At 40.2% G+C, this 127,681-nt stretch overlaps 12 protein-coding genes across 14 annotated transcripts; 2 read left to right on the forward strand and 10 right to left on the reverse strand.

Moving 5' to 3' along the window:
- Nucleotides 1-15,477: 15,477 nt before the first annotated feature.
- Nucleotides 15,478-16,476, reverse strand: LOC113137544 (trace amine-associated receptor 1-like). Its single transcript, XM_026319265.1, has one exon. It carries the CDS (start codon nucleotides 16,474-16,476, stop codon nucleotides 15,478-15,480), a length of 999 nt encoding a protein of 332 aa, XP_026175050.1.
- Nucleotides 16,477-20,821: 4,345 nt separating this feature from the next.
- Nucleotides 20,822-21,823, reverse strand: LOC113137394 (trace amine-associated receptor 1-like). Its single transcript, XM_026319009.1, has one exon. The coding sequence runs from the start codon at nucleotides 21,821-21,823 to the stop codon at nucleotides 20,822-20,824; it is 1,002 nt and encodes a 333-aa protein (XP_026174794.1).
- A 1,562-nt stretch (nucleotides 21,824-23,385) lies between these two features.
- On the reverse strand, nucleotides 23,386-24,387 carry LOC113137374 (trace amine-associated receptor 1-like). The gene has a single exon (XM_026318979.1). It carries the CDS (start codon nucleotides 24,385-24,387, stop codon nucleotides 23,386-23,388), a length of 1,002 nt encoding a protein of 333 aa, XP_026174764.1.
- A 1,562-nt stretch (nucleotides 24,388-25,949) lies between these two features.
- Nucleotides 25,950-26,951, reverse strand: LOC113137373 (trace amine-associated receptor 1-like). Its single transcript, XM_026318978.1, has one exon. It carries the CDS (start codon nucleotides 26,949-26,951, stop codon nucleotides 25,950-25,952), a length of 1,002 nt encoding a protein of 333 aa, XP_026174763.1.
- A 1,562-nt stretch (nucleotides 26,952-28,513) lies between these two features.
- Nucleotides 28,514-29,515, reverse strand: LOC113137396 (trace amine-associated receptor 1-like). The gene has a single exon (XM_026319012.1). The coding sequence runs from the start codon at nucleotides 29,513-29,515 to the stop codon at nucleotides 28,514-28,516; it is 1,002 nt and encodes a 333-aa protein (XP_026174797.1).
- Nucleotides 29,516-30,152: 637 nt separating this feature from the next.
- Nucleotides 30,153-32,078, reverse strand: LOC113137545 (trace amine-associated receptor 1-like). The gene is made up of 2 exons (XM_026319266.1): nucleotides 31,106-32,078; nucleotides 30,153-30,178 (listed from the first exon to the last, which is right to left on the reverse strand). The coding sequence occupies exons 1-2, from the start codon at nucleotides 32,076-32,078 to the stop codon at nucleotides 30,153-30,155; spliced, it is 999 nt and encodes a 332-aa protein (XP_026175051.1).
- A 1,195-nt stretch (nucleotides 32,079-33,273) lies between these two features.
- LOC113137377 (trace amine-associated receptor 1-like) lies at nucleotides 33,274-34,275 on the reverse strand. The gene has a single exon (XM_026318983.1). The coding sequence runs from the start codon at nucleotides 34,273-34,275 to the stop codon at nucleotides 33,274-33,276; it is 1,002 nt and encodes a 333-aa protein (XP_026174768.1).
- Nucleotides 34,276-39,144: 4,869 nt separating this feature from the next.
- LOC113137546 (trace amine-associated receptor 1-like) lies at nucleotides 39,145-40,146 on the reverse strand. The gene has a single exon (XM_026319267.1). It carries the CDS (start codon nucleotides 40,144-40,146, stop codon nucleotides 39,145-39,147), a length of 1,002 nt encoding a protein of 333 aa, XP_026175052.1.
- A 5,278-nt stretch (nucleotides 40,147-45,424) lies between these two features.
- Nucleotides 45,425-69,334, forward strand: LOC113137549 (adhesion G protein-coupled receptor F5-like). The gene is made up of 23 exons (XM_026319275.1): nucleotides 45,425-45,469; nucleotides 51,332-51,434; nucleotides 51,721-51,772; nucleotides 51,932-52,081; nucleotides 52,170-52,343; nucleotides 53,130-53,282; nucleotides 53,412-53,576; nucleotides 53,711-53,740; nucleotides 54,942-55,094; nucleotides 55,224-55,388; nucleotides 55,523-55,552; nucleotides 56,752-56,904; nucleotides 57,034-57,198; nucleotides 57,333-57,362; nucleotides 57,702-57,730; nucleotides 63,430-63,511; nucleotides 63,596-63,774; nucleotides 64,552-64,728; nucleotides 64,838-66,208; nucleotides 66,334-66,375; nucleotides 66,837-66,887; nucleotides 66,972-67,038; nucleotides 67,561-69,334. The coding sequence occupies exons 2-23, from the start codon at nucleotides 51,333-51,335 to the stop codon at nucleotides 67,617-67,619; spliced, it is 3,579 nt and encodes a 1,192-aa protein (XP_026175060.1). The 5' UTR covers nucleotides 45,425-45,469; nucleotide 51,332; the 3' UTR covers nucleotides 67,620-69,334.
- A 4,240-nt stretch (nucleotides 69,335-73,574) lies between these two features.
- adgrf3b (adhesion G protein-coupled receptor F3b) lies at nucleotides 73,575-82,775 on the forward strand. Its single transcript, XM_026319022.1, has 14 exons — nucleotides 73,575-73,604; nucleotides 73,790-73,851; nucleotides 73,977-74,035; nucleotides 74,649-74,773; nucleotides 76,458-76,688; nucleotides 77,315-77,545; nucleotides 77,730-77,870; nucleotides 78,043-78,242; nucleotides 78,610-78,789; nucleotides 79,613-80,920; nucleotides 81,470-81,511; nucleotides 81,847-81,876; nucleotides 81,955-82,055; nucleotides 82,693-82,775. The coding sequence occupies exons 2-13, from the start codon at nucleotides 73,849-73,851 to the stop codon at nucleotides 82,021-82,023; spliced, it is 2,619 nt and encodes an 872-aa protein (XP_026174807.1). The 5' UTR covers nucleotides 73,575-73,604; nucleotides 73,790-73,848; the 3' UTR covers nucleotides 82,024-82,055; nucleotides 82,693-82,775.
- Nucleotides 82,776-82,843: 68 nt separating this feature from the next.
- mep1a.2 (meprin A, alpha (PABA peptide hydrolase), tandem duplicate 2) lies at nucleotides 82,844-89,614 on the reverse strand. 2 transcript variants are annotated; one of them, XM_026318587.1, is made up of 14 exons: nucleotides 89,509-89,614; nucleotides 89,397-89,421; nucleotides 89,249-89,302; nucleotides 89,107-89,144; nucleotides 88,955-89,030; nucleotides 88,748-88,865; nucleotides 88,377-88,552; nucleotides 87,782-88,003; nucleotides 86,886-87,032; nucleotides 86,261-86,476; nucleotides 85,356-85,802; nucleotides 84,642-84,815; nucleotides 84,130-84,297; nucleotides 82,844-83,816 (listed from the first exon to the last, which is right to left on the reverse strand). In XM_026318587.1, the coding sequence occupies exons 1-14, from the start codon at nucleotides 89,569-89,571 to the stop codon at nucleotides 83,764-83,766; spliced, it is 1,977 nt and encodes a 658-aa protein (XP_026174372.1). In that variant the 5' UTR covers nucleotides 89,572-89,614; the 3' UTR covers nucleotides 82,844-83,763. The 2 variants fall into 2 exon arrangements, with proteins under 2 accessions (XP_026174372.1, XP_026174371.1); XM_026318586.1 differs by having other exon boundaries at nucleotides 84,093-84,297.
- Nucleotides 89,615-91,222: 1,608 nt separating this feature from the next.
- Nucleotides 91,223-95,702, reverse strand: mep1a.1 (meprin A, alpha (PABA peptide hydrolase), tandem duplicate 1). 2 transcript variants are annotated; one of them, XM_026318768.1, is made up of 14 exons: nucleotides 95,629-95,702; nucleotides 95,521-95,545; nucleotides 95,398-95,442; nucleotides 95,217-95,257; nucleotides 94,873-94,948; nucleotides 94,404-94,521; nucleotides 93,878-94,053; nucleotides 93,444-93,665; nucleotides 93,101-93,247; nucleotides 92,754-92,969; nucleotides 91,945-92,409; nucleotides 91,577-91,750; nucleotides 91,377-91,463; nucleotides 91,223-91,271 (listed from the first exon to the last, which is right to left on the reverse strand). In XM_026318768.1, the coding sequence occupies exons 1-13, from the start codon at nucleotides 95,680-95,682 to the stop codon at nucleotides 91,414-91,416; spliced, it is 1,809 nt and encodes a 602-aa protein (XP_026174553.1). In that variant the 5' UTR covers nucleotides 95,683-95,702; the 3' UTR covers nucleotides 91,223-91,271; nucleotides 91,377-91,413. The 2 variants fall into 2 exon arrangements, with proteins under 2 accessions (XP_026174553.1, XP_026174551.1); XM_026318766.1 differs by having other exon boundaries at nucleotides 91,226-91,463.
- Between the last annotated feature and the right edge of the window lie 31,979 nt (nucleotides 95,703-127,681).

The raw sequence follows: 127,681 nt of genomic DNA on the forward strand, positions 1-127,681 counted from the left end.
TCTAAAAGTTCATTTTAGTAGTGTGAACAACAGTTTTACATTGAAAAAACTGACAAATGGGCAGACACGGAAATCCAGGCTGCGGACTCAACGGATAAAAGCAAAGCACGAAATTTGAAAGACTGAAAGTCACCATGTGTTTGTTATGTTCAATAAAAAGTTGCAGTTTTGTATGAATTACAATTTTTAAAATACATTCCAACACAGTTTGGAATAATAACAATCACTGGTTCACAAAGAAAATACATAAATCAGGCCAGTAACTCGGTGAACAAGGAAGTCAGGGTAAGAGGAGCTACACTGAAAAGCTGAAAAAACTGTTTTCAACAATCCTGGATCAATGCGTAGAGGTGAAAACAGGATAGACCTCCCTGAATCCTTGCATCAAGCACAACTCGCTGTGACGCCAAAAAAGACGTCATTACGTGTCTTAGTTACACACATGCAACCATACTGCACAGCAATCATCCACCAGCTTCTCCACCAATAAAGTTCTAAACTCAATAGGTGTTCTTTTGATTTTTGCTATTTATCCACATGTGCTACTTAGCTTTTCTGCACATGCCCAGACCCGCAAGCTTAGGCTCTGCAGTGTGAGTTTGGCACTCATTGTTTTAAAAAGTTTTTGTCTTTATCCACATTTTAAGAGGGATGAGAAAGTACAAACCAAATACTCAAACATAACCGGGAATACTTTTCTCAGAAGTCAACCCATACAATTATGCTATACCATATAAACAGGAAAACAACTGCGCTACATAGCTGGAAATTGTCGTGGAAATTTCTTTAAGTTGTGAGAATTTCTAATTCTCAAGAACAAACACAAGTGTGATGAATCATCCCAGTTTAATTCATGCGCATAGAGAGAAGACTTCTACAATGTTCTCTGCTTCTCCCCTACAATTTCAGGAATATATAGCTGAGGGGTGGACTCAGCTTCAAAAGACCCCAAAGGTTTTCACAGCTGTTATCTACCTTCAGGCATCTAATGGCACTAAAACAAATGTTGGCAGTTATTTACAGGCATCTAAAACACTAAAACCCCCATACCCTGCATTCTTTAGCCCAACACATTTAAGTGACCCTTTGACCACCTGTTATAATGAAACCAAAAAAACTGACCTGGAAAATGGAGGAGGATTAATATTCTGAGAATAATCTCAAAAATTTTGGAGTAGTGTTCCCAGTGTGAACTGGGAAGGTGAGGTGATCCACCATGTGATGATTGGGAACAGGAACAGGAACTCCACACGATAAAGGGATGGGATGGGATTTCTGTAGAACTCCCCTCAGTTTCCCTAGTGACTCATGTCCTAGTGACTTTGGTGACTCATATTCTGGATGCAGTGCAACTCTCCCAAACCAGAAGAAGGAGCTAATGTGCCAACCACACAGACCACCTGCCACAGCTACATCAGTGGTAGTCCTGATGCCGGTGTCCAAGGTTTCCGCATCTCCAGCATCGCTGATCAGGTGCTTGATCAGCTCCGTGTAGGTGGGCAGGGAGCCACAACCTGGGGAGAGGAAGAAAGTGGGAAAGAGAGGTTAGAGCACAGATCTGATGGGAGTCATCCCAAACACTGGTGCTGGGGATGCGGTCTGGTCCGTGGGGCTCGAATCAGGAAAAATGCTTACCACTGCATGTACAGCTAAAAAGTCTTCAGCCAGCTGTACTGAGGTCTGCAGGGTTATGGCAGAATGTGAGAGTGCTCCTGCAAGACTGCTAGATGCTGCCTTGTAGTCCCTGACTGGTCACACACCATGGCCGCTAACTCAGCCACCAAGTCAATCAGAGAAGTCCCAAAGTGGTTGTCCATCATGTCCTACCACAGTCTTCACCAAGAGAGAGGTTTGAATAAGTCTATGCTGATACATACTCCATTAATTAATCATTAAATAATAATAACAGTTATGATGTCACATTGATAAACTAAGAATCAAAATTTATGTTCAGTCACCTGTAAATTCAGATGTGTGTTTGCCTCTGCAGTCGTCTGCATCTGGCTTCTATCTTCAGTCATCAATGTGTCTAACATGATTTGTCTTAACGTGCAGGGTATTCATCATGTCTCATGGCTAGTGGCCTCCTTTCATGTGTTGCTTTGTATACTGCAGCTAGTTGTATTCATGTGTGTGGTTGTGATTTCACATCAGAGATGTTCAATGCCTGGTCTGTGCAGTGTTGGGTACTGGAGCACACATCCTGCATATTGTGTTAATGTATAATGCTCAAATGACTGGACCAATATTGTATGGGCACAGCCAAGTACTTCAAAACGTTCAACAAAAAACACACCGGCTCACAGCCATTCAAAAATGAACTAATATTTCCAGATCTTTTTAACTACTTTAGAAAATCGACACAAATACCAATAACTATACAGCTCTAATATTAGTAAGAACACAAAGACTATTCAAACCGACAAGCGGTGTACAAGCACTACACTGACAACAAGGTTTGAGGAGAAAGTCACAACACCGAGGTAAACTGACCATTGGCAAGGCACAGCTCACCCCGAGTGTCGGGAATCCTGGGCCTTAAATATAGGAAATGCTGAGGTGTAGTCAGCTGATTGGTGGGAGGCTGGTGAAGGGGAACCAATCAGGCGAGGAGGCGCGGTCCATGGAGATGTTCTGCAGGTGCGAGTCGGCAACTTCCTCTGCTGTTGGTCACCCTGTCTACAGCTCCACCCAGCGGACGGAGGTTGGAAGGTGTGGGTGAGGATATCCCAGGCATCCTCTCACTGGGTTTCTCAGTCAAACACAATATCACAATAAAACACACGAGGGGGCGAAAAGCCGAACGGCCCATGGCCGTAACAATGAGTGTGACGTTTTATGCCACTTCTCGGGGGTGTGCATCTAATTACCTGGCTCACCTCAGATTATTTCCATATAAACATTAGCTATAATGAGGTGAGCTAGGAGAAACGGTACCACTCCTTACATTCATATGGATTAGATAAGATTAGAGATTTGTTTTCGACTTGAATTATTTCATTTAACAGAAGACATTTCAAGCTCTTTATGTATATATTTCTCATGTCTTTGAGGCAAGAGGCTGAGATTCAGGCTGTTTTATTTACGTGTCTGTGAAGAGAGAAGACAGAGAGCGCACCCTGTTTGCTTTCTTTATTTTACAAAAGCACAGCATTTTGTTATTATGAGTGTATACAACTAAAACTAGACCCTAGAATATATTGCTCTTATCTGTTACAATAAAACTGACTGAGTAATAGTAAGTAGTTAAGTTCTTTTCGGCATTAGAAGACGCCACAAAATGCACTGGCATGTTCGTTGACCCCAGAGGGTTAATCCCTCTGTTCAGTCTTCCTGGTACCTTCCAGCAATTTTCACTCCACTAATGATCTTTGCACATAACTTTATTTTATTTTATTAATACATTCATTTCATACAGAGATTAGATTATTATATTTAATCACATTTACACTGTTATATGTCATGTAATCTACTATAATATATATGTATTATCTATCATAATACATATAATCTTACTGATTTAGCTTCTTTAAGTTTGATAAGTTAAACTTATCTACTGTAGAATTCTTCTGGGAACATTTACCGTCTGTTCTTACAGATGTATCATTCACCTCGTATATACCTGACACTGTTTTGGATTCTCCTCATTTTAATCTCACTGACCTTCTAAATAGGGTATCACCTAGCCATACAAGATTTAAACAACTGTACACCAATACACTTTCGTCTAGTGATCACCTTAACCACTTCAAATAATCCTGCTGACCATTAGAGAAAAAATGTTGTAAATACAACACACACTTTATCTACCTAGCTTAGCACTCCGTTGTAACAAAGAAACACTCATTACATATCACTCAGTCTGCCTTTTTCTCCAATTTAATTTCTAGACACAAATATCTATTTGACATCATTAATAGAGTCTATGAACCAGCCTATGACCATTCCTGCCCCCCCCCCCCCCCTGTGCTCCTTTTCATACCTTCTCACCAGTTTCCATATGAATTACTACCCACCTTGTTATACAATCTAAAACAACAGCATCCTCACCCCCATACCCACTCATCTTACATCATACTCATCTTCCTAAAGCTCTCTGGCACCTCTTAGATCCAACTATCTACTGACATCTTCAATCTTTCTGGTTCCATTCTTATTTCTCTGGTCGAACATCTCAAGTTCATTTTAATAATGAATTATCTTCATCCTCCATCTTGCACTACAGTGTGTGTCACCCAAGGCTCTGCACTTGGTCCGTTGCTCTTCCCATTATATACCTCCCCTGATATTAATATTAATAAACAATACAAATGTTAATTTCCATTGCTACATAGATGACCATATCTACATTCCCATCAAACAAAATGATCACTACCACATAATTAACTTTGAGTCCTACTGTTTGGCACTTCACCAAAGGATGGCACAGAATTTTTTGCTACTCGACAACATAAGATCTCCAGGTGGGGAGCATAAGTACACACATAACCAGAAAGCCATTCACTTAACAGCAACTCCACAATGTGTAGAGAGCTGAGCATGCGACCGTGGTTTCCTGGCTTGGTCATGTTCTGGCGGCAGCCACGACAGCATGTGAAACATGGAGTGTTGCACACCATCCTACAAAAAATTTACAAACAAAGGAACATGGGTAGGCTGCTGCTCAGATGATCTCTGCCCATATTCTTGGCAGGAGAGCTGCCGGAGAAGGCAAGAATTTAAAAAACAAAAACTTCTTATTTGCATAAAGACTTCATTAATATTTGTCCTGGCGTTTATCATGCACATTGTTAAATAATTATCATTTGGTGGTCATGAAAAACTATTCAGATAATGATGATGATATTAATGATGCATTCACTGAATAAATCATGACACAACACTGATCTCCGCTACATGAAAGTACGTAAGCCTGTTGTATTAGTAAAAGGTATTGGTATCAGTGATATTAGTCCTGTATTTACTTGAAATCAGCTCAACACTAAATTCTGCAGTATCACACACCTCTAGTGCAGATGCTACTGAATATGCAACATCTTAGTTTCTTAGCACCGCCCTTTAGAGACCTCCCCTCCATGCCAAAACAGTGACAGTGAAGTGAAACAAAAAAACCCTTTGGCCTTGAAAAACAGACATCAACTGATAATCAGAACATTGTCATGGAAAAAATAACTTTGATAACTGATTTAAACTTGCAGGTCACAGCGTGTGAGGGTAAAACATGTCTGAGATGATCTCCCCAGCGTTGTGTCCTTTCACTGTTGTTATTTATTTTATATATCAATGAATGTCAAAGTCATCGAGGTCATTGCTACATAATTAATTTCGCAAATGATAGAGTTTTCATGTACCTTCTCAGTAGTGAGAACTCTGAGCATAGTCCTGTAGTCTGTGCTTTTGTTGAATGATGAAAATCCTTTTTTTTTTTTTAAATTAATGTGGGGAAAACCAAAGTGATGTGAATTGATTTTAGTAAGAAAACCACTATTATTTCCCCAGTTTTATGCACAGTCAGCCTCCATTGGTGGAACAGTACAAGTATCTGGGCACAGTGTTTGATATTAAATTATTCTAGCCCATCAACGTATGTACTTTTATCAAAAGCTTTGTAGTTTTAAGGTTGATATCACTGTTTGATTTATTTAATCTGTTTTGTCTTTTTCTTTTATCTCCTGATTTGGGTTACTATCAGTTAAACAGAAAAACTGTCTGTAGGATATTGTGAAGGTGTGTGGTGAAATCGCTGGTAGACCTAACTGACTTGCATATTGTGCAAATTATGCTGTATGAGGTCTTTGCATGCAAGATGTTTTGTGGCATTTTCAGTTCCAGTTCCAAGCTATAAGGTGAAATAAAGATTACACAATGGCAAAAGCATTTGTAATCACTACCACAAACTATTAAAATGTTGAATGTTACAAGTAGGATTTTCAGTACATAATATTATTATTATATTAGGCATAATTAGACTTAAATTACATTCAATTTTAACTATATATATTTCATTTGTTGGCCAATGAGACTCAAACTGTCCAGTTTGAACTTTAATAATAATAATAATAATAAATTTTATTTCATGGCGCCTTTCAAACTCTCAAGGTCAGCTTACAGAGAGAAAAAGGAAGCATACAGCATGAAATACATAGAGTGCATTAAAACAACAATAACAACAATGCATAAACAGAGGGCCAGAATGTAAAGGCAAAAGTGCAGAGCATCCAGGAAGTGGGCGATATACAGCAAAAGCAAATTGAAACACAAAAACCCAGATGACAGAACAACAAATATGAAACAATATGAGACAATATGAAATAGGCAGAGGGTGGTAGAACATCACGGGCTGCTTTGGGAAGTTAAGAGAATTAGGTGGAGAACGCTATAACAGATACGTTTTGAGTGATGATTTAAAAGTTGATAAGTCCGGAGACGACCGGATGCGATGAGGGAGAATGTTCCAAAGGCGGGGCGCAGTGTGGCTGAAGGATCTAGCGCCCATGGTGGCCAGGCGCACTGTAGGGGTGCAGAGGAGAGTGGAACTGGAGGAGCGGAGAGTACGAGGCGGAGAATAGATATGAAGTAGATCAGTGATGTATGGTGGGGCAATAGAGTGGAGGGCTTTGTAGGTGAGGAGGAGGATTTTATAGTTTATACGGAAGGACACAGGGAGCCAGTGAAGTTGTTTAAGGACAGGGGTAATATGATGTGAGAATGGAGTTCTGGTGATGATTCGGGCAGCAGAGTTCTGGACAAGTTGTAGTTTATGAAGTGATTTGAGAGGTAGACCAGTGAGGAGTGAGTTACAGTAGTCCAAACGAGAGGTGACAAAGGCATTAACGAGTATGGCCGTGCTATCGATGGTGAGTGAAGAACGGATGCGGTTTATGTTACGGAGATGGGAGTAGGCCGACCGGGTAGTGGTATTGATATGCTGAGTGAAGGAGAGAGTACTGTCTAGGATGACACCCAGGCTTTTAACTTGGGGGGAGGGGAGGACAGTATTGTTGTCAATTAGAATGGAGAAGGTGCTGGTTTTAGAAAGGGTGGATTTGGTGCCCACGAGGAGAATTTCAGTTTTGTCAGGGTTGAGTTTCAAAAAGTTATGGGTGAACCAGGATTTGATATTATGTAAGCAGGTAAGGAGGGAGGGAGGGGGGAGGGCAGAAGATGCAGCAGCAGAGAGGTAGAGCTGGGTGTCGTCTGCATAACAGTGGAAATTGATGTTATGTTGCCTAAAGATATGTCCGAGAGGAAGGAGATAAATAATGAAGAGGAGGGGCCCCAGGGCTCACGCCACAACTGACAGTAGAGGGCTGAGAGTGGAAGTTCTGGAGATGGACGGACTGGGTGCGGTCAGAGAGGTAGGAGGTGAACCATGAGAGGACCGAGCCGGCTATGCCGATGGAAGCAAGGCGATGGAGGAGAATATTGTGTGAGATGGTGTCAAAAGCTGCAGTTAGGTCAAGGAGGATGAGGATGGAGACAAGGCCAGAGTCTGCGGCTACTAGGAGGTCGTTGGTGATTTTGACCAGGGCAGTTTCAGTGCTGTGAAGTTGGCGGAAACCAGATTGAAAGTGTTCGTATAGGCTATTGGCGGCAAGGTGGGTATGGACCTGGTGGTGGACAACTTTTTCAAGAATTTTAGAGAGGAACGGGAGATTGGAGATAGGGCGGAAGTTGTTAAGGTTCGCAGGATTGAGACCAGGTTTTTTTAGGATTGGTGTGATGATGGCTGTCTTGAGTGATGGGGGTACGATACCAGAACTGAGGGAAGTGTGAACAATGTGGGTAACATGAGGAAGGAGAGAGGGGAGACAGAGCTTGACGAGGTTGGTTGGTAGGAGGTCAAGTTTGCAGGTTGAGGGTTTGGATTTGAGGATCAGGGAAGAGATAACTGTGGTGGGTGGAATGATAAAACTCGAAAGCAGGGAGGAAACTGATAGACAGGGTAAGGTACAGTGGAGGCAGTTCGCAGTGTCACAGATGGGGGGAAATTGCTGGTGTATATTTTCGATTTTTGATGAGAAGAAATCCAGGAAGTTATTGCACAAGGTGGTGGAGAGTGAGGGGAAGAGAGGAGTATCGGGAGGGCCCAATAAATTTTTGACAGTGGAGAAGAGGGAACGCGTGGAGCCAGAGGCGGATACAATAAGAGAGGCATAGAAGTCAGATTTTGTTTGAGTAATGGTTTGCTTGTACTTCAGTATGTGGTTTAGGTATAAGTCCTTGTGGGTGGATGAACCTGTTTTTTTGAAGAGACGTTCAAGGCGACGGGCTTGGGTTTTGAGGAAGCGGAGTTCGGGGGTGTACCATGGAGCTGAGTGCGTAAAGGATACAGATCTAGTTTTGAGTGGGGCGAAGGTGTCGAGTAGATTTCGTAGCTCACGGTTGAAATTGGATAACATGTTGGAGAGGGACGGTGAATAATTAGTACATGAAAGTTTGTTGAGAGCAGCAGTGAAGGAGGGGAGGTCGATGTTCTTTAAGTTACGGAAGGTGATGGTGCGGGAGAGGTGGGATTTGAAGATAGGTAGTTTGGAGTTAAAGCAGACTAGTTTGTGGTCGGAGAAGGAGGTGTCGAGGGTAGAACATGACTGAGCTGTGACGCCAGAGCAGCAGACTAAGTCGAGGGTGTGGCCTAGAGAATGTGTTGGGGAGGTGATGTATTGTTGGAGCCCAAAGCTGTCCAGACAGGAAATGAAGTCTTTTGTTGTGGTGTTGTTGGGATTGTCGAAGTGGATGTTAAAATCACCAAGAAGAGGTTAGCTAAGAGGTCAGACAGTTCATCCAGGACACCAATGAGCAGGTCAGCCACAGCCAGAGAGAGAACAAGAGAGTTTGTAGCAGTGTGGAGCTGTTTGAAGTAAGTTATGGAGATTATTACCAGGAGATTTCCACATACAGTTACAACAGATAATGAGCCAAGTACAATGTGTAATAAAACACATATTGTTAAAGGGGGACTTATCAATATGTAAGAGACCTTATGTATTGCATAGCAGAGAGGTGTGTCATCAGCATTAGAGCTGCTGACATTAACTTCTGGTGACATGTTTCTGGTTTTCAGAAAATTTGTTTCCCAGTATTGAATAACAATGGTTATAATGTCAGAATATATTTTTTTTAAATTGCCTACACAAATGCAAGTGAAGAAAGATCATAACTTTAAAAGCTCAAGATAATAAACATCAGTGTTCATGCCCTTCATTAATGTCACACTGTGCACCTTGATGTTTATGAACACCTGTCTCATTTCCATAATGAATTCATTTTCTAACTGTCCAATCGTATGTAGGACTTTCTGTTCTGATGACGTCAGATGTCAGAGCATCATACCGTGTGCCGTTTTTACACAACTCCAACCTGACAGCGTAGAGGATCCAATTGTATTTGCCTCCTGCACACTTACAGCCACTGCTCCATAGTTGAGAAAGAAGCACTTGCTTGTGTATGGGCCACAGAAAAATGGAGAACATACTTATGGGGTATCTGCTACACTGTCATCACTTCCAGTAGCTGAGTCTGATAATTCTTGCTCTACTTGCCCTGATCTGTCAGCTTTATGCACGCAATTTGCAAATGGTTGGCCTGCCACCCCTAAATCACTGAATGACACATTTGCACTTTACTACAGGATTAGGAATGAGCTTTCAAGTAAAGGCAGTTACATCTTGCGTGGCTCTCGGCTTATTGCTCCACTCTTGTTATGTCACACACTGATTACACTTGCTCACAAGAGTCACCAAGGCATTGTCGGCTCCAAATAGCAACTAAGAGACCTCTATTGGTGGCCTAAAATGGGTACACGTACAAGCCACCATTGCTTCAGGTAACCCCTGCCAATCTAATGATAAAACTGCATGTACACAAACTGCTTCTTTCCACCTTGTTCCACTACCTGATGGTCCATGGAAAAAAACTGGGTCTTGACATAGTTGGATCTTTTGATACTGCTACATCTAACTGCTGCTTTGCAGTCATACTAACTGACTATTATTCAGACAAACTTGCTTTTTCATGTACTGCCACTACAGAGAATGTACAGTTTTTGTCATCGGTTTTCAGTCATCATGATGACCCTGAGACCATAATAACAGAAAATGGTACACAATTTACTTCTGCAGCTTTTGCCTCCTTCTTCCAAACAAGAGGTATATGGCATAACAAAACATCTGCAGGTCAGAAGGTTCTGTCTGCTGTGATGCTGGGCACTTGGGCTGCTGCGGCGCTGGAGGCTCCAGCGGTGAGAAGGCAGCTCTGGACTCTGGCGGTGAGAAGGCAGCTCTGGGCTCTAGCGGCGAGAAGACACTAGGCTCAGGTTGCAGGACCGGAGATGCGACTACCCTTCTCCCTTTGAGGAAGCCACCGTCAGTGGCAACGCTGCAAAACAGAAGACTAAGGAGACCCAGGCTGGGGTTGAGAGAGACTGAGAGGGGACCCAGGCTGGGGAAGGGAGAGAGTGATAGGGGACCCCGGCTGGGGAAGGGAGAGAGTGAAAGAGGACCCAGGCTGGGGAAGTGAGAGAGTGGGAGGGGACCCAGGCTGGGGAGGGAGAAGGGACAGCTCAGGCTGAGGAGGGAGAAGGGACAGCTCAGGCTGAGGGAGGAGAAGGAACTCAGGCTGAGTGAATGAAGAGGCTCAGCTTGAGGGAGATGAAGAGGCTCAGGCTGAGAGAAAATGAGCTCAAACTGGGTTCAGGCTGAGGGAGAGAAACCTCACACTGAGGGCAAGGAACTTCAGGCTGAGGGAGAGAGGCCTCAGACGGAGGGAAAGAAACCTCAGGCTGAGGGAGAAAGTATTCAGGCGGGGGGCAAGGAAACCCAGGCTGAGGGAGAGAGGCCAGACTGAGGGAGAAGGTCTCCATCATTCCACAACACAGGGAATTCTTGCACTTCTGTTTCCAGGGGACCAGCTACCAGTAGGGCCCAAATGAGACAGCTGTGTGAAGGCTAGCCGGCACGTGCATGAGGCAGCATGAGGGCTGCACTGTGTAGGAAATGTGAGTGAAACGGCCACGGCTGCCTTATGACTGGCAGGAGTTAGCTGGGCTATGGAGGAATATTTGCCCTTCAGGGGGCTGTAAACATGTTTATTTTCCTCAGAACCGTAAACATGACATATACATTCCTCAAAGCTTAGAACACCACGCACATTCCCCATGCACCATCAGAACTTTCACTGTTTGCGGGGGGGTTCGGGTGCCTTAGTAGACCAGGAGGAGAAAGGGGTTGGAGCTGGAGCGATCGCGGGTTGAGGGCGGTGACCAGGAGCAGGAGCTCAGGACCCGGTGGGACATCTCGTCCTCGGGTGATAATCATGGCGCCCACGCCCTGCCCAAGGGGTGCGAGGGGTGGCTGTCACATGCCGTCGAAACCTCTCCACCTTGTCTGTGGCAGATAGGAGCTCCTTAACTAGCTTCTGGAAATGTGGTGAGGGATGGGAGAGATGTGCAGCCAAAGATTCCAGTGCGCCATTGTCATTGGCCGCTCCCAAAGCAATGGGGGTGCAGAGAGCCAGGATAGCGCCCGCCATCTTTCTAACCTCCTCTGAGTGATCAGGCCTGAGGGCCTCGGGGTCCGCCGGGAGTGCACACTGATGGGACCTGTCCGCTAGCTTAGCAGCTAGCATGTCCTTCAGAGCCGGCTCATAGCGCGCACTTTGCTCCGAACAGAGAGGCCAGGCCCTGTTCCAGCACCGGGACCATGGGAAAACCCCCTACCATTAGGTCAGCCACCTGCGTGATGGAGAAGAAGGTCGACACCAGAACTTTTAACTTGGCTGACTCTGACGCTGCCGTGGAGAGGTAAGCAGAGATGGTAGGTGATCGAGGCCAAACAGGTACACAGCCGAAATGGACATAGTGAAGCAGTTGAACAAGCTCAGGAGGGACGGGGAGCTTACCCATGTTAGCCACCATCGTGATAATGACCGGGAGCTCTTATAATAGCTGAGCCATGGCCGGCAGAGGCGTAGAAGAGGCCGGCGTAGGCCTCTCAGCTAGCATGCTATCGGCAGACATTTGCAGAGGGTGGAGCGGGGAGACGTCTGGCGAGTGGCATAGCAAGGAGGCAGAGTTGTCTGACTCTGGGTCCAAGGCTAATTCCAGGATGGGTTCAAGCTTGTCATCCCAGCCAGGAGTTTCCTCAGCGGGGAGAAAGAAGGGGGACAGAGCAGAGGGAGGAGGCCTCTCCTCGGTTCTGCCGGCGTGTTCCGCTCCAATGCAGCCCACACAGCGGGGGTGCAGGTCGCAGTCTGCCTAAGTCATGTCATTTGAAGATCTTGTTCTCAGTGCGTAGGCTGAAGAAAAGAAAGGGAAGAGCTCACCCGAACCGCCGCCTTATATATTGGAGCTGCGGACATGTGGACACTCAGTTCGGGTCAGGGGGGTCACCCCGGGTAGGCATAAATGAATTTCTCATCAGTGCGCAGGCGTGAAGGGGGGTTATGACCAGTGGCGGCTCCTGACAAATCTCTTAGGGGGGGCAACGGTTCTCTTTAACCCTCTCTTTAACCCTTTGGTGGTGCGTCGCCCAATCGCCCTTAGGAACAAACCGCCCATGGTTATGACCCATAGCAATAGCCCAGAGGGCTGTGCACCAATGAGACAGAACAGGAACCAGGGGGAACACGAATCAGGGAAGAGGGAAAACCTGAGGCATTGAACACTGGAACAGGGAGAGACCAGGGAGATTGTAGCGGAGAAGCTGGAGTCTGGTGACTCAGAACACATGAAACAGAGGAGGACTCAGTAGAGTATGGCCTACCTGAGATTAACACAGGCGATACAGGAAATAGAAACCAAAAATTAAAGTCCAAAACAGAAAGCTAGGACATGCATCGTGACATGGGTATTGCATTGAATATTGCAGCCCTTCATCTGAGCAAATGTGTTTCATCTCCACGAATTTCCTCCTCTTCTCCCGTACTTCTCCTGTGAGGTCTGGAAAGAAATCCAATCAAGCACTTTTCCATATGAATGTCCCAAACTTTTTGGCTTTGAGATGGACTTCTCTATCGGTAAAATATAGAAATCTTACCAAGATGTTATGTGGCGTATTGTAGCAAACATTCTGGTGGTGTTTAGGTCCTGAGGGGATGCGGTGAGATCTTTCAATAATAAGGCTGTCCTCCACCTTGTCTTTAAACAAACATCCCAAAATGTCTTTCACAGTTGATTTTGACATTTACCCCTTCCTCTGGGCTTTCTGGCACTTCTTTCTGTTGTAAGTTAGTTCTCCTGCTGTAGTTTTGGCAATATTCAACCCGGGTCTGGAGCTGCGTTATCGCGTTAGCCATACTCTGCCTTAGGTTAGTCAGGCGTGTGTTATCATCTTTGACCCGTGAAACTCTCTTCTGCTTCATCCACTCTGCTGCCCAATTTAGCCACCTTTGTCTTTAAGGAGTCTAGCCCATCTTTGATGGCTAACACATATACTCACACTCTTTGTAGCTGCTGCTTTCTATCCCAGTTAATAATATGCATTTTACGAAGAATAGTAGTAATGTCACTGGCTTGTCAGCTTGCCCTATCCTCACCGTTGTTCACAGAGTGTAAGGTTGCTAGCTTCTTTACTGCTAGCTCCATTAACCTTAGCAACAGGTGGTGTAGCCAAGTATTGTTCAGCCTTTGAGCCTTGGGTGTTTCTTGTTGTCTGCATACTTTTGGGTTTAGTCATTGATTTTTCTTTATGTAATTGATTTAGTTTGTATTTTAGAGTCATCTGTGAGGGAAGAAAAGCAAACAAAGCTGAGATATCGTTACCTATTCAGCACGCAGCAAGTTACTCATTGAAGTTACTCGTTTAAGTCCTATCTCAAAGAAAGGAAGTAGTTTGTTGAAACTGGTAACTGTATGTCAGACCAAATGGCCTTGACATGGTGTCCCCCAGGAGTCCATCTTGTTAATTCTCTTGTTGAATCTTTACGTTTCCTTTAGGCCAGTTAATACACAGCAATAATGTGCCCTACCATAACTCAATAACTATGTAGATGACACTCAGATTTGCATTTCACTCACAAAAGGTAAATATGGACGAGATGATTCACTGTGTCTCTGCACTGAACAGATCACTGTGTGGATGGAAAATAACTTTTTCCAAATAAACAGAGGCAAGGTTGAAGTTAATCATCTTTGGGCCCCAGAAACCAAGAGAAAGTGTCAGCAGTCACCTTGAGTCTTTTTCTAATCTAAAAATCAGGTTAGAAATCTAGGACTTCAATTTTAAGAGCCACATTAAATTAACTACATCATCAGCATTTGACCACCTGAAAAACATTGCCAGAATCAAAGGGATCATGTATAAACCAGACTTGGAGAGACTCATCCATGCATTCATCTGCAGCAGGTTAGATTATTGTGAAGGCTTGGTCACGGGGCTCTTGAAATGAGCTGTAAAGCAGCTGCAGTACATTCAGAACACTGCTGCTCGGGTCCTGACTAGAACCAGGAACCACATTACTCCTGTTCTCAGATTTCTGCACTGTCTTCCTGTCACTCAGAGAATAGACATTAATACAGCACTGCTTGTGCATAAGTCTCTTCATGGCACAGCTCCACAGTATATCTCTGACATGTTGGTGCCATATGAACCATATTGAACTCTGAGAACATCAGGGACAGGCCGCCTTCTTGTGCCCAATCAGGACTAAACACGGAGAAGCAGCGTTCCAGTTTTATGCAGATAAAATCTGAAATAGTCTTCCTGATGATGTTAGACAAACCTCATCTACACTCATTCTCCTTTAATTTTATTTTAAGTTAATTTCCTATACTATTTGCTTTTTTTATTTTAATTTTTGCCTATCTACTTTTAACTTATTTTTGTAAAGCACTTGTGATGTGGTGATGTCACCAAAAGTGACAGTATTCAGCAGGCTTTTAAAGAAAAGCAAGAAATTTGCTAGATCATTGACATTTATGTCAGTGAGTTTAATTTATTTTGTATTTTTACATGACTGTCTTCTATGAGAGCCTAATGATAGCCTTAAGACACTGTTGAAGTATAGCATGGAAACGTGGAACTGCTTACAAAAAAAAAAAAAAAGACCATGACGCAACATGTTGGGTCACATCTTAGTAAATTTGCATGAAAATTCATCCAGTAGATGTTTTAAAGGCAACACTGTCAGCAATCTGATGACACTAGGAATATTAATATCATATAGAATATTTTACTCAATGCATCAGATAGTGTCAGTAACATCTGGAACAAGCACATGTGGTATATACATGCATTTATATGTAGCATAGTTAAGCTGTTTACATGAATGCATAAACTGACATTCACTATAATGGACCTCTGTTTGTGTTCCACCTTGATATGCAGTTTTTAAGTTTAATAAAAGATAGAAAGACATGCTGCTCAGGCATAGATTTCACTATTTCTATTAACTCTAATGACTTTATTATTTTATCTGTATCCCATTTTATTTTAGTGCCAGACTTTAGCTGAATTAATGTGTCTATTTCAGTTCTCCATGTCAGAGGAGTTTTGTGTTAGCAAAGTCACCTCGAAATATTTTTCCAGAAATGATGATTCTGAAAGCTGCTCGGAACCAGCTGTAAAAGAAAGCATAGATAAATGGATTGAGTGTTGAGTTTGACAGGGCGAGCCAGCTGAGTGTTTCTAACACTGAAACTGGCACCGACACATGACTCAAAAACTGAAATGCAAAACAGAGGAAGAAAGGAGTCCAACACATCAGGAAAACTCCCATAACAGTTGCAAGAGTTTTGGTGGCCTTTCTCTCCATCTTACTGACAGTTGCTCTGGACTTTAAGCTCTGACAGGTTGTGTTCTGGATGCTGCGTGCCTGTTTCTGTGCAACAAGGAAAATCTTCAGGTAGATACACAACATTATGATCATTGGGAGGTAAAATGAACAAATAGGTCCCAAAATATTAGCAAGTAGAACATCAATAAAACAGTTTTCTTCACATTTTTCATAGTTTAATCCTGCAACTAGAAAACCAACAGCAACTAGAACAGAAACAGTCCACGTTCCAAAGATCATGACCACAACAACATGCACATTTATCTTAATTCTATATGTCAGAGGCTGACACACTGCATAATATCTGTCAATGGAAATACAACATAAATTTAAAATGGAAGCTGTGCTCAATGATTCAGTAAAGCTGGTTCGTATTTTACAAAATAAACTGTCATGAGACAGACATGAGCTTACATTGAACACCATGCTGAGAGGAAAGACCAGCACACCAACGAGCAGGTCAGTCACAGCCAGAGAGAGAACAAGAGAGTTTGTAGCAGTGTGGAGCTGTTTGAAGTAAGTTATGGAGATTATTACCAGGAGATTTCCACATACAGTTACAACAGATAATGAACCAAGTACAATGTGTAATAAAACACATATTGTTGAAGGGGGACTTATCAATATATAAGAGACCTTATGTATTGCATAGCAGAGAGGTGTGTCGTCAGCATTGGAGTGGTTGACATTAACTTCTGGTGACATGTTTCTGGTTTCCTGAAAATTAGTGTTTGAGTAAAGAATAACAATGGTTATAATGTCAGAATACTGCGACACATTAGTACAACTGCACAAATGGAAAATTACAATTATCAGAGTTCTCTAGAGGAAAACAAGCATTTTCAGTTTGTCATACCTTTTAAATGTTCAAGGTAGTCCATGCACCTGTGGTGTGGTCTTCATTACTTTGTCATTTACACTGTGTATCATGATTTTTATCAACCCTGTCTCATTACCATACCTACTGTAATTTCTAACGGTCCAATCAGATGAAGGACTTATATTTGATGATGTCAGACACCAGAGCATCATACTATAGATGAAGCTACTTAAAAATCTTTTTGAATCCATTTTATGAGAACTGCTAAGTACTGGCTTATCTTTTCGGTAGAATTACATTTTTCTAGGAAAAAGACTTTTGGTAACTTCTATTCTCATATTGACCAGTATCACAAATCACAAACTTACCTCACAGGACTTTGTAATCTATACAGCATACAACACTGTCTGTCATTAGACTGTGTAATGAGATAAAGAAAAGGAAAGGAAATGGAAAAAGTCCCCAAGCAAAATACCTTAATGGGGGAAAGTGTAATAAACCTTAAAAGAGTAACAGGAGGAACCATTGTTTAGGATGGACAGATATGCTTTTGGTACTGTGTTTACAGAATAGATCAACATAACCAACTGACAGAATGGACAATCAAAATGACAAAATTGTTTATTGTAAATACATATGATGAACATGATCTGGGAGGATGAGGAATCTCCAGGTACTTCCAACTGACCCAAGCAACATGATCACCTTTCCAGACAACAATCTGTAATAATAACAGACTGCACACATACACAACAAGTTCAAATCATTCACACATACAGTTATGCCCCCCAAAAATTCATATCTATGGCATGAGATGGTGATGATATTATTTGATATATTTATTAACAGATGCACAAAAAGGTATGTTCAAAATTATTCATCCCATCCATCCATCCATCCATCCATCCATCCATCCATCCATCCATCCATCCATCTTCTTCCGCTTTGCCCCTGGCTGTGCTTAGAAACTCTGTCCATAAAAATAATAAACAGAACTGGTGAGAAAGGGCAGCCCTGCCAGAGTCCAACATGCACTGGGAACAGGTCTGACTTACTACCGGTGACCACCTGCAATGCGAACCAAGCTTCTGCGCCATTTGTACAGACACTTAGCAAAGGGCCCCAGACCCAATACTCCTGGAGCACCTCCCACAGGATGTCATGAGGGACGCGGTCAAATGCCGTCTCCAAGTCCACAAAACATGTTAACAAGTTAGGTAAACTCCCATGAACCCTTGAGCACCCTGAAAAGGGTATAGAGCTGATCCCGTGTTCCACGACTGGGAGGAAAACCACATTGTTCCTCTTGAATCCGAGGTTCTACCATCAGCCGGATTTTCCTCTCCAGCACCCTGGCATAGACCCTGCCAGGGAGGCCGAGGAGTGTGATCCCTCTATAGTTGAAACACACCCTCTGGTCCCCCTTCTTAAAAACAGGGACCACCACCCCAGTCTACCAATCCGAGGGTACTGTCCCCAATCGCTATGCGATATTGTAAAGGCATGTCAGCCATGACAGCCCAACAACATCCAAAGACTTCACATACTCTGGGTGGATCTCATCCATACCTGGTGCCTTGCCACCGAGGAGCTGCTGAACTACTTCTGTGACTTCCGCTTGGGTGATGGGCGGATCAGCCTCCAACTCCTCAGCCTCTGCTTCCTCTATGGAAGGCGCGTCGGCAGGGTTTAGAAGATCCTCGAAGTATTCCTTCCACCATCCAACAATATCCCCAGTCGAGGTCAGCAGCTCCCCACCTCGACTGTAAACAGTGTTGGCAGAGCACTGCTTCCCCCTCCTGAGTTGCCAGACAGTTTGCTAGAATTTCCTCGAGGCCGACCAATAGTCCTCCTCCACGGCCTCACCAAACTTCACCCATACCCGAGTTTTTTCCTCCGCCACCACTCGGCCCACTACATGCTTGGCTGCTGACTTTTTCTTCTTTTTTGTTTGCTTCTTGCCTTCTCTGTAGTGCACAAATGCCATGCAGTGTTGACATACAACAAGCAGCCATTACTGGATATGGCATATTCAGACAACCATTTTGAATTTACCGGTTTAATACCCCCAGGGCTACAACTCATTGTTCACTCTTGCAGCCACCGCTGCCCAGGAAGGCCCCAAAGCACAAGCTCAAGTGAGGTGCAAGGCAAGATGGGAGGGCTCGATGCTAGGCTTAAAGACCATACTAGTTGGTCACCACTACTGAGCCTCTAGCTAGCTAACATGCAGTCATTGGATAACAAAATGGATGAGCTGAGAGCTAGGATTACAACACAATGGGAAGTGAGAGAATGCTGCACTCTGATTTTCACCGACAGCTGGGCTCTCAGAGAAAGTTCTGGAGTCCGCTGTTCAGCTACAGACCCACTCCACACACCGGGAGACCTCAACACCTTCTACACCCGCTTCAGCTAGAGGTACACAGAGCCCTGAGGAGGCTCAACCTCCCGCAAGGCAGCAGGTCTAGACAACATCCCTGACTGAGCCCTCAGAGCTTGTGCTACAGAGCTGGCTCATGTACTCACTTTCATCTTCAACCTCTCCCCCAGTCAGAGCATTGTCCCCACCTGCTTCAAGACCACAACCACTGTCCTACTTCCCCAAAAGAGCCCAGAGTTTATGGTTTTAAACAAAACACGAGGATCATGACAGTTAGTGGTAATAATATAAAGATGCTTGGTTTTAGCAGCTTTCACAGTTTTCTAATAAAAACGTCAGCTGTCTCTCAAGATCTGTAAAAACACCAGTAACTTGTCCTTCTTCCACTTTCACTCAGCTCTCCTGCACTCACACCTGACAGCGTGCATGATGGTTTGAGTCACAACGCAGAGACTCATTTTGGTTAATTGCTAACATGACAGTGTTGTGCAGGAATGCAAAATTTAACCATATTACAAGGGAGAGGCACATCAAATACAACAGGCATAGGGTCTGAGAACACAGCATCACAAACTTCTAGGTCAAAAACATTAAAACTGTGTGTTAAAACAAGATCAAGAGTGTGCCCATATTCTTGTGTAGGACCAGACACAGACTGCACAAGATTAAAAGAGTCAATAAGATTTAAAAAGTCTTTGGCCAAAGGCTTAGCAGGACAACACACGTGTTTATTAAAATCTCAGACTATTAGAACTTCATCATATTTAGGCATTATTCCTGCCAAGAAAGCATCAAAGTCACCAATAACATTTTTATTGTACTTGGGTGTTCTATATACAACAGAGCACAGCACTGAAAGAACAAAATCCAGCTCAAATAAACTCATCTCGAAGCTGGACTAAGATGCTAGTAACGCATACTATGGAAGTGTAGCTTATAAGCAAGTAAGACACCTTATGCATTTCATAACAGGGGTAAATGTAATCAAGACTAGAAGTCATGTTGCAAGTGGCATCTGGTTCCATGTTATTAAGATCCTTTAGTTATTTTTTCCATCAAAAGTAATTCATGCAGAGAGTTTTGCTGTTATAAAATATTTTAGTTAACATGAATGTGCAATGTAGAAAACACTTATACATAGTTGACCCATTGTTGCTGATGTGTTTCCTGGTCATTGGGTTATTGTTGAGATCATTTTAACTTTGTGAGTATATCAAGCCCCACTCTCATTATCATTAGGTGATGTAATCTTAAATTGACCAATCAAATGGAATTGATTCCCACAGTGCTATCTTCATCTGTGGCCATTTCTCTAGCATCTCTTTTGTGATTGGTAACATAAGAGAAATACAAGGAAAAGAAGCCATAATTGTGCTCAACTTTCAAAACTTAAATTGAAGTTTAGTTGTTTAAACTTATAGTGACTTTTAATTGTTAAGCTTAACATTGTTAGGTATAGTAAACTATCACAACAAGTCACTTTATATAATATCTAATCTTGCATATATGACATTTCACTAAACTGTGAGAGACATTAAAATTAACCTATTTCTGAATGACAGCCATCGCTTTAACAGAAGAATGAAGCCAGCAATGTTTCACATTTCATGGTCTATTTTTGTGCCACAAACCATAAATCAATGTAGTTTTGAGTAAAGTCACCTTGGAAACAAATTTGCTTTACAAAATATTAAGAGAAAGGATTTCCCAATGTTTAAGTCTAACAGTGCTTTTGGACATGTTCCTTTATATATGAATTTAACCATATAACACATTTCTATAAACAGTGGTATTTTTGTCCCAAATTTATTGTGATATTGTTGACATTTCTGTGCCAAAACAGTAAATCAATGTAGTTTTGAATTAGCAAAATCACCTTGGAATATTTTTCCAGAAATGATGATTCTGAAAGCTGATCTGAACCAGCTGTAAAAGAAAGCATAGATAAATGGATTCAGCATTGAATTTGACAGTGCAAGCCAGTTGAGTGTTTCAATCACAGGAACTGGTACAGAATTATTAGTGAAAGGCAGAAAGGTGATGCAAAGAAAGAAAGGAGTCCAGCATAAAAGGAAAACCCCTAAAACTGTAGCCAGAGTTTTTGTCGCTTTTCTCTCCATCTTACTGACAGTTGCTCTGGACTTTAAGCTCTGACAGGTTGTGTTCTGGATGCTGCGTGCCTGTTTCTGTGCAACAAGGAAAATCTTCAGGTAGATACACAACATTATGATCACTGGCACATAAAAAGATAAAATAGGTCCAATAGTGTTTGCCATGAGAACATCTATTAAACACCTTTCCTCACACTTGTCATTGCTTAATCCAGCAATCATCACACCAATTCCTATTAGAGCAGAACCGCTCCAGCTAAGCAGGATCATGATCATAACAACATGATGATTTATTTTACTTCTATATGTCAGAGGCTGACACACTGCATAATATCTGTCAATGGAAATACAACATAGGTTCAGAATAGAACATGTGCTCAGTGTTATATCAAAGCTGCCTCGCACTTTGCAGAATATATTTTCATGATACAGACATGAACTGAGAGAGAACACCATGCTGAAAGGAAAAACTAAAACACCAACCAGTAGGTCAGCCACAGCCAGAGAGAGAATAAGAGAGTTTGTAGGAGTGTGGAGCTGTTTGAAGTAAAAGATAGAGATTATTACCAGGAGATTTCCAGATGTTGTAACAACAGACAATAATAAAAGGAATGTATATAATATTATACATATAACTGAAGGGGTTCTTGTCAGTACATAACTGAAGTCATCTATTTGATAGCAGGGATGAATGTCAGTCAGAACATCAGTCCTGTTGGCAGTAACTTCTAGTTCCATGAGCTAAGGTTTCTACAATTTAGTACATTTCATATTATTATCAATAAATAGAAGATACATTTAAAGTAATATTTCAGTAATAAAGTCCTTATACTTTGAACATCAGCTACCTTAGATGAAGGTAAGGCGAAGTCCGTTTGTTAAAGCTCTTCATGAAGTAGTCATACTATGTTTGAGAAACCCTAGATCATCAGTGCATCTGGGCTTATGGTGAATTTTGGTCACATGTGCAAAGATTCAGTATTTATACCTCTGTGTTGCATCACCTATCATTGTTGTCCAATCAGAAATTTGCAAGTTGACTATGTTTGCACAAAGATGATCCTACAACAATGACAAAGCAAAGATGATGGTGATGTAATGTGTGTAATGATTTTATTGACCTTTGATTATTACCATGGGGGAAATCAGGTTTGGACTCTTCTTTTTGAATGCTAACAATAAAGACCAGGCCATAGGGAATTGCAGTAGTGTGATTAGTGAAAGTGGGCAGTTAGTCTGGTTTCAGTACTCATGACCGGCATGATGCTGATGTTGTAAAAGATGAAGTGCACAAACATGCTACAGTTTTAACATAATCTCAGAATGATGGGTGTGATTTCCATCATTACTGAAATACATAGACCACAAATTCCTGTCACCGTGTTTTGGACATTTTGCGATCTATAATACAACAGTATCTTCTTGGGAAAAGGCACAGGTAAATCCTGCATAACTTCAGCATTATTTGCAAGCAGGTATTCTGTAGGTTAACCAGGATTGCTATGGTCATTAAGAACAAAGTTTTAAAATCTTTAAAATCCATTCATTATACCCACTTATTCCTCTTTAGGGTCACAGAAAGGCCCCTGCTGGGTTTCAAACCAGGAGCATGTTTGCTGTGAGGCAACAGTGCCAACCACAAATCCATCGTGCGGCCCAGAAACATTGATATTAAAATGTCTTACAGAACTGAACAGATTGGCAAACAAGGCAACCCCTGCCTGTAGGGTCCTCAAATTTGCTTTTACAAAATATTAAGAGAAAGGATTTCCCAAGCACTGTTGCCTCACAGCAAGAAGGTCGTGGGTTCGCATCCCGGCCTTTCTGTGTGGAGTTTGCATGTTCTCCCTGTGCTTGCGTGGGTTTACTCCGGGTACTCCGGTTTCCTCCCACAGTCCAAAAAACATGCATGTTAGGTTGATTGGTGACTCTAAAATTGCCCGTAGGAGTGAGTGTGAGTGTGTGAGGTTGTCTGTCTTTGTGCGTCTATATGTGGCCCTGTGATGGACTGGTGACCTGTCCAGGGTGTACCCCTGCCTTCCACCCGAGAGAGAGCTGGGATAGGCTCCAGCAGATCCCCGTGACCCTGAACCAGGAAAAGCGGGTATAGAAGATGGATGGATGGATGGATGGATTTCCCAATGTTTAAGTCTAACAGTGCTTTTAGACATGTTCCTTTATATATGAATTTAACCATATAACACATTTCTATAAAGACTGAATATGTGGCAATTTTTGTCACAAATTTATTGTGATATTGTTGACATTTCAATAGTCTGTTTCTGTGCCAAAACAGTAAATCAATGTAGTTTTGAATTAGCAAAATCACCTTGGAATATTTTTCCAGAAATGATGATTCTGAAAGCTGATCTGAACCAGCTGTAAAAGAAAGCATAGATAAATGGATTCAGCATTGAATTTGACAGTGTAAGCCAGTTGAGTGTTTCAATCACAGGAACTGGTACAGAATTATTAGTGAAAGGCAGAAAAGTGATGCAAAGAAAGAAAGGAGTCCAGCATAAAAGGAAAACCCCTAAAACTGTAGCCAGAGTTTTGGTCGCTTTTCTCTCCATCTTACTGACAGTTGCTCTGGACTTTAAGCTCTGACAGGTTGTGTTCTGGATGCTGCGTGCCTGTTTCTGTGCAACAAGGAAAATCTTCAGGTAGATACACAACATTATGATCACTGGCACATAAAAAGATAAAATAGGTCCAATAGTGTTTGCCATGAGAACATCTATTAAACACCTTTCCTCACACTTGTCATTGCTTAATCCAGCAATCATCACACCAATTCCTATTAGAGCAGAACCGCTCCAGCTAAGCAGGATCATGATCATAACAACATGATGATTTATTTTACTTCTATATGTCAGAGGCTGACACACTGCATAATATCTGTCAATGGAAATACAACATAGGTTCAGAATAGAACATGTGCTCAGTGTTACATCAAAGCTGCCTCGCACTTTGCAGAATATATTTTCATGATACAGACATGAACTGAGAGAGAACACCATGCTGAAAGGAAAAACTAAAACACCAACCAGCAGGTCAGCCACAGCCAGAGAGAGAATAAGAGAGTTTGTAGGAGTGTGGAGCTGTTTGAAGTAAAAGATAGAGATTATTACCAGGAGATTTCCAGATGTTGTAACAACAGACAATAATAAAAGGAATGTATATAATATTATACATATAACTGAAGGGGTTCTTGTCAGTACATAACTGAAGTCATCTATTTGATAGCAGGGATGAATGTCAGTCAGAACATCAGTCCTGTTGGCAGTAACTTCTTGTTCCATGAGCTAAGGTTTCTACAATTTAGTACATTTCATATTATTATCAATAAATAGAAGATACATTTAAAGTAATATTTCAGTAATAAAGTCCTTATACTTTGAACATCAGCTACCTTAGATGAAGGTAAGGCGAAGTCCGTTTGTTAAAGCTCTTCATGAAGTAGTCATACTATGTTTGAGAAACCCTAGATCATCAGTGCATCTGGGCTTATGGTGAATTTTGGTCACATGTGCAAAGATTCAGTATTTATACCTCTGTGTTGCATCACCTATCATTGTTGTCCAATCAGAAATTTGCAAGTTGACTATGTTTGCACAAAGATGATCCTACAACAATGACAAAGCAAAGATGATGGTGATGTAATGTGTGTAATGATTTTATTGACCTTTGATTATTACCATGGGGGAAATCAGGTTTGGACTCTTCTTTTTGAATGCTAACAATAAAGACCAGGCAATAGGGAATTGCAGTAGTGTGATTAGTGAAAGTGGGCAGTTAGTCTGGTTTCAGTACTCATGACCGGCATGATGCTGATGTTGTAAAAGATGAAGTGCACAAACATGCTACAGTTTTAACATAATCTCAGAATGATGGGTGTGATTTCCATCATTACTGAAATACATAGACCACAAATTCCTGTCACCGTGTTTTGGACATTTTGCGATCTATAATACAACAGTATCTTCTTGGGAATAGGCACAGGTAAATCCTGCATAACTTCAGCATTATTTGCAAGCAGGTATTCTGTAGGTTAACCAGGATTGCTATGGTCATTAAGAACAAAGTTTTAAAATCTTTAAAATCCATTCATTATACCCACTTATTCCTCTTTAGGGTCACAGAAAGGCCCCTGCTGGGTTTCAAACCAGGAGCATGTTTGCTGTGAGGTAACAGTGCCAACCTCAAATCCATCGTGCGGCCCAGAAACATTGATATTAAAATGTCTTACAGAACTGAACAGATTGGCAAACAAGGCAACCCCTGCCTGTAGGGTCCTCAAATTTGCTTTTACAAAATATTAAGAGAAAGGATTTCCCAAGCACTGTTGCCTCACAGCAAGAAGGTCGTGGGTTCGCATCCCGGCCTTTCTGTGTGGAGTTTGCATGTTCTCCCTGTGCTTGCGTGGGTTTACTCCGGGTACTCCGGTTTCCTCCCACAGTCCAAAAAACATGCATGTTAGGTTGATTGGTGACTCTAAAATTGCCCGTAGGAGTGAGTGTGAGTGTGTGAGGTTGTCTGTCTTTGTGCGTCTATATGTGGCCCTGTGATGGACTGGTGACCTGTCCAGGGTGTACCCCTGCCTTCCACCCGAGAGAGAGCTGGGATAGGCTCCAGCAGATCCCCGTGACCCTGAACCAGGAAAAGCGGGTATAGAAGATGGATGGATGGATGGATGGATTTCCCAATGTTTAAGTCTAACAGTGCTTTTAGACATGTTCCTTTATATATGAATTTAACCATATAACACATTTCTATAAAGACTGAATATGTGGCAATTTTTGTCACAAATTTATTGTGATATTGTTGACATTTCAATAGTCTGTTTCTGTGCCAAAACAGTAAATCAATGTAGTTTTGAATTAGCAAAATCACCTTGGAATATTTTTCCAGAAATGATGATTCTGAAAGCTGATCTGAACCAGCTGTAAAAGAAAGCATAGATAAATGGATTCAGCATTGAATTTGACAGTGTAAGCCAGTTGAGTGTTTCAATCACAGGAACTGGTACAGAATTATTAGTGAAAGGCAGAAAAGTGATGCAAAGAAAGAAAGGAGTCCAGCATAAAAGAAAAACCCCTAAAACTGTAGCCAGAGTTTTTGTCGCTTTTCTCTCCATCTTACTGACAGTTGCTCTGGACTTTAAGCTCTGACAGGTTGTGTTCTGGATGCTGCGTGCCTGTTTCTGTGCAACAAGGAAAATCTTCAGGTAGATACACAACATTATGATCACTGGCACATAAAAAGATAAAATAGGTCCAATAGTGTTTGCCATGAGAACATCTATTAAACACCTTTCCTCACACTTGTCATTGCTTAATCCAGCAATCATCACACCAATTCCTATTAGAGCAGAACCGCTCCAGCTAAGCAGGATCATGATCATAACAACATGATGATTTATTTTACTTCTATATGTTAGAGGCTGACACACTGCATAATATCTGTCAATGGAAATACAACATAGGTTCAGAATAGAACATGTGCTCAGTGTTACATCAAAGCTGCCTCGCACTTTGCAGAATATATTTTCATGATACAGACATGAACTGAGAGAGAACACCATGCTGAAAGGAAAAACTAAAACACCAACCAGCAGGTCAGCCACAGCCAGAGAGAGAATAAGAGAGTTTGTAGGAGTGTGGAGCTGTTTGAAGTAAAAGATAGAGATTATTACCAGGAGATTTCCAGATGTTGTAACAACAGACAATAATAAAAGGAATGTATATAATATTATACATATAACTGAAGGGGTTCTTGTCAGTACATAACTGAAGTCATCTATTTGATAGCAGGGATGAATGTCAGTCAGAACATCAGTCCTGTTGGCAGTAACTTCTTGTTCCATGAGCTAAGGTTTCTACAATTTAGTACATTTCATATTATTATCAATAAATAGAAGATACATTTAAAGTAATATTTCAGTAATAAAGTCCTTATACTTTGAACATCAGCTACCTTAGATGAAGGTAAGGCGAAGTCCGTTTGTTAAAGCTCTTCATGAAGTAGTCATACTATGTTTGAGAAACCCTAGATCATCAGTGCATCTGGGCTTATGGTGAATTTTGGTCACATGTGCAAAGATTCAGTATTTATACCTCTGTGTTGCATCACCTATCATTGTTGTCCAATCAGAAATTTGCAAGTTGACTATGTTTGCACAAAGATGATCCTACAACAATGACAAAGCAAAGATGATGGTGATGTAATGTGTGTAATGATTTTATTGACCTTTGATTATTACCATGGGGGAAATCAGGTTTGGACTCTTCTTTTTGAATGCTAACAATAAAGACCAGGCAATAGGGAATTGCAGTAGTGTGATTAGTGAAAGTGGGCAGTTAGTCTGGTTTCAGTACTCATGACCGGCATGATGCTGATGTTGTAAAAGATGAAGTGCACAAACATGCTACAGTTTTAACATAATCTCAGAATGATGGGTGTGATTTCCATCATTACTGAAATACATAGACCACAAATTCCTGTCACCGTGTTTTGGACATTTTGCGATCTATAATACAACAGTATCTTCTTGGGAATAGGCACAGGTAAATCCTGCATAACTTCAGCATTATTTGCAAGCAGGTATTCTGTAGGTTAACCAGGATTGCTATGGTCATTAAGAACAAAGTTTTAAAATCTTTAAAATCCATTCATTATACCCACTTATTCCTCTTTAGGGTCACAGAAAGGCCCCTGCTGGGTTTCAAACCAGGAGCATGTTTGCTGTGAGGTAACAGTGCCAACCTCAAATCCATCGTGCGGCCCAGAAACATTGATATTAAAATGTCTTACAGAACTGAACAGATTGGCAAACAAGGCAACCCCTGCCTGTAGGGTCCTCAAATTTGCTTTTACAAAATATTAAGAGAAAGGATTTCCCAAGCACTGTTGCCTCACAGCAAGAAGGTCGTGGGTTCGCATCCCGGCCTTTCTGTGTGGAGTTTGCATGTTCTCCCTGTGCTTGCGTGGGTTTACTCCGGGTACTCCGGTTTCCTCCCACAGTCCAAAAAACATGCATGTTAGGTTGATTGGTGACTCTAAAATTGCCCGTAGGAGTGAGTGTGAGTGTGTGAGGTTGTCTGTCTTTGTGCGTCTATATGTGGCCCTGTGATGGACTGGTGACCTGTCCAGGGTGTACCCCTGCCTTCCACCCGAGAGAGAGCTGGGATAGGCTCCAGCAGATCCCCGTGACCCTGAACCAGGAAAAGCGGGTATAGAAGATGGATGGATGGATGGATAGATTTCCCAATGTTTAAGTCTAACAGTGCTTTTAGACATGTTCCTTTATATATGAATTTAACCATATAACACATTTCTATAAAGACTGAATATGTGGCAATTTTTGTCACAAATTTATTGTGATATTGTTGACATTTCAATAGTCTGTTTCTGTGCCAAAACAGTAAATCAATGTAGTTTTGAATTAGCAAAATCACCTTGGAATATTTTTCCAGAAATGATGATTCTGAAAGCTGATCTGAACCAGCTGTAAAAGAAAGCATAGATAAATGGATTCAGCATTGAATTTGACAGTGTAAGCCAGTTGAGTGTTTCAATCACAGGAACTGGTACAGAATTATTAGTGAAAGGCAGAAAGGTCATGCAAAGAAAGAAAGGAGTCCAGCATAAAAGGAAAACCCCTAAAACTGTAGCCAGAGTTTTGGTCGCTTTTCTCTCCATCTTACTGACAGTTGCTCTGGACTTTAAGCTCTGACAGGTTGTGTTCTGGATGCTGCGTGCCTGTTTCTGTGCAACAAGGAAAATCTTCAGGTAGATACACAACATTATGATCACTGGCACATAAAAAGATAAAATAGGTCCAATAGTGTTTGCCATGAGAACATCTATTAAACACCTTTCCTCACACTTGTCATTGCTTAATCCAGCAATCATCACACCAATTCCTATTAGAGCAGAACCGCTCCAGCTAAGCAGGATCATGATCATAACAACATGATGATTTATTTTACTTCTATATGTCAGAGGCTGACACACTGCATAATATCTGTCAATGGAAATACAACATAGGTTCAGAATAGAACATGTGCTCAGTGTTATATCAAAGCTGCCTCGCACTTTGCAGAATATATTTTCATGATACAGACATGAACTGAGAGAGAACACCATGCTGAAAGGAAAAACTAAAACACCAACCAGCAGGTCAGCCACAGCCAGAGAGAGAATAAGAGAGTTTGTAGGAGTGTGGAGCTGTTTGAAGTAAAAGATAGAGATTATTACCAGGAGATTTCCAGATGTTGTAACAACAGACAATAATAAAAGGAATGTATATAATATTATACATATAACTGAAGGGGTTCTTGTCAGTACATAACTGAAGTCATCTATTTGATAGCAGGGATGAATGTCAGTCAGAACATCAGTCCTGTTGGCAGTAACTTCTTGTTCCATGAGCTAAGGTTTCTACAGTTTAGTACATTTCATATTATTATCAATAAATAGAAGATACATTTAAAGTAATATTTCAGTAATAAAGTCCTTATACTTTGAACATCAGCTACCTTAGATGAAGGTAAGGCGAAGTCCGTTTGTTAAAGCTCTTCATGAAGTAGTCATACTATGTTTGAGAAACCCTAGATCATCAGTGCATCTGGGCTTATGGTGAATTTTGGTCACATGTGCAAAGATTCAGTATTTATACCTCTGTGTTGCATCACCTACCATTGTTGTCCAATCAGAAATTTGCAAGTTGACTATGTTTGCACAAAGATGATCCTACAACAATGACAAAGCAAAGATGATGGTGATGTAATGTGTGTAATGATTTTATTGACCTTTGATTATTACCATGGGGGAAATCAGGTTTGGACTCTTCTTTTTGAATGCTAACAATAAAGACCAGGCAATAGGGAATTGCAGTAGTGTGATTAGTGAAAGTGGGCAGTTAGTCTGGTTTCAGTACTCATGACCGGCATGATGCTGATGTTGTAAAAGATGAAGTGCACAAACATGCTACAGTTTTAACATAATCTCAGAATGATGGGTGTGATTTCCATCATTACTGAAATACATAGACCACAAATTCCTGTCACCGTGTTTTGGACATTTTGCGATCTATAATACAACAGTATCTTCTTGGGAATAGGCACAGGTAAATCCTGCATAACTTCAGCATTATTTGCAAGCAGGTATTCTGTAGGTTAACCAGGATTGCTATGGTCATTAAGAACAAAGTTTTAAAATCTTTAAAATCCATTCATTATACCCACTTATTCCTCTTTAGGGTCACAGAAAGGCCCCTGCTGGGTTTCAAACCAGGAGCATGTTTGCTGTGAGGCAACAGTGCCAACCACAAATCCATCGTGCGGCCCAGAAACATTGATATTAAAATGTCTTACAGAACTGAACAGATTGGCAAACAAGGCAACCCCTGCCTGTAGGGTCCTCAAATTTGCTTTTACAAAATATTAAGAGAAAGGATTTCCCAAGCACTGTTGCCTCACAGCAAGAAGGTCGTGGGTTCGCATCCCGGCCTTTCTGTGTGGAGTTTGCATGTTCTCCCTGTGCTTGCGTGGGTTTACTCCGGGTACTCCGGTTTCCTCCCACAGTCCAAAAAACATGCATGTTAGGTTGATTGGTGACTCTAAAATTGCCCGTAGGAGTGAGTGTGAGTGTGTGAGGTTGTCTGTCTTTGTGCGTCTATATGTGGCCCTGTGATGGACTGGTGACCTGTCCAGGGTGTACCCCTGCCTTCCACCCGAGAGAGAGCTGGGATAGGCTCCAGCAGATCCCCGTGACCCTGAACCAGGAAAAGCGGGTATAGAAGATGGATGGATGGATGGATAGATTTCCCAATGTTTAAGTCTAACAGTGCTTTTAGACATGTTCCTTTATATATGAATTTAACCATATAACACATTTCTATAAAGACTGAATATGTGGCAATTTTTGTCACAAATTTATTGTGATATTGTTGACATTTCAATAGTCTGTTTCTGTGCCAAAACAGTAAATCAATGTAGTTTTGAATTAGCAAATCACCTTGGAATATTTTTCCAGAAATGATGATTCTGAAAGCTGATCTGAACCAGCTGTAAAAGAAAGCATAGATAAATGGATTCAGCATTGAATTTGACAGTGTAAGCCAGTTGAGTGTTTCAATCACAGGAACTGGTACAGAATTATTAGTGAAAGGCAGAAAAGTGATGCAAAGAAAGAAAGGAGTCCAGCATAAAAGGAAAACCCCTAAAACTGTAGCCAGAGTTTTGGTCGCTTTTCTCTCCATCTTACTGACAGTTGCTCTGGACTTTAAGCTCTGACAGGTTGTGTTCTGGATGCTGCGTGCCTGTTTCTGTGCAACAAGGAAAATCTTCAGGTAGATACACAACATTATGATCACTGGCACATAAAAAGATAAAATAGGTCCAATAGTGTTTGCCATGAGAACATCTATTAAACACCTTTCCTCACACTTGTCATTGCTTAATCCAGCAATCATCACACCAATTCCTATTAGAGCAGAACCGCTCCAGCTAAGCAGGATCATGATCATAACGACTTGATGATTTATTTTACTTCTATATGTCAGAGGCTGACACACTGCATAATATCTGTCAATGGAAATACAACATAGGTTCAGAATAGAACATGTGCTCAGTGTTACATCAAAGCTGCCTCGCACTTTGCAGAATATATTTTCATGATACAGACATGAACTGAGAGAGAACACCATGCTGAAAGGAAAAACTAAAACACCAACCAGCAGGTCAGCCACAGCCAGAGAGAGAATAAGAGAGTTTGTAGGAGTGTGGAGCTGTTTGAAGTAAAAGATAGAGATTATTACCAGGAGATTTCCAGATGTTGTAACAACAGACAATAATAAAAGGAATGTATATAATATTATACATATAACTGAAGGGGTTCTTTTCAGTACATAACTGAAGTCATCTATTTGATAGCAGGGATGAATGTCAGTCAGAACATCAGTCCTGTTGGCAGTAACTTCTTGTTCCATGAGCTAAGGTTTCTACAATTTAGTACATTTCATATTATTATCAATAAAGAGAAGATACATTTAAAGTAATATTTCAGTAATAAAGTCCTTATACTTTGAACATCAGCTACCTTAGATGAAGGTAAGGCGAAGTCCGTTTGTTAAAGCTCTTCATGAAGTAGTCATACTATGTTTGAGAAACCCTAGATCATCAGTGCATCTGGGCTTATGGTGAATTTTGGTCACATGTGCAAAGATTCAGTATTTATACCTCTGTGTTGCATCACCTACCATTGTTGTCCAATCAGAAATTTGCAAGTTGACTATGTTTGCACAAAGATGATCCTACAACAATGACAAAGCAAAGATGATGGTGATGTAATGTGTGTAATGATTTTATTGACCTTTGATTATTACCATGGGGGAAATCAGGTTTGGACTCTTCTTTTTGAATGCTAACAATAAAGACCAGGCAATAGGGAATTGCAGTAGTGTGATTAGTGAAAGTGGGCAGTTAGTCTGGTTTCAGTACTCATGACCGGCATGATGCTGATGTTGTAAAAGATGAAGTGCACAAACATGCTACAGTTTTAACATAATCTCAGAATGATGGGTGTGATTTCCATCATTACTGAAATACATAGACCACAAATTCCTGTCACCGTGTTTTGGACATTTTGCGATCTATAATACAACAGTATCTTCTTGGGAATAGGCACAGGTAAATCCTGCATAACTTCAGCATTATTTGCAAGCAGGTATTCTGTAGGTTAACCAGGATTGCTATGGTCATTAAGAACAAAGTTTTAAAATCTTTAAAATCCATTCATTATACCCACTTATTCCTCTTTAGGGTCACAGAAAGGCCCCTGCTGGGTTTCAAACCAGGAGCATGTTTGCTGTGAGGCAACAGTGCCAACCACAAATCCATCGTGCGGCCCAGAAACATTGATATTAAAATGTCTTACAGAACTGAACAGATTGGCAAACAAGGCAACCCCTGCCTGTAGGGTCCTCAAATTTGCTTTTACAAAATATTAAGAGAAAGGATTTCCCAATGTTTAAGTCTAACAGTGCTTTTAGACATGTTCCTTTATATATGAATTTAACCATATAACACATTTCTATAAAGACTGAATATGTGGCAATTTTTGTCCCAAATTTATTGTGATATTGTTGACATTTCAATAGTCTGTTTCTGTGCCAAAACAGTAAATCAATGTAGTTTTGAATTAGCAAAGTCACCTTGGAATATTTTTCCTGAAATGATCATTCTGAAAGCTGATCTGAACCAGCTGTAAAAGAAAGCATAGATAAATGGATTCAGCATTGAATTTGACAGTGTAAGCCAGTTGAGAGTTTCAATCACAGGAACTGGTACAGAATTATTAGTGAAAGGCAGAAAGGTCATGCAAAGAAAAAAAGGAGTCCAGCATAAAAGGAAAACCCCTAAAACTGTAGCCAGAGTTTTTGTCGCTTTTCTCTCCATCTTACTGACAGTTGCTCTGGACTTTAAGCTCTGACAGGTTGTGTTCTGGATGCTGCGTGCCTGTTTCTGTGCAACAAGGAAAATCTTTAGGTAGATACACAACATTATGATCACTGGCACATAAAAAGATAAAATAGGTCCAATAGTGTTTGTGATGACAGCATTAATTAAACATCTTTCCTCACACTTGTCATTGCTTAATCCAGCAATCATCACACCAATTCCTATTAGAGCAGAACCGCTCCAGCTAAGCAGGATCATGATCATAACAACATGATGATTTATTTTACTTCTATATGTTAGAGGCTGACACACTGCATAATATCTGTCAATGGAAATACAACATAGGTTCAGAATAGAACATGTGCTCAGTGTTACATCAAAGCTGCCTCGCACTTTGCAGAATATATTTTCATGATACAGACATGAACTGAGAGAGAACACCATGCTGAAAGGAAAAACTAAAACACCAACCAGTAGGTCAGCCACAGCCAGAGAGAGAATAAGAGAGTTTGTAGGAGTGTGGAGCTGTTTGAAGTAAGTTATGGAGATTATTACCAGGAGATTTCCAGATGTTGTAACAACAGACAATAATAAAAGGAATGTATATAATATTATACATATAACTGAAGGGGTTCTTGTCAGTACATAACTGAAGTCATCTATTTGATAGCAGGGATGAATGTCAGTCAGAACATCAGTCCTGTTGGCAGTAACTTCTAGTTCCATGAGCTAAGGTTTCTACAATTTAGTACATTTCATATTATTATCAATAAAGAGAATTGTATCTAAAATTATATTAATAGTCTGTCTTTCTATAGTTCAACACAATTTGTATTAATAACAATAATAAAGTAAATGCATTAAATCATATCCATGTAATAAATCCTTTATGTGAACAATATCGGCTATCTACTCTATGTTCAATGCAGGTTATATCTGTTTCTTGAAGCTCTTCATATGATACAAGTGTTCATATCTTACACTCTAAGCATAATCCAAATAAATCTTAAACTCAGAATCATCACTATGTCAGGGGTAATACTACTTCTTGGTCACATGTTCACAGCCTTATTATAACCCTCTGTTGCATTACCTGTAATTCTTGTCCAATCAGAAATTGGAAAGTGCATCCTGTTTGTATAAAGATGATCAACAATGAAGTTGTTTGAAGTTTGGCCATCGGGAATTGGTTGTACAGTAATTAAGAAAATACTAATACTAATACTAAATACTAATCCACTTGTATGCATGTTACACCATTAATAAAGACAGATGAAATCACCTGAAGATAATAAAGGCATTTAAATCAAATCAATGTAAAAACCTTATTAACACTAACAGGCACTGAAAGTTGTGCAATTTAACCAAACTGCAGCAGCATGTTTTGCAGACAACAGCAAAAGTCTGCTGTCTGAAAATGAATGATTCAGTAGACATTCCTCCATATGGTCTGCAGTTAGTCATGTGTCAAGAATGTGTTTGTGTGAGAGCTGCTATCAGAAGTCAGGTATGCAAGTCTGTCCTGCAGTCACCACCTACACTACTTAAAGCTACACTTTGTCACACGATACTAAGGTGAGTAATGCAACACTACCGGGGGTCTTAGTGTGATGTTATTTTACTAATGTCTTTGTCAAAGATTAGTCAAAGATAACAAGTAAACACATCATGCAGTTTTTAAATGAAGGTTTTTATTATTAAGGGAAAACAAAATCCAAAACTAGGCCCAGTGTGAAAAAATGTTTGCCCCCCCCCTGTTAAAACATAACTTAACTGTGGTTTATCACACCTGAGTTCAATTCCTTGAGCCACACCCAGCCCTGATTACTGCCACACCTGTTCGCTATAAGAAATCACCTGACAAAGTGAAGTAGACCAAAAGATCCTCAAAAGCTAGACGTCATGCTGAGATCCAAAGAAATTCAAAAACAAATGAGAAAGAAAGTAATTGAGATCTATCAGTCTGGAAAAGGTCATGAAGCCATTTCTAAAGCTTTGGGACTGCAGTGAACCACAGTGAGAGCCATTATCTACAAATGGCGAAAACATGGAACAGTAGAGAACCTTCTCAGGAGTGGCCAGCTCACCAAAATTATCCCAAGAACGCAGCGACGACTCATCCAAGAGGTCACAAAAGACCCCACAACAACATCCAAAGAACTGCAGGCCTCACTTGCCTCAGTTAAGGTCACTGTTCATGACTCCACCATAAGAAAGAGACTGGGCAAAAATGGTCTGCATGGCAGAGTTCCAAAACTAACATAAAGGCTTGTCTCAGTTTGCCAGAAAACATCTTGATGATCCCCAAGACTTTTGGGAAAATGGTCTGTGGACTGATGAGACAAACGTTGAACTTTTTGTAAGGTGTGTGTCCCATTACGTCTGGCGTAAAAGTAATACCGCATTTCAGAAAAAGAGCATCATACCAACAGTAAAATATGGGGGAGGTAGTGAGATGGTCTGGGGCTGTTTTGCTGCTTCTGTCATGGTTTTGCTAATGTTTTGTATGGATCACGACCCCATCAACACAAGACCCCAGAAACAGAGTATAGAGATATACTAGAGTTTATTGAAAAGTACAGGTAATGAAACGTGGGAGTGAGTGATGTCCAAAGGAGATGAGTGCCTATCCAGGTGAACGGTATGAAGAATGTGGTTTCTTCGAGGGCCAGGCACGGTACCGCCGAGTTGGTCCTCGGAGATGGGATGAACTGTCCGTATAGTGCCCGCAGAGCAATATCTGACGGAATCCTATTTCCTCTGTGGTCAGTCAGAGGTCCCGGTAGTCTCGAGGCTTGGAAAACAGGGAAAACACAAGAGACTAGATTAATATTGAGAAACGGAGATCACAGCATGTGCCTCCTAGTCCCCTCGTTCCTCGAGAGAGACAGGAGACCAAGCGTCTGCGAATTGTCCGAAACTAATCCACTTAGGAAAAAGCGTCCAACTCGACGAATCTTAATCCGCCTTGTGGGAACCAGAAGTAAATAAAACGCTAACTCGCTCCTCTTGAGCAGTATCCAATAGTCATTGATGGAAGCAAACAATCTGCCGTGAACTGGTGATTCCTCCGATCTTCCAGCTGTGCAGAAACACTAAGTAGCTTCTCTGAGCAGTAACCAACAGTCATTGAGAGAAGTAAAAAAGTAACTTGCCGTGAACTGGCGATTCCTCCGATCTCTCCAGTGGCCAAGATTTCAGGACTCATACCTCTGAAGTGTAAGCCTTGGCCCAAGGGTATGGTAGCAGACAACCCGGCGATTTGTGTCCACCCGATCCCTGCTACTTAAGCATAGGTCCACAGGTGACACAAATCAGCAATCATGTAAAGTTCAGTACATCTAACCCAAACGTTTCCCGTTGTCCCTTCAAAATAAAATCACGGAACCAGAAACCTAGTTTCCTGAATGTCACAGCTTCAGGACCTGGAAGACTTGCTGTGATAAATGGAACCATGAATTCTGCTGTCTACCAAAAAATCCTGAAGGAGAATGTCTGGCCATCTGTTCATGACCTCAAGCTGAAGCGAACTTGGGTTCTGCAGCAGCAGGACAATGATCCAAAACACACCAGCAAGTCCACCTCTGAATGGCTGAAGAAAAACAAAATGAAGACTTTGGTGAGGCCTAGTCAAAGTCCTGACCTGAATCTGATTGAGATGCTGTGGCATGACCTTAAAAAGGCGGTTCATGCTCGAAAAACCCTCCAGTGTGGCTGAATTACAACAAATCCAAGTTATCGCAAACGCTTGATTGTGGTTGTTGCTGCTAAGGGTGGCCCAACCAGTTATTAGGTTTAGGGGGCAAACATTTTTTGTTTTCCCTTAATAATAAAAACTTTCATTTAAAAACTGCATGATGTGTTTACTTGTGTTATCTTTGACTAATATTTCAATTTGTTTGATGATCTGAAACAAAGTGTGACAAACATGAAAAAAAATAAGAAATCAGGAAGGGGGAACACTTTTTCACACCACTGTGTATATATAGATCATATTATATTTATAATTAGCATCAAGCTTTGTATCTGTGCCATCAAGCAAGAAAAATATTTCATGACATGTACAGTGCTTCTGCATTCTGCAGAGGCAGTCTTATATGAGTCTTACATGTTATATAACTCCTAATATGTCGGTATAATTGCTAAACTGCAGGTGCGTGGTGAGCTTGCAAATATGGAAACATGCAGGACCCTGGACAAAAGATAAAAAATGTCTTCTTACATGGCAAATGTTTTAAGAGGTTATAATGTTTTCTGTCAAACACATGAATACATAGGGATATAGATATTTTAGGTTTCCTTTTCTAATCCGGCCTTTCTGTGTGGAGTTTGCATGTTCTCCCTGTGCTTGTGTGGGTTTTCTCCAGGTACTCTGGTTTCCTCCCACAGTCCAAAAACATGTATGTCAGGTTGATTGGTGACTCTAAATTGCCCATAGCAGTGAGTGTGAGTGTGTGAGGTTGTTTGTCTCTATGTGGCCCTGTGATGGACTGATGACCTGTCCAGGGTGGACCCCTGCCTTTCACCCAGAGAGAGCTGGGATAGGCTCCAGCAGATCCCTGTGTCCCTGGTTAAAGAATAAGTGGGTATAGATAATTGATGGATGGATGGATGGGTTTCCTTTTCTATGCACTGACAATAGACCCAAAATTGCCATATAGTATTTTGCAAATGGCTGCACTGTGTGGACTGGCAGAGCTTTTCTGCATGTAAATTTTAACCAAAGTGAAGAAAAATCTATTTTTCTTCTTATTTTAACTAATAAACTAGTTATATTATGTAGTAAAATAAATAGCAAACATTTTGCTTAAAACCTGCAATTTTATTATTGAGAGCTGAAATCGCACCTTTTGATTCTTTGCTTAGCATTACATGAGAAGATTGATACCACACTTATGTCTGTCCATTAGCTACATATATATATATATATATATATATATATATCAACTTATATACTTAACTATACTGTTCAAAGATTATCATCAAAGCTTATAAATTATGTGTAATTGATATGTTATGCCAGCTATTGTGATATCATGATATGTTTAATGTGATATGTTATGTTAAAAAACAGTTTATGTTTATAGAGTCTTCCTGGAGTGGAATCAATACTCTCATGTGTCTCTCCAAAAGAAAACCATTAAGCTTCTTTGAATGTTTGAACTGAACTTACTGAAACTCTCTATGCCACATCATGTACATAAAACCCACATCAGCTGAGTCACTCCACCAGCCCATGCAAACTCTGCTAGAGGCTTAAAAAAAACAGTGGTTTGTGAACACACAGGGGATTACATGTAGAAAAAAAATACATACAGTATGTATCCATGAACAAGAAATTTCTAAGACTGATTTACTTTTGCAAAGTTAAAACGTCTAGTAATTGAATTCTTAACTATACTTTCATGCAGATACAACACAGAATGACAAAATTGTAAATTTTGCACTTTGGTTACTTAATTGTTTTAGCAGCAAACGTTGATTGTTTGGTCATGTTAAGATTTTAATTTTGTTTACATATTCAACTATATAGAACAGTCAAATGAGGGTAAACATAATTAGCTTTATTGTACTAACTTTTATTGAAACTGGAAGTCAAGACAGTCTTGAGTTAGTGAAATCACCCCGAAATACCTTTCCAGAAATGATCATTCTGATAGCCAACCTGAACCAGCTGTAAAAGAAAGCATAAATAAATGGATTGAACATTGAATTTACTAAGCTAACCCAGTTCAGAGTTTCAATCACAGAAACCGGCACTGAATTTTTAGTAAACGGCACAAAGGTGATACAAAGAAAAAAAGGAGTCCAACACATCAGAAACACTCCCATAACAGTTGCAAGAGTTTTGGTGGCCTTTCTCTCCATCTTACTGACAGTTGCTCTGGACTTTAAGCTCTGACAGGTTGTGTTCTGGATGCTGCGTGCCTGTTTCTGTGCAACTAGAAAAATCTTCAGGTAGATGCTTACCATCACAATAGCTGGCAGGTAAAATGAAAAAGTAGGGCCCAAAGTACTTGACAGAAGGACATTCATAGAGCAACTTTTTTCACAGTTCTCATGGTGTAAACCTGCAGTCATAATACCAATTCCAGTTAGGACAGAAATACTCCAGTTTACCAAGATCATGACCACAACAACCCGACCATTTATCTTAGTTCTGTATGTCAGAGGGTGACACACTGCATAATATCTGTCAACAGCAATACAACATAAATTCAGAATAGAAGATGTACTCAAGGACACATCAAAGCTGCCTCGTATCTGACAAAATAAATCTTCATGATACAGACATGAGCTGAGAGAGAACGTCATGGTGAAAGGAAAGACTAAAACCCCAACGAGCAGGTCAGTCACAGCCAGAGAGAGGATGAGACAATTTGTAGGAGTGTGGAGCTGTTTGAAGTAAGTTATGGAGAATACAATGAGAAGGTTTCCACATGTTGTGACAACTGCTAATAAACCAAGGAAAATGTTTAGCAAAACACATATAACAGAAGGAGTGTGTGTTAGTACATAAGCATAATTGTTAATTTCATAGCAGGGATGTATATCGCTAACAGCAACAGTTCTGTTGACATTGGGCTCTTGTTCCATTCTTCCAGGTTCCTGGAATAACTGAAAATTAAAATACCTTTATCTTATCAATCATCAATATAGGATAAACATTAAATAATATTTTACAGACATATCTACTTGCAATATTACCTTTGTTCAGAAAGCCAACAAAAAACAAAACATTTTTTTTTAATACTCAACCCAGAGTATCTATGAATCTACAGCAGGCTGATGTTGGTCCTAGTCTCTGTGCAACTAAACAATAGATTTGGACTTTCACATTTTTCAACCTCTTTCTCATTTGAATAATTAGCCACCTCCATTAACAGTCTCTAGATGCCCAATCAGGTCTTACAACCATGAATCAATTTTTCATGAGCCAAACAACAAAGTAATAATGACACATAGTTCTCTAAGGCCTTTCATGACCTTTCAAACAGTAATACAACAACATCCAAACTAAAAACACGTTAACATTACATCACTGCATTAAGCTGTTCTGGTTTTGGACTTTTATTTTGGTTAATTTCCTGTTTTTCTCCTGTGTTAATCTTGGGTGGCTTTGTGTTCATTAGTTAAGATTAGTTTCACCTGTGTTAATTAGTTCTGTCCTGAAGGTATTTATACCGCCTGGTTTTCTTTATTCTTTGTTGGAGCATTAACAATTGTGGACTTATGTTTAGTTTTTGTTTTGTGTGTGCCCACCAAAGTGGTGGAGATATTTGTTGCCTGTGCCTGGTAGATCCAGGCGAAATAAAGTCTGTGTCTTGCACTTGGGTCCTCTCCTCTCCTCCTTCATCACCACCACCCTCAACTCATAACAGAATGCTCCAACCAGTAATGCACCCAGCGTTTTGGGAGTCCGTCGCTGCTTTCCAGCTATGTTTCCGATTCTTCCCCGGCTACTCAGTGGCGCTCGCGGCGTGCGCCCAGCAGGAGCAGCTGCTTCAGCCTTCCCCACCCAGCGTGTTTATGGAGTGCGTGAAAACGTTTGTGGAACTTTTTGCCTCCATACATACCTTGCTGGAGGTCTGCAGGAGTCAGCAACTACCTTTCCACGGAGCAAGGCAGCGATGCCTCGCGGCACTCCAACCCTCTCCACAGATATTTCAGCATTGTTACACGCCGGTGTCCCAGTCGCCAGCGTCCCAGTTCCCGGCTAGCCTGTCAGTTGGTGAGCCAGAGTCCCTCTTCGCTGCCCAGTCCAGAGAGCCAGAGTCCCTCTTCGCTGCCCAGTCCAGAGAGCCAGAGTCCCTCTTCGCTGCCCAGTCCAGAGAGCCAGAGTCCCTCTTCGCTGCCCAGTCCACAGAACCAGAGTCCCTCCTCGCTGCCCAGTCCAGAGAATCAGAGTCCCTCCTCGCTGCCCAGTCCAGAGAATCAGAGTCCCTCCTCGCTGCCCAGTCCAGAGAACCAGAGTCCCTCCTCGCTGCCCAGTCCAGAGAACCAGAGTCCCACTTCGCTGCCCAGTCCAGAGAACCAGCGTCCCTCCTCGTTGCCCAGCGTCCGGAACCTCGCCGACGTGGCCATCCCCGTTGAGGTTCACCCCAGTATCCATAACCTCAGTGTGCCGATGTGGCCGTCCCCACTGAGGTTCCACACCAGAGCCCACTCCCTTGGTGTCGTGGCGAATGCGCTCACACCGAGGTCCACCCAGTTCCAGTCCCTCGGTGTCCCGGCAAAGGCGTCCACGCCAAGATTCAGCCTGTCCCAGTCCCTTGGCGTCACGGCTAAGGCGCCCATGCTGAGGTCCAGCAACCAGTTCCAGTCCCTGCGCAGCGGAGCGAGGTGTCCGTGCCAAGGCCCAGCATCCGGTCCCAATTCCTCGGCGTCGCAGCAAAGGTGTTCACACCGAGTTCCAGCTTGACCTAGTCCAGTCTGTTCCAGTACCTTGGCATCACACTCATGGACTTATGTTCGAGGAGCGTGTAATTTTTGTTTTTTATCCAGCCCGCCAAGTGGCAGAGATAATTGTTGCCTGTGCCTGGTAGATCCAGGCGAAATAAAGTTCATGTCCTGCACTTTGGGTTCTCTACTCCTTTATCACCATCACCACCATTTCATAACACTGTTATGTCAAATTATCTCAATGTTAGCAAATTATTGCTGATTTCCACCGACCAGTGTCAGTGTGACCAGTGTTTCGGGTCACCTATGAATGTAAGTTTAATATTAATTTCATCCCTTTTAAACATCTTTTTTTTTTTTAGTATTTTATTTTATGAATATATACTTTGAACTAGTAAATATTGTACCTGCTGAGGCCCCACAATAGAAAAGTATAACTATGCATAGTTCAAATCTAACTGCTGAGATTTGTGGTAGGTCTCCCCCATATCTCTGTGTAAAAAAACATAAACAATGTTGTACCTGCGTAACATCTGCGTGTTAGCTTTGTCATTTTGAACATGTTAGCATGTTATAATTAGGAGTTTAGCTCAAAGCACTACTGCAGTAAAGTATAGCCTCTTAAGGTCTTTACATCCCCTGAGCAACACAAATAAGCGGTACAAAAAGACACAAATTTTGAGGTGAATTAAACCCATGACAGGTATTAAACATTAAATGTGCAAATATGCCACTGCCGCTTCTAAAATGTCATGCTACAAAAAACTGACTCCTTATCAACCAATGATTGCCATGCTGATTTAGCTAAATAAAGGAATGAAAACAAGAAAATGTTGGGTGAACCCTATCCTAAGAAGAAGGAGCGTGATGCAGGAATTGAAGCTGTACAATCGTCATTTTCAGACCAACTTCAGGATGTCAGTAGAAGCCAATTGCAGAGGAACAATTTCAGGGAGGTCACTGAACCCAGAACACCACCTAGCCCTGTGTCTGAGGGAAAATATTGTCTGAGCACTGCTTTGATAAATATATCAACAGGTTTATCTTACTCATCTTAACGTGCATGAAACAATAAGCTAACAGCCTGATTTTACTTCTTTGATAGTTTTTTTCATATTTTCTGTTTACCACGGTCTGTGAAGATTCTCAGTGGACCAGGTGAAGTTATCTAGAGGTTGAATCATTAACTCAACCTGTTTACCACTCCTCACTTGTAAGCAGGTGGGGGAAAAAAATGCTGCTTTTTGCATGTGAAATGGTTTGTCGACAGGTTATTGATTCTAATCTTATTGACGTGAAACAATCACTCGAGAAATTTGCCTTTGGCATGTAAAGACCTTCAGTCTTGTTTGCTTGACAGATTCCTGACAACGGTAATAAACATGTCATCTCTCAAGGTGTAACCTAAAACCAAAATATGCCTGGAGGAAACTGTGCCATACTGTAAGATTCACAGTACTTCCTGATCAAAAGGTTACTGAAAGATCACAGAAACCAGAGAAACTCATTATGTGCTGGTTGCTGTAGTGCTATTCTAAAGACAGTCCTTTTTGGGTCCTAAAGACAGTCCTAAAGACAGGCCTAGTTGTGTAATGAACTAAACAAAATACGACACTATATGAGCTATATGGATTATGAGCAGTAATGTGTTTGCACAATGAGGTGATCTAGGGAAGCCCATAGTCACCAACTAAACAAAAGAACTGTCTGCAAAGTGAGTGGAAAGTTTCATTTGTGAAACTATGATAAGGAATACTTTTAAAATGACTTCAATTATCAAAAGATCACTGCTTTTAAATCACTTGTTTATTTTTGTTCTTTATTTTTGTTTATATTAAACTGTGTGTATTTCTATTTCTATTTTCCTTATCTACTTTTATCACTGCAGTTTTCTTCTCATTTGTATTTGTTTAAAATACAAACCCTCTCATTACATATGTTCTTGTCTTAAAAGTTTAATGCACTTTGATCTAAATGCTCAACTCTGTGTTCATGACCATGTCTCCAGTTAGATGATGTGATGCAACAGCCTTCAATTAAAGGTGTGAAAGTATGGAGTGGTTGTTGGTCCCTGAGCTGCTTTTGTCCCAAACAGGCAAATACACACACACACACACACACACACACACACACACACACACACACTCATGTCTGGTTTATCTCACCTCATCAACCTGGGGACTGGGGGTTTCTAGCAATAACAAAGCTAAAGGAGCAAAACAAATTTGTGGCACTTAATGATCTGACTAATAAGACAACATACCCACAGAGTCCAATTTAATGAGGAACATACAAACAAGAAATGTGAGAAGTGACAAGTGAGAAGAGCCTCCATTATTGTCTGAGGAATACTTTGTTGTCTCCACTAAAGTTTCCTTGAGTGTAAAAGTTGTTCTCACATTTGCATCACTGTTACATGACTGAGCACATACACATAAGTTCACAGAAAGTCAATGAACTAACAGAAAACGTTTTTCTGAGAGCTTGCATGTGCCCCATCATCCTAATCCTGGCAAAAACGTAACAGTAGAACCTGTATAGGTTCTTTAAATACTTTCTTATGGTGTGGCAAAGTGTACAATGCATAAAATGTCTCCAATGTCACCAACAAACCTTTGAAGTGCCATACAATGCTGTGTTGTTGGAGAGGATTCTTTGCACAACCACACAGGTGACATGTCTGGTAGCTGCTGGAACACATAACTAATGCTACTGGTTTCTGAACAGTTTCCTCTAGTTATATCTGACAACTTTGATAAACATGGGTTGCATCTTTTTGTAATCGAGTGAACGATGAAACTGGAAAACTGTATTCACAATGAGATAAAATAAAATCCCTATGGCAGTTTTCCAAAGACTTTTTCAAACCTGCATGCCTCAAATATTAGCTGCTCCCTTCTTTCTGATGAGCACAAAGAAGAAATCGCAGCATATGATAGCCTTTAAAAAAATGTCAGCAAAAGTTGGGTGCTTGTGATCTAAGCTACCTGGAAAAATTCCAGTCTATCCAGTCTAACTTCTGATCTGATTATATAAAGCAGATTGCCCAGGGTGCTAAAACTTTTGTGTTTACATTCATACAGTAGAACACCGGAAGAAATATTCACATAAAACTAGGAGAAAATGTGTCAAGTTTATTTAAAAAGAAATAAACCACTTATGTGATATCTCTGTGAATCCAGATTAGATGGACATGTAGTGTATAATAAACAACCTAAAACAAAATGTATGTCCACACTAAGCACTTATCAGAAAATCTCTAAATATAAATCTGTACACATAAGGAAAAGCATCACCCTCCCAGTGTTTGGTTACACAATCAACCAGTGTGTCTGGTTGCTGCTGAGGTTCTGCTGAGAAACATGTCATTTAACTTGCCAGACAGGAGTGTGCGTCAGACATGGCTTTCCAGGAAGTTAAACATTTTTGATGATTGGTCTGTGTGTTTGAAGGTATACAGTAAAATGATTGTGCCGTCCTGACAAGAGCAGTTTTGGAAGCCAGACAGCAGTAACAGGTAAACAAATACCATGAGCTTTTTTTTTTTTTTTTTTACAATTAAAACTTTCTACTAACATCCACTACTATCTTACTAATATATAATAGAAGTACTTATAACTTCAGCCGTCTGCAGAACATTACAAAGGAATCAGAGATTTGCTGTAGCTTGAACTGTCTTCACACATGCATTCGTGTAACACTAAACTAATTTTACATTTAACCCATATTTCTAAACGGATGAAAGCCTCTCAGTGTAAAGATTTAAGAACTGTTACACTTTTAATATTCTATTATTATATCTTTTTAAGTATTACATATTACATATCTATTTTGAGTAGATTGTATGTGCACAGTTTATTTAAAAACACTGTAGGCTCCTGAACAACATTATGTTCTGCAGTATCATCTTGTAATTAAGCTGATTACATCAGTAGATAATAATAATAATAATAATAATAATAACAATAATAATAATAATAATAAATTTTATTTCATGGTGCCTTTCAAAGTCTCAAGGTCACATTACAGTCAAGTAAAAACAGCATAAAACAAACTGCATGAAATACATTAAAATGCCTTAAAACGACAAAACAACAAATAGCAGTTATAAAAAGTTATAAAAGCAAAAGGTGTAAAGGACATCTGAGAATTCAATTCAATTCAATTCAATTCAATTCAATTCAATTCAATTCAATTTTATTTGTATAGCGCCAAATCACAATACAAATCATCTCAAGGCACTTTACAAAAACTAAAACTAAAAACCCAACAATTCCCTTATGAGCAAGCACTTGGCGACAGTGGAGAGGAAAAAAACTCCCTTTAACGGAAGAAAAAAACCTCCAGCAGAACCGGGCTCAGTTTGGGCGGCCATCTGCCTCGACCGGTTGGGGTGAGTGGATAGAGCAGAGAGAAAAGAACAGCAACAATAAACAACAAATAGACACTGCAGGTTGGTGGGACCAGTAACTGCACATCAGCGATAAACAGCTCCAGGACCAGGGACACCTGCAGAAGGTACAGAGAGAGAGAGAGAGAGAGAGAGGGAGGGAGAGAGCACAAACTAGGGGAGAGAGAGAGCACAAGGTTAGTAACATTCAATGGTGGAATATACATGAGGTGGGAGAGAAGGGGGGGGGGTAGGGTAGGGGAGCTCAGTGCACCGATGGTCCTCGGGCAGTCTAGGCCTATAGCAGCATAACTAACTAAGGGATGGTTCAGGGTTGCCTGAAGCCAGCCCTAACTATATGCTTTGTCAAAGAGGAAGGTTTTAAGTCTAGCCTTAAAAGTACAGAGAGTGTCTGCCTCCTGAACCCAGGCTGAGAGCTGGTTCCACAGGAGAGGAGCTTGATAGCTAAAGGCTCTACCTCCCATTCTGCTTTTGAGAACTCTGGGAACCACAAGTAGGCCAGCACTCTGAGAGCGAAGTGGTCTATTGGGATAATATGGTACTATGAGGTCTTTAAGGTATGAAGGAGCTTGATTATGAAGGGATTTGTATGTGAGAAGAAGGATTTTAAATTCTATTCTATATTTTACAGGGAGCCAATGAAGAGAAGCCAATATAGGAGAAATATGATCTCTCTTGCTAGTTCCTGTCAGGACTCTGGCTGCGGCATTCTGGATTAATTGGAGGCTTTTTATTAAGATATTAGGACATCCAGATAGTAATGAGTTACAGTAATCTAGCCTTGAGGAAACAAACGCATGGACTAGTTTTTCTGCATCATTTTGAGACAGGATGTTCCTAATTTTGGAAATGTTGCGCAGGTGAAAGAATGCAGTTCTAGAAATTTGTTTTATGTGTGAGTTAAAGGACATGTCCTGGTCAAAAATAACTCCAAGGTTTTTTACAGTAGTGCTGGAGGCCAGGACTATGCCATCTAGAGTAGCTATAATTTTAGAAAAGTTATTTCTGAGATTTTTAGGCCCAAATATAATGACTTCTGTTTTCTCCGAGTTTAAAAGTAAAAAGTTACTGGTCATCCAAGCCTTTATGTCAGTTAGACAGGCTTGAAGTCTGGTTAACTGGTTTGTGTTAACAGGTTTAATAGATAGATATAACTGAGTGTCATCCGCATAGCAGTGGTAATTAATAGAGTGCTTCCTAATGATATATCCTAAAGGAAGCATGTACAGGGTGAACAGAATCGGTCCTAGCACAGAACCTTGTGGAACTCCATAACTAACTTTTGTTCGTGTGGAAGGTTCATCATGGACATGAACAAACTGGAATCTGTCCGATAAATAGGATTGGAACCACTTTAACGCTGTTCCTCTGATACCAATCACATGCTCCAGTCTCTGTAATAAGATGTTGTGGTCAATGGTGTCGAATGCTGCACTAAGGTCTAGGAGGACAAGTATCGAAACAAGTCCATTATCTGAGGCTAAGAGAAGATCGTTGGTAACTTTCAACAGTGCTGTTTCTGTACTATGATGTGCTCTAAATCCTGATTGGAAATCTTCAAATAGTTCATTCCTGTGTAAGTGGTCTGATAGCTGCTTAGCAACAGCTTTTTCTAGGATTTTAGAAATAAATGGCAGGTTGGATATTGGTCTATAATTAGCCAAGACACCTGGATCAAGACTAGGCTTTTTGAGTAAAGGTTTGATTACTGCAGTCTTAAAGGCCTGTGGTACGTAGCCTGATACTAGAGATAAATTTACCAAGTCCAATAAAGATGAGTTCATTAATGGCAGGGTGCCTTTAAGCAGTCTAGTCGGGATGGGGTCCAAGAGACACGTTGATGATTTCGATGAAGCAACTACTGATGTAAATTCAGAGAGATCTATAGGAGAGAAGCAGTCTAAACATAACTGAGGTCCTACAGATGATTCAAGAGCTACTGTAGTAAAAGATTCATTTATTGCAGGTATAGGAAGCATCTGCTGAATTTTATCTCTAATAGTTGTGATTTTATTTGTAAAGAAACTCATAAATTCATCACTGCTGAGAGCTAAGGGAACACTGGGCTCAACGGAGCTGTGACTTTTTGTCAGCCTGGCTACAGTGCTGAAAAGAAACCTGGGATTGTTCTTATTTTCCTCTATTAGTGATGAATAGTATGCAGTTCTGGCTTTACGGAGAGCTTTTTTATATGTTAGTAGACTGTTTTTCCAGGCTAGAAAAATTTCCTCTAAGTTTGTGGAACGCCACTTCCTTTCCAGCCTTCGTGATGCCTGCTTTAAGGTACGAACATGTAAATTATACCATGGGGCTAGTCTTCTCTGAATCACTAACTTCTTTTTCAGAGGGGCTACAGAATCAAGCGTTTCACGCAGTGAGGTTACAGCGCTGTCAACAACATGATCAATTTGGTAGGGAGTAGGATTAAGGCAGCTGCCCTCCATTATGTTTATACTTGGCATAGATGCAAATAAAGATGGAATCATTTTCTTAAATTTATTAACAGCGTTGTCGGATAAACATCTGCTGTAGTGGAATTTTCTTCCAGACGCTGCATGATCCATCATTTTAAATTCGAAAGTTATTAAAGAATGATCTGACAAAACAGGATTTGGGGGGAAAATTATTAGATGTTCAATTTCGATGCCATAGGTCAGAACAAGATCAAGGGTGTGATTGAAACAGTGGGTGGGTTTATTAACGTTTTGAATGAAACCAATTGAATCTAATATAGAATTAAATGCAATGCTGAGGCTGTTATTTTCAACATCTACATGAATGTTAAAATCTCCCACTATAATGACTTTATCTGATCTAAGCACTAAATCAGACAGGAAGTCAGGGAATTCAGTTAAAAACTCTGAGTAAGGAACAGGTGGACGGTACAAAATGACAAGTAGAACTGGTTTTTGTGTTTTCCAGTTTGGATGTGAGAGACTAAGAGTGAGGCTCTCAAATGAGTTATAACTGTTCTGAGGATGAAAGTTTAATAATAAGTTTGACTGGAAGATTGCAGCTACTCCTCCACCTCGACCTGTGCTTCGAGGAACATGATAATTTTTATGACTGAGGGGGGTTGATTCATTCAGACTGACATATTCATCCTGCTGTAACCAGGTTTCAGTAAGATAAAGTAGGTCAATTTGGTGATCAGTTATCAAATCATTTACTAACAGAGATTTAGATGAAAGGGACCTAATATTTAATAATCCACATTTGACAGTTCTGTTTTTCTTTTCAATAAGAGGAGTGGTCTTAATTTTTATTAAGTTTTTATGAATAACTCCTCTTCTGTTAACTTCTGATTTGTTTGATTTATATGTTCGAGGGGCAGACACAGTCTCTATGTGGTTTGAAGGGGGCGGCGGCTCTAAGGAAACTGCAGAGAAGCGTTTTAGACTGAGTCTCTGCATCCCGGTCCCCACCCTGGATTGTCAGGCTTTAGGTCGGCTAATAAACTCGGCCAAATTTCTAGAGATGAGAGCTGCACCATTCAAAGTGGGATGGATGCCGTCTCTCGCTATCACACCGGGTTTTCCCCAGAAAGTGGCCCAATTGTCTATGAAGTGGTCAATAGATGTAAAAACACAGAAACCACAAAGACAGAGAAACAATAAAATAATAAGCAGGGGGTACAGAGCATTGCAGACTAATGATCAATGAGTCAGAGGTTGAGAAAGTTAGTTGGGGAATGCTAGGCAGAACAGGTAGGTTTTGAGAGAAGATTTAAAAGTTGATAAATCGGGAGACGACTGTGAGGGACAATGTTCCAAAGGCGGGGTGCAGTGTGGCTGAAGGGTCTAGAATTCATGGTGGACAGGCGAGCCGTGGGTGTGCAGAGGAGAATGGAACCAGAGCGGAGTGTACGAGGCGGAGAGTAGGTATGTAGGAGATCAGTGATGTATGGTGGGGATCCTTGCCTTTCACCAGCTGTAGATGCAGTTTTCAGTCTGTTCTTGCCTGTTTTTGGACTTTGCCTTTCACCTGCTCTTCTTGACTTTTTACCTGTTAACTTGGATTACGTGTCTGACTATTACCTGCCTGTTCTCTGGCTTTGCTTCCTGTATATCCCTGCCTGCTTTTGTCTGCCTTAAAGTTTAGTATCTGACTGTCAGCCTTTTATTAAGGTTAAGCACATCTGCCAGGCTGTGTTTCTGTTTTGGGCCCATTAATTTAGGCTGAAATGACAGATGTTGGTCCTATGATGGACTGGTGACCTGTCCAGGGTGTACCTGGATCAGCAGATCCCTGTGACCCTGGTTAAAGGAATAAGCAGGTATAGATAATGGATGACTGATGTTACCACCAGAAGACTCAAACAGGTGTCAGTAATGAATGTTAATTATGTGAGTAACCTGATGAGAAGCCAGAATGAAACATGGGTGTTGTCTCCAAGCTGGTGTCAATGCTCAGGCAAAGATTGTTTGTGACTGAATGTTTCTGTAGTTTCAACAACTCAAACACAATGATATAATGACAGACTGGTTCTGTTATTGTATTTGTGTTTTATTTTGTATTGTCTGAAACTTGAAATCCTGACATCTTATCATGACTCCATTGAAAAGTGGTCACCAACCTCAACCTCAACTGATTTTTACCTTGGTTAGATGAATATAAATATAAAGTTTTATATGCTGTGTTTCAGCAGATACTCAGTATTTAGGGGACATGAATCAGGGTTTGCATTCTGATCATAAACATTAACAGAGATTATGTGATTGAACTCACAGCAAAGACAACCAATAACTCCAGGTTTCCATACCAGTAATCAGGACTCCACTGTGGTTTTGTAATGTCAGTAGCATTTCAAACTGCACTTATTTACATGACACGTCATAGTTTCAATTATCTATGTTAGATTTAAGTCTTTACACAGGTTTCACATACAGTACAGTGGGTGAATTGAAAACAAGTAAATTGACTGATATTAAGAAATCATTGTGTTTATTGTGTTGGCTCTCTAATCAGGATGGCATTACTGAGGACAATAGGATACACAGTTGTTATTCTGGCTATGCTCTACAGTCTGGAGAAATGGGAATACAGGCAGTCCCTGAGTGTGTTCTTCAAGGTAAGAATAATTCAAAAGAAGAATTAAGTATTAACACTGACAGTTGTAGTGCTGGACACCATGATACTGTGATTTGTGTGAGTCAGCTAGAATATAAGGCATTACATAGATTATTGTAGTATTAGGAGAAAGTTAACTCTATCTAATGAATGAAATGCAGTGAAAAAGACAGTATTTCCCTCTATGACGTAGAGGATTAGAAGTATAACATTTTGAGTTATTGTTCTAAATAAACAAAATGTATGGTTACATGAGAACTAATCAACAGGAAAATTGATTTTTCCAGGAAGAGATGGATACAGACCCATCACACACTCTTGTCAGAGAAAAAAGAGTGGGTGAGTCACATTAACAGAATCTATTGTATCACTGATAACTATTATGTTTATTTACATTTCTCTGTGCTCATCAGAGGAATCAGTATTGACTGTGGATGCTGAATCTGTCCTTTCACCAAGGACACAGCATGTGATTATGTCTGCTTCTTGTCTTTGTAGCAAATTTCAGTCCCTCCTATTATACACTCGAAGCTGTTATAAACACTTCTCAGCTGGACAGTCTCAGAACCTTTTTGAGGACCCTACGTTTTCCCATACATATAAACAACTCTCTTGAAATTGAAATTACCAGCATAGATGTCACAACAGGTAGAGCATATTTTGGATTGTTGAAATTAATCATATCCCAACAATGGACATGCCATTAAACCATGACATTGTGTTCTGCTGTCTTCAGTGTGTTCATCAAATATGACTGGGTACCAGTGCAGATGTGAGGAGGGCTTTGCTTGGTCATATAACAACTGCATTAACCATCAGGCCTGTGACACCATCGTCGGTGACACATGTGGATGCATCAGTGGCCTTCCAGCTGACGACCAGTACTGCATGCTAAACTCCAGCAAACCAGGTAGGCCTGATTGTTTTGCAGCAAAAAGAAAAAATAAATGAAACTTGAGTATCTTCACTTGAGTAAAATGAACATGTACTGTATGTGAAAAGTACATTAACCTATAAAGTGCTGTATTGAAATGGTAATATGATATAAACAGTGCCTACAGTTTGGTATGTGAGCATGTGCATGTATTTTGCACTGCCAGTCAAAGGTTTGGACATAATCCATATTCAATATTCATATAATTTATTTAGAATTATTAGTTATTATTAGAATTAATTATTAGAATTATTAATATGAATATCCATTATCTCAGTTTCAAATGATACAGTGAAGTACTGTATTAGAATTTTATTTTCTACCACTGTTGCTGCAATGAAGTACTCAAACCTTCATCCACATTTTGGTATTGATTTTACATTGGCTGGTGGTATGTTACATGTAATACTTTATTAATACTAACAGACCTAACAGATTCCAGCTGTTTCACTTGTCTCAGTTTGAGAAAAACTGTTTTGTTGTGCACGGTAAAGGGTAATGGATACTTTAGTTATAACAAAGAAAACTGTTAACAAATTACTGACACTGAAAATATTTAATTGTAGTGAGTGCTGCAAAGACATGACACATGAAATATAAAGGATGAATCTGTGTTTGTGTGTTTCTGAAGATAGGCCCTGCCCTTGTAAAACACAGAAAATTGCATAGCTTTTACCAAAATGTGTTTGTGCAACACATTAAAAGTAAGACGTCTTGTGAAATGCTGATGTGTGATCGAGCCTTTTCTCCTGTTCTCCACAGTCCTGGACTTTGAGTTAGTCATTGACTTGCGCTTCCCAGTTTCCAGTGCACCATCAAATATCATTGATCAATTCAGGAGCAAGCTGAGAAATTTTACCTTCCCCCACTACATCACTCAGTCTTTGGCAGTAACAGACTTAAATTTCACCACAGGTAAAAAACGTTTACTTCCTTAGAGAATTTCCTTAAGAAATATGTGTGGTCCTGGTTTAAATCTGTTTGCCAAATGTGTATATGATTTGTAAACTGTGGCTTGACGGTCTTTGAAATTTCTTTTGAAAGGGTGCTATCCAAACTCCACTGGAGGACTGCAGTGTCAGTGTGAAGAGCAGTTTGCTTGGTCATGTGACATGTGTAAATCCTATGGTGCATGCAGAAATGACACCACACAAACTTGCAGATGCATAAATGGACTTCCTCCTAATCAGTTCTGTGAACCAATCACAAGTAAGCATTTGTGTTTTCTCACTGACCCAGTACAAGTGATGATATCTGAAAAACAGCAACAATATGTGCTTTACCTGCCTGACTGTCATACTGTAATACATTGTAATGATTCAATCTCCGATGTTGCTCCACAGATACCAGTCTATGTGTGACCCCAACAACTGGTATGGGAAACAGTTTCATTTGTTTTGCATGAAGTTTAACAGGTTCTACAGTAGCGAAAAAGCATGGTGTCATTTTGCATTGAGGGTACCTGTGTTATCATGAATTCATGCAGGTAATCCCTGATCAGGGTTATACAGAAACAGAATCTCATGCATGTCTTCATGCAAGATGAAAAAATTAATTAATGTTAATCTGTACGAGCCCAATAAGATATAAAGGATTACATGGATGAATTCATGATAATTCAGGTCCCCTCACTGTAAAGTCTTAGGCAGACAACCAAACACATTTGTGTGTACGTGTTTTCAATGTTGAATTCAAGAGCAGTTACCTTTTTCTACCAGTAGATGGTGCTTTGTATACATCAATCACCAGCCAACATTCATGTCAGTTGCTGTGTTACTGCATTAAGAAAATACCTTATAGTTTTCTTTTGTTTTAATGTGAAGTGTTGGACTTTTGATCATGTTGAAACTCTGCACCACCCATGACAAAAAAGTCAAAGCTTCCTTGAGTTGCTCACCTTGTGCACAGATTGAAAAACTTTAATCAGATAGTTGTTTTCAGTGTGTTCATGAAAAGAATCTGTTGCATGCAGAAAGACACAACCTTGATAAGGCTTCCTGAATAATGGAAACCACAGTTCTGATTGAAAACATTACAGCTGTTTCAATTCATGGCCTAAAAAACAACTCTTAGTTGTTCTTTGCATGGCTAAAGTGGACTCTTATTTTGTAATGTAAAATAGTATTAACAATAACGTATTAACCAAAAGGCCCATTTGGTTTACTTTAAAAATGTGTACAACTGAGGAAGTTGTGTTTTTAAGCTCCTCCAACTTTCACATGTTGTGCACGGTAAAGGGTAATGGATACTTTAGTTACAACAAAGACAACTGTTAACAAATTACTGACACTGAAAATATTTAATTGTAGTGAGTGCTGCTGTTTTATTTAATTATTATTTTTTTGATTTACAGTGACAACACAACCAACACCATCACCTACACCAACCAAAGACATGACACATGAAATATAAAGGATGAATCTGTGTTTGTGTGTTTCTGAAGATAGGCCCTGCCCTTGTAAAACACAGAAAATTGCATAGCTTTTACCAAAATGTGTTTGTGCAACACATTAAAAGTAAGACGTCTTGTGAAATGCTGATGTGTGATCGAGCCTTTTCTCCTGTTCTCCACAGTCCTGGACTTTGAGTTAGTCATTGACTTGCGCTTCCCAGTTTCCAGTGCACCATCAAATATCATTGATCAATTCAGGAGCAAGCTGAGAAATTTTACCTTCCCCCACTACATCACTCAGTCTTTGGCAGTAACAGACTTAAATTTCACCACAGGTAAAAAACGTTTACTTCCTTAGAGAATTTCCTTAAGAAATATGTGTGGTCCTGGTTTAAATCTGTTTGCCAAATGTGTATATGATTTGTAAACTGTGGCTTGACGGTCTTTGAAATTTCTTTTGAAAGGGTGCTATCCAAACTCCACTGGAGGACTGCAGTGTCAGTGTGAAGAGCAGTTTGCTTGGTCATGTGACATGTGTAAATCCTATGGTGCATGCAGAAATGACACCACACAAACTTGCAGATGCATAAATGGACTTCCTCCTAATCAGTTCTGTGAACCAATCACAAGTAAGCATTTGTGTTTTCTCACTGACCCAGTACAAGTGATGATATCTGAAAAACAGCAACAATATGTGCTTTACCTGCCTGACTGTCATACTGTAATACATCGTAATGATTCAATCTCCGATGTTGCTCCACAGATACCAGTCTATGTGTGACCCCAACAACTGGTATGGGAAACAGTTTCATTTGTTTTGCATGAAGTTTAACAGGTTCTACAGTAGCGAAAAAGCATGGTGTCATTTTGCTGTGAGGGTACCTGTGTTATCATGAATTCATGCATGTAATCCCTGATCAGGGTTATACAGAAACAGAATCTCATGCATGTCGTCATGCAAGATGAAAAAATTAATTAATGTTAATCTGTACAAGCCCAATAAGATATAAAGGATTACATGGATGAATTCATGATAATTCAGGTCCCCTCACTGTAAAGTCTTAGGCAGACAACCAAACACATTTGTGTGTACGTGTTTTCAATGTTGAATTCAAGCGCAGTTACCTTTTCTACCAGTAGATGGTGCTTTGTATACATCAATCACCAGCCAACATTCATGTCTGTTGCTGTGTTACTGCATTAAGAAAATATCTTATAGTTTTCTTTTGTTTTAATGTGAAGTGTTGGACTTTTGATCATGTTGAAACTATGCACCACCCATGACAAAAAAGTCAAAGCTTCCTTGAGTTGCTCACCTTGTGCACAGATTGAAAAACTTTAATCAGATAGTTGTTTTCAGTGTGTTCATGAAAAGAATCTGTTGCATGCAGAAAGACACAACCTTGATAAGGCTTCCTGAATAATGGAAACCACAGTTCTGATTGAAAACATTACAGCTGTTTCAATTCATGGCCTAAAAAACAACTCTTAGTTGTTCTTTGCATGGCTAAAGTGGACTCTTATTTTGTAATGTAAAATAGTATTAACAATAACATATTAACCAAAAGATCATTTGGTTTACTTTAAAAATGTGTACAACTGAGGAAGTTGTGTTTTTAAGCTCCTCCAACTTTCACATGTTGTGCACGGTAAAGGGTAATGGATACTTTAGTTACAACAAAGACAACTGTTAACAAATTACTGACACTGAAAATATTTAATTGTAGTGAGTGCTGCTGTTTTATTTAATTATTATTTTTTTGATTTACAGTGATAACACAACCAACACCATCACCTACACCAACCAAAGACATGACACATGAAATATAAAGGATGAATCTGTGTTTGTGTGTTTCTGAAGATAGGCCCTGCCCTTGTAAAACACAGAAAATTGCATAGCTTTTACCAAAATGTGTTTGTGCAACACATTAAAAGTAAGACGTCTTGTGAAATGCTGATGTGTGATCGAGCCTTTTCTCCTGTTCTCCACAGTCCTGGACTTTGAGTTAGTCATTGACTTGCGCTTCCCAGTTTCCAGTGCACCATCAAATATCATTGATCAATTCAGGAGCAAGCTGAGAAATTTTACCTTCCCCCACTACATCACTCAGTCTTTGGCAGTAACAGACTTAAATTTCACCACAGGTAAAAAACGTTTACTTCCTTAGAGAATTTCCTTAAGAAATATGTGTGGTCCTGGTTTAAATCAGTTTGCCAAATGTGTATATGATTTGTAAACTGTGGCTTGACGGTCTTTGAAATTTCTTTTGAAAGGGTGCTATCCAAACTCCACTGGAGGACTGCAGTGTCAGTGTGAAGAGCAGTTTGCTTGGTCATGTGACATGTGTAAATCCTATGGTGCATGCAGAAATGACACCACACAAACTTGCAGATGCATAAATGGACTTCCTCCTAATCAGTTCTGTGAACCAATCACAAGTAAGCATTTGTGTTTTCTCACTGACCCAGTACAAGTGATGATATCTGAAAAACAGCAACAATATGTGCTTTACCTGCCTGACTGTCATACTGTAATACATCGTAATGATTCAATCTCCGATGTTGCTCCACAGATACCAGTCTATGTGTGACCCCAACAACTGGTATGGGAAACAGTTTCATTTGTTTTCAGTGAAGTTTAACAGGTTCTACAGTAGCAAAAAATCATGGTGTCATTTTGCATTGAGGGTACCTGTGTTATCATGAATTCATGCATGTAATCCCTGATCAGGGTTATACAGAAACAGAATCTCATGCATGTCTTCATGCAAGATGAAAAAATTAATTACTGTTAATCTGTTCAAGCCCAATAAGACATAAAGAATTACATGGATGAATTCATGATAATTCAGGTCCCCTCACTGTAAAGTCTTATCAGAAGGGTTTATTGATCTAATATAGCATTTATTCATAGTGAGCTTCTTGATTGTTTTTATTTGCAGGATATACAACAACAACACTAGTGGACACAACAACAACATCTGTGGAAACAACAACAACACTAGTGGACACAACAACAACACTAGTGGACACAACAACAACACTAGTGGACACAACAACAACACCAGTGGAAACAACAACAACACCAGTGAGCACAACAACAACATCATCTGTGGAAACAACAACAACACTAGTGGACACAACAACAACTTCAGTGAACACAACAACACCGAAGATGTCAACATCAATACTAACAACCACAGTTGTTACCTCATATGGTATTGTACATTAAATCTAAAGAAGGAAGTTCTGTGTATCTCATGAAATATTATCTTGGTTATAATTCCTGTTTTCGTTTGTAGAGCACAACGTATCGTTTACCATGGATCTAATTTTTAATACTTCATACAATGACCCAACCAACCAAGTTTACAAAAACATTAATAAAGCTGTAAGTCTTAATGTGTCTTCTGTGTCATTCAGTTTTGCCACATTGACTTCGTTTTTTATCCTGATATGTTTGTAAATTCACTTGGTCTGAAACAGATTCAAACACAAGCTAAGATGTACATCTCAACTCTACAATCAGCAAAGTTGATTGGCTTTCAGTAAGTCTGAATTATTTTGATTTTATTCTCTTTCATAAATTACTTGAAATGTGAAGTGGAAAGGATAGTTATTCAGCAGGTCTTTGGTTCAGACTGAAATAGCTTAACAACTGTTGGACATGAAGATTGTTGTGAAATTTCCAGCTGACATGCATAGTCTGTAGAGGAACAATCCTAATGATAATGATAATCCCCTGACTCTACCTGCAGCACCACCAGCAGTGCAAAGTTTTCATTTATCTTCTGCATATCACATGATGTTTCTGCATGTCTTTTACAATCCATTCCTTCCTTCATTCTGACTGAGGTTTACAAACAGGCAGCCCTATAACTTATTGCAATTTACAGACCATCCAAAAGCAGCCAACTAACTGAACTAACTATACTGGTAAAATTTTGTTTTACAGGAATGGAAGCACCATTGCGCATTATACTATGGAGGCAACGTCTTCTTTTCAAAGCACAGAAATTGAAAAAGTAAAAACTGGGATATTTAAAGAGCTGGCAAATAAATACCCAATAATATTTGACAGTAAGCATTTTATGTATTTCTGACAGACATAGAATGTTGGGTAATTTTTTTTAAAAAGGGCTCTCTGATGTTTGTGTACCGATGATTGCATAATAATTGTCTGACCTATATGTTCACTTCCTAAAGGCTTGACCCCCTTAGTGTTTGAACCACAGCCTGGCAAAACTGTGACTGTGACATGTGGACCCCCACCGCCGGATCTCAATTTTGCTAACAACTGGACTGTAGAGTGGAGACATAAAAATAACTCAATACCTAAAGATCTTCGATACAACGTTAATCAAACTGATGGAGCAGCAAAATTAATTGTGTTAAATTTCACTACCACTGACAATGGTAAGAAGTGGCTCCAGTATGGTGCAGTCAGGTCCATGTATTTTATGTCAAATGGGTTTTCATTTAAAAAAAAAAAGCAAAACCAAAACTGGGAAACAATTGGTATTTAGAAGCAGGGTTGTCTTCTGAATTAAAATACATTTTCTTTCTTAGTGTTGAGTTTATTTGTATGTTAGGAGAAGTGTACTGTGGGTATGTTGAAGGAGAGCAACCTACAGTACCTATGAACAAGACATGCAGCCTTCTTCTAATGGTTGCCTTAAAACATAATAACTTTATAGTTTCTTTAATAGTAGAGTTCATGTGTATGTTGACCAAAATAGTAAGTAGGGTAAAAAAATCTGCCTCATAATTGACGTTCAAGGTGACTACAAGGGTCTATTACAAGTCCTGACTGAGCACACCACTTCAGCATACTCTTCTCAGAAACACCCCTGCTCCTTCCAAATTGTGTATATAAGACAGTGGAAATTTCACCACAAGACTTTTCATTCCTTCTACCATCTGCAATAAACCCTTTATAATCTGTGTAAACCCATGTTTACGTGCAATTCCTTTGACAATTTAATTGACTTCTGGCTATGTGGCTAACTCAGCAGCATCAAAACCTGATGTATTTTAATTCATGATTTCCATTTACAAAGATTTCAAATAAAAACACACTATCCATGTCATATTGTCAAAACAAAAAACTAAAAGTTGTAGTTTTGTGAAAATGAAAATCCACTGGCCACCAAGTACATGGACCCAGTCAGTAAATGACTTGTATTTCTCAGGTGACATTTCCAGATGTACGCACACAAATTTACTGCTTCTGTTTTTACCTGCACAAATGCAGAACTCCAATTGATTTGTCTTGTCAATTGACTGTCTTGTCTTACAGTGCAACCCAACCCAATGCATTACTTCATCTGCTGTTTAGTCTGACACATCAAGATAAGAAAAATTAATAATAATTTAACCAAAGAATGGTTTTTTCTCCCAAAACCAATCCTGATATTATAATTTACTATAGATAGTGAATTATAATATCAGGATGGTTTTGTATATCTAAAGTAGAAACTTTTTGCATCAGTCTTTTAAAGCAAAATTTCTTTAGGTTCTTTAGATTATAATTTTGGTGACTATTCCCGAGGTGGTATTGTCATACTACAGTTTTTTATATTTGTTTAGCAGTACTGCCTCCCTTCAGGGGTCACCACAGTGAATCATCTGCCTCCATTCAACCCTATCCTCTGTATCCTCCTCACCCACACCAACTATCCTCATGTCCTCCTTCACTACAGCCAAGAACCTCCTCTTTGGTCTTCCTGTAGGCCTCCTTCCTGGCAGCTCTAACCTCAGCATCCTTTTACCAGTGTATTCACTGTCCCTCCTCTGAACATGTCCAAACCATCTCAATCTGGCTTCCCTGGCTTTTTCTCCAAAACATCTAACTTGAGCTGTCCCTCTGATGTCCTCATTCCTGATCCTATCCATCCTCGTCACTCCCAGAGAGAACCTCAACATCTTCAGCTCTGCTACCTCCAGCTCTGCCTCCTGTCTTTTTCTCAGTGCCACTGTCTCTAAACCAGACAACATTGCTGGTCTCTCCACTGTCTTGTCCACCTTTCCTTTCATTCTTGCTGACACTCTTTTGTCACACATCCCACCTGACACTTTCCTCCACCCGTTCCAGCCTGCTCTTCACTTCTTTTCCACACTCTCCGTTGCTCTGGACTGTTGACCCTAGGTACTTAAAATCCTCCACCTTCTTCACCTCTACTCCCTGTAACCTCATCGTTCTACTTGAGTCCCTCTCATTTACACACATATACTCTGTTTTACTGTGGCTAACCTTCATTCCTCTCCTTTCCAGAGCAAACCTCCACCTCTCTAGATTTTCCTCCACCTGCTCCCTGCTCTCACTACAGATGACAATGTCATTGCAAACATTATGGTCCACAGAGATTCGTGTCTAACCTCATCTGTCAGCCTGTCCATCACCACAGATAAGATCTTGTTAAGTGGCCCAGTCAAAAACTCTTCTGCCACCTCTCCTAAACACTTCCATACCTCCACAGGTATGTCATCAGCACCAACTGCCTTTCCACTCTTCATCCTCTTCAGCGCCTTCTTCACTTCATCCTTACTGATCTTTGCTACTTCCTGCTCCACAACAGTCACCTCTTCTACTCTGTGCTCTCTAACATTTTCCTCATTCATCAACTCTTCAAAGTATTCCTTCCATCTTTCCATCACACTTGTGGCACCTGTCAACACATTTCCATCCCTGTCCTTGATCACCCTAACCTGCTGCACATCCTTCCCATCTCTGTCTCTCTGCCTCGCCAACCTGTACAAATCCACCTCTCCCTCCTTAGTGTCCAACCTATCATACAAATCCTCATACGCCCTTTGTTTGACCTTTGCCACCTCTACCTTCACCTTACACTGCATCTCCCTGTACTCATGTCTGTTCTCTTCTGTCCTCTCAGTGTCCCATTTCTTCTTAGAGGTTTCCTCTTAACACACTCCTGAACTTCCTCATTCCACCACCAAGTTTCCTTATCTGCTTTCCTCTTTCCAGATGACACACCAAGTACCCTCCTACCTGTCTCCCTGATCACTTTAGCTGTAGCTGTCCAGTCATCTGGAAGAACCTCCTGACCTCCCAGACCCTGTTTCAGCTCCTCCCTGAAAACCACACAACACTCTTCCTTTTTCAACTTCCACCACTTGGTCCTCTGCTCTGCCCTTGTCCTCTTCATCTTCCTCACCACCAGAGTCATCCTACACATCACCATCCTATGCTGTCTGGCTACACTCTCCCCAGCCACTACTTTGCAGTCACTGATCTCTTTCAGGTTGAAACGTCTGCACAAGATGGAATCAACTTGTGTGCTCCTGCCTCCACTCTTATATGTCGCCCTATGCTCCTCCCTTTTCTGGAAAAATGTGTTCACTACAGCCATTTCCATCCTTTTTATGAAGTCTACCACCATCTGTCCTTCTGCGTTCCTGTCCTACATACCAAACTTACCCATCACTTCCTCGTCACCTCTGTTTCCCTCACCAACATGTCCGTTGAAGTCTGCCCCAATCACCACTCTCTCACCACTAGGGATACCCTGAATCACCTCATCCATCTCCCTCCAGAATTTCTCCTTCTCTTCTAACTCACATCCTACCTGTGGGGCATAACCACTGACAACATTCAACATCACACCTTCAACTTCCAGCTTCAGACTCATCACCCCATCTGACACTCTCTTCACCTCCAGAACATTCCTAGCAAAATCCTCCTTCAGGATAACTCCTACTCCATTCCTCTTTCCATCCACACCATGATAAAACAGCTTGAACCCTGCTCCTAATCTATAGGCCTTGCTACCTTTCCACCTGGTCTCCTGAACACACAAGATATCCACCTTTCTTCTCTCCATCATGTCAGCCAACTCTCTAGTTTTCCCTGACAAAGTCCCTATATTCAAAGTCCCTACTCTAAGTCCTACACTCCTGCGCTTCCTCTTCTCTCTTTGCCTATGAACACGCCTTCCTCCTCTCTTTCTTCGACCAACAGTAGTCCAATTTCCACTGGCACCCTGTAAGTCAACAGCACCAGTGGCGGTCATTGTTAACCCGGGCCGTGACCGATCTGGTATGGAAGTCATATTTGTGATTCGCATGTTTGATTTGGCTTAAATTGTACGTCTGATGCCCTTCCTGACACAACCCTTTGCATTTACCCGGACTTGGGACCGGCACATGAAGACACTGGATTGTGTCCCCTTGTGGTTGCATTTGGCTTCTCGTTGATATGACACTTAATTAATAATCAATTTCCTTTCATTTCAGGATTTTATGAATGCAGGTTGATAAGTGCAGTCAAATCAGTTTTCAGACAAACATCCAATGGTGCATTCATTCTGCCCGTAATCCAAGTGGCACCAGTCAAACTAAAGGTGAAGTGTGGCACTGGAATGAAAGTGCAACTGCAGTGCTTTGTCAACTGGCCCCACAAAGTTGAATTTAAAAATCTTTCTGCAGGTAACAAGCAACAAAAAGCAAATCAGACATTTGTTATATAAAATTGACATATGAATGCAAACAACTATATGAAATATTTTTCAACTGCAAATAGTTGTACTTTACATTGATATGAGTTCTTGTGTGTGTGTGTATGTGTGTGTGTGTGTGTGTGTGTGTGTGTGTGTGTGTGTGTTACTTTTAGGTCCAGGTGAGCAGATCAGCAATTCCGTTTCCATCACTCAGTGTGTCAATAAGACTTTCATTTGCCAAGTGAAAAACTTTGAAGCATTTAAAAGTGAAATAACACTGGAGCAATCTACAGAAGGTGAGTACAATCCAAACAGAGCATTTAATACAGGACAAGATGTTTTACATGTACTAAGATCGAAATCTGCTTCCTTCTTCTTAGATTTTGAATGTCAAAATTATACTGTCTATGGTTATGGAAAAGACAGTGATCGTGTTGACGGTCCCTGTGCACCAGGCATGGTGGGACAAAAGACAGCGGTTTGTAGGAATAAACAGTGGCAAGAGACAGAAGACAACTGTGTCCTAAAACCTATTCAGGACCTGTTTGAACAGTCTAAGGTAGCATGTTTCTGTATCTTACATCCAGTGGTCATATCACTTAATTTTAAACAAGTAACTAGTGACATTAAAAAATCAGACAAATGGATTACAAAGAACAATAAATTCAGATGTTGAAATTTAGACGTACATGTTGTTCAGTAACTGAATTGACAGAAAGTAGTTAAATGACCTGTAGACTAACTAGCTAATCCAAAGATTTTTGGGGAGGGCAAGTCTTATTCATGGGGCATACACCATGGAGTGAAATGGAACTTTAGCTGCTACTGTTTATTACCAACTGATGGAATTTTAACTAGTGAAAATGACAGTCAGCATCAGGAAAAATAAGAAGCTATTTGCAAACCTTCTAACAGAATGCACATTGCTCAGGATTCACCACTTGATGAATCTGTTCGTTTTGTAAATGAGGGTGTCAGAACTGCCAGAGTCAGTTGTACTAATTCACTCATATTTACCGTTCACACACTATAATTTTCAGCACTAAAATGTTGCACCATAAAGTCTATTGGCTATTGTGAAGGAGAACAGTGCTGCAGTACAGTAGAGTATAGTAAGAACAGTATATAGACTTGATTGGGTTTGCATTAGCGCCATTCAATTATGTCTCTGTTCACTAGGGATGTCCCTAATATTAACACCTTTGGGTTATGTATAGTTTATGTAAATGAACTTTGCCTTTTCAGAGCATTAAAGATGTTACAGGTGGATCATATATAGTATGACATGTAGTTGTAACTTTGTGTGATGTTTCTCTTTGTCATTCAAATCTCACAGTTCGTGAATGAACAATCACTACCAGAATTCTTTAAAAACCTCAGTGATGTCACTGTCAATTTCACTGACACTGTGGTTGAATCAGCTCCTACCATTAAAACCATTGTTCAGATACTCAACAATGTAGCAAACCAGATGTCATCGTTAAACCTCTCAATAAACAACACTATAATGAAGGTATGTAAATTAGTCTGCTGTTGTTTCCACATATCTTAAATAATATGCACATGTTGTATGTGCAGACTACTATTTACACAATCTAATATCTTCCTTCCTTTCAATTCAGGATGTCCTAATAACTGCAGGTGTTCTTACCATAAATGAGACAAAGAAATCATGGGACAGAATAAACTCCAATGACAACAGTCAGAGCTCAAACAACAGCGCCAACAATAAAAGTGTCAGCTCACAGTTCTTGCAGTCACTTGAGAACATAACACGTCGCCTGATCAACAGCTCTGCTGACATTAACACATCTTCAGTTCTCTTGAAGAAAACTGCATTCAACAACACATTCAATGCTTCATTTGATTCTTCAGTAGAGATAAAGATACCAGAGGCTTATGGAGGAGAAAAGTTCATCACTGTGATAACATTTAAATCGATGGATAACGTGCTCCCTGCAAGAGACCAAACCAATTCAACCTTAGAAGTCATCAATGGGAGAGTTGTCCTTGTTCAGTCCAGTGGCAGCATCAAAAATATTTCCCTCACGTTTAACACTATAAACAATAATCTGGAGGACCCTCAGTGTGTTTTCTGGAACTTCAGCCTCTTTACTGGTCTGGGAGGTTGGGATGATGGGGGCTGTGAGTTGGTATCCAAAACAAACGAAACCGTCACTTGTACCTGTGACCACCTGACCTCATTTTCTATTCTCATGTCACCCAACAGTCCAGATGACCCTGTCTTGAAATACATAACCTACGTTGGAGTTGGAATATCTATAGGTTCCTTGGTGATATGCCTCATCATTGAAGCCGTCATTTGGAGAAAAATAAGAAGGAACAACACATCTTATTTGCGGCATGTTTCCATTGTTAACATTGCCGTGTCTCTCCTGATTGCAGACATTTGGTTTATAGTTGGTGCAGCCATCTCAGATGGGAAGGAGAAACCCCTACCTGCATGCACTGCAGTTACCTTTTTTATTCATTTCTTCTACCTAGCCCTTTTCTTCTGGATGCTAGCATCAGGTCTGTTGTTGTTGTACCGCACAGTTAGTGTCTTCGATGTGGGTTTGTCTAAAAAATCAATGTTGGCTATTGGATTCTCTCTTGGCTATGGGGCCCCTCTCATCATCGTGATTATAACTATATCTGTGACTGCACACAAACTAACATACATCCGACAAGATGGAGGCTGCTGGCTGGACTGGGACAAGTCCAAGGCTCTACTGGCATTTGTGATCCCTGCACTGATGATAGTGCTGATAAACCTGATCATCCTGCTTGTGGTGCTATACAAAATGTTGAGGAGAAGGGCAGTGGTAGACACAGCACAAGCAGCTGAGAGGCACGCTCTAGTGGTTATTGCCAGGACCTTGGCTGTCCTCACACCACTTTTTGGTTTGACTTGGGGTCTGGGAGTCGGAACCATGGCAGTACCATACAATAGAGGAACCCATATTTCATTTGCATTCTTCAATTCCCTGCAGGTACAAATAGAGCTGATATGCATATTATACTTTATTGGTTATTAATTCTTTTAGTCTGAATAATAAGTTTGCCTGTTGTCTCTGTAGCCCTCTAAGCTGATGCTATGCTGTGTGTTTTTACAAAGGGTTTCTTCATATTGGTGTTTGGGACTCTGCTGGACAAAAAGGTACGTATGTCCACTTCAAAGTGTAATTTACATGGAATATTTTATTTATATTGGATAGATAATGTTAATATGCTCTTCTGAATGGTAGTACCTGTAGCATTGCAGGCATTTAGAGAAAAAAATTAATCAATCCATTTAATGGAACGTAAAGAAGGGCAGCAATCTGGGTGTGCTGTTACTGGCATTTGAATAATCCATCCATGAGTTTAAGGCCTTATCAGATCAAAACCCTGTGTTTTGGTTTATAAGTCATAAACATAATAGCGACAAGACTTAATCACCTGTCATAACAATTAGAGATAAATGCTAAAATTATAGCATTTGCTGTACTAGGTGTTAATCTAATGTGTTCTTGCACATACATGTAGTTTTACTTGTTGACCATATACAAAATGTTTTCCTTAAAAGAAACTTGCTTGTTTTTATACCAGTCTGCTAATTTTTGAGATTTCTCTTTTCAGGTTCGGTCAGAAATATCATTGATGTCACAATCTTCCAGAAGTGGAACAAGGGTAAGAACAGTTGTCTTTAGCAGGTAATCATTCCCTTTTTAAATATTGCAGTGATTCATAAATTTTCTTTTTTCTGCATTTTAGAGCACCAGCGCTGGAACCTCATCAACGAGCAGACTGGGCTTTTTCCGCAACCTGAGAAGACGCAGAGGTATAAAATAAAAAATTTAATAACAAAAAAGAAACATGAGGTTAAACACATTTCTAAATGTGAGTGTTGTTGTATTACCAATACAAACTGCTTGTATCCATTACTTTGGTGGAGATTCAAATACCTCAACCACAATTGGCTGCAAACTTTGTACAGAGCTTTTTTGTCCCAAGAGGATGAATCCTAATGACTTCATTAACATATAGTAGCCAAAAAAAAAAAAAAAAACACACTAACACAAACCTCTAAGTTTGTAATTCTGTGAATGGTTGACTGGTAGAAAGAATTGCAGAATGAATTACAAAATGACTGCAAACAGCCACCACCATTGAACTCAAACCCATTATTGATGTTAAACTGTTAGATTTTTTTGTTAGTATGTGGCTCCAGTTGTTACCAAGCTCCTGTAAAACAGTGACACGAACCTAATTGAATTATCTGGTCATTTAATTGTCTGGTGGGGGTAACGTATATAGTGTTCAATAGTAATGAGACTGAATTATTTATTGTGTTGTGTTTCAGATGGTTACCACATATCATCTAGTGACCACGTTGCATCCAGCTCCTCTGTCAACACTTGATGATCATTGTAGACAGTCGAGATGACAGTCGTCCAAGACAACAGTCCCATGTTTTATTTCTTACTTCAGTGTAGCTTTAACAAGTCAGGTGTATGAAGGGGAAATCTGAAGGATTGTGTAATACTGAACAAAAGTCAAGCAGCATAAATTCAGTCATATTTGGTCAAGTTTTCTTTTGCCAAAGCATTGCTCCCAACAACACGTTGTAATACACATCAGCAAAAATACTTCATTGTACTTTATACGTTTTATGCATAAAATGTATTGTAATAATTGCAACAGTTTTCCATCCAGTCACAATTGTTTATATTTTTCTGTGATTGTAATTAAAATGTACCTATAGTTGTGAGGTTAGAGGCTAGGGAACATGTTCTTAGTGTTGTATAAACATTAGTGGTGTGTGTCCCAGGACTTACATATAGTATGTGATTATCAAAGTTAAAGGAAACAAGCAAAGACAAATTTATTTTGCTGTTTTTAATTAACACAAACAACAAAACGTCCACAAAGTAGATGCAAAGTGGTTCTTGTTTTGTTTTACTTTGCAAATCAAATCAACTGGATGAGGCAAGGCTGTCTTACACAGATTAGTGATCTTGTTTATTCAAGGAGCGAGTTCACAAAGACAAGATGTCTTGGGCCATCAGGACTTTCAAACAGGTTAAGAAAGGAATTACTCAGAGAAGACATAAAGAGCAAGAAATCTTTTATATGCATTGTGTTGTTGACATTGGTATTAGGTACTATGCATTTAATTATGATGGTTAAGGTTAGGATTAAGACTATGGCACACATTAATATTTCATTGTCAAAGAAAGACAAACATGAGTTGATCCTGGATATTCAGCTTATATTTTGTGCAGTAGTCCTGTGTGGCATTAAATTGAGTTGAAATCAGATCATAGCTACACAGTTTTATCACTGTAGTTTGTGATATGCTCATCAAAGTCAATACTGAATGGTACAAAAAGTTGAAAAAACACCAGTAGTGTTTAATATGCTGTATCTTTATTCTGATCTAAATCATCTTGCTTATAGTTTTTATAGCTTGGAGGGAAAGCAGCAGAGTAGAGGCTGGTCTTCAGTATACTGATGTAAAACAAGTGTTCCACAAAGCCACAGTGATTATTGGTACATCATATCATAGTCCTTCCAGGTTACCACAGGCTGCAGTAAATGTTAAACAGCCCCATAGTTAACATGTGGTGAAACTTTTAAATACAAAGAGAGAACGTGCCTCTTTGGTTGTTTTCTGCATTTTATTGTTTGATCCATGTAAATATATAGTTTTTAACATCTCCATTTTGTTCCTCTGTTTATTTTTTGTATAATGCATTTTGCAGCTACCGATTTTTCCACTTTTGAAAAGTTGTCTTGTATTTGTAGTACAGCACTGTATACTGTATGTATTACCTATATTAATGACGTGTTTGTGGTGAATGAAAAGTAAAAAAACTAACAGTTTAACTGTAGCTATCCTATTTATTGCATAATTAATTTTGTGCAATTTGTCATTATAATCCTGAGTGACATGCATCGTCTGATATTATGCTCTTTCCTGACAGTGTTAGTTTAACAATGCAGATCATTAAGTCCCGTTGCACTAATATGGCCACAAAATGTCAACTGTGCCACTGACGAGCTACTGTAATGGCCCCTACATCCAAAGTCTGTTTCTGTGTGGCCTAATATTAATTCAGATATTGTGCTTTTCCTCCTGGAACAATATATGTAACCTGTATATATTGATTTGATGCATTAAAATGGTCATTATGGTGAAGTGGTCACAGTGTATATTGTAAGTATATCGGTCACTCTTAAAACTTGTAACATGGGGGCTGCAGTAACTAACATTTCTGAAGAATAACCTTTTTTATTGGACAGTTTGTGGGGGAAAAAACACTTAGGGACAGCCCTGCCTACAGCAAACCTCAAAGACTACAAGCATCATTACATCATTTATGCTGCCATGCAAATTCCCAACGTGCATTGGTTTGCTACCCTAAAATAACAAATGGAAATATGATAAGGAAACAGTTAATGATTCTCTGTTTGCTGTTGACATAGAAGATGAAAATGCTTGTTCTAGTGCTAAATGCAATATCTACACTCAGCTGATCTTCATACACCTTCTTGTCTGACTGATCTTGACTGAATATGACTTAAACAGAGACATTTAAATGAGCAGAGAAATCATGAGAAAATGCAAAGAACAAAGTTTCCTCTGGTTGGGTTTGTTCAAACACAGGAAGTTTTTTTTACACAATAAATTAAGGGTTTTTCCAAGTTAATTTTGGTGACAGTTTGTAGGTTACATATTGTATCATCATCATCATTATTGTTCAAGAGCACAATTGTGACTGTGATGATGTATTTTTATATTCAAATTTTGTGCTTACAAAAGATTTATTTTCTTGTAAGCCTATAGTGGTGGATATGTTGGTTTGTTTATTTAGATCTTTGAATAATACTAAAATTTAAAAATACATTGTTAGAAGTGTAAATTCTACATTTAAATTTAATTGCAGTAGCAAAATGTATTTAAAGTATAAAAATAGAATAACTCACTACACAACCATGGCTTTCAGTGTTGTTATTAAACATTGTTCTACTGTAGTATTAGCAGTTAATGCTATTGTTAAAGTATCACCATGTAATAATTGTAGATGTATTGTAGATGTATTTTCTGTATTGCAATTATAGTGAATTGCACTGGCTTATTACAGGCTTTTAAAATCTAAGATGTATGGGAATAAAAGTATAACATAAATTAAATACTCAATTTCAAATACCCTGAAATTGTTCATATGTGCAATATAATAATAATGAAGGATCCTCAGGATGTGGTTGAAGCCAGGTGACTCAATGAGAGAGAGCCATACAGAGCTGTCAGATGACACAGCCATCTGCTGTGTGACCTCCTGAAGGAGATTGCTTGATTTGGTAGTCAAATACCCATGGAAAGCTGAAAGTCTCGGTGCATACGCTGACCAGTCCATGCAAATGGCCTTTTGATACAAAGCTGGAGCACAACCCCAGGGCACCCCCTGCCCCCAACTACCCCTTCCAAACATACACACCATGCTGAACACACACACCTGACCTTGTCCAAGCCTAGCCTAGTCCATCCTTTTCTTGCAACTAGTGCTCACTCTAATTCTGATGTGCACCTAGTAACTATGGAGCTCAGTCAGATGGTGGTTTGTTAGTTGCACCAAAGTTGACAGATGAATTATTGATTTCTGTACGGTGTGTTAAGTGTAAAGCCAAGGTAAGTGATTTTTAATTATTCATTTACTTTTTGAAAAAGATGGGCTCTGTACACAGGAACTGTATTATAGACATTTTTCTCTCTACTATTAAGGAAATAGCATAAGAAGCATCTCAAAACAAATAAAAACATGTGTCTGGTTTGATATTTGATGTCTTAAATTAACAACCAGCCCTTTACTTTACCTACAAATTCACCTTCATTAAGCCTAGACTGATCATCTCAACCCAGAAACCTTCAGCCTGATAAAGTCAAAAATAATCTTTTAATATTTGGTGTGAAATGTACACACTAATCCTGCAACAATATAATACACTTGTTAATAAGACCTTTTCTACAGGCCAAAGAATAGAGAGCTCTGTTTCTTGGAATCATCAAGGTGGACTGCATGGAGATTCCCCTGACTTACTGCTGACTTCAAAGATTTAAAGTAAGTCAGTGTTTGACTTACTTTAATTGGGAAAATGGTTCTGAACAATATTGCACTAGGGAAGTGTGACGAAAACTTACAGAAACAATTTTCATGCTTTGGGTTCACAGTTTAAATGAATGAATGAATGTTTTTCAGAAACATGCAAAGTTAATATATGTTGATCTTGGAACTTGTTAAACTGGTTGTGTGTGTGCCCATAGTTGTATTGTACCTCTATGTACGGTACATGATGTATAACCACAGTGCAACCTTGGTTAAAAGCCATGTCCTCTGCAAGAAAATGAGGTGGGCAGAGATAGTACCACAGATGCTTGGTCATATTGGGTGCATGGTGCCGGTGATGTGGACAGGGGCGAGGAGCGCACTGTTACAAAAGCAGTGAAAACCAACAACTCCTTGTTTGTATTCAGACTTTAAATGCAAAGTGATGCAAACAAGCTTGCATACAAGCTTTCCATACTTTGGAAAGAAAAACACAAACATGTCATAAATGTCAGAATCACAGTTAAAAATAGACTTGATGATGTTGACAGAGCAAACAAAAACAAGTCAAATAAAAGCTCATGACAGAAAGACTAGTGTATTTAAAATGTAATGCCTTTGAACAGACAGGGACATACTGCAAAGTTTAAACTGTTTAATCTATATTTGACATATATGGTTTACATAAGGCCTTACTCTTATTAAAATTATGAATACAATCAGGTCTATGCAAAATTGTAATTTTCTGAGTGTTATATTTATCATCAAACAGTTCATACTTAGAAATATGACCTTCTGTTATAAAACCAAAACTGATAAGCAGACACTGACATCACTGAGTTTCTGAAGGGACATTTTGAAGCTAGAAGATTAATACTGAATATTAATTCATCAGGTGGCCCAAAACACTACTTGTGATATAGTTCTGTGTTTGCTGACTGAGCTGCCTGTAATACAGTCGCTATAACAACTTTACAAGGTGCTAAGTCAAGGTTCTGTTTAAGTTTAAACCTTATAACCCATCATTGAACTACTAATTAGAGAGCATACTTTTACACACTGGAGAATTTGTAAATCCTATTAAAATATAAAATGTTTGCTTAAGTCCATGTATATGTGTACATTTATAGACATATAAATACGTGCATGTATTTTTACTCTCCTCATTCCATAATTGATGCTACTATTAAGTTATCTTTTATTCCCCTCTAGATTAACAATGTGTTCCAGGCTTTTTGTGTTTCTGGTTGGAGCCGTGTACCTCTACTATGTGGTAAACCTTTTTCTCTGTCTTTGCTGTAGTTTTGGACAAGACTACATCCAAGTGAATCTTGTTTATATTCTACTTTAATTATTGCTCCTTTATGATCTATTGTTTATTTCACTGACTAAAAACTTACTTAGACTCAATTTCATTTTGTATGTATATCTATATTTATCATAAGTCTAAATTACAAGCAAAAAGACTAATTTTGTTGTTTGCTTCTTCCTGCCATTGCAGCAGGACCTTGCGGCAGGTGAGTTCCTTCATTAAAGCACCTCAAAACCTCCCCAAATTAGGGCCAGGATTAAAGGCCTGGTCGCACCAGAAGGGGATTCGCTCGTGGGGGAAAAAATAATTGGCAAATTTAAATTGCATGACCAACAATCAACTGCTCTTGTATGCTATAAATTTCATTTCAATTCAGTGAGTTTGCTAAACATACACACACATAAATAAAAAAAAATCCTCATGTTGTTGTAGAGGATATCTATGTTGCTGAGCTGATGGTGGAGAGTAATGTCACACTGGACGCACAGACCATCCTGACAATTCTGAAAACAACAGATAACTTTCAAGTGATCGATTCCACTGGAGTATCCCACATGGTGACACTCCTACCAAATGAATTGCAACTAGTAGCAGGTATGTTACAGGAGCACAGTTTTCTTTCTGTGGTTAAAGTATGACAGGGTAACTGGTCTCACAAAACTGAGGGACAAATTCAGTAAATAACAAAGCAACTGATTTTCATAAAAAAAAACTGCTATATAGAAGTACTGGTACTTAAGAGATTAAAAAAAAGTTTTCTGGGGCTTTGAGGAATTCACATACTGTGAGTGTGTGTGTGTGTGTGTGTCTGTGTGTGCATGTGATTCTTTCTAGAGTGTCTTCTTGTTGGAGATGATACCATTTGCAGCTGCAGTGAGGGGTACACTTGGAGCAATGAAGTGTGCTACACTTATGGTTGTTGCAGTCAAACTGCTTGCACAAAAAATGTGTCCTACATTGCACCACTCTGCATTGCCAAAATCAATGGTAACAGTGATGCATGCAAAAATGTAATTTTTTTACACTAGTAATATAATCTGAAAGTGCTTCTGCAGTGATTTAGAGTTAGATTTTATTCTTGTTTTTTACTTTTTTTCCAATATGGACAAATGTTGCAATTTATGTCAGAGCTGAAACTAATGATAATGGTGATGCATGTTTGTTCAACACAGTTAAAATCTTTGGATCAGTTATACTGCAATCAGGACTATGGAGTAGTGCCCAAACCATCATGGTACATTTCACTCTCATCATAAAGTTATATTTATACACAGTAGATGTAGATGTAGTAGATGCTTGTAGATGTTTGCCACTCTAATAACTCAAATATGAACAATTGAATGCTTTTTCTTTTCACAGCTTACAAATGCATTTAAAAACCTGAATGGCTTCCAGTACCTGAACTTAACTGGTCAAAGGTAACAATATGGATTTATTAATTTCTTTTTTAAAAGGGAGCAAAACTGTATTGTCCTTAAATGCCCAGTCTGGTCAAATCCTGTACAACAAAAACAAAGAGAGAGGTCTCATTTATCCCTTAATTAAATATTAAATATCAAAAAGACACACTATAAAGTTCCTGGCCATTTTCACAATCAATCAGAACATGCAGCTCACTGTGGCACCATTCATCCTCTGTTCTGACACACAGTCTGACCTTGCTATACTTAGAGCTGTTAGTAAGGTTACAAATAAACCTATATGACTGCATATTGTTACATGGCCTATAAGGAGAGACAATAAGCTTTGTGTACATTGATCATGCATTACTTCCAAAATGCAGCACTAACAAATAAGGTGTTCAACGCCAACATTATGAAGATATGGTTAGGAGGAACGTTTTGTGACTTAGCATACACATTTGTTTAAAAGGCTTGAGGATAAAAACTTGAGGATAAAATTAAATATTTTCACTGTTCAAATGAAGTGAGATAAATAATACAAATATAGATTTTCCATATCATGAACCAAATTGAAACTTTCTGTATCATTAACCAGTTATTTTTCATTTATCCTTGCTGAATCTTGAAGGCTAGGCAATACGATTGCTGACTTTGAAGTACATGTCGCTGTCAAATTTGAGACTTACAGACTTCAAATCGTAGTGGATAACATACAGGTACTTCTTGCAGCAGTGATGCTGGTCAACACTGAAGGTCAGTCAAAGCATGTTTCTGTTTATTGTTATTTTATTTAGATCATGGTGATTGTAATTATTACAGTAGCTGCTGAAATGCATGCTCTTATCAACTCATAACTAGTAAGTAGTACTCATTATTTTTGGTTCTTATTTTTCAAAATAAAAGTCAATGATTTTGCAAAAAGACTTGTTTTAGGCGTAAACTGCAGTGAAGAGCATCTTCTAAATATGAGTTGTTGATATAGCATATACCATATTATATATATTATACCATATTTGTGACAATCAGTTTAAAGCAAGCAGCTTCAGTGTTTTATTAGTAGCACAGGGTATTAGTACAATCCAAAAATGATAAGTCACACACACATTTTAACACACTCAATCCCCAGTTGCTTAAAGAACACACTGTACTGTAGCACCAGGTTACTGTAAAGCTACGTATAAAAGCAGCAGCTCAGTGATAAAATTTCTAACACATCAGCAACAGCCTTATTTTGGAAGAATAGCTTGCTCATTATATCATTATTATATGTTCTGTTTTGGGCAGCATGGTGGATGAGTGGTTAGCACTGTTGCCTCACAGCAAGAAGATCCTGGGTTTGCAACCCGGCCTTTCTGTGTGGAGTTTGCATGTTCTCCCTGTGCTTGTGTGGGTTTTCTCCAGGTACTCTGGTTTCCTCCCACAGTCCAAAAACATGTATGTCAGGTTGATTGGTGACTCTAAATTGCCCATAGGAGTGAGTGTGAGTGTGTGAGGTTGTTTGTCTCTATGTGGCCCTGTGATGGACTGGTGACCTGTCCAGGGTGTACCCCTGCCTTCCACCCAAAGAGAGCTGGGATAGGCTCCAGCAGATCCCCGTGACCCTGGTTAAAGGAATAAGTGGGTATAGATGATGGATGGATGTTCTGTTTTGGAGCAGACAGACAGAACACACAGCTGCCTACAAATGTTTGGCCACTTTGGATGGAGTTCTTTTAAATGCATGTCTGCACTTAACATCCACCTGCACTGTTGTCCCAGCAAAGCCTTCCCTGTGTGAAGGTCTTGCACAAAGCCAACTAGAGAAATACTGTTGAATCAGTATAATTAATACTGATGTTTTATCTATTATTGATAGGATGTCATTTCACTACATCGTTTTTCATTGCCATTATCAGGGGTGCAAACGAACATGAATAAATCTGATGTTTGATTTTATTTAGAGTCAGTGTCTAACCCAAATCATATACATGTATTTATTTAATTTATATTCAAATAGTTGAATCCTTATTTACATATTTTAAAATATAAATATGTTAGATTCTTGTTCATTTTTCACGTTAATCTTTCACAAAGATTTTACAGAACATTCCACAGAATTAACTATAAGGATCCTTTTTAAAAAGATTTTACAATATAGCAGACATACCATGTGGTCAGTATTTATTTCTGATTGGTTATTCTTTACTGTGATTAGCTGAGAATTGCTTTGTTGTAATAAATGAATGTTGTAATTAAATGGGCCTTAGACACAACCAAGAACTTTCTTACTCTTTAGTTCTTGCTATACTGTAGAACACTCATGTTTAATCCGTGAATGTTTAATAAATAAATATAAGGCTGTAATGGTTTACTTCCTTGGGAAATTTACTTTCATAAATGTGTTCTGGCTAACCACAGCAGATTTTTTTACTGTATTCTTATCACCATCTTCACACAGGAATGGTCACCATTGACTCCCCAAATATGACCATGTGCTACCAGTCCAGCCCACAAATGAAATGCACTTTTGAGGAGGCAACGGACAGCAGTGGCTGGAATCTAACCAGCAAAACTGTGCGCTATGAGCTCAACAATGGCATTGTGGTCCAACTGGACACTAACTGTGCCACCCCAGAATACAATTCTTGTATTGCAATAACACTCAATCAGGTGGCAGGCATGTGGGAAGGTAATTACAGATGTTTCAAATTACAAAGATTACTTAAAAAATGTTGAATTTAAAAAATGTACGTACTTCGGGCATATTGTGTCTGGAAAGGGAAAACTTTCTATGTGTCTTTCATGAGTCTTTGCCTCACAGCAAGAAGGTTCCTGGTTTAAAACACAGCAGGGGCCTTTCTGTGTGGAATCTGCATGTTCTCCCTGTGCTTGTGTGGGTTTTCTCCAGGTACTCTGGTTTCCTCCCACAGTCCAAAAACATGTATGTCAGGTTGATTGGTGACTCTAAATTGCCCATAGGAGTGAGTGTGAGTGTGTGAGGTTGTTTGTCTCTATGTGGCCCTATGATGGACTGGGGACCTGTCCAGGGTGTACCCCTGCCTTTCACCCAAAGAGAGCTGGGATAGGCTCCAGCTGATCCCTGTGACCCTGGTTAGGAATAAGCGGGTATAGATAATGGATGGATGAATGATGTCATTATCTCAGGGTTTCACATACTTTTTCCAATAACTTGTTTAAATAGACTGTTTGTTCATAATTGTAACTTTGATTAAGATCTGACCATCTTGCAACAAATTAATATACAAACGTAAATGGAGCATTTGTAACATGTAATGTCTGTAATGTTCCCTGCAGGAATATATGAGTGTGGATTCACTAAAGGATCAGTCAGGCACACAGCCAACGCACAACTGCATGTGGCACTCCTACCTGATGTGATCCAGATGAACTTCTATCCTCTCACTGCAGACTGTACGCAAACAGGTGGTAATGTGATTGAAATCAGCGCCACCATAGAAAATAGCCAAGAGAGCTATGACGTTTGGTGGACCTACAGGAATGAGAAAAACAATGTACTTAACACATGTAAGACAAACCAAAAGGATCTTTCAAAATTCTCTGTCCTCTCTGTTCCTTCTGTTAGCTGCACCACAAATCGCACTACTTTGCAATGCAAATTTAAGTACACAGGATTCCTGAAAAATGCATGTAGAATCTACAACCACAAACCTGAAACTAATATTCGTCTTTCTTTCTTTCTTACTTACAGCTATTAATGATATCCTGGTCTATAATTTCAAAGTTACTCTCAATTGTGATTATACCAGCGAAGCCCAATATGTTACCGTCACTTTTAAAAACTCAGTAGGTCAAGAAAAAAGTGCACAAGTGGACATACCAGTAATTTATGGTACCTGATTCTTTTTTTTTTCATTGTTAAATTGAATCTAACCTACTTGAAATTCATATAATGTTGAGTATATTATGATATTCTCACTATCAGAAATGTATTACTTTGTTTAGAATCTCTTTGGATTGTCTTCTTTTGTATTAACTAATCATTCCCTACGTTTTACTTCAAGTGGGCAAACCATTTTGCAAAGAGGAGCAGATAGATGAAGAATTTTGGCCAAACGCCCCAGATGGAAACACAGTGATTAACCAAACATGTCCACTGGGGAGGACTGGCTTTAGTACACGCACTTGTAAAGGCAGTGCCTGGCTGCCTGTGTACTCTGAGTGCATTAGCCAAGAAATGAAGAAAATTTTAAATGACGCAGAGGTGGGTGTGCTGATAGCACTGTATTATGTGGCTTTATTTAACATTGTTGTCAAAAATGTTAAATGTCAAGAGGCGCTAGAAAGTGGATAAATGTACACCCTTTAGACACTCAAATAAAATGGCAGAGGATAAATATAATACAATATAAAGTAAATAGGAGTGATGTTGCTTTAGCTCATGATAGAGAAATGTATTTTATTTTATTGATCAGTGTGAGTCTCTATATCTTAAAATCACTCAAATCAAAATCGAACCTTATAATTTCCAAAATTACAGCTGTTTAGATACTGTTAACATTTTGTGTGAGCATGTCATTTATGTATCTCAGTTGACTGATATATGAAAACACCGTCTCTTTTGTTTCTAGGCCTTTTTGACAGGGCTAGGGTCTACCGAGGAGATGGCAATGCAAATATTTGAAGGACTTGAGAACAGCTCTACATCTGCTTCCAGTAACACCACAGCTGATGTTATTTCTTTCATCAAAATTCTAGATGTGATGGCCACTGCATCAAACTATGTTGTCTTAAAAGAGGACCTCCTTCCTGTAAGTCCCTGCTGATTATTTTTATTGTCATAAATATGGAGTTTTGAGGTCAGAAATTTTCTTTAGTAGGATCAATGGGCTCCTTGGTGTTTCTAAAGTTTTTAACCACGTCACTTGGGCTTCCTCAGTGACTGGAGCTGCTCACTTGTCATGGAGATGCTTTAGTTTTTGTCACATGACCTCAGTATCACATTTGATTGAATCATGAGTGATTAGGTTGAGAAACTGTACTAAACACTTCCAGTCACACACAAAAAAAGAATTTAGACAACTTTGGTTTGTGTTTAAAGCAACTCAGGATACCACACAGGCCAATATCTTAATTTAGATTAATCCATTGGTTACAATACAAGACATCAATTATGAGGGCCCTCCAATATCTGGAGAAAACCCCAACCCAATCATGGCAGACACCTGCAGCTTGACGGCTATGACCTGTAAAGACGAAAACTGGATATGATAGATAGTAGAAACACAGCATTAGTAAAAACACCAGGCCCTGGACAAGAGCATAAACTAGGATGGAGTTCAGCTACAGTCTTAGTGTGCTGTTAGCTGCAAAATGTGTCTTTGCTTTTTAGGTTTGGCTTTAATCCTACTAAGGCTTTAATCCTACTGTGTTATTTTTCTAGAGGTGATTCTTAGCCTTGACATGAGCCTGAAACTGGTACTGGATTTAGGGTGCTACCTTGGGTGGGGAATTGGAATTCTTCCAAAGTACACCAGAATATTCTACACTTTGTGGTTAGGTTTGTTAATGGATAGCCCCTGAGAAGCTAAGCGAAATGCATCTCAGCACTGTTTTATTTTTTAATTGTTTCAGAGTTTGATTAATGGAGCAAGCAATATTTTGAACAAGACCTGGGATGATGTCAACAATACTATTATCCAGAACATGTCAGCAAACTACCTTCAATCTGTGGAGAGTCTGGTGAAGAATGTCAAGGTCAACAGGAGCAGTGGAGTCAACAGTACAAATTTAGCACTCAAAATTAGTCATGACTGTAATGTGTCTGTGTTTGGCATTAACGTCAATCTGAACAGGACCAATGGATTAATAAAATCTCTTGGTGTGAAAAACTTAATGACTAGATTAGGAAACAACCTCGGCAGTACCTATGAGCCTACCAGCCTTTTATTATCAGCCACACTGGAGGACAACAATGATTCACGTTTAGAAATTAGACTGGATTTCCCTAAGGAGGAGTCGAACGGCACTAAACCTTTCTGCGTGTTCTGGAACATCACAAAGAGGAGCTGGTCAAATGAAGGATGCGTTGTCAAAAGAAGCAATAATGAAAGCACAGTGTGTGAGTGCAACCACTTGACGTCATTCTCTGTCCTCATGGCTAAGGGTGAAATAAATCTATTTGGTGACACCCTTGATAAAATTACCAACGTCGGCCTGGGTGTGTCCATCTGCTCTTTGCTCATCTTCCTCATCATTGAGTCTTTAGTGTGGTCGGCTGTGGTCAAGACCAATCTTTCTCATTTCCGTCACACAGCTATGGTGAACATCGCAGTTTTTCTTCTGCTTGCTGACATTTGTTTTTTGGCTTCCTCCTCTCCTGATGTTCTCTCTAGCAGCTGGTGCCTGACTTTGACCATATGCAAACACCTGTTTTTCTTGGTCATGTTTGGCTGGATGCTGTGTCTGAGCGTCATGCTTGTCCACCAGCTGATCTTTGTCTTCAGTCCACTGAGAAAAAGAGTCTTCATGTTCCTGTCTAGCATTGTAGGTTATGTTTGTCCAATCGTGATAGTGGGATGCAGCTTTATATATTACAAATACACCAACAAGCCCTACCATAGTGAGAAAACATGTTGGCTAGTATACGAAAGACTCTTGGAGGGCTCCATACATGCTTTCCTCCTCCCCTTGGGAACAATTATTTTGACAAATCTCTTTTCCATGGTGGTTGTCATTCTTACTCTGGTAAAGACATCTGTTCCAGACAGCAGCAAGGCAGATGACAAAGACACAGCCAAAGGCATCCTTAAAGTGGTGGTTGTTCTGACACCTGTCTTTGGAGTGACGTGGATTATTGGATTCTTTCAGCTCATGCTGTCACAGAACAATCCCATGTTTGGTTTTGTTTGCTTCAGTTTCACCATCCTCAACTCTTTCCAGGTAATTTGAAAGCAACCTACACACTAAACGTAATGTTAATATTACGTCCAATACAATTATTTTATCACACTGTGATATATGAGAAAAAAGTTGTGTAAACTTGTGTGTAGTTTGCTAAACTTTCTCAGCTGATATCAATATCTGATTGGATATTTTACTGACAACATGAAGAATTTATAATTCATAAACCAGTGACAATACCCATATGGGCACTGTGTATTTCTCATAGAATAGTTCCCAAGTATTGACCCCTTTCTTTTTTGCACACTTCATTGTGTTGTATATTTGATTTTAAATGTGTATAATTGCTGCTTCTACCTGTTAATGTACACTCAGTAACCCAGGATAACAATGTGAAAACATGTTTTTAGAAAGTTTTGCAATTTTTTGTAAGATGGATGGATGGATGAATAGACAAATATGAATATTATTAAATGATAACTCATTACCCCAAACTCTACACCCCATTAATAGTTATAGTTCAACTTGCCCTGTGTGATCATCAGCATCCTCTGGTAGAACAAAAAACACATATTCTTTCTTTTACAGGGCCTTTTCATTTTGCTAACAGGATGTTTTGCAGAACAGAAGGTATGTCCGTCATTTTATCAATGGCCAGATATCCATAATGCTCTATCAATATTAATATGTTTATTGATTTATTGTTTAACAGCTTTATGGTTGTAAGCAGAGAAATGTTTTGAAACAGCTAAAATGGTTGAATCAAGTAAAGTTATATACCAAGACAACAACACTGTGTTAGTAGGAATTATTTCTAATGTAATGCTTAGGCAAAGGAATGATACCTAAAGGTCTCATAAAATAATAAATGCATCATTGTCCGGAAGTGTTGCACCCAATTATATTGTTCAGTATTAGCTATTTGCCCAATATATGAAGCACTCTATTTGTGTTACTATCAACAGGTTCGAGAGGAACTGTTCAAGATTATAATGGTAAGTTTACCAGTTGTTCTATTCCAAATTACACCATTAAATGATGGACATGTTGATCACAATATTTTTTTCCTTCAGTCAAAATCAAAAGGAAAGAGTTCCAGCGTGACGAATGTGACTACAGTCCCATATACAAAAGACAAATGAAGACTGAGGTCAGCCCTATATTGTCATTTATAGTGAGTTTGCTGCATCTTGGATAATGAAAGTTTCACTAAGCCTTAATTTTGAGGCCTGTTAATGCTCCTGTTCTGCAAAGCTGACTGCTAAAATCCTCACAGTGACAATGATAACATGTTGAGGTATACCAGATATAATGTGTTTCATGTTTACCATTTTAGTGTTTCAGCATAAAAACATTTGCAAATTAGCAGTAAATACAATAGGCAGTTGAGGCTGATGATACTAGATTGAAAGTTAAAGGGAGAACTTCAACCAGATTTCTAAACTATATGTGGAAAAGTTATACTAATGACCATAATATTTTGTGACAGAAACTGTAACTGGAAGTATCCAAATATGAAAACTGTTTCCGTTTTCTCAACACCACATTCTTACCACATGCCAATGGTGGCACACATATTAAATGTTATGCTTTGTGATTGGATATGCTCCATGGGATTTTTATGTACATAGGCTTTTAATGTCAACAGTTTCTAGCATTTAACGATTTTTGCACTAATGCGTTAAAAAGGAGAAGTTTATGTTGGTCTGTTAAAAGGTAATGAATCAGTTTTCAGTCATGCAATAACAAACTGTTGTTTGTGAGTTTTGTGAATCCAGTTTATAAATGTTTCAAATGTTTCTACATTTCAGACTGTGGAGCCAGAAACAACAGTTCAAGAGACAACCATTCGAATGCAGTTGCATACAGCTCCTCTCGTAACCTACAACAGAACATGTCTTAGAATTTGGTATGTGATAGTTTATTGTCCCTTCACAATTACAAAGGTGTAGGTAGTTGCTCTAAAACCAGGGTGGTAACTAAAGCATATTCTTTAGAACACTGATCTTTTTATTTACTGTTTTATGATTAATTACTATAATATACAGTATATAGCTGCACATCAGTAGTAGCAGAAGTTGTGTTTTACACATTAAATTAAATCCAAATTTACAAAGTACTTTGTGAATTTAGTTATTGCATACATCTGATACCAGTGCCCATGTATATTGTAGCTTTAAACTTAACTGGATGTCAGATTTTAAGTGCTGAGTGTACATAGAACAAATAGATATTTTTATTAATGTGTCTAGTATGGTTTGGTCATTTTATTTAAAAGCACACTGTAAATTCACACAATTTGTCATTTGAACTATTACCTGTATAGTGTGTGCATAACAAAATGTATCTCAAAATATGTCATGAAATAAAGACAAAGAATATAAAGTCTTTCGCTGGTCTTCTCATAATGCCTGATTGACATATTTAATCCAAACTTACATTTTTATAAAATCAATTTATTATTGTATCAGCTGTACTTTCCTCTATTAAAAACAGTAGTTAATGGGGCTCATTGTGATTTTGGTTGTTATCCTTCTACTGTTACTGTCCAGAGGTTTTCATAAGCCTTGTATTCATCTGCATTTTGCAAGGATTTTGAAAGCCTTATGAGCCTTACAGTCATCACTGTTTACAGAAAAAACAGCAATTTTGTGTCAATGTTCCAGATTTGGCCCATCTGGTGGATAAAAGTGAACGAATATTTCTTTCCAGTATTGGCACTATTACTGCACCTGAATGAATGCAGAGAACACAATCTTCACAATCAGTCTTCTAAAATCGGTTAGACTGAGCTCTCCTGATAACGGTCAAGATGGCCAGTGTCAAAACTATGGTCCCGGCTGCACCACCGATCAGAGCTCCCAGAATGCCTCTGTCTATGTTCAGTTCCTCACATCTTTTACCAGAGTAGTAGGTAGTCTGGGTTGTTGCACATCTGGAAGGCAGCAGACACATGAGTTAATGTGATGTTGCAGCAACAGAGAAACATTTGTAAGGAATTGCTTAGCTTAGCATAAAGACTTAAAGCTGAGGAAAACAGCTAGCCAGACTTTCTATAAAGCAAACAATAGGCTACTCTAAAGCTCACGAATTAACTCCTTAGTTTATTCACTTGGTTTTCTAAAAACTGCTAAATTCCAGCGTTCTAACTTTAAAATATGGTCATTTCATAATATGGTCATACAAACACACATACTGTAAAAACACACACCTGCAGGAGGCTTTCCCTTCACTTTCCACACACGCACCTCCATTAAAACATGGATTAGGAAGACAGGGGCCGGCAGAACGTGGTTCTCTGACTTTTGGAACCTCCACTTTCATTTCCACCTCACTGATTGGCTTTTCATCCACAACAGCATGACTTGGTGTGGTCGGTTTGACAGGTACCTCAGTCTTGATCAGATGGGTCAAATCTAACAAGACAGTATGTAAATAAAAAAAAAAATCTGAATATACAAGAGAAAACTGAGACAGCGTTGGTGATTTTTTTTTTGTTTTGTTTTTGTTTTTTCACAAAAATCAAAAATCATCCAGAGACAAAAACTTACAATGAATTTTGATAACTCACTGTGATATTAGTATATCACGAACCTGGGGTGTATATTATTTTCACAATAGCAAAAATGTAAAATTAATTAAACAGATTTTTACTGGCAGAATTTAGGGAGTATTTTTAATGTAGAAAGTTAGAGGTACACCTTCCATTCAGCTGGGGCAGACCAACCAGTAGTCTGATATAAGAACAGTATATTCTCACCATTAAAATCAGCAGTAATGATGAGGTCATTGTTCTTCAGGAAGCTCCTTCTGTATAGATGCTTGTGAGAAAGAAATGTGCTCCAGCCAAAGTCTTTACCACGGTAGCACTGGCAGCTGGCATCCCACGTCGCTCCTGATGTGGCTGTTGGTTTGTTCCAACGGGTGTCAGTGTCTGAGGCAGAAAATTATCAAGAAAACACATCTTCCATGATTCATTGTTTACTGCAACAGATGCGTTTAATGCTACACAGTGTGATTCAGAAAGGTACACATTGCGTTTCATGATAACACAATAATGCTAATATTTTGAATTTAAAAACTGATAGTATGTTTGCATTTGATTTCTTTATGACGTTAGCACCTTGGAAAGTAGTTAATGAGATGTTTTAGCAAATGTCTTGGAAGTGCAATATTCACTCTCCTTGAAGCCCTGTTTTCATCTGTGTTTACCAGGTAGTCATCTACAGACCTTTCCTTACAAAATAAATAATGTCATTTTTCAGTTTTTCATATTTCATTCATCTCCATTACACAAGGGTGGAACAGAAATCTCAAAACCTATGCAAATAACATGCCATTAAATCTACAACCAGATGAAACTGGAACACTTTCTGAAGCCACTATGTGCGCCTAGTATTAAGCTTTTTTGTAATTTATGTGAACCAACCATTTTATCTTCCGCTTAAACATCCTGTTTCTTAAGTTCCTGTACCTGTGGTGAAGCTTCTTGTAGAAGACATCCTCAGTTTAACATCAGGGTCCTGGTCCATGGCAACAATGGTCGCCTGCCTGTTTTGGGCAGGCCACTGCATCACTGCATCATTTTCCCCACTGCAGAGGTGTAAGCCCACACCAATATAATCTGGGTAAGCATCTTCTTTCCCATTCGGGTAAACACTGACACCAAACGAGTAGCCCTCTGAGTTGATGAAGCACTTGCTTGTAACTGAACTGCCAACAGGAGTGGAGGCAAGGAGGCCGGTGAAGTTGTGGATTTGCCAAACAGCTTTGGGGCAAATGGTCTCAGTAAGAGTTATGTCATCGATTAAGATGCCGCCCGAGGAGCTGGATGATCCTCTGATGCCTTGGAAGAAATACCGGAACTTCTTTGTCACCTTGAGAGTCACATGAGCTATTTTCCAGGCATCGTTTCCATCACCTGAGAGACAAAAAGCAGATGATTTAGTGCACAGTACTGCAGTGTGCAACAACTGTTAGCAAATCATAAGCTCACCACTCAATCTGCAAATCATTAAAGCACAGACGTATGTAAGAGGAGAACTAGATTTAGGTGTGACAGGATAGAACTATGAGCATAACAGATGATTTGAAAGTGTTAGGGTAATTCTATAACTCCATTTGGCCAAGAATTATATGTTATTGAAGATAAAAGATGCTCTTGCTCACTTTTATCAATCTAAATCCCTCTCCAGGAATCTGAACTGGAAATAACCCAATCAGACCAATCCTTACTTCTCTTGTCAAAATAAGAGCTAGAATAGTGGCATTTTTAACCACCAGAAACAGTGGCATTATATGTCTGTGATGTATAAAAAATCAAAATTCCAGTTGGTTACCAAATTATCTATGATGGAGTTGGCATATAAAGGACAATACCAGTGATGGTGTGGATTTTCCTGACACTGCGTATGGCCCCTGTTCCATCATCAGTCCTGATCCATATCACCAGTTTGTCCCCAGCTGCTCCTGTCATCTTGTAGAAAAACTGCAGGCACTGTTCACCTCTGTTGGGGTAGAGGATGCGTGACTCCAATAAGGCACTGCTGCCGACTACCCCGGAAGATGTGTCAAATTTCATGAAGTACCCAGAATCTGAAAAGAGAAGCAATGATTGTTACAAATTTTGTTTTTGTGCATTTTTCATGAAGAACATTTGTCAGTGTAGGAAAAGTCTAGGAATAGCTCTCACGAGTAATTTAAATCCTGCTAATGGTACTGTGACACATACAGTCGTGAAAAAGAAGGTACATCCTTTTCACACACTGCTTCTGCATTCTGGCTTAGTTTTTATTAAATAGATAATGATAATCATGTATTGTTGGTCATCTGATGTTGTATTTACCTAATTTAAGACCTTGTATGTCCCAATGTGTAAAACTATTGTCATATGACTCTTGTCATAATTTAATTGACTGCAGGATGATTTCCTTTAGGTATTAATTGATATATATATTTGATTTTATCGCTGTTTATAATTTAGAAAAGAGAATTTGCTCTTGACCTCTGCAGCGCCCTTCCAGGGTGTGATCAGCATCAGCTGGACTGCTCAATGTCTGTACCCAGTCTGCATTGTCTTCCTCGTTCTGGATCATTCCACAGATGTTGATCAGCTCAAATGAGCACTGGTCCAGGAGAGTGTGTGTGTTGGCTGCAAAAAGGCAGATATCCATCATCAAGCAATCAATCAATCAATCAATCAATCAATTTTTACGAAAATTGATTGCACTTTTGTGAAGATTATAACATGATTAAAGCAAGGCCTCTTTAAACTTTGCCTGCTGAGTGTGCATGTGTACCAAATTAATTCAAACTAAATTATTCCTGTAACTGTCCAGTGTGAAAAGTGGTATTTTATATACAGCTGGGTCATGCAATAAATGCAAATGTTTAGATTATGACTAGTTTAAATTGAAGAAACACTTTCTACATCTATGATAACAGCTACTGTTCGATTTCTAAAGACACTGATGCATGTGTCTGCAGCTCATTTGGAGAATGAATTTTTTAACCGATGACCTATTAGGTGTGAACTCATCACAGAAAGCCATAGGAGCAGTGATGCTTACCTTTCCAGGACATATCAGATAATGCTAATGCTAATGACATCATTATTTGTCATTGCCACAATTTATATTTCAGAAGTTCTTTACATTGTATGTTGGGTTATGGAGCTGTCAGATATTTGTTAAAATGCAGGTGCATGGTGATCACAAGCAGCAGATATCTATCTACACACAGTGAGAGCCACTTCCAGTGTAGACAGAAAGTTAAAAGAATCAGATAAAATAAACAAATGAGGTCAGTCAAGTTGATCCTGAGCAACATTAGCATTTATTTGCATTTGTTTTTTTAGCCGCATGTTGAATGTTAGTCCAACATTCACTGAGAGACACTCACCACAGTTGTACATGCGGTTGAGCCTGGTGATGTCTACAGCACTGAAGTCTAGTCGCTGGCCAATAATCTCATTAAAGTATGGTATGGTGGTGGTGATTGTGGGAATGCTGTCATTCTTGTTGAAAGACAGTGGCCTGTAGTGCATGACGGACTCATAATCATATGGTGTGTTCAGATCAGTGATGAAATCATCCTCATACTTATTGAAATTGTGTTCCATCCCTGTAAAGAGAGAATGGCATTGTACAGTGATAGTATATTAACTTTTCATATAGGAGGTTTTAATTATTTCACATATTAATTATACAGCAGAATACTTGGATTAATGACCAAATTCTGGCATAACAAACTACATTCCCATCAACCATTACTTGTTTGTTCCTGCTGAACACCAACTTGCTACTGGAAGCAGGTTAGCATGCTGACATTAGTGGAAGAAAATCCAAGAATATTTCAAGTCAGTTCATTTGAAATTATGTTCTTATATGAAACACTCAAAGTTGAACAGGGCTCTGCTGGGGGATATTTTTACTTATGTCAGCTGTTTTTAAAATCTTGCCTCCAGAGGAAGCGAAATTCAACCATTTTCACCTACCTTCTTCAATCTCATCCCACCAGATCTTAACATAGTCATCTCTGTCTGAACGAGACTGTTCATGATAAAAGCCCAGAGCGTGGAGGAGTTCATGCTGCACAATGGCTTTAGTGTCACATCTGGCCCCAATGGACACATTCTGGCCCTTTTTATCATCTCCAACATATGACCAGCAACTGAATGGAGAAGGTGAACAACTTAACAATCAAATTTAACAAGCAACCCTGAGAGCTATTATTATGTGATGACCTTTAATTATCATTTCATCACATCAGCAGTTCCTAATCTTTGATTGTTAATCCCTCAGGTTGGATGACTTGACAGCATGGCCTATAAAGTTGTGCAACAGCTGATGTTATTACAGAAATCACCCAGAGAGCTTGCTGAAGGAGATGTAGCTGGTCTCTCCCTCATAGGGCTTGAAGTCCACACAGGATCTCAGACGGTACTCCTCAAACGCCTGGAGGATCACACCTTTAGCATTCAGTTCTAAAGTAATAGAAATTAATTTGACAGTCAGTATATTTTACCTATCTAAATTGTCTTGGTAGAAATGTATTTTAATGTGCGAAGAGTACCTAAGGAGTCTGTTAAAATATAAGGGATGGGAAACTTCCACCTCCTCGTTTCATCGAGGATTGCATTTCTCCTGGGCTACAAGACAAATTGAAAACATTGAGAAATGTATCCTTTTTTGTTGTTAACAAGTGCTTCACAGATATATACTTACATTCCCAGCAATGTCTCCCTCAAACAGGTGATTTAAGCCTAAAATTTAAAAAATACATTTTTTTAAATAGTTGTTTAGAACATCATGCAGCAAAACATTTGATCAGAGTGCATATCAGCAATAGACAGTTTATACAGTATACCTCTGTTGATCTCAGGTATGTCATCCCTCAGTTCACCAGCGTCTGCATTATCACCTGTAAGTTAAATATTGTTGAAGCTATGAAGTAAAAAACAAAAAGACTGTTTTTATATGCATATGATCAATCAGTCCATTTAAAAGCAACCAACCAGAAAGTGCCGGAACAGCTTGCACCTAACAAACAAGAAGACGCTTTTTATAATATCAGTTTAAAAGTACATTTACATTTTAGAAAGCTTAAAACTAAAACTTTTACTGTACCTTCAAAACCACAAAGGTGCCAATTAGCAGAGCAAGCATCCTCAAACTGTCTCTGGGGCCCATATTGTTATTCTGAGAGAAATGTGTTCCTCTGGTGCCAGTGTAAACATACCCACGAAGACAGCAACCAAAGAGGGACTTTGATCAGGATTACAGTGTTTAATGAGTAACAAACATTTCACACATGTCCTTGCTGGATGTTATTTGATTGATGTATTGTTAGCAGGTCTGTCACTTCCAGGTAATGACAGCCATAAACTATCGATAGGCAACAGAGCAAATGGTAATTATGTTGTTCATGGGTTTGATCTCTGACTGTGACTGTCAGGTCTTTACAAAGCAGTCCTGCATGCTCCTTGTGACAACTCTTCTCTGGCTTAAGGTTAATTCAATTAAACTGAGAAGCTTTCAAGATGTGTGTGTTTGACTTGTGATTGAAGTTATAAGCAAAGAGCAAAACACCAGACAATTAAGAAAATGCTGACAGTTCAATTTGTTATGCCATGACACCTCTACAACCTGATAAGGTGTTAGATAAGCGCTAATTGCATTACCTTTATCTTATAAATATATGTAGCAAATGTCTGCGCAGCTGATTTAGTTGATATTAAAGGAGCATTTTAGCAATTTATTGTTATACTGCTGTAAAGTTGAAGGAATTATGAGAGACAATGGTCAAATTTGAAGCAGTGGAGAAATATGTCATGACATGTCATTTTGGCCCCTAGCTTGGGTTGGTCTCCAAGAAAACCAGAACAATAAAGGTTGACTAATCAAGTACTTATTTTAACCTTAACCATGAGTATAGCCTTGTCAGTTCTTAAGTTGTTTTTCAGCTGTGATTTTTTAAGAGTTTGTCTGTGGTGTATCTCCTGCTGCCATATGGGCAGGAGAAAACACATCTATGTGTCATGTGCAAGAGCAGGCACAAACGACTTAATGTATTTGGTGACCTGCTGTTAAAAAACATGGAGCCTCCAAACACCAGGCTGAGACAACCACGTTGATGTCACCAGATGTTTGTTTTAAAATGAGACTAAATTTCCCAAAGCCACAGAAGACACAGGCTGTCAGGCTTTACACAGATTGAGTAATTAATAGGTGTGGGAAATATTACCTAAAATTTTCATGTTTTAAAATCCTGATTTACAGACTCTAACAACTGGATTCTTGTATGTTATCTAGAGGCTATGATGATGGTTGATGAAACAATAATTTAGTAGTTACTAGTTTTGCATGAAGCATTTCAAGTATTTAACTAAAAAACAATATTTTATTCAACAACAGACCTTTTAACAAAACCTCTGACCCACCGTCTAATCAGGACAAGAAATAGCTCAGGAGCAGATCATCTGCCTTCTTTTCTGTTCAAGAATAGGTTTTAAAATGACATTTAATTCATCAACACCAAGATAAAAATCATTCAGAATACTTTTGAAACATATTGCTCTTTTTGTTACAAATGAAAAACCAATGGAAGTGGAATGGTCACTCATATTTTCATAAATTCAGCACAGAACAAAACAAACATAAACCCAGCTTGTACTTTTTAAAAAGATTTAATTCAGAATCACATTTCAATGGGAAAAAACATTGAAACTTGTTATACACTGCCTCTATTTTACCATGCTGATTGTATACCCAATACAGTGTAGGCCTAACTTTACATTTTGTATTATATTGTGTGTATAATTGTTTCATTGTGACATATAATCCATCCTTTCTTCATCTTTATAGACTTGTCTTCTCACCCAGCTGTACACCTATTTATTTTACATGGAAAAAGAACTTTTAAATGTTTATGAGGACATACACTGCACAGTATAATATCCCGGGGTGAAGCAAAAAAGCAACTAATGTTACTCTACCTCCATGAGGTAGAGCTGATATAAAGCCTGGACAACCTTATTCCTTTGGTGTAGCAGGAACTTCTGTTTTGATCAGTGTTGTTATATCTGTGGACAAAGAAATCACTAGTTGTCCAATCTGTTTCTTCCCAGTGCAACACACAAAACATTTTACAGGAAATAATACAGTGCATTTTCCTGTACACTTTTCATGCACTAACCTTCAAAATCAACGAATATAATGAGGTCATCATTCTTGAGGTAATTTCGCCGTCTGAGGTCAAAGTGCTTGATAAAATTCCTCCAGCCCCATGATTCACCTCTGTAGCAATCACAGGATGGGTCATACTTTCCCACCTTAGAGGGATTGTCCCAAAACAACTTTCCATCTGATGCTGTAAGAAACAGAAAGATTATTTGAAAGACACTGTAGTTATCAAAGACCAGCCTGTGATTTTGTTTTTAATTTATGCTTTGGAAAGTTTGTAGCATTTATTTGTTTATAAGGGGTCAAAACTACCAAAGTTTCATTGTGGCACTGTAGTCATATATTTTTATATTTACTGCCCGGCTCTTGTGGAGTGCTTACTTGTCATCATATCAGTAGTCAGACTGCGGGCAGAGGACATTCTCAGTTTTATGTCTGTGTCTTGGTCCATCACCACCAAGGTGGCCTGCCTGTTCACCGCGGGCCACTGCATCACCATATCATTCTCCCCACTGGCTAAGTGAAAGTAGAGCCCAATGTAGTTTCCTGTGTAATCTGTATAGCTTGACAAAGGCATGATGCGGACACCATAGCCGTAGCCCTCAGGGCTGTAAAAACGAGGGCTGTCAATAACTGTATTGGTGTCAGCTGTTTCCATGATCTTGGAGAAGTTCTGGATCCTCCACACAGCATTGGGGCAGCGGGTCTCAGTGAGGCTGATGTCATCGATGTAGATGCCACCGGCAGACGCAGAGGGGTCACCACGCACAGCTTGGAAAGCATAGCGAAATTTCACTCCTACCTCCACTGGGATGTGGGCAATCTTCCATGTGTGGTCAGAGTCCGCTGAGTAACAGTTACAGGGACAAGATGATAAATGTAATTCTTTGTGACAGTATTACAGTACTCATTTATAAAGTAATAAGATTCTGCTTAATGTTAGTTCCTGGTATAGTATTTACTGTAAAGGAACAGCTTTGCATTGCTCCACTGTTCCAAGCCTGGATGTGAATGAAGTTCGGCACTATATACTGTAGCCAGTTAATAAATGAAAAAAAATTATTTGAATGTCACTGGATAACTATTGAGCAGCTAAACCAATATTCAAATAAATATTTGCCTTGATGCAAAGCTGTGGATTCATACATTCACCATAAAGTGCTAAGGCTATTACTGTGTTCTCTAAATACCATAAAGGGTGTGTATTTTCTGCATTCTACGAATGGTGCCTGTGCCATCGTCCATCTTAACCCAGATCACCAGCCGGTCTTTGGGGCTTCCAGTCATCTTGTAGAAGAACTGCAGACACTGGAGCTTCCTTTTGGGGTAGAGGGTTCGGGATTCTAGTAGAGCAGAGTCCTGAGGCTTCCCAGTCATTGTGCTGAAGTGCATGAAGTACCCTGCATCTAGAAAATCAGACAGAATAGAACAAGCTGGTACAGTATGTGACTTCACGTGTACTGTTTTTTTCATGCTGTCTGGAATGACTATCAACAGTAATTGGAAGTTAAAAAAAAGAACGTTATGCAGTTCTGACCTCTGAATTTTCCTACAAGTGTGTGATCCTCTGCACTAACGCTGCTCTTGACATGGACCCAGTCAGCATCATCAGAGGAGGGCTGGATCATCCCACAGATGCTGGCATGCTCAAAGCCACACTGGTCCAGGAGGGTGAGAGGGCCAGCTGGGGTGAAAGAGTGAAAAGATTTGAAGAGTTGTCTAAAAGGTTTTGGCCCATCCTTAACCTGAATTCTACTTCTAGAAAACTCTGACAATTTCTTTCTAATACTATTATGATCTATCGATTGTAAACTTTTAAGAGACTTAGAAACAGGTCATAATGTCAGCATGGGAAATTCAGTGTCTTATCATTTACATACAGCAGTTGTACATCCGGTTGAGCCTGAGGGTATCCATCTCGCTGAAGTCAAGGTACTGGCCAATGATGTTGTAGAACTCTGGGATTTTAGTGGTGATGGTAGGGATTGATTCATTCTTATTGAAGGAGAAGGGCCTGTAGTGCATGATGGACTCATAGTCGTACGCCGTGTTTTGATCAGTTATATAGTCATCATTGTATTTGTTGAAGTTGTGTTCAAGTCCTGCAGGAAATTCCATGTTTTTTAATTATTCCCATCTGTAAAATGGCTTAAAAGGAGTTGACTCTGCTGTAGATTTTCATTTTTAAGTCTGAACAAAGTAGGTAACATTAAATATATTCTTAACATTGTTCCCCAAAACAAACATTGTTTTTGCAGAACATGAATCACAAATGAAAGAAAATAATGGACTGTGAAGTTCCTAGACATCATACCTGGAGTAACCTGATCTAACCAGATGTCTACATAGTCATCCCTGTCTGTGCGTGACTGTTCATGGTAAAATCCCAGGGCATGGAGGAGCTCATGCTCAATCACTGCTTTGTGGTCACAGCCTGGCCCTAAAGACAGAATCTGACCATTCTGCTGGTCACCAACACTGGAGAAGCACCTATGACAAATCAAATGAAATACATAAAAATATTAGGGGATACCCAAGTGCATTTGTATTGCACATCTATAAAGTCATGAGCAACTGCCTTAAAAAATAATTAGACTGAAGCAGCAGAGGCCAACTTAAACTCAAATTTAAGTCTAGCACATTAGCAAAAATGCCTTGGCTCCTACATTTCCCATGATCTAACTAATACTGTCAGCCTGAGAACTGCCCACACCTTTCAAACTCTATGGTCTGTAACACTTGTTCTTAAAAATGTATTCTCATTGTAAAACTCATTGTTCTCAACTATAGAGTGCATAGGTTGCAAATACAGCAACAGGTTAGGAAAGTAAGAGCCATACCCTCCTCTCTTTTCAAACTTGATATAGGTCTTCTCTCCTTCATAAGGCTTGAAGTCAATACAAGACTTCAGCCGATACATTTCAAAAGCCTGGTGGACGCAGCCTTTGGCATTCAGGTCTGAAGAGTATGAGAAACAGAAAAGTGTGCAATAAGCCACCACAGCAATCTCACACTGAATTATTACTCCTATCATTTTTTCCTAAATGTCAAGTATTTCAATGTCAAGCTACTGAATCTCACCAGTCTAATCAATATTAAGAATTTCAGTATTTAAAGGTTAAAACCTAGAAGATTTTTTATTTAAATTTTAGGTGGGTGCAACAGCTAAAAGTTAAAACTACTGATTCTGACATGACTGTTGTTATAAGTCAAGTGAAGGTAAAGGGGTCAGTCACTTTAATGTTTGCAGTGATCCAGTTTAACCACTAGACTGGTTTAACCATTGAACTGCACTTTATAAAAACTCACCTAAATCATCACCCAGAATGTAAGGGATTGGAAATTTCCATCTGTATCTTTTGTCAATCAGAGCGTTCCTTCCTTCCTGTTACATAAAATACGTGTTTAGAAAGTAATGTTTTGTGGCCATAAACCTTATCAAGACTAATAAACATAAATTAAAATACACTGTAGACACCCATCTTGTTATCAGAAATAGATGTGAAAATAAAAAGGATCTACTGTCCCATCAACCAAGTATGTGACCGAATATAGCAACAGAATATGCCAATAAAACAAGCAAGTACTGATTAGCATTTGTTAAAATGCCTCAAAAAAAATATTTTTTAAAAATCCATCAAAATTCAACTCACTGGAACTAAAATATCCCCTTCAAACAGGCTGGCATCTGAACCTTCAGCACAGGTACAAACAACACATTTAGTTTTAATGTTACTGTCAATAATAAACCTATATTTTACCCATTATTTCAGAAATATAGCATTATTGTATTGATTTGTTGGTTATGGGCCACAGTGAAATATTGCAGCTCACCCAGGTTTAGGATGGGGTTTTCATCCTCTTCATTCTCATATACCTCTGTAAACAGAAACACATGGCTGAGTGGTTTCACATTACTAACAATGATTTTTTTATGAACTTATATCTTTTACATACCATGTACCAGAGGAGAAAGTGGTATCTGCAAAAACCAAAGAGTCTGTAAGTCAATATACTGATAATATCAAGATAAAGATCCCTTTAAACAATACAACAAATACTTACAGCATATGAAGTTGCCAGAGCCACTAACAGTAACAACCCTCTACCCATCATCATGCTGGATGTTGCAAATGAAATGTGGCTGTTTTTGATTTAAATGTGCGCATTGACTAAAAGACCTTTGGCCTTTCATTAGGTTTATGCTAGTCTGAAGGACTTTGACTCAGAATTGTTGCTGATTGATGGGTGTTTGTACACGTGCAGCAGCACCTTTCTGCACAACACGTGTCTGTTATCTGGCAGAACTTTCCTCCCTCCTCCGTGATAATGTGTTCAAAGGAATCTTTTAAATAGGTGGTATGGTGCTGCAGCTTCACACTGACCTTCAGATGTTAAACATTGTGTTAAACATCTCCCCATGTTGGCTTTTGTTTTCTCCAGGTGTTTAATTTTCTCAGACATTAATAATGTAGTAAAACTGGAGACAAATTTTAAACTGCTGGACTTCAATATAATTACAGATTTTGTTGTCAAGAGTCAAGTGAAGGCCAAGGCATCAATTTAGTTTTTCCAATGATCCATTTAACCACTAGATGGCCACAAATACCAAGTCCTTTTTCTGGAAACCCTGTACAGGAGACTTTAAGGTATAGGCTACACATATGCACACAAATGCAAACAGCTAAGGAAAATGCTAATCATAGGCTGACTATGTTTAGCATTTATTTGACCAAGGGAATTCATATTTAAGATATCTGCAGTTGGACTGGAGACCTGTCCAGGGTGTACCCCTGCCTTTCACCCAAAGAGAGCTGGGATAGGCTCCAGCAGATCCCTGTGAACATCTGCTGTATAATACTTACACGTCCTTGTACATGTCCTCCTCTTCACATGTAATGTTACAACTGTTCTGCTATTCTAGATTCATTTCAGCATAAATTTGTGCAGAAACAGACTATGGAGGTCCTCCATGATTTACACCAAACCAAAAACCGCCAGATAAAACATCACTCAGCTAACCAGCTGGAAATGCTTGCTGAGCACAGGATGTATGTCCTATCTGTCAAGAGGTGCTGCTGACAAAAAACAGCCCATGTTTTATTGTGTGTTTGACTCTGGTCAGGCTGTGGCCACACTCATGCAGGAAGGTGTGAGCAGAGCTCCAGAAGCTGTTCAGGGAAGAGATGTCAGACATCCCACCTCTCTGTAGGATTCTCCCACATGTTCATAGTAGCTCCCTGAAATTAGATACAATATGTAGGAAATAGTGCGAGCAACCGAGAGAGACACATAGTGACATAAGCTGCGTCTCATTTCAGAGGCTGCGTAATGAGACGCAGCTATAGTAAGTTTGGGATTGCATCAGAATGAGCATCCTCTGATGACTGGTCTCATATGCACTAATATGTGGCTAAATGTTCTATTCAATTTGTTTCCTTAATCAAAAGAGTCATAGAACGTTGGGAGACACGGGGGAGGGGGCAGCAGTCTACATCCCTGAAATGAGTTTTTGACTGGTGGAATGTCTGAGATTCAATTCAGTTCAATTCAATTCAATTTTATTTGTATAGCACCAAGTCACGATACAAATCATCTCAAGGCACTTTACAAAAACTAAAACTAAAACTAAAAACCCAACAATTCCCTTATGAGCAAGCACTTGGCGACAGTGGAGAGGAAAAAACTCCCTTTAACGGAAGAAAAAACCTCCAGCAGAACCAGGCTCAGTTTGGGCGGCCATCTGCCTCGACCGGTTGGGGTGAGTGGATAGAGCAGAGAGAAAAGAACAGCAACAATAAACAACAAATAGACACTGCAGGTTGGTGGGACCAGTAACTGCACATCAGTGATATACAGCTCCAGGACCAGGGACACCTGCAGAAGGTACAGAGAGAGAGAGAGAGAGAGAGAGGGAGGGAGAGAGCACAAACTAGGGGAGAGAGAGAGCACAAGGTTAGTAACATTCAATGGTGGAATATACATGAGGTGGGAGAGAAGAGGGGGGGGGGAGCTCAGTGCACCGATGGTCCTCGGGCAGTCTAGGCCTATAGCAGCATAACTAACTAAGGGATGGTTCAGGGTTGCCTGAAGCCAGCCCTAACTATATGCTTTGTCAAAGAGGAAGGTTTTAAGTCTAGCCTTAAAAGTACAGAGAGTGTCTGCCTCCTGAACCCAGGCTGAGAGCTGGTTCCACAGGAGAGGAGCTTGATAGCTAAAGGCTCTGCCTCCCATTCTGCTTTTGAGAACTCTGGGAACCACAAGTAGACCTGCACTCTGAGAGCGAAGTGGTCTATTGGGATAATATGGTACTATGAGGTCTTTAAGGTATGAAGGAGCTTGATTATGAAGGGATTTGTATGTGAGAAGAAGGATTTTAAATTCTATTCTATATTTCACAGGGAGCCAATGAAGAGAAGCCAATATAGGAGAAATATGATCTCTCCTGCTAGTTCCTGTCAGGACTCTGGCTGCGGCATTCTGGATTAATTGGAGGCTTTTTATGGAGATATTGGGACATCCAGATAGTAATGAGTTACAGTAATCTAGCCTTGAGGTAACAAATGCATGGACTAGTTTTTCTGCATCATTTTGAGACAGGATGTTCCTAATTTTGGCAATGTTGCGCAGGTGAAAGAAGGCAGTTCTAGAGATTTGTTTTATGCGTGATTTAAAGGACATGTCCTGGTCAAAAATAACTCCAAGGTTTTTTACAGTAGTGCTGGAGGCCAGGGCTATACCATCGAGAGTAACTATAATTTTAGAAAAGTTATTTCTGAGATTTTTTGGCCCAAATATAATGACTTCTGTTTTCTCTGAGTTTAAAAGTAAAAAGTTACTAGTCATCCAGGCCTTTATGTCAGTTAGACAGGCTTGAAGTCTGGTTAACTGGTTTGTGTTAACAGGTTTAATAGATAGATACAACTGAGTGTCATCTGCATAGCAGTGGTAATTAATAGAGTGCTTCCTAATGACATAGCCTAGAGGAAGCATGTACAGGGTGAACAGAATCGGTCCTAGCACACCGCGGTCCGGGTGCGGACCCAGAAGCCGCCCCATACGGACCCGGACCTACAGCCAAAACAGAAGGTTAAGATTTAAAACCTAACAGGGCGCTTCTATTTCCACTGGCGCAGCTTTTGTAGACTTTACGGTAGTGGAAACGCACAGACCAATTGCATGCAAGTTGAGCCATCCCACGTGATACCACTCAGCCAATCAAGTCTGTACATCCCATGCGGTATACATTACGACTCTACAGTGTAAACAGCGCTAGAGGCAAGTTACACATGAAGAGACGGTACAAAGAAAAAGACAAAAGGCAATACATGTAGAAAACAAAGGGAGAGAAACAGGCGAGTGAGACAGAGAAAGACAGAGAACAGTTAATGAGAGAACATTATACATATCTACAGCCATACATATATGTTCAGTTGTATGTTACATGACAATAAATATTGGCAGAGAGTTTTTGAATTGTACTGAATTCATTTGATTTGACAGTCAGGTATTGATTACATGCAGATTTTGGTAAAACTACTAGGCTACTTAAATACATATCACACTAACTAGTTAGACATTATGATCTTCCGGACCTTTGCTTCAAGACATTTTCTATAACTGAACCTCTTTAAATTTTAGTTGAATACCCCTGGTCTGGGAGGACAAGTATAGAAACAAGTCCATTATCTGAGGCTAAGAGAAGATCGTTGGTGACTTTTAACAGTGCTGTTTCTGTACTATGATGTGCTCTAAATCCTGATTGAAAATCTTCAAATAGTTCATTTCTGTGTAAGTGGTCTGATAGCTGCTTAGCAACAGCTTTTTCTAGGATTTTAGAAATAAATGGCAGGTTGGATATTGGTCTATAATTAGCCAAGACTCCTGGATCCAGACTAGGCTTTTTGAGTAAAGGTTTGAATACTGCAGTCTTAAAGGCCTGTGGTACGTAGCCTGATACTAGAGATAAATTTACCAAGTCTAATAAAGATGAGTTAATTAATGGCAGCGTGTCTGTAAGCAGTCTAGTGGGGATGGGGTCTAAGAGACACGTTGATGATTTCGATGAAGCAACTACTGATGTAAATTCAGAGAGATCCATGGGAGAGAAGCAGTCTAAACATAACTGAGGTCCTACAGATGATTCAAGAGCTACTGTAGTAGAAGATTCAGTTATTGCAGGAAGCATCTGCTGAATTTTATCTCTAATAGTTGTGATTTTATTTGTAAAGAAACTCATAAAGTCATCACTGCTGAGAGCTAAGGGAACACTGGGCTCAACAGAGCTGTGACTTTTTGTCAGCCTGGCTACAGTGCTGAAAGGAAACCTGGGATTGTTCTTATTTTCCTCTATTAGTGATGAATAGTATGCAGTTCTGGTTTCATGGAGAGCTTTTTTATATGTTAGTAGATATATATATGTTTTTCCAGGCTATAAAAGTTTCCTCTATATTTGTGGAACTCCACTTCCTTTCCATCCTTCGTGATGCCTGCTTTAAGGTACGAACATGTAAATTATACCATGGGGCTAGTCTTCTCTAATTCACTAACTTCTTTTTCAGAGGGGACACAGTATCAAGAGTTTTACGCAGTGAGCTTACAGCACTGTCAACAACATGATCAATTTGGTAGGGAGTGGGATTAAGGCAGCTGCCCTCCACTATGTTTATACTTGGCATAGATACAAATAAAGATGGAATAATTTTCTTAAATTTATTAACAGCATAGTCAGATAAACATCTGCTGTAGTGGAATTTTCTTCCAAACGCTGCATGATCCATCATTTCAAATACAAAAGTTATTAAAGAATGATCTGACAAAACAGGATTTTGGGGAAAAACTATTAGATGTTCAATTTCGATGCCATAGGTCAGAACAAGATCAAGGGTGTGATTGAAACAGTGGGAGGGTTTATTAACATTTTGAATGAACCCAATTGAACCTAATATTGAATTAAATGCAATGCTGAGGCCGTTATTTTCAACATCTACATGAATGTTAAAATCTCCCACTATAATGACTTTATCTGAACTAAGCACTAAATCAGACAGGAAGTCTGGAAATTCAGTTAAAAACTCTGAGTAAGGGACAGGTGGATGGTACACAATGACAAGTAGAAGTGGTTTTTGTGAGATGGTGAAGTAGTCCCTGTGCAGGGGAGGACTTCAGCTCGTTGAAATCATTCCAGGTGTAGGTGAAAAAAAATCACCAAAGCTCTTCACTAATGCTGAAAGAGAGAAGTGGACAAACAGCAGGGAGCCTTTCGACACAGCTGCCAAGTCTGTCCAGTCACTGGCAAATGTTTCAGGTAAGCTTTTGACTGTCATATGTCTGTGTTATGTAAAACTATACACTACTGCATGTATCATAAGCAGTCTGACTCTGAAAAAGTCTAAGCAGTATATTGTGCAGATCAAGTGACTGTATCTAATGTTTATATCTTTAAAGCTGCATATAATGGACTATGTACCAGTGACAAAATCAGTAAAGTGAAATTTTTGACTTATGCTGTGTTCCCATGCAACTGTCCCATGTTTTCTATGATTCCTATGGCCACTGAAGATTTATGACAGCAGGGCCTGATAACACCCTTCTTCAGGGCCACATGATTGGTCAAGAATCTAGATAGAGGGGTTTCCATAGGAAACTTATTTCTTGGCACTTTCCATTGGGTATATTAATAACGATGCATTCAGTTTTGAAATAATATACACCTCAGACTGTATTGTAAACTGTTTCATCAAAAAATTATTCAGATAGCAGTAAATATTGCAGTGGTTTAATGCCACTCATTGCAGAACTATACTGAAATGAAAATGCACACCTAAGAAAAGAAAATCTCTAGACCTCAAACAGAAAAGGAGATCAAGTGATCAGTGTTGATGGTTTTGTTAGTGTGAGAAAAAGGTGGTGCAGAAATAAAACTGACTTTTTTAGGGTGCTATGATCAAAGATTTTGTTAGCAGACAAGCACACATTCAGACAGGATGTAGGAAAATTTGAACCTCCATAAGTTACCCCATGACATGATTGTACATATTTGAGCTTAAATACAACCAGATGATCCTGAGCTAAAAGTGTGTTTATCAGTTTTGATAAGTCACAAATTAGACCTGAGACCTGTGAACATAATTCTAGTGACTTTACGTATCACAATCGTATTGTTGTAGCTAAAGCCATTCCTACAGGTAGCACAACTAAATCACTCTGGTTTCACGCTGATTTAAAGAATAACTGCCACCATTTATTAATGATATAATACAAGTTCTAAATTATTCATATTATTCACAGATTATCCCGAGTATTGTCTCTGTAGCTACAGATCCCCCTATCTCAGCAGCTTGTGTTGCGTGCAAGCTGGGGAACAATAGTGTTTCACAGGGTGGGAAGAAGGAGGTAAGAAGGGGAAGAAGGGAGAAGAGGAAAAAATGGAAATTTTGAAGAAAACGAAATTTATTCAGAGTTTTTGTTACTCTTACAGAACGTCTGACCAAGTTGACGCTGTCAGATGCAAGTTTCATTGTGTTATTTTAAGATTTAAGCCAAAATTTAACACTTGGCTGCACTACAGCAGGGGAGTTATAGATCTAAAGGTTAGCGGTTCAATCCCCGACCCCAGCATGTGTGTGTTTCACTCCAACTCGTACTAAGTGTCATTAAACTTTGTAATTCCATATAATTAGCGTTAGAAATATCAATTCCATCTATTCTATTACAACCGGACGTTAAGAGTTTGCTGCTGAATGTTTGCATATTGTGTTAACATGTAACTAACATTAGTAAGAATGACTTCACATGTTTTAAAAGTTTTTCTAGTCATTAAATACTATTTGACTTGTTTTTTTTTTAATCTCAGTGTTAAATAAAAGTAATACTAAAATATAGTAATTTAATAATAAAGGATTACAGCACTTGAAAGATGCTTTAAAAATGTAATCCAAACTTTATTGCAATCTAAAAATATTATATACATAAATAAAATCAATATAGAACATAAATATATGCAATATTATAATGTGAAAATGTAATATAATAATATAAATAATTTAACAGCACAAAAACTGTCATTACAACTGTATAGCACAACACATTCACTCATGTCAGTAATAATAATAATAATAATATACCAAGCAGCATTTGCCACATGCTGCTTATTGTATGGCAGAAGATTCTGCCAGAGGGACACAGTGGTGGTGGCCTGCTGGTTGCTCAGCATCAGGCCAGTTTAGGTCCTCAGTTTCACCGAGTGCTCTGCTAGACTGTCCACTCTGCACCACGCTCCTCCGCAGCTTAGTGAACAAAGTAATACAATGGAAATCAAAAGTAAGTCCTACCATCACAAGTAGAAAAACAGCACACATGACACATGTACAACCTGCGGCAAAAAGACCTACCTGACATACCTGACCTACCTGCTCAGGGACTGCTTGGGTGACGGCCGGGGGTCCTGGGAGAGGAGGACGAGGTGGCTGCCAGTACAGGAGAGGGAGGGAGAGACAGAGGAGAGGTCGTCTGAATACATTTCCTGGGTCTGGGAGCAGGTGACGGTGTCTTTATAACAGCCTGGGCCATCACAGTTGAATCAGAGGGGCACCATGAGACCCTACAAAACCTGTAACCTTAAGTGGCACGTTGTGATTTCTTAAAACATGTGAAAAATACAAACCTTTACATAACTCTACAAACATAAGCAATACTTACTGATGTCAAAGTCAAAGTGGGCCTGAGCACTGTCTGCCCCGGTGTTGCTGTCTGTGCAGAACAGGGTCCTGCTGACATTCCTGGTTGTGATGTGTGTGATGGAAGGGGGGTAGAGCTGGAAGACTACAGGTGAGTAGTATTTATTTGGTTTGTTTTGCTGATAAGATCTATAATCTGATATGAAATTAATAATAAAAGTGGGCGGAGTCTAAAAATGGTTTGTTTTAAAAAAAATAGTTGGTTAGGGTGGGGTGAAGGGCGTTTCCTATGACGCCTCAACAGCAGCAAGGTCTGTTTTTAAGATAAGCAAAATGGGTTGTTTGTCTGTCAAGATAAGAATATGGTTTGTTTTGTGAGGTGTGTGTGTAACGTATAGGCCAAAAGGGAAGTGACCATGCCGCTGAAATTATAAACCATTAAAATAATTTGTCCTACTTCTTTTTAAAATGATGTTTCCTTTCGGTGAATCAAATGTGTGAATAAAATTATTTTAACTGGCTTATTTTTGTGTGTTGATATTTGTCAATGTCTGTTGGTGTACGTTTAAAATCTCGTAGACGGCAATGTTTTTTGGCAAGTCTGTCATTTTACCCCACGTAACACAGCTTGGTGACGTAGGCTACGTCTGCATGCACGAGTGTACTGAAGTGTAGAGCTAGAGGCTAGTGGGTATTAGCATCCACGACATCCTGGAACGGCGCTATATCCGGTAGTGCCCAGCAGAGGGAGCCAGAGGTGTCCTGGAGTAGCTCTATATTCAGCAGTGAGCAGCATAACGATGATGATGGAGGTAGGATGAAAGAATGTATTTCAATGCTATCTAAATACAATGTGTATATATTTATATGCAGTATTTTTAAATATGTGTGTGTTTGAAGATTTGCAGGGTTATAACAGACTGAGATACTCCGCAACACACAGCAGCCAGGGGTCAGAGAAGAGCCTTGTTAAAACAACACCCGTCGTGGATGAGTACAAACAGCCTGCTTCTGAGACCTTTCAAGCGACACAGTTCCTGGAGAATCTGAACGCCGCACAAGCTCATGAACTGCAAGAACATGAACAGACCGACATAGACCCGCTATCAGACATCAGGGCTACTCTCAGAAAGTATGGTAAAAAGCTTGATTGTATACATAGAGAGGTAGTGCAGTCTCGCTCAGAGCGTGCACAACAATATACAGTATTACAATATAAAGTATTCAGACCCCTTTAAATTTTTCACTCTTTGTGTCATTGCAGCCATTTGCCAAAATCAAAAAAGTTCATTTTATTTCTCATTAATGTACACTCAGCACCCCATCTTGACAGAAAAAAACAAATGTAGAAATTTTTGCAAATTTATTACAAAAGAAAAACTGAAATATCACATGGTCATAAGTATTCAGACCCTGTGCTCAGTATTGAGTAGAAGCACCCTTTTGAGCTAGTACAGCCATGAGTCTTCTTGGGAATGATGCAACAAGTTTTTCACACCTGGATTTGGGGATCCTCTGCCATTCTTCCCTGCAGATCCTCTCCAGTTCTGTCAGGTTGGATGGTGAACGTTGGTGGACAGCCATTTTCAGGTCTCTCCAGAGATGCTCAATTGGGTTTAGGTCAGGGCTCTGGCTGGGCCAGTCATGAACAGTCAGAGTTGTTCCGAAGCCACTCCTTTGTTATTCTAGCTGTGTGCTTAGGGTCATTGTCCTGTTGAAAGGTGAACCTTCGGCCCAGTCTGAGGTCCTGAGCACTCTGGAAGAGGTTTTCTTCCAGGATATCTCTGTACTTGGCCGCATTCATCTTTCCTTCAATTGCAACCAGTCGTCCTGTCCCTGCAGCTGAAAAACACCCCCACAACATGATGCTCCCACCACCATGTTTCACTGTAGGGATTATATTGGGCAGGTGATGAGCAGTGCCTGGTTTTCTCCACACATACCGTTTAGAATTAACGCCAAAAAGTTCAATCTTGGTCTCATCAGACCAGAGAATCTTATTTCTCATAGTCTGGGAGTCCTTCATGTGTTTTTTGGCAAATTCTATGTGGGCTTTCATGTGTCTTGCACTGAGGAGAGGCTTCCGTCAGGCCCCTCTGCCATAAAGCCCCGACTGGTGGAGGGCTGCAGTGATAGTTGACTTTGTGGAACTTTCTCCCATCTCCCTACTGCATCTCTGGAGCTCAGCCACAGTGATCTTTGGGTTCTTCTTTACCTCTCTCACCAAGGCTCTTCTCCCACGATTGCTCAGTTTGGCTGGACGGCCAGGTCTAGGAAGAGTTCTGGTCGTCCCAAACTTTTTCCATTTGAGGATTATGGAGGCCACTGTGCTCTTAGGAACCTTGAGTGCTGCAGAAATTCTTTTGTAACCTTGGCCAGATCTGTGCCTTGCCACAATTCTGTCTCTGAGCTCCTTGGGCAGTTCCTTCGACCTCATGATTCTCATTTGCTCTGACATGCACTGTGAGCTGTAAGGTCTTATATAGACAGGTGTGTGCCTTTCCTAATCAAGTCCAATCAGTTTAATTAAACACAGCTGGACTCCAATGAAGGAGCAGAACCATCTCAAGGAGGATCAGAAGGAATGGACAGCATGTGAGTTAAATATGAGTGTCACTGCAAAGGGTCTGAATACTTATGATCATGTGATATTTCAGTTTTTCTTTTTTAATAAATTTGCAAAAATTTCTACATTTGTTTTTTTCTGTCAAGATGGGGTGCTTGAACTTTTTTTTTTTGATTTTGGCAAATGACTGCAATGACACAAAGTGAAAAATTTAAGGGGGTCTGAATACTTTCCGTACCCACTGTATCTGCAGATAGTGAACACCCTAGTTTGGCCATGATGCATGATAGATTCCTACGCAGGGCTGTAAAGATTCATGAGAAAAATGCACATTTCAGACAACTGTTGAACATCCCAGCATCACCACCACACTCTGAATATCGTAATATTGTACAATCCCCATCTGAATTCCTCAGATGGTCTGAAAATACACATATGAAAATCTTCAGCAGGCTTCTCTGGCTAAACGGGGGTCTTAGCAGCATCAGCAGCTAGTGTACAGAGTGTGGATGCGTTTGATCATGCTGGTGATCAGAGCAGCTCTGGTGGTTTGGTCGGTACAGCAAGCTCAGAGCCCTCTTCATCTAGCTGTGATGGGTCAGCAGTCGGTAGTTCACTGTGTGGGGCAGGAGCCATCAGTGTTAGGAACATCCCTATCTATGATGCCCTGGAGCTAAGACAGCCGATTAATTTCAGCGATATAGACATAGACAACAATCTGCAGGTTGTGCCAGCGTTAATCAGGGAGAAGCTAGTTGAAGTGATAAATAGAGTTATTGAGGTATTGCGAGAGGGCAGTGTATTAAACATTGTATTGAAGGGTCCATAACTGGTTAGCGATGTGCAAGTTATTTTAAGGTCAGATAATGGGTATGACATTGATCATTTTACAGAAGAGGTATGCTAGGTGATACAGAGTAATGACGAGTCATTGACTGATGATGCCCTCAAGTTTGTTGTGAGTGTGGCACAGCAGGGTAGCGGTGGCGGTACAAGGTTGAAGCTTGATTGCGTTCCCTATGATGAAATGTTGTCAAGAAAGGGTAGACATTTATACACACCAAATAATGACAGCACTGACAATAATTTATGTTTCAGCATGTGCGTCATTCGCTCAAAAAATCCCTTTATGGGCGATGCTGAAATCTTACACAATGCTAAAGAACTACATGGATCGGTAGGGCTTCACCACACACAGCCGGTATCCTTTAGCGACGTTGGTAGATTTAAGAGAGAATAAGAGGTGAAAATTATAATTTTCCATCATAGTGGGGGTAGAAAACGACCAGACTGCTTCCAGACACACAATGCACCTCATCCAGAGACTATATGGCTGTACCTGTATAACAAGCATTATCATTTATAACACATATGAAATCCCCCTTATGCATTACACACCTGTGTAATGTTTGTTTTACACTATGCATACAGCATCCAGGCCCTGCTGTTAAATGCAATGACTGTAAACGAATCTGTAAATCCCAGTACTGTTTTCAGAACCATAAATTACAAGACCCAATTCACGGTATCATACCTTGTGAGACTATGCATTACTGTGATGAGTGTGGCAAGATTTACAGATGCCCCAGTCGAGCAGCCCAAAAGCATAAATGTACAAAGCCTCAGTGTGAACACTGTAGAGCTCTCATAGGAGACGGGGTACACCGGTGTTTCATACAGCCTACACCGCCTAAAGAAGATGCTGAGGTACCCGCTCCTAATTATATTCTTTACGATTTTGAAACTAGATACCGGGATGGTAAACATGAGGCCAATATGGCATGTGCCGCAGTGATGGATGAGATGGAGGCCCCGTCTCCATCTTGTTTCAGAGGTGATTGTGTGGCTGGTTTTGTCAGAGCTTATTGCCGTAAATGTCCCAGGTTATACTTTTATAGCGCACAATGCCTCAGCTTTTGACAATTAGCTAGTGCTTGAATTATTTTGTACAGCAGCGCATAACTCCTTATGTGATTATGAAAGGGAGCAGAGTGATTCTGATGTATAATGAGGCCTATAATCAACGGCGGATTGATTCCTTCAGCTTCCTGCCTATGAGTCTCTCTAAAACACCTGCTGCTCTTGGTTTTGAGGATGATATAGGGAAGGGTTATTTTCCACATAAATTCAACACTGTTGAGAATGAATTTTATGTGGGCTCTTACCCTGATGGCTATGGCTATGGCTATGAGCAAATGTCCCAGAGTGAACAGGTGAAATTCATGAGCTGGTACAATGTTGTTAAAAACACATGGTTTGATATGCAGGCTGAGCTGGCTCATTACTGTCGCAACGACGTTAATGTGCTGTGTAAAGCCTGCGTGATCAATCGCAATGCATTCATGCAGTGTACCCAGGTAGACCCTTTTGCTTTCACCACACTGGCATCAAGCTGTATGGGGGTGTTTAAGACGCTGTTCCTGTCTCACAATACTCTGGCTCTCACATATGAGGGAATGTATCTGGAATGCAATAAAGCATTTTCAGACGCGTCTATCCAGTGGCTGGAATTTGTGGCTTATTTTGAAAAGCGAGTCATTAGACACGCACTCAGAGATGGTGAGCACAAGGTAGGGGCTTACTGTGTGGATGGGTTTGATGAGGTTTCAAACACATGTTTTGAATTTGCAGGGTGCTACTACCACAAGTGTGTAAAGTGCTATCCACAGTCCTCTGCCGACAATACTGGAGTTTATGCCCAGTTTATCAACAAGGTTGATGCTCTCAGGAGGCGGCATGGTCTCTCTGGGGTTGTAATGTGGGAGTGTGAGTGGAAGCAGTTGATACAATCATATCCAGCTGTTCAGGTCTTTCTAGCCAATTACAAGAAACCTGAACGGTTGAATCCTAGGGATGCCCTTTTTGGAGGTAGGACAAACGCTATGAAGCTCCTGCATGTGACAGACTGTGCTGCTGGGGAAAAAGTCCACTACTATAATTTCACAAGTCTTTATCCTACCGTCCAGTCCAAGAAAGATTACCCTATAGGCCACCCTGAGGTAACTGTGTGTAATTTCAACAGTATTGAGAATTATTCTGTCCTTGTCAAATGTACTGTCTTGCCGCCTAGAGGGCTCTTCCATCCTGTTTTGCCCTACAGGTGTCATCACAAACTGATGTTTCCCCTCTGCCAAACATGTGCTGAGGCCCTGAATCAGTTCACTGAGTGTAAGCACAGTGATGGTGAGAGGCAGTTGTCAGGTACCTGGGCCTCTTTTGAGCTTGAAAAAGCTATTGGAAAGGGCTGTCGGGTTCTTTGCATCGATGAAGTCTGGCATTTTCCAAAAAAGAGCAACACTCTCTTTAAAGACTATGTCAGGACATTCCTAAAGTGTAAGCAAGAAGCGTCTGGCTATCCAAAGCATATCTGAACCGAGGAGGAAAAGCAGAAATATGTTCAAGACTATTTCGTTCATGAAGACATCAGACTCGATCCTGACAAGATAGCCGTCAACAAGGCAGTCAGGAGCTGTAACAAGCTACTTTTAAACTCCCTATGGGGTCGGTTTAGTATGAGAACCAATCAGGGGTCATGTTAGTTGATTACAGAGCCTGAGAGGTTCACAGAGCTGATGTTTAATGATCGTATTGATGTCAGACAATTCTGCTTCATTTCTGATGAAATTGCTATGGTGCAGTGGAGAAATGCTGAAGGGCGAGACGCCAGGGTGGCTGATGTGAATGTTTTCATAGGTGCAGTGACGACAGCACATGCAAGGCTCATGTTGTATGAATTACTGGATAAACTACAACAGCGGGTATTGTATTGTGACACAGATTCTGTAATCTGTATGTCTAGACCCGGGGAGTGGCTGCCTCCCTTAGGCCCTTACCTAGGGGATTTAACAGATGAGCTGGGCGGTGAGGAGGATGATTTCATCACAAACTTTGTATCCAGGGGCCCCAAGTGTTATACTTACCACACACATAGAGGCAAGAGACAGGTAAAATGTAAAGGTCTTGTCAAGGCATTTGTAGCTGACCAGAAAACAAACATACGCCTCACTTACATACGCCTAATTTTTGGCTGTATTGTGTTCAATTTACTGTCACTGTTTTTTTAAAATAACTTTATATGTTTGACATTATTGAATGTTTTTTTGATCTGATGAATTTATTTGACTTTGTACAATGATTATTTTCTTTCATTATGAATAATAAAACACACTATGAAAACAAGTATATTGAATGTCTTTTTATTATTAATATTTTATACGTGTCATAATTGCACATTGTACACAGGTAAAATGTTGCTGTACAGGTACAGGACTGATTCTATTGACAAAGCGTAACATCGTGGCGTCATTGAGGGTAAGATCAGAACTATATTTGTCAATAAAATGTTTGTAAAAAATCCTCTTTTGCACATGCCAGAGAAAAAATACACAATGTTGCCCGCATGTTATCGAGAGGGGTGACTGTACCTGGGTGTGTGAGTATAACACCCTGCGGGCATTTTTAATGAGAAAGTTGTGATATATATGTGTAAGAGACAGTAAAGTCGTGGAAGTTATGTGCCTTTAGTTTGGTAATTTCCGTTGTTGGGCGGAAGTTTATTTTGAAAGGAAGGTTGACGGGGGAGGAGAAAAAAAAAAGAAAAGAAGAAAACCAAAACGGTGCTTGAACGGAAGACAGACGCACGAATGAGCTGAAAGATAAACGAAAAGGAAAGAGTTTAGCTTCGGTCAGATTGGGGAACAAGGTTTGTGAAGAATATTTATGTTTCTAAAATGTATTGGTATTTTAAGTTGTGAAAATGGACAATTACACAAATAAGTTATGGTGGTTCGTTAACACGGTGTCCTTTATTTTTATTTTTACTCCCTTCAGCTCTTACGTTGGTTTAAGGTAACAAAGGACAATAAAGAAAAGTTACAAAAGCATCAGTTTTAGGCTTTTTCTTCGACCGGATGCTACAGTAAGAGCTTGAACCGCCGCCGCCATGCTGCGCCTCGTTGTCTCAATGTAAAAGAGCTACTCTCAGCGGACAGCAGGTGGCAGAAGCTGGTTTAAATAATTGAACAGAATAAACAAAGCTACATGGAGAATGGAAGATTCACAAGGTGCATCTGTAATTCTTAAGGACATTAATGAACAGATTCCCAGTCCATAAAGGGAAATTGAGGAATTTGAGACTTTGCTTCAAAATGAAAGTGAAATTGAAGGGCAAGACGTAAAGGAAACAATTTTACGTAAAGAAGAACTGTTGGCTGAGCTACAGAGTAAAGTCCAGAATGTGATGGATGTGCCTCGCCGCTCTGAAAGAGTTAAAGCACCAACAGAAAGGATGTTAGCTTACCAAAGAGAAGAAGCATGTAAAAAGGAAAAGAGACTCTTAATGTTATACGAGCAGTGGAAAATGCAAGCACGTGAGACAAGAGAAAGACTAAAGTCAGATATAGCTGAAACACAACTATCAACTCTTGCAGACTTATTAGAAAAGGGAAGGGATGATGTCAAGAAACTTTATGCAGAAATAAGGACCCTTGTGACACCATCAGCTGACTTAAGAAGAAAGGTTGACGCGTGTGAAGCTGTGACTCGTGATGTCATGAAAATCATCTTTGAAAGATTAACTGGCATTGATGGGGACTTTGATGCAGATCATGAAAGAAATCGTCTACGTGAGCTTCTGGATTGTGACTATGCACTGTCCATTTATGGCTCCACTGCTGCACAGTCCAGCAGCACCCACCATTCTTCTACTTCATATCTTGCCTCAAAACGGGTTGACGCCGCAGCAGAACTAGCGGCAAAGGAGACTGAATACAAGATTGCGCAAGAAGAACAAAGGCAGAAAGAAAAAATAAAGGCTCTAGAAGAGCAACATAAGAAAGAAATGGATATACAACGATCTGAATTGGACCGCCTGCGGGCTGAAAGGGACGTTGAAGCAGCTCGAGCCAGGTTGGAAGTCTACAACAAGGAAATATCACACATATGTGATCTCCAGTCAGTCAGAAGCGAGCAGGTGAGCCCAGGTTCCCTCTTAACGCAACTATGTTGTCACCCTCCCCTGGAGTCACTCAATTTGCACAGGCATTTCAAGACAGTATAATAATAATAAAAAAAAAATAGACTTCCTAGACCAGAGCCAACAGTGTTCAGTGGTGAGCCAATCCACTTTATCGAATGGAAATCCACATTCATGTCACTGATTGATCGAAAGGGTATCTCTGCTGCAGATAAGCTGTATTACCTAAAAAAATATGTGAGTGGTCCAGCTCGTAAATGCTTAGAAGGAATTTTCTATAGAAATGATGAAGAAGCTTACAGAGATGCCTGGAAAAAACTTAACCAGCGGTATGGCCAGGCATTTGTTATTCAAAGGGCATTCAGAGAGAAGCTCTCAAGCTGGCCAAAAATACAATCTAAAGATGCTGAAGGACTGAGGACCTTCGCAGACTTTATAAATGCATGTTGGCTTGCAATGCCTCATGTGAAGGGACTAGAAATATTGAACGACTGTGAAGAAAATCAAAAACTGCTTCAGAAGTTGCCTGACTGGGTATCTACCAGATGGAATCGCTACGTCACAACAGCTCTTATGGAAGGTAAAGGCTTTCCTAGCTTCAGTGATTTTGCTACATTTCTGTCACTGGAAGCAGATGTGGCCTGCAACCCAGTCACCTCCATTCATGCACTTCGCTCTTGTGAAACAACCAGTGACAAAGGGAATGTAAAATATGTTAAAAGGAACAAAGCAAGTGTATTCAGCACAAAAACAACTGAGCACAACTTCAAACAAGTGATTAAACCACAGTTTAGATCTCCATGCATGTTATGCCAAGACACACATCAGCTCCACAAGTGCCCAAACCTCATGAGCATGTCCTTAGAAGATAGAAGGACATATGTGAAGGATGACAAACTGTGTTATGGCTGTTTGAAACAAGGGCACAGTGCAAAGGATTGCAGACACCGTCTCACTTGTGACATCTGCACCAAAAGACACCCAACCCACCTTCACGATAAAGACTACAATAAGGATCTAAAAGGAGAAAGGCATGTGAGTATGGAAAATGTAACACAGCGCAACATATCAGAAACAGCAGCTGCCATGTCGCTTAATGTAACCAGAGTTGGACAATCTATTATTACGTCAATGATAGTGCCAGTGTGGGTGTCATCAGCTGCAAATCCACGTGAAGAAAAACTTGTGTATGCACTGTTAGATACTCAAAGCGACACAGCCTTTATTGATCAAGATGTGAGTCGTGAACTGCAAGCAAATGTCTGTCCAGTGAAACTGAAATTGACCACTATGTTGGGAAAGAATACCGTTGTAAGCAGCGGAAAAGTGTCTAACCTTCTTGTGAGAGGTTACAATTCAGCAACAGTCATAAAACTCCCTACAGCATACACAAAAGAGTACATACCTGCAAACCGAGAACACATACCAACCTGTGAAACAGCTAAGCTCTGGAGTCATCTGCTATCCATCGCAGATGAAGTCCCACCACTCCTCAGTTGTGAGGTTGGCCTGCTCATAGGTTATAACTGTCCCAGAGCATTAGCACCCAGACGAGTGATCGTAGGCAAGGAAGACGAACCTTATGCTATTCAAACAGAATTAGGATGGAGCATAATCGGCAGTTCAGCACCTCACCCGGAGTCAAATATTACAAGCAGCCTCTGCCATCGTGCTACTGTAAAGGAAGTCCCTCCAGTAACTCCCATGGACGCCATCCGTGTTCTGGAAAGTGACTTCAAAGAGATCAAAGGAAATGACAAAACAGTGTCACAAGAGGATCTTATCTTTCTTGACAAACTCAAAGAGGGCATAAGGAAAACTGAGCAAGGCCATTATGAAATGCCATTGCCATTTAAGGAAAGACCACGAATGCCTGACAACAGACATCTTACAGAGATCAGACTCGAGCAACTCAAAAGGAAACTCATCCGAGATGAAAGGTACAAGGAAGATTATGTTAAGTACATGAGTGTCATCATCGAGAGAGGTGATGCAGAGGAAGCTAAAGACGATGGACTTCCCGGTGAGACGTGGTACATACCACATCATGGCATCTATCACCCAAAGAAACCTGAAAAGCTGCGTGTGGGTTTTGACTGCTCAGCAAAACACAAAGACATCAGTCTTAACCAGCACCTCTTAGCTGGCCCTGACATGACTAACAATCTCACAGGTGTCTTTGTACGCTTCCGACAACACCAAACAGCCCTAATGTGTGACATAGAAAAAATGTTTCACCAGTTTAAAGTCCAAGAGAGTGATCGCAATTACCTCCGCTTCTTATGGTGGAAAAATGGAGACTTAAAGACGCAGCCTCAGACATACAGGATGACAGTACATCTTTTCGGTGCCGTCTCTTCACCAGGATGTGCAAACTATGGACTAAAGCATCTAGCCAAAGAGAACTGTGCTGCTTACCCTCTAGGCTCTCAGTTTGTAGACCGGAACTTTTATGTAGACGATGGGGTCACAAGTGTAGAGACAGTGCAAGTCGGTATGCAGTTGGCACAAGAGGCACGAGAGCTTTGTGCTAAAGGTGGGTTGCGGCTACACAAATTTGTATCCAATAGCAGTGCCCTTTTAAGCAGTGTCCCAACATCAGAACATGCAACAGACATCAAAACAAAGGACCTGGCCTTTTGTGAGACACAAACAGAGAGAGCACTAGGTATTCACTGGAACACAGAAAGGGACTTCTTTACATTCAACATCACACCAAAAGAACAGCCTCCCACACGGCGTGGAATTTTGGCCACAGTTGCAGCAATATATGATCCCCTTGGATTTGTCGCCCCCTATCTGCTCAAAGGAAAAAGAATCCTCCAAGAAATGTGCCGCCAAGGAACTGGATGGGATGACCCGCTGTCTGACCAGCTGAAGCCAAGGTGGGAGTGTTGGAAAATGGATCTCATCAATCTGAAAAGATTGGAAATAGCTAGATGTTATGTGCCTGCAGACTTTGGAGACGTTGTAAAAAGGGAATTACATCATTTTTCAGATGCAAGCACAACAGGATATGGACAATGTTCCTATTTGAGGCTGATAAACAAGAAAAGAGATGTTCACTGTGTTTTTGTCATGGGCAAGGCTCGTGTCTCTCCCACTAAAGTCACCACAATTCCAAGATTAGAACTCACTGCAGCAACACTTTCAGTCACCGTCAGTAACATGCTAAAGGAAGAGCTGCTGTACAACAGTGTGGAAGAGTTCTTCTGGACAGATTCAAAGGTCATTCTTGGTTACATAAACAATGAAGCCAGACGTTTCCACACCTTTGTTGCCAACAGGGTGCAGAAGATCCGCAGCAGCACATCATCTCAGCAATGGTTTTACGTCCCCACCTGTGAAAACCCTGCAGACAAGGCATCTAGAGGTACAACAGTAAATGAACTGCTGTCATCCAACTGGCTCACAGGTCCAGAATTCTTGTGGGAAAGAGAGCTACATCTGCCAGCAAAGGAAACTATGGAACTTCCAGTAGGAGACCCAGAGGTGAGAAAGGTGCAAACACTGAACACACAAACTGTAACGCAAAGAAGTCTCAGTGCCCGGCTGACAAAGTTCTCGTCCTGGTCCAATGCAGTCGGTGCTGTAGCACGTCTCAGAAGACATCTGCTCAAAAACAAATCAGATTCTCACTATACTGTGAATGAACGACAAAATGCAGAACGTGTGATCATCAAAGATCTGCAAACACAAACATATCAAGAAGAGATAAAGACACTGAACAAAGGCAAACCACTGCCCAGCAGCAACAAACTGCATCATTTGGATGTCTTCTTAGACAAGGACGATTTGCTCAAGGTGGGAGGTCGACTGCATCGATCATCACTTCCCAATTCATTCAAACACCCAACGGTCATTCCCAGAGAGCACCACATTACAAAACTGATAATTGCACACTGCCATAGTAAGGTTAGCCATCAGGGAAAAGGCTTCACAATAAACGAAATTCGAGCCAGCGGCTATTGGATCCCGAGACTGGGTCAAGCTGTTGCATCTTACATCCGCCAGTGTGTGTTTTGTCGGAGACTAAGGAGGCCTGTGGAAGGACAGAAAATGAGTGAGCTCCCCTCAGAAAGAATGGAAAATTCCCCGCCCTTCACATATTGTGGCATGGATATTTTTGGCCCATTCCTATCTAAACAAGGAAGAAAGGAACACAAACGGTATGGCCTCCTCTTTACATGTTTCTATTCACGTGCAGTTCATGTAGAAATGTTAGAGGATATGTCAACTGATGCCTTCATCAATGGACTGCGATGCTTTATTGCACTACGAGGCTTAGTCAGACAAATTAAATGTGATCAGGGCACTAATTTCGTGGGTGCTAAAAATGAACTGAATGCAGCTCTACAAGAGGTTGATACTAACAAAATAGCAACCTTCCTTGCAGAAAAACAGTGTGATTTTGTTATGAACACACCTCATGCAAGTCATGCTGGTGGAGTGTGGGAGCGCCAAATAAGGACTGTCAGAAACATTCTTAATGCCACGCTTGCTCTTTCACTAGGCCGGCTCAATGATGCTTCCTTAAGAACCTTTTTATATGAGGCAGCAGCAATTGTAAATAGTCGCCCCCTTACAACAGACAATCTCAATGACCCAAACAGTTTGGAGCCACTCACTCCAAATCACCTTGTCACCATGAAATCCACAACTGCGCTGCCTCCACCAGGTGAGCTTGCAAAGGAAGATCTGTATGCACGAAAGAGATGGCGCCAAGTGCAGTATCTAGCGGAACAGTTTTGGAGTCGCTGGAGAAAGGAGTATCTACACAACATTATGATCACACAACGATGGCATAAACCTAAGAGAAATATTCAAGTAGGAGACAGTGATGGACAAGGATGACATGCAACCACGGTTGGTGTGGAGACTTGGAAGAGTCTCAGAGACGGTAATTGATAAAGATGGACTCGTCAGAACAGCGAAAGTAATTCTTGGAGATAAGAATCTGAGCAGAAAGGGTGAACGCTTGAGCAAAGTGTCTGTAGTAGAGCGTCCAGTTCACAAATTAGTTCTGCTATTAGAGGCATGAATTCAAGGGATTATGAATGGTTTGTGTTAAATGTTTAGAGAAATGTTTAAGATGTTCGTAATTTGTCATGAAGGGTTATTTCATGTTAAGAAATTGTTTGTTTTAACCTCTTATATGTTACAACAACAAACAATTTGGTGGGAGTGTAAGAGACAGTAAAGTCGTGGAAGTTATGTGCCTTTAGTTTGGTAATTTCCGTTGTTGGGCGGAAGTTTATTTTGAAAGGAAGGTTGACGGGGGAGGAGAAAAAAAAAAGAAAAGAAGAAAACCAAAACGGTGCTTGAACGGAAGACAGACGCACGAATGAGCTGAAAGATAAACGAAAAGGAAAGAGTTTAGCTTCGGTCAGATTGGGGAACAAGGTTTGTGAAGAATATTTATGTTTCTAAAATGTATTGGTATTTTAAGTTGTGAAAATGGACAATTACACAAATAAGTTATGGTGGTTCGTTAACACGGTGTCCTTTATTTTTATTTTTACTCCCTTCAGCTCTTACGTTGGTTTAAGGTAACAAAGGACAATAAAGAAAAGTTACAAAACCATCAGTTTTAGGCTTTTTCTTCGACCGGATGCTACAATATGGCTGAAATCTATCTGGAGGGTTGCCATAACTGTCAAAAAACCAGGCCTGATGATCGACTGTGAAATATATGGCCAACCAGTGCTCGCCGGGCAGGTAAGACGGCTCGGTGTTGACAATCAAAGCAGCAGGTCGTTGTGAAATTTTGAGTTTGGCCAGTTGATCACACAGTACCACCCCCAGAAAATCAGCATTTTTACTAATTATCCTTCTGACGACACAAGTCAACTCAATTGTATACATGTCCAGCTGTGACTCAGTAATAGTCCACCAGCACTTGTCTGCTGTTTGATATCTCGATGACTGAATCAAACACAGCATAACAGATCATGTTAACGGTGCACTGGAGAGGTGTTCGGAACCTCACCTCCAGCCTCACATTCCCGGTCTTGATCAGGGACACATTACCACCACCGCCACCGTCTGGTTCAAGGTTGAAACAATATAGGGTGTAACCATTGCCAAATGCTTCTCTTGGAATGGATAAGGGCCTGTCTTTAAGATGTCTGCCGGTGGATTGTATCATTTGATAATATTCCCTGACATACAGTGGGTACGGAAAGTATTCAGACCCCTTAAAATTTTTCACTCTTTGTGTCATTGCAGCCATTTGCCAAAATCAAAAAAGTTCATTTTATTTCTCATTAATGTACACTCAGCACCCCATCTTGACAGAAAAAAACAAATGTAGAAATTTTTGCAAATTTATTAAAAAAGAAAAACTGAAATATCACATGGTCATAAGTATTCAGACCCTGTGCTCAGTATTGAGTAGAAGCACCCTTTTGAGCTAGTACAGCTATGAGTCTTCTTGGGAATGATGCATCAAGTTTTTCACACCTGGATTTGGGGATCCTCTGCCATTCTTCCTTGCAGATCCTCTCCAGTTCTGTCAGGTTGGATGGTGAACGTTGGTGGACAGCCATTTTCAGGTCTCTCCATAGATGCTCAATTGGGTTTAGGTCAGGGCTCTGGCTGGGCCAGTCAAGAACGGTCACAGAGTTGTTCTGAAGCCACTCCTTTGTTATTTTAGCTGTGTGCTTAGGGTCATTGTCCTGTTGAAAGGTGAACCTTTGGCCCAGTCTGAGGTCCTGAGCACTCTGGAAGAGGTTTTCTTCCAGGATATCTCTGTACTTGGCCGCATTCATCTTTCCTTCAATTGCAACCAGTCGTCCTGTCCCTGCACCTGAAAAACACCCCCACAACATGATGCTCCCACCACCATGTTTCACTGTAGGGATTGTATTGGGCAGGTGATGAGCAGTGCCTGGTTTTCTCCACACATACCGCTTAGAATTAACGCCAAAAAGTTCAATCTTGGTCTCATCAGACCAGAGAATCTTATTTCTCATAGTCTGGGAGTCCTTCATGTGTTTTTTGGAAAACTCTATGCAGGCTTTCATGTGTCTTGCACTGAGGAAAGGCTTCCGTCGGACCACTCTGCCATAAAGCCCCGACTGGTGAAGGGCTGCAGTGATAGTTGACTTTGTGGAACTTTCTCCCATCTCCCTACAGCATCTCTGGAGCTCAGCCACAGTGATCTTTGGGTTCTTCTTTACCTCTCTCACCAAGGCTCTTCTCCCACGATTGCTCAGTTTGGCTGGACGGCCAGGTCTAGGAAGAGTTCTGGTCGTCCCAAACTTTTTCCATTTGAGGATTATGGAGGCCACTGTGCTCTTAGGAACCTTGAGTGCTGCAGAAATTCTTTTGTAACCTTGGCCAGATCTGTGCCTTGCCACAATTCTGTCTCTGAGCTCCTTGGGCAGTTCCTTCGACCTCATGATTCTCATTTGCTCTAACATGCACTGTGAGCTGTAAGGTCTTATATAGACAGGTGTGTGCCTTTCCTAATCAAGTCCAATCAGTTTAATTAAACACAGCTGGACTCCAATGAAGGAGCAGAACCATCTCAAGGAGGATCAGAAGAAATGGACAGCATGTGAGTTAAATATGAGTGTCACTGCAAAGGGTCTGAATACTTATGACCATGTGATATTTCAGTTTTTCTTTTTTAATAAATTTGCAAAAATTTCTACATTTCTGTTTTTTTCTGTCAAGATGGGGTGCTGAGTGTACATTAATGAGAAATAAAATGAACTTTTTTGATTTTGGCAAATGGCTGCAATGACACAAAGAGTGAAAATTTTTAAGGGGTCTGAATACTTTCCGTACCCACTGTACTGTCCTCCAGGAAAGTGTGGCTGCAGCGGCTTTGCAGGGTACGTGTGTCCATCAGCATAGAGACTGATGAACTCTGCATCCAAATGTTCAAAATTGGATTTCTGATATAGCTTCCAGTGTATGCCTCATTGTCCACAAATGCCACTATGATAAATTTCGGCACCTGCCCTATGTAGAGATTCTCCTGGTTGCAGACTCTTGTTCCTGCAGGGACTGAGAATGTTTTCAAGGCCACTCTGTCCACAGCATATTTTACATTGCTGTGATGGAGCACTCTGCTGTGCGCGAGCCTGAGGGTGGGGGAGATTGAGACTTTCTTCACAAAAAGGCTGGCTGTCAGGATTTTCACAGCATATTGTGTATTAGGCGCTGCCATTAAACAGATTCATCTTTTGAACGTATAAATTTCATAGTGATGTCGATACCGTTAAGCAACAATTTCTCCTGAAAGAACAGATCAGCATGTATGGGAGCTATTAATTACACAATCCTGTTGTTTTCTGTATATGCGTCCCTTGTGTTCATCCCCTTATTGTTTCCTTCCAGTCCCACTGCGTTCATATGCCCGGGAGTGTCCATCGCAAATAGTGCAGCACCGAATTGTGTGGCAAGACTATCCGGTCCATAATTAATTAAACATTCTAAAATTCCTCTATAGGGGTAAGTATTAATCTATCTATAGTAATTAATCTATCTCCGAGCATTACATCGACCTGGGAGAATAACGTACAGCCTGGGTAATTAACCAGCCCCACATCCAATCCGTTTGCAATGTTGGTCCCGTCAGGGTTTGTAATCTTTATCCGTAGATACAGATGGGTGTCATTCAGGTCCAGGTAGTCTTCCCCACTCGCACTGATGAAGAATTCCAATGGTCCCGTGTCGGTAAGGGCAGAAACTGGTGGTATTTCAATACAGGTGGATTTCTCTATGGATGTCTGTGTGGATGGAACTGTGAAGAGGTCGAGCTCTGATTTTACACACTCGGCTGTGGATGAGCGACATGTTTTAAAATATGTCTTGATGCGTAGTTCTCTGCTTCTGCTCGCTCCCACAATATTGCAATATGCAGCTGTTTTAAGGTGCGGTCTTGCAATCGCGAAACCGCTTTTAAATAACGGGACGGCCATCCTGAAAAGGCTACGAAACAGACCTCCCAGGCCAGAAGTGAAGTTTTACTACTGCCTTCTAGTAGAGAAATGGAATATAGTCGTTCTGATCGTTCTTTAATGTTACTTGGATAGTATCTAACACTGGATTTGCCAGCTGCATGTAGTGCGACTTGTCGAAAGATACTGTGCGTATTTTGGCCTTGCTGTCCCCTGATATGCGGATGCATCTGAGTAAGGGCACGTGTGAATCCCCGACCAGCTGACAATCTACGATATCTGAATATATAAAAATATTATATAGTCCTGCATGAATGTCTGCTGAGCAGGGAGCTATAAATGATTTATTTCCAAGAGGAATAGTCACTTGTCTATCCGCCTCAAATCCTAATATTTCAGCCAGGTGTCCTTTAAATCTCACAACAGTCCCCTCTGCGCCTGTTATGGAAATTCTGTCGGTGTTGTAATTATACCACATTTTTAGGCCCAACGCGTGCGATAATTGTGTCCAACATGCAGTATTGAATTCCTGGACAACTGTGTCTATGGCCTCATAGTGTGCCAAAGGTATTGATATTTTAGCATGGTCGGTACTCTGACCCTCTTTTATCCATACTTCTGCGTCGTCTTGGAGAAAGCTGAGCCACGTGGCCGGGTACTGAAACTGGCTGATCCCTACCTTGTAAGGTTCGTCTAAATGTTTAGCCTTGGCTAGTTGTGTTCCTGTAGTTCCATATTTCATTGTTTGGATAGATGTGGGCTGAAGCGTTGCTGGGGAGCCTGATATAAAAGCCCCTGTTTCTCTTATTCATTCGCTCTCTCTCTCTTATCTTCACCCTTAGTTAGTTATCTCTCTTTTGAGAGTTTAACTTTCTCCCTGATCTCCATTACATATCCATGACGTCTTTTGCGGCTACCCATGTATGAAATTTTTCTGGCCATCCTGCCCATTTAACCAACAATTTTTTCCCACCTTTGGCCAATATTCTCTCTATTTTATAGGGTTTGTTTTTATTTATGATTACAGGTTGAAGTTCTTTATGATAAAATGTTCCTCTCACCTGCATCCCTGGCTAGATCACACAATTTGTACACAGTAGGCACGGTGGACAGTTGCTCTGTGATAGTGAAAACGTCTGTTTATATCCTTTTCTAAACAGCCCTCGGTGTTTTGAAATTCTAACAGTGTCACCCACGTTGAATCTACGACAGGTTATTTCAACCTGTGGCTGGTACAGAGTTTTACGCACCTGCATCTCATTGTTTTTATCCACGCTCGCAGGTGTTCTTTTTATTGATCTATGATATGAATTATCATATGCTGGGAGCATATCATCGATACAGTCAATGCATCTATGCGAATTGACGGCTGTCAAATAACGCCACATCTTGCTCTTCAGCGTGCGGTTAAAACATTCCACCACGTTGGCTTTAGTCTCGTTCAAAGTAGAGAAATGTTTAATGTTATATTCTTTCATTAGCTCCTTAAAGTGTTTATTATAAAATTCTCCCCCCGTTTGTAGCTTTACAGGCACACGCCCTTCAGACAATATGTCCCTGAATGCCTTTGTGACAGCAAGGCCCGATTTTGTCTTAAGACATCTGACCCACGCGTACTTAGAAAACACGTCGATACATGTTAAAAGGTATCTAATGTTATCATTTGCGGATGAGTATTCGCTGATGTCGACAATGTCTGCTTGAAACTGTTTATCAACACCAGAGACCAACACCCTTCGTCTGCTAAAATCCTTAATTGCTGGAGCATGTAGAGTATATGCATCTTGAGCCAATAGAAATTCTTTAACATCAGATAATGCAGGGCTTACTCCTGTTTGCTCCTTCATGGCTTCACGTAGCTTATTAATACCAGCTAAGCCTCCAGGACTGGCCGGATCGTAATATATTTTGTCCATCAATCGTTCCATGGTGGGTGTCAATAAAAAACAATAATGATTTTCTTTTCAAATACTTGATTTTTATTCACAAAAACCATAAACACCAGGTATACTGTCATGCATAAAGCAATAATATGAATATAGAAAAAAAAACTTTTAATGCAGGGTGGTTTAATGATGAAAACATACAGCTTGTTGATGTTTATAAAACAATCATTGGTATAGAAGAAACTATCATCAGCGGAGCTGTCTTCTGCTGCCGCTGTGTTTCTGGATTGATCGTAGGTAATGTTGTAAAGTTGTCGTCGTTCTGATTCCGTCAGCGGTCCGTCGATTTCTTGTTTTGACAAAATACACAGAAAGCACTGTCAAGTCACAGAATGGTGATTGGAAAATACCAGATACACACCCACACACACACACACCGTTACCTACCGTAGGGCGTCACAGCGTCTGTTCCGCTGCTTGGTGCGGTGCCAAGTTGACTCCGCCCACTATTATTATTAATTTCATTTTCAATTTCATTCATCATATTAATTTCCTTTTAAGATGACTTCTCTTTACACTTCATATCACTCTGTCCAGCTTTACCTTCTGATATAGATCATTACACTTATTTTGCTGTGGTACTGGTCTGTAAAAGCTTGACTTCCAACTGCCTAGTTTTGACAACATAGTGTCTGTGATATTTCTGGTAACACACAAATGCACCAGTGGACTTTGGAAAATCAGCATGCATCTTAACAAAACTAGATTCAGTTCAGATTCATCCATCCATCTTCTATACCCGCTTTTCCTGGCTCAGGGTCACGGGGATCTGCTGGAGCCTATCCCAGCTCTCTCTCGGGTGGAAGGCAGGGGTACACCCTGGACAGGTCACCAGTCCATCACAGGGCCACATATAGACGCACAAAGACAGACAACCTCACACTCACTCCTACGGGCAATTTTTTAGTCACCAATCAACCTAACATGCATGTTTTTGGACTGTGGAAGGAAACCGGAGTACCCAGAGTAAACCCACGCAAGCACAGGGAGAACATGCAAACTCCACACAGAAAGGTCTTGATGCGAACCCACAACCTTCTTGCTGTGAGGCAACAGTGCTAACCACTCATCCACCATGCTGCCCCAGTTCAGATTCATATTTATTATAATTATTATAGGCCTACACTTATTATTATAACAGACTCACCCCCCCCCCCTTTTTTTGGGGAGGGGGGGGGGGGGGGTTAAATTAATTAAATTGCTGTTATTGTTTAGTTACTGACCTGATTGGAGGAGATGGAGCATCTGATTAACTCACTTTATGGCACATTAATTATTTCTATGCTATATTCTTTCCATGGCACCAATACTCTCTCTTGGCCTTATGCTCAAAAGCACTATTGACACTGCACCGGGGGTTCTTTTTGTTCCGGGTCTCCCACAGACCGCGGGGTTAGTTTACTTTGGGTCTCCCACAGACCACTTTATGGGTTCGTCCTGAGTTTCTGATTTCCAGAAAGCCCTGCTCGGTTTTACCCGAATACGTTTGAGCCAGTGTGATAGGCTAAAATAGCATTATACGACTCCTTAATACTCCTTAACATGATTTAGTCAGTATGATTTCATGTAAAAGGGAAATGGGTTAAACAAATGGGAAAAATTTAATAAATATTAATTCATATTAGTTCATGCAAGCCTTTAAAACATTTGATATGCAGTTAAAAGTTGGTTAAAACATGTTGAATACTTTAAGAACTGTAAAACCTTTTGTTATCTTTGATATTGTATTAATATTTGTTTGTTTCATTCAAGGGAAAGATAATCTTGTGTGTTGGTAATCTTTCGCTAAGCCTGAGTCTGTATTCGGCTCTGGGATCGATTGGTCAGGGCTCGGCCCCCCTTCGAAAAAGAGCGCGTTGTTCCCGGATGAAAAGAATTTAAAAAAAGAGACTGCAAGAGAAAAATACGACATGGCTCTCGTGGTTCTTTCCCCCCTGTTTACAGGGGTGTAACATATTTTGGAGGCACCGCTGGGATTGCTGCTTAGATGTCCAGTGTATATAGTCTGTGCATTGAATTCCAAGCCAGCTAAATCCCCACATATAACCCAGGCGGACTGCAGGGAGGAAGGTGTTGCTGTCTAAGGAGTGCTGGTAGCTGTGCTAAAGAGCACGTCACCTGAGACCAGCCAGAGGTCATCGGGGACTGTAAGGATGTACAGCTCAGCGTCGGTGAACCAGGCCAGAAAGATAAACTGACATTTTCCAGTCTTGCTCATCAGATTGAAAATGGGCTCAGCAGAGGTTATCCCGAGATTGATATTGTAGATGCTGTCATTAGAGCTATCTCACCAGGTTTACAACTTCGCAGCTACTTGGAGGGAAAGGCCAACCTTACTCTTCCCACCCTCCGTTGTATCCTGCGCTCTCATTTCCAAGAGAAAAGTGCCACTGAGCTCTACAAGCAGCTAGCTTCAGAAGTACAACATAATAAAGAAACAGCCCAGAGCTTTCTGATGAGAGTTTTAGATTTGAAACAAAAGGTGTTGTTTGCATCCCAAGAATCAGAGTCGGGGCTTAAATACGACCCAGCTCTGGTTCAGCGGATGTGTTTACACACAATACTGACAGGCCTTCAGAGTGATAGTGTTAGAATAGATATGCAGCCCCTGTTGTTAGACACTGGGACCCCAGATGAGCTTTTGTTAGAAAAGTTAAATATTGCCTGTGCTAATGAGGCAGAGAGAAAGAATAAGAAAAAGTGTTTAGCGTCACAGTTAACTACAAATGTGAATGTAGTCCAGTTAGGGGACACTCCACCTGTTAAGTACCCTGTGAAGGAAGCCAAAGCTAAATTACCATCTGAGCTTTTAACAGAACTAGCAGAGCTTAAGACAGGTGTAGCTTCCTTAAAAGGCCTTAGTGCAGAGATAGCTCAGATTAAGGAGACATTACAGCAACCCATGCTTAGCCCGCAGTCCTATGCCCAACATACAGTGGTGCAGCCAGGCAGGGACCGCCAGCTACAGCAGCAGTATTATGGCTACCAGGGTTACCATCAAAGACCAGCTCCACCACCGCCTCAGTATGTAGCCCAGCACTACACTTGTCGTCCAGCCCGTCTTCAGAGGAGGTGCCCTGTTTGCCGACAATCTGGAGCCAGCGAAAGTTGCACTCACTGCTACCTCTGTGGGAGTGGGGAACATTTTCAAGCAGGATGTAAGACCAGAGGCACCCGCCCATCCAGGGAGGCCCCTTTAAACCAGGAGTGGTTGCCACTGCGGGACAAGTGTTAACCATAGGCCACAAAGAGTCCCAACAATGTGTGAATTGTAAATGGATAGACCCCCAGAAGAAACTGAGACAATGTTCGTCATGTAAAAAGACACTTTATTGTACCAGAACATGTCAAAAACAACATTGGGCTGAACATAAGAGACAATGCACTGAACTAAAGAGCTCACATAAAGCTAATGAAGAGGAACCTGCCCACGCACTGCCACACCCACAACAAGTGAACTGCCCTCACAGAGTCACATCACTGGTTGGCAGGCAGTGCCTTGTTGAGTGCTTCCTGGATGGCCACAGACTCCCAGCTTTGTGGGATTCAGGCTCACAGGTGTCTATCATTGATGAAAAGTGGAAAAGGGACTACTTGCCAGACAAACAGCTCAGAGATGTTTCTGAAATTTTGGATTCCACCGAACAGCTGACACTGACTGCAGCAAATGGGACCAACATGCCTTACCTGGGATGGATCGAAACAACCTTCCAACTTGTTTCAGGAGCTGATACAGCTGAACAACTCATCATTCCAGTGCTGGTGATGAAGGGTTGGCATTTGTCCCATCCCATAATAGGCTACAATGTCATTGAATATATTTTGACAAAGACTGAAAAAGCAAAACAATACAGTACAGTTAGAAAAGCATTCCCGAGTCTTAAAAGGAATAAGGTAAAAGCTTTTATACAGGCTGTGAGTGCAGACCAATTAGACGAGTTCCCAGTAAAAACTAAAAAGGACTGTGTTATTGTACCTCAACGAAGTCACATCCTAGTTGAGTGTCGTATAGCTGCACAACCCTTTAGAGAGGACATGACTATGTTATTTGAACCAGGCTTAGACCCTCAGTGGCCAGATAACCTCGAGTTCTTTGACACTCTGGTTAAGGTTAATAAGGGTGCTTTACCAGTCATAACACTAGGTGTTTCAAATCCCACTGACCATGATATAGTCCTTTCAGGCCGCACTGTAGTTGGCACAGTTCAAACTATTACAACCACATTACCTGCATTTATGTTGGCAAAAGCTACACCTGTAGCGACTGTTAACCAGACTAGCATGCAGGTACCCGGTAGTTCTAGCGAGAAGTGGGACCCACCTGTAGATCTCAGCCACCTGAACGAAGAGCAGAGACTAGAGGTTAAACAAATGCTAAGAGAAGAGTCTCAGTCCTTCTCAAAATCAGACAACGATATAGGTTGTATTGAAAGACTGAAAATGACCATTTCACTTAAAGATAATGAGCCAGTGAAACGCACCTACATGGCAGTGCCGCGCCCGCTATACCAAGAGATGAAGGGTTATCTCCATGACCTCATAGCACAGGGTTGGGTTAGAAAGTCAAACTCTTCATACTCCTCTCCAGTTGTGTGTGTTAGAAAAAAGACGGCACGTTACGACTGTGCATTGATTATAGAGACTTAAACAGAAAGACCCACCCAGACCGCCAACCTATTCCTCGAGTCCAGGACATCATGGACAGTTTAGGTGGCAATTCCTGGTTTTCCCTCTTAGACCAAGGAAAGGCATACCACCAGGGGTTTATGGCAGCGGAAAGCCGGCCGCTCACTGCTTTTGTTACCCCCTGGGGACTATATGAGTGGATACGCATCCCTTTCGGTCTCATGAACGCCCCTGCAGCATTTCAACGCTGTATGGAAGAGTGCCTGGATGGACTCCGGGACAACATCTGCATCCCGTATTTGGATGACACGTTAGTCTACAGCAAAACCTTCAAAGACCATGTGGAGGATGTGCGACAAGTGCTTCAGCGGCTCAGAGACTATGGCATAAAGTTGAAACCCAGTAAGTGTGAAATG

This window comes from Mastacembelus armatus, chromosome 24 (assembly GCF_900324485.2).
Source record: "Mastacembelus armatus chromosome 24, fMasArm1.2, whole genome shotgun sequence".
Lineage (NCBI taxonomy): Eukaryota > Metazoa > Chordata > Actinopteri > Synbranchiformes > Mastacembelidae > Mastacembelus > Mastacembelus armatus.

Bases quoted from the DNA above. Each gene is read 5' to 3' on its own strand.
- mep1a.1 (XM_026318768.1), bottom strand. From the start codon at position 95,682: ATGATGATGGGTAGAGGGTTGTTACTGTTAGTGGCTCTGGCAACTTCA. The intron at 93,666-93,877 runs GTATGATGTCTA...AATTTCCTGCAG, and splicing joins GTTAGATCAGGTTACTCCAG to GACTTGAACACAACTTCAAC. The intron at 92,970-93,100 runs GTCAGAACTGCA...CTGATTTTCTAG, and splicing joins ACTTGTAGGAAAATTCAGAG to ATGCAGGGTACTTCATGCAC.
- LOC113137544 (XM_026319265.1), bottom strand. From the start codon at position 16,476: ATGTCACCAGAAGTTAATGTCAACCACTCCAATGCTGACGACACACCT.
- adgrf3b (XM_026319022.1), top strand. The intron at 76,689-77,314 runs GTAATTACAGAT...TGTTCCCTGCAG, and splicing joins GGTGGCAGGCATGTGGGAAG to GAATATATGAGTGTGGATTC. The intron at 81,877-81,954 runs GTAAGTTTACCA...TTTTTCCTTCAG, and splicing joins AACTGTTCAAGATTATAATG to TCAAAATCAAAAGGAAAGAG.
- LOC113137373 (XM_026318978.1), bottom strand. From the start codon at position 26,951: ATGGAACAAGAAGTTACTGCCAACAGGACTGATGTTCTGACTGACATT.
- LOC113137549 (XM_026319275.1), top strand. From the start codon at position 51,333: ATGGCATTACTGAGGACAATAGGATACACAGTTGTTATTCTGGCTATG. The intron at 63,512-63,595 runs GTGAGTACAATC...CCTTCTTCTTAG, and splicing joins ACTGGAGCAATCTACAGAAG to ATTTTGAATGTCAAAATTAT. The intron at 66,376-66,836 runs GTACGTATGTCC...TTCTCTTTTCAG, and splicing joins GGACTCTGCTGGACAAAAAG to GTTCGGTCAGAAATATCATT.
- LOC113137374 (XM_026318979.1), bottom strand. From the start codon at position 24,387: ATGGAACAAGAAGTTACTGCCAACAGGACTGATGTTCTGACTGACATT.
- LOC113137394 (XM_026319009.1), bottom strand. From the start codon at position 21,823: ATGGAACTAGAAGTTACTGCCAACAGGACTGATGTTCTGACTGACATT.
- mep1a.2 (XM_026318586.1), bottom strand. From the start codon at position 89,571: ATGGGCCCCAGAGACAGTTTGAGGATGCTTGCTCTGCTAATTGGCACC. The intron at 88,553-88,747 runs GTGATTTCTGTA...TTCTCCATTCAG, and splicing joins TCCTTCAGCAAGCTCTCTGG to TTGCTGGTCATATGTTGGAG. The intron at 85,803-86,260 runs GTATTGTCCTTT...TTTGTCTCTCAG, and splicing joins GAAAATCCACACCATCACTG to GTGATGGAAACGATGCCTGG.
- LOC113137396 (XM_026319012.1), bottom strand. From the start codon at position 29,515: ATGGAACAAGAAGTTACTGCCAACAGGACTGATGTTCTGACTGACATT.
- LOC113137545 (XM_026319266.1), bottom strand. From the start codon at position 32,078: ATGGAACAAGAAGTTACTGCCAACAGGACTGATGTTCTGACTGACATT. The intron at 30,179-31,105 runs GTGATTTGCTAA...GTTGTATTATAG, and splicing joins TTCTGGAAAAATATTCCAAG to ATCGCAAAATGTCCAAAACA.
- LOC113137546 (XM_026319267.1), bottom strand. From the start codon at position 40,146: ATGGAACAAGAGCCCAATGTCAACAGAACTGTTGCTGTTAGCGATATA.
- LOC113137377 (XM_026318983.1), bottom strand. From the start codon at position 34,275: ATGGAACTAGAAGTTACTGCCAACAGGACTGATGTTCTGACTGACATT.